The following is a 144,179-nucleotide window of genomic DNA, read 5'->3' as shown; positions in this document are numbered from 1 at the left end:
CTATGAAATGTATGGTGCATGGAAAAGAAAGAATTATATTGCATGATGACGGTAGTACCCATGACTTTATTTCAGCAAAATTGGTAAAAGAATTAAAATTGCATACTGTACCTACGCATTATCGCATAAAAGCTGCATTTTTAGGCACTAGGTACAATGGCACACAAGAAGTACAAGATTTAGAAATTCAAATTGGTTCATATATTGAAAGAAGAAATTTCTTAGTTGTCCCATTACAGTCAAGCGACATTATTCTAGGAATGCCATGGAGACACCAGCATAATCCAAATATAGATTATTCTACGCACACAATGAATATTAATTTTCAAGGAAAATCTATTACATTATATGGTATACATGCATCTCATATTTTTCCACTGCTTTCGCATACTCAAGCAAAACGTGCACTACGCAAGAATACTAAATCATATCTCATTTGGGTGAATGAATTGCATGCAAAGAAAAATCATATGCACCCTAGGCATAAGGAATTTCTTGCATATTTTAAGGATTGTTTTGCAGAAGACCTACCACCAGGTTTACCACCATCACGTCCAGAAGACCATAAGATTGATCTAATACCTGGCACACAACCACCTTGCAAAGCACCATATAGGCACAATCAAATAGAGCAAAAAGAAATCCAGAGTCAAGTTGAAGAATTACTAAATAGAGGCTTAATTCGACCTAGCAGTTCTCCATTCGGTGCACCTGTACTTTTAGTCAAGAAAAAGAATAATACCTATCGTATGTGTATTGACTACCGAGCATTAAATAAGATCACTGTTAAGAATAGGTATCCTATACCTAGAGTTGATGACCTTATGGACAAACTGCAAGGATCTTCTATATTTAGTAAAATTGACCTTAAGTCTGGATATCATCAGGTGAGGCTAGATAGATCCGACATATTTAAGACTGCATTCAGGACACAGTTTGGCCATTACGAATTCTTAGTCATGCCATTCGGATTGACTAATGCACCTGCTACTTTCAGTAGAATGATGAACCGTATTTTTCTGAAATATCAATATTGTGTGATTGTTTTCTTTGATGATATTTTGGTGTTCAGTCAAAGTGAAAAAGAGCATTATGAGCATTTATCATTAGTTTTTCAATTACTGAAAGAAACCTTCCATCCCTTTTAGCTCCAAGTCTTGCATGACTTCTCGAACAACTGTATGAAAAGAACTTTTCGGGATGAGAAGCTCGTATATGTGTTGGATTCTCCTTATCTCTTGAAGGGCAACAATGCCCGATTTCCACCTCCTCTTCTTCTATGGTGGTCTTTGTGCTCTATGGGGAGCACCTGTTGCTGCACTAGAGGAGGCTCCACCTTGTGCTCCACGTGGCAGGCCTTGGCATGATGTCTTCCCGAGGCCAAAACGACGACATGCTTGCTTGGTTCGTGCCATGCAAGCTCAAGAAGGGCAAGACGGAGAAGAGACAGAGGTTGGGGATGTGAAAATGGAGGAAGCAAAGAAATCAAGATGTGAAAATGAGAAGAAGAATGAACTTTTAACCCATTTAAACCCCAAAATCGAGTTAATGCAGCTTCATATGCACTATCCATCGTGTGATCGTAAATCCATAGCCTTGTATCGGAATGCACCGAAACTTCACACATGCACTCGTTAGGTGGCCAAGAGCCCTTTTTTTTTTTGAAAAAAACGTGCCTGCAAACCCCTAGTCCAAAGTCTGGCATCTGGAGCCACTTTTCGCTCCATGAAACCATTCTTTTGTGAAGCGATCAGGTCTATCCTGATCTTGTGCGAAAAACCACCTCCTGCTTTCTGTGCGATAAAGGTCTTGCACAATCTCACGAACAAGTCTCGAGAAGCTCGCCTTCTGAATGATGAGATCAAAAGAGCGTTGATACCTTCTCATTTCTCTCAAGGCCATTGTACCTAGCTTCCACTTGCGTTTCTTGTGGGGATGCTGAGGAGGACCCTTGTGAGGGTGACTTGAGGAAGGTGGATTAGGTTGAGAAGGGGGTGCATCTGAGCTAGTAGATGCTCCAAGGGGCTAAACACGATATGGGGCTCTGAGCGGAAGCTTATTTGCAACTATCTTAGACCTAGACATCTTTCCTGCACAAGAGATGTGAGAACTCAATGAATAAGGTAGAAAGTGAAACCCTCTTTTATATAACCCTAAACTGTGAGACTCATTTACATAGATGCACACTCTCTCTTTCTCTCTTAAACTATGAATTGCATTCACACTGACTCACATTGTTCATCTTACTATCTTAGCTCTTTTCGAACCCATTTGTTGCCTTGTCGAAGCCTTGTTTCTAGCCACTTGGCATGGTTTTCTTTGGCACTTGAGGCTTCATAACGCACTCTTTTAGTGATATGACGTGATTCCATCATGTCTGCACAGCCGATTCATCAGCACTTTCATTTTCTCTCTTTTGCGAGAGTTTAGCTTCATCCGCTACTATAATCCTATACCACCAAGATAGCAATTGGATCATTGGATTGCTACCATTCACCCCTCCACCATGATCAGTTTTTCTTTGTTATGCACCACGTGCTATCCAATGTGAATTTTCCATCCCTTGTGTGGACCAAATTCTAATGCTTCCCTTTTCTGCAAAGTATGGTCCATGTGCCTCAAGGATATGCTACAAAGACACGTATCACACATGAGTAAAACTATGCTCAATAGTTTATACAATTCATATAATTTTAAAATATTAACTTAGTACGCACCATGTAATGTGTGATAGAGCTTTTGCCCCATGCTTCCACCATGTTTTCGTAGAAGCTATGCACAGCACTGATAAATTCTTGCTTATCTTCATTGTTAAACACCATCTTGCGAAGTAAGGGAGCCAATTTGTTAAGACTTATCCAAACCTTAGCTTTGGCCAATCTTGTTTTTCCTCTATTACTTCGATCAGGAACTGTAAAATGTAACTTTTTCCACCCGTCGTAGTCCTACGGCCTACAAACCGTGGCATTCCCTTCCTCATTGATGGGTACTGAGAGAAACTTCCTAGCCTTTGCTCCTCCAAATCAAGGCTTTTTTGGCAAGTTACCAGATTTTCCTAACCTCTTCTCATCTTTTTCAATCGTTACTTGATGCTTGGGTAGCCCAATTTCTGATAGCACTCGCTCCACATTCCTACACGTTGCAATGGCTTCTTTTTTTGGTTGCATCTTATAAGCAAAGCAAATGTATTCATATACAAGATTCTCCATGATTCTGACAAAAGCATACAATGATTAAATGTGAATATGATCCAAGGGAATGTTGAATATGGGCTTCCAAGTGGGATCTTCTCTATTGCGCGTCGATGCAGTACTTGTCACCTTTCGCCAGTTCTTCTTTTTGTCCTTTCCTTCCACCCTCTCTATCAAGCAATATAGTCATGGATTCTTTGTATTTGCACCATTGGAGATTCCACACATGCATTTTAAAGTTTTCAAGTCTCCTGCAAGATGCCATTCAATCAAGTATTGACCATACCCTTCAACCGAGAGCATCTCACCATGTTCTTGACTATCGATGATGCTTGGAAAGCTTGTGTGCATAAAGAATAGCTGCAACACCTCAAATGTTTCCTTAGGAACTTCAAATGTAGCGAGCCACCACACATGGCGCTTAGATTGAACACTAAAGTTCCCTGGGTTGTTCTTGTCGAATTGTAAAGCTTTATTCATCATAGTTACACTAACTCTTTCAAGCTTTACTCCTTTGACAACCTCACTTTCATCTAATTTTATAACAAACTGCAATTTACCATTACATTTTTCAACAGACATATTGTAGTACATTACCATTGCCGACTACACCTTGTTCAAATCTAAATAGTAATTATTGAGTTTGGTGAACTTCACCTCATATGCATTTTTGGTCCCAACCTTTAGTGTTTCCGCACATTGAACATGCATGGGATCTCCTATCAACTCCAAAACCTTTGTATTAAGTTGCCGTCGGGTCTTTATTAACTTTGAAGGTTGAGAAAGAGGCACGATTCTATTTCTCTTCAGCACACAAGCAAATGCCCAGCCTTCACACCTTTGAATATCTTTGAGTAAGTCGTTGTGCTAATGCCAGACCTGTCACAAATAGATTGTTCATCCACAATTGAGAACTCATTTGACACATCTTTTAATGTGCACTCAATCACCTTTTCCTTCACAGCCTTAAACTTACGATTGCTCAAAGCATTTTCCAGTGTACTTGCCTTCAGCAATCTACTAATACACTATCCAACCTCACCCTCACCTAGGTTCTCTTTCTGAGCTACCTTACATGCTTTTATACGTCACTTCCACTGGCCACTATTCACAATTAACTCATTGATTGGCTTCTTCTTTCGTTTGTGCTCCTGTGTTAGCTTACTGTTGATATTTCTCAAGTCTTCCAATTGTGCCTTTGCCTCCTCATATGAGATACCAATGTCATGGATAGTATCCTGCATTGAAATAATTTGATTGTTTTGTTGAATTACAGTGTTATTCAGCACCACTTGTCCTATGAGCTGTTGTATATGAAGTTGATGTGCAGCGATCACATCATGGCAATTTTTTATGGTTGCTTGGCAAGTTGTAAATACTTTGAGGAACACCTGATCATTGAGCTGCCTAGTATAACCAAGTAACCCATTTTCACCCTCGCACACATACTTCAACAAATTTATGGTTCCTGAGAAAGCTGGAGGTCTATTGTTTAAGGGGTCAATTGGGTAGATTCCCCCATCAACCCACAAATCCACATGTTTCAATCCCATTTGCTTGTAACTCTGCAAAACCTGAGGGTTGACACTGGTACGCTGGGCTCTTTTGAATAATGGGGCATATTCAATCTCTACCTCAATATGCAACTCCTTCTTTTCTGTATTCATTTTACTATTAATAGAAACGGGGAGCCTACTTGGTTGTCACAAGAGGTAGAGTGGAGATGCACAGAGAGGTACACAAAGGTGCCAAGGGAAAGGAGGGTGTAAGTAATTCACTCTGTTAATGAAGGTTGCATAAACACAGAGAAGAGGTCACAATAGAGCCATGAGAGAGTATAGATATGGGGGGAAATAGCTCAGAGGGTAGGGATGTCCAAGACTTTTCGTATTTTAGATATTTCTATTTTCCCTCCAAAAACATCTCCAAAAAACACGAAATTTGACCAGTTGGTTTGTTTTTTTACCAAAAGCTAGGATATAAAAAATCCCCAAAATATCTTAAAAAGAACTTTCGAAATTTCATTTTCCTTGTTTTCGATTAAAAAATCAATTATCTCGTATCTACTAATCATTTTGCATTGAAAACGAAGCACCACACTCCCGTAACTAACTCCTTTTTTAATATACATTTTGGTTGAAAAAGACTTCTTGAATGAGGAGAGAGAAGGAATCTGAGTATATCTTTTTAGATAATATAAAAAAGGCAAAACGAGATTGCAAAAGTGGAGAGAGATGAGGATTATTTTATTATTCTTCTCTCCTCTTTTCCTTATTTTAAGGAGGAGAGAGGGGGGGCTAAAAGGCCCATTTGTGAGTTCATTCTTTTCCTAATGTTGTGTTTAAATATATTTATAAACCCTTGTAGAAGCTTCAATTAATTTATTACACTCATATTTTAGCATTTTTGTTAATAAAAAAGAGGATTGTGTGTGTGTGTGTGTGTGTGTGTGTGTGTGTAAAAGAGGGGAAAAAAAGAAATGTTAATGAAGCCCCTTATAAGGGGTAAGGGGTTCAACCCCCTTTTAAGGGAGTGTGTATTGCCAACCAAACCCTCTCCCCCCAACTCCCCCCCCCCCCCCCCCCTTTCAACCTTTTGTCAAATCCTCTTTGAGAATGAAAGAAAAAAATATTTTCTTTCCATAAGCAAATTTTAAAAATAAGATAGACCATTCTTTTTCTTCTTTCCTCCTATTACTACTACACACTATGTGTGTGTGCGAGCGCATGCACAAACATGTGTGTATAGATAGAAAAGAGGGAGAAAAAAAGAAATGTTTATTAATGTGCAATCCCCTTTGAAGGGGCCGTGCATCCCCCCCCCCCCCCCCCCCCAAAAAAGAGAGAGAGAAAAATATAGACAAGAATTCATGCATCAAGGAGATATCAACCATTCATGTGTCGACACCCTTTTGGAGAACCTCTTCATTCTAAAGTATTTTCTTAACTACTATGCACTAAATTTGGGTTATAGAATATGGCCATTATTAGAGGAAAATTTAAAAACCAAAGTTATTCTTAAACCACAACTAGATTTGACAATCAGTATGATAGATATCTAGTTAAATATCAAAAGGATTCTATTAAAGAATCCCAGTGGATTCAAAAAATAGTGCTAGCTTGATCATCTAATTATTACCTACCACTTGTAATCACATTAATATCTCACTAACATAAATTTGTTACATGAGATAGTGTTCCATGTAAGATCCATGATTAGATTTATCATATGAGGCAACACTGCCACATGGCTAATCACTCGTGTAAATTTGTTTTATCAACTAAGGGCAATTACTTTTTAACCCTAAGGTAATGTTATGGACATTACCAAAAATCACTATGAAAAAAAGTTGACATTTATTTATTTTGTGGATTTTATCTATTTGTCATATGGTTTGTGACTTGTCATGTGCAGTGTTACATGTGATAATGGTCACATTATGCCTAGTAGATACATGGAAGGATACTAATTTGTTTTGTGTTTCGGTTAGCAAAATATTAGAAATAGATGAAATTATGCAAAATCAATATTCCAAGGAAAAGCATTCTAATGTGTAGACATTATCTATGGTTGTATGCTTCATAGAGTACAATTATTGTAAACCTTATAATAGTTTTATTAGAATAGGAGTTAGAAACTATTAAAGCAAAAGTAAGGTGTTTATTTAAAGAAAGTAAAAGGCTCCCAAAAGGCGATGCATTCAATGATTTTTTAAAGCACAAAAGCTTAATACAAATCATAAATACATGCATATGGGGGAGGTTCTCACCCATGACTAGGGGGAGATTATACCTAGTCTTCTATTATGCATGCTTTTCTCGATTCTCTTCTCTCTTAAAAATTGTGTTCTATTCAATTTTATATTAATATTGGTCATTGTATGATGAAGTATCTCAACAAAAAGACCTACATACATATTGAATAAAATTGGAAAACTTATGTTTCGTGGTTCTCTAGCCAACAAAATCCTTTTTCGTCTTGTTTCCAATCAAGGCTTGAGAAGACTAAATCATCATGGGATTGAGCTAGAGATTTGTCTCTAAGACCTACATATCCATTAATAGAATCAAAGTATAAGATTGTGTCCTTTACTTTTAACACTAATCAATTACCAATAATGCATGCAAAGAATCTAAAAGCATAAAACTAAGAATATTTATAGGTAAATCGTGCATATGGGAATGAATGGCTCTCTCTCTCTCTCTCTCTCTCTCTCTCTCTCTCTCTCTCTCTCTCTCTCTCTCTCTCTCTCTCTCTCTCTCTCTCTCTCTCTCTCTCTCTCTCTCTCTCTCTCTCTCTCTCTCTCTCTCTCTCTCTCTCTCTCTCTCTCTCTCTCTCTCTCTCTCTCTCTCTCTCTCTCTCTCTCTCTCTCTCTCTCTCTCTCTCTCTCTCTCTCTCTCTCTCTCAATAATAGAGCTTTAGAGGAGTTCAATCCCTAGCATAACCATAGTGGTTTGCCCACTAAGATGCCCTTTGAGGTTGAATGTGTACATAAAGTTTGAATAGGGATGCCACTCTCAAAATATGCAAGGATATATCATTATTACCTCACATGTGCCTCGTGAGCTACCTTTAATGTTATGTACACTCCCTTTATCATATGCTCATCATATGCAAAGTATACATATGAGATAATTTTTTTAAACATCAAAGATAGATACATGATAATTCGCATGCACATGTGCAAATTACAATACCTCCTATGCACCAACAAATCTTCGAATGTAAGACTCAAGATATGAAGGCAAAACTACAAGCCAAGGCAAGTGGTATGTGGATATATATTTCTATAAGGTTCAAAATGTATTACAATCCTTTTCAATTAGGCTCAATTTTCAAGCTAAATAGGCCATAAGAGAGTTTGTTGATTTTTTAATCATGTCCTAACTTGATAAAAATAGAGAAATAAGGATATATTATTTTATTTTTTTTTACTAATTTTAGGATTGAATTAGAATTAAATAATAGTGGCATCTCTCTCTTTCTCTATCTTTCCTTTCCTTATGTATAGTCTCTTATCCAAAAACTTTTACTGAGACCTTGAAAATATTATCCAATCCCCCAAAAATTGGATCATCATCTCTAAATAACATTTTTTAAATTTTAATGTATTTTATTTTTAGTCTTAATTATATTTTCAATACTTTCACTTTTGTATATTCTATGTATTGTTGTTTTTGCATATGTTTCTCTCTTCTTACTTCGCTCTCTTCTCACCATGTCTCTCTTCTCTATATTTGTTGCACCATTGGAATGCACTTGAGGTATCATTTTCATTGCAAGAAGCAAGAATATTATCAAGGTATTGTTTGATTTATTAAGAGCACTCTTTTTTGTATTTGCATCTACACAGGTTGTAGAAATCTTATTTAATTACTATAGGCCTTTCTCTTTGTCTTCTTTCTTTCTCACCATTGATCTTTCTCTTTTGATTTATTTGTATACATCATTGGGAGAACCTTGTAGTGTTAGTTGCATTGCAAAACTTTAAAAACTCATCAAGGTAATTGTAATATTAAGACAAAAAAAATTTGTTTACACCTGTAATAATTGAGAGGTTATAAATGAATAAATATTTATTAATGTGTGTGTGTGTGTTGTGGGGGGGGGTGCGCACTTGTGCTTTTCTCCTCCTTTCAAGAGACATGGATGAAGCTCCAACCAAAAAGAAAAGACATATTCACATAGTGGTGGAAGAATTGTACTCCTCCATATGGACAAGAAAGTTATCATTGATCTACTTCAATCCAACAAGGGATAAAAGCAAGAAGCACATTTATTTGTGGATAGATAGAGGGTTATATGCAATGAATTCATTAATAGGTCAACCGTCTATTGTTTGGACATTTTATGATACAACTAAGTTTATTGCCGATGGAAATAATGGGTTATTAGGTTAAGTTATTAATTTTTTCACTATGAACATGAAAATGAGACTCATAATGTGAGGCAAGTGCTTTATCAAAACCACTATGCTTGGGATGAAAATATAGATAACAAGCAAGTAAATCAACTCACGTAGAGATAGAATTGTGATACCTAATTTAAAAGCCTCATTAAACTATGCTAAATTTAATTTCAAATAAAGATATTTTGGAAGCCTTTGTAATTTAGCATGAAATGGTGGGAGCTTCAAGCAAAGAATTAAAAAATTATACGAGTTAGCTTCAATTTTTTGCATTTTAAGAAGTGAATAGTATGCCAAAATAGAGAAGACATTATCAACTTCATAAAAGATCTAGCTTCAAGATCTCTATGCACAAAGATGTATGTAAGGAGATAAGAGAGTATTTTCAAAATATAGTTCAAGTAAATCAAGTTCTACAAGCATGCGACTATACTTTGATTAGTAGGAAAGAATGGTGATGAGGAATATTCATCGATATTATCTAAGAACTTTTATTCTTCCTAGTCATCGTACGTCCTTACAAAAGAGAGATAAAATCGTTATTTGGCACAATCATGATGATTTTGAGTGTCTACAAGCGCATGAGAGATTCAACGTATTCTACAAAGAATAGAAAAAGTTATGCTTACTTCTCATTCAACAATGTTTGGGTGAATCTTAGAAGTGTGCAAGGTGAAATTATGCATATTTTTAATTAGTCTCACAAATACAAATATATGGCTCATCTTTGCACTAAACTAATGAGGGACAAATATAAGAACATGAGAAAATGGAACATATTAGGATTACACTCATGAATAGAGCTCTACAACATGATAGAAATTTGTCATCTTTAGACCAACAAGGCTTTAAGCATCCAATTTGAGAAGGATTCATGGTGGATTGTTATAACAAAAGTTTCCAATGAGAGCCATGGGACTATGAATTATACTTTCCATTACACAAACATCCCAATTATTATTGTGTCACAAGACAAAGGAGAGAAACTTGAGGTAGAAGGCTTTGGATCATCCCAAGTACTATTGAAACTTTTGAAGTGTTTTGAGGCCTTAAAATGTATGTTTGGGATCTTAATGGGAGCGACACTCAAATCCATGCTTGTGTCATATGGATGGAATAATCTTCTTGGATTGCTTACATAAGGAGGCTAGGATAAAGTATCCCAATCAAGGTGCAAAGTGAAAAGTGGGTCAATGGCCCTAACCAATGGAGGAAAGAAAACAGAAAGACATGGACTCCAAGGATTACGATATCCTAATTAGGAGGCCATTCGATGAATGTTATTGGAAAGAATGCAAATTTGCACATTACATGTAGAAATACAAATCTTGATAAACTCATAGGTTTAGATTTGGATCATACTTAAACTATTAAGCCTACATCACTTTTAGATATATATCAAGAAGAAATCCTTTCAAGAATGGATTTCATGGAGTACATTTGCAACTTTAGGAGCATACACACCAATCTAGAAACTAAAGTCATATATTAAGCATTATATCAATGTGACAGGCAAAGGCTAGAAGATTTCTCTCCAACTTGATATGTCCAACCCAATGCAATTTGGGGATATTGGAAAGAAATGTGTGAATATGATATGGCTAGTGATCCCTTGATTAATGACATGAAGGTATGTATAGAATTTGATATCTTCATATGACTCTTAAGGCAAAGTACGAACATCATGAGCTATTCTTTAGACCTCAAGAAGGCAATAAAGAGTCTAGTAAAAATGATGATAAAAGACTCGGTAAAAAAGGCATCACATTTCAATTTAGTAATCATACTATATTTCCTTTTGAGCTCATAAGTTGATTTTCTTATAGCCTTGATAAGTCTTTTTCCTATGCATCACATGTTATTGAGGTATAGAACATTCTTAATATTGAATGCACAAGGTATGGAGCAATGTCACTACCAAGCAAGAACATTTTACTTTAGAGCCACAAAACATGGTGGTAGGCTAACCAAAAAAAAAATCTCTACAAGATGTTCAACACTTTCTATAAAAACAACTTTGATTCTCGCTCAATATGAAGTTTCTCATTACTATAGTGAGAGTATATACATAATACATGTGCTCTTAATCATGTTATTTTATGATAAAATCAATCCAATAACCTTCTCTATTTGAGTATGATGATTTTGTATAATACATATGACTTTATTTTCATCACTTTGCATAGAAGTCAACCAAATAGCCTTCTTCTTTTATTACTTTCCACTTCCTATTTTTCTCTTTTCCTTCAAGAAAGAATCCATTCCTATCATTATGCATGAGATACCTTCGTTTTTGTTGCCTTGCAATGGAGAGTTCTTCTTAGGATTAGCTAGCATAAGATATATTTAGTGAAGTCATAGTGTGGCGGTACAAAACTATACCCAATTGTAGTTTGTCCCTTTTGTGATTTTTGGAAAAATTTGAGGGAGTTTGGATTTTATTTTTATGCCTTTGATGGGATGAAGAGAGCATTCAAGGGTCATGCTTTGTTGAGGACTATTTGCCATCGTTCCTGAAGGTGACAAACTACCAGGCTTCCAAATTGATTATTTTTCAGGATTATTGTCAGTGCTAACTACAATTAGGACACCAAAATGAAAATGTGCACCAAGATTGACCCCTAGAACCACTATGAAGAAATAGTCATCTAGAACGACTACGGAGAAATAATCAAAGACAAAGGGTACCAAAACATCCACAATAGATAAAAGAAGGCCTATGGCACTAAGAAGGAACATTGTAATAGCACAAGTTTTGGTGCACCCAAAGAGAATATAGATCAATCGTCGAAGAGAATAGATAATATTTTTGGTGAGAAGTTAGAGGTGAACCCTAGAGCCATTGTGGAAAAACAGTCAGAGATAAAGGGGACCAAAAAATCCAATAGCAACTACAGAGGGCCTTAGAAAGCATAAGAAAAGGAGCAAACAACACAAGAAAATGAGAAAAGATAGAGGGAGGAGCACAATGAAATTCATTTTCAAGTGGAGAATAAGGCAGCCAATAGAAAGAGAAGAAACAAAGAGAGGAGAGCAAGAAGAGGTCATCTTCAAACGATTCCATTGAAGGGGAGATCAAAGAGGAAAGAGCAGCAATTTGTACTACCAACAAGAAGTCAAAAAATGTATTAAAGAGGTTAGAAGAGACACTTAAGAAAGAGGAGGAGGACCTTGAAAGAGCACTTCTACAATCTTAGAAAAAAATTCGTTTGTGTAGTAGGAGAACAAATCAGCAACAAAAAAGAGGTTGCATCATAAGTTGCATGATGAGGTGTAGAACTTATAGGACGTACTTTTTGTGAGCACTCTACAATAACTAATTAAATACTTGTGTTTTGTCATTTTTTAAAAATGGATAAGTACCCAATACTTAAGAAATTTTCATTTATAGTAGAAGAACTACACAAGGAGTATGGCCTAAGCCTCAAGGGGAAGGTCACTCAAGATGTGCCCAATGTTGATCTTCCAGATAATTAGTGGCTTTCAGTATTCAAGGTGCAATATCAAAAGATTTCCAACATCTATCTAAACCATTTCCAACAATCGATTTTTTTTTAAAGAAATGTAGATTTCTTCTTCACAAGGTATACCAGGTTCACAGTTCGTGTGGGGAGATCATAACAAAAGTTTGCCACCACAAGTGCTATGCTTTTAATGGACTTGTGCTAATTGTGGCAGGTATCGACATGAAGCTATCCATTGCAAGTTATCTCAATGCTTGCTATACCAACAACCTTATTAACCATAATATCCTATGAATCACCCATTCCAATTTGGTTAAGGAGCTCCATTAGCTCTCCTAGCGCCCAATGAGTAAAGGCGAGCTACACGAAGGGTAGACTTTAATCCAATTGGCATACCTAGACCTCGAGCACCATCACTTTGCCACAAAGCAATGTTCCTATGCATTATGTAGAAGAACCAACCAAGGAGGAGCCTTATGTGAAACCCTACATCTCATATGATGAAGAATGAAACCCAGTCCTTATAGACTACATGCCCATCCTAGTGATGACATTGGGTAGAGGAAGAGGACGACGATCTAGAGGAATGCAGTCACAAGAACTAGTGACATGCTAGAGTTGTAGTCATCCTGGACACATTTCCTCCTGATGCCCTGAGAAAGAACATACTAACAAAGACAAAGCCAAGTTCCGGTGCCCTAAGTGTGGCATAACACACTTGTATGTGGATTGCCCTAGAAGAAAAGCATCAACAAGTGGCTTGAACATGCCATCAGTTTTCTTAGGAGTGTTTGGAATAGAGACTCTTGATGATGACGCAACACCCATACCACTTAATGTGATGACTAGGGCACAAGCCAAGCATGCTGGAATGTCAATGTCCATGGGCCTAGCAATATGGATGTTTCATCTATTTAGCAAAAAGAATAAAAAGAAAATGAAGAAGACAGAGAAAGGGAAGATTAATTTGAAGAGTGACAACACTACAATGTTAACATCGAGAAAGCAAGTACTTGATGCAAAACCCAAAACATCTACACCAAAAAGAGAAAAGAAGGGGAGTGTTAAGACAAGGGAGTATCCTAACTCGAGACATCAAATGCACATCATGGAGAAGATGAGGAGATGGGTAGAAGTGGTTTAAGCACAAATTAGACAACCCTTACTAGATCATGAAGACCATTAGATATCTAGTGTAGAGTCACCCTCCTCACCAACCTACATATGACTAGCAACTAGCCAAGGGCAAAAACCTCATTTCCAACCAAATGAAACCACCTTGATGTAGCCCACAACCTAAGGATGGAAACCCAACTACCCATATGAAATGCGAACAATGAGGTTGATGTAGGAATACTAGCAGCTCTTGAGTCAATGCAAGAGTTGTTGCCTTTAGGGAATTAATGAGGCAGAATCAAGAATTGTGGAATACTCTTAAGGCATTGATTGAGAGGCAGGAGAGAACTATGCCACCAAACAAAGCAAATAATGACACTCACATACCAAGTGTGCCACCATCTCACTTTGACAGGGTCAACATAGACCTAGGAAGGGACTAAGATACACACTGTCCTACTTGTAATAGCATTGGGAGACGCGATGCTGATCCGAGTTTTTTACAAACTGGATTTCTACCACAAAATTTGGCCAAAATGCCTATCAAGAGCCTTACCATATCACTTTGGGTTTACTCTTCAAGCACTAGGTATGCTACATTATTGCTTCTCAGTTATAATAACTCTAGCAAGTGGGGGAACAAGTTCTTAGGAGGGATATCAATGTAAAGGTAAAAGGGATGGGTTATCTTAGTGAAGGTGGAAATGGATTACACCTAGGGGTTGAGTAAGTACATAGATTTTTTCAAAGGACTAGCCTCCAACTACACGTGGGTTTCACCTGCATCACCAAGATTTGGGATCTATCACCATCATTAGAGGACACTTCACCCTTGTACACAAGTCAATGTCCACATCATGGTGTCATTTGGATCTTATACAAAAGGTTACAAGCATGGACCCCCTCTGTCACATTCTTATATATATATATATATATATATATATATATATATATATATATATATATATATATATATATATATATATAATGAACTAAAGTCAAAGAAACTTTTGGAAGTATTTTTTTATAATTTTAATAAATCCTAAGGAAAATCGAATTTCAAGAAAATTCTCATGATACTAGCTACTTCTAATTTTAATACTTAGGAAAATCGATTTGAAGTTACGAAGGCGCAGATACTAGCTACACGCAATTTTCTTCTCTCTTTCACCCTTATCACATCAACCTCCCATTTTATCCTTCTTGTGTAAATATATTATGATAATGTGCTTTTGGCACCCACCTCTTGTAATCTAGCTCCCTTTCTCTAGCTTATCTACCACTACCCTTGGCTTCTTGCATGATGACCAAGGTGGAGACTTGTCCCATCCACTATTCTTCATTTTTCCAAGATGCCATACATCATCTAGGATTATGTTAATAAAGAAAATTAACTTAATCTAATCCCTCATGGAGGCTATATAAGGTGCCCATGGAGATGTAAAGAAACACAATGACAAGCACATGAGAGTACTCTAAAACACCCTCATGCTAGTCCATCTCTTTGAGGTAAGCTATGACTGAGTCTCTTTTATTATATAGCATTCCATAAATACATAATGGCAAGCCTCCTCTACTCTTCTCCTCTTATCTCCCTCTCTTCTCATCTCTCTCTCTCTCTCTCATATCCATGTACTCTTCTCTAATTCTCCCTCTACATTCATACTTAAACTTACTAAGTAAGACTTGCCATATGCTCTATTGGTGGGGAATCCTTATTTCCTCATGTTATATATATGTTTATGGGAGAATTTAGGAGCCATCACCTCTCTTAACCTTCCATCATCTTCATTTCCATTAAGATGGGCTACAAATTCTTCTCATGAAGTTGTGTTTTGGTTCTTTCCATTCTCTTTGAGGAAAGGGATGTCCTAGCCCATCCTCCCTTTGGCTAGGTAGTGTCCTTCTTTAGCTCTCTTAGTAAGGATTGGAGGTTGGCTAGGTATGATGCACAAATCAAATGTTGTATGTGTACATAGCGAGCGTCGGATGGTCCCCAAGAACAAAGAACTCTACTTTAAGCTCAAAAATCAAGAGAATAGACTTGCATGACATGAGGCAAAAAGACCAATTGGGTACAATCTCCCCCCATGCCTTGTGTGAGCGCTCCACAAAGCATGTATTTATAAATTTATTCATCTCAAAGCTCAAAAATAGCCCAAGAGTCGAGCAATGCCCAAATACAATGTCCAATAATGAATATTTAAACCGTGCCCCCATGGCATACAAAATAATAGATATATGTCAAGCACTTCAATAAATAAGCACGCCTAAATAAATATTAGCACCATGCCTTTAATGATAAGGCGCATGCCCATCAAAAATGATAATTTCTTCTGAGTAACTTAAATACACACTATCGCCCAGTGCTTCCCAACGCCACCGTTGCCTACTCTACACATCAACTGAAGCATTCACAATTGTTAGAAAATAATAAAATTAAACTGACAAAAGTGAATACCTAACAATCTTCAGGTACAAAATAAATAAATAAATAGGTTGAAACTCCATCCTAACCTTAATTTAATACGAGTGTACACTCTAAACTCATAAATGTCCATTAATTTAAATATGTATTTTGTGAAATCGCCCACTTGCACATTAAATTAATGTGACGTCCGAAAAGAACAGGCGTCCCCGTCAACTTCTTGCACAAGGAATACACCTTGTGTACGAGCCCCACAGCAAATAAATATAGTTTTATGGAATCCACCGCAAAACCTCACGGAATCCATCATGGAATAAAAACTCACGGAATCCACCATGGTCTCACAAAATCCATCGTGGAATATGCTTCTTGGCATCATACCCTCGAGATGGGATAGCAATTGTCCTCAATTGCTATTAGCTCAATATGGAGCAAGCAGTGAGGGGTAAGCACTTAGGTCAGGAGCATGCATCCATTGAGCCTCTTCAACATGATGATTTTTAAACTTTATCAAATATCTAGAATATCTACGGCCAGTTCTAGTGATCATATAATCAGTGTCTAGAATAGTTTCGGGTTCAAGGATTTCAGTTTCTTTTTCTAACAAATGAGGGTTTTCATAGATAGGGTAGACATGTAATTGGCCTTTAAAAGGTCGTAACAAACTGATATGAAAATTATTGTGGATTTTTCAGTGTTGGGGTAATTCTAATTTAAATGCATTGTCATTGATTTTGTGAATGATTTTGAAAGGTCCGTAAAATCTACGGGCTAACTTAACAACATGATGTTTCTCAACACTTTGTAATATTCTCTTTTCAATGCATAACCAAACATAATCATCAACTTTGAAACTCGTAGCTTTTCTTTTCTTGTTAGCTTATTTTGTGTATGATTGCTGGGCTTTCGCAATCATGTCTTTGACTTCAGCAAAAATAGTAGCATGCATATTGACAATATCATCAGCAGCTTTAACTTTGTTTGACAATGAGGTAACAGGTGTAGGCAATCTATATCCATAAATGATTTCAAAAGGTGCTTTCCGTGTAGTTGTATGTAATGTGTTATTGTATGCAAACTGAAGTAAGTGCAAGTGTGTATCCCATATTTGTGGTTTTGAAATTGTATATGCAAGCAAAAGATCCAAAATTGTAATGTTTGTAGCTTCTATTTGTCCATTTGTTTTAGGATGAAATGTAGATGAAAAATCAATCTTTGTACCTAAATTAGCAAACAAAGTAGTCCAAAATTTATTGCAAAATCTAGAATCACGGTCAGAAATAATAACTTTTGGCAAGCCATGGTTAGTGAAAACTGTTTTTAAAAACAAATGAGTAGCTTGAGATGCAATTAACATTTTCTTACATGGAATGAAATATGCTTGTTTGCTAAATTGATCTACAATAGTCCAAATCATATCATGATTAGCTTGGGTGTTAGGCAAACCAGTAATAAAATCCATTGAAATATGTTCCCATGGCCGTTCTGGAATTGGTAAAGGCATTAATAAACCATATTAGTTACCATGGTGTCGCTTAACTCTTTGACAAATTAAACATTCAAATACAAAGTTAGAAACATCAGATTCCATCTGTGGCCAGTAAAAATCTTGAACTAATGTACATAAAGTAGAAATAATGCCTCTATGGCCTTGATATGGAGGACAATGAATTTCGTGTAGCACAAATGATTTAAATCGAACAGTTATACATAACCTTTTCTCATAAAACATAAATCCATTAGAATAAGACAATGAATCTATTGGAATCTTGTTATTTACAACTATTTTATTCCAATCAACTTGAAAACTGGGGTCTTGATCATAGGTATCTTCCATAGGGATAAGGGAATCAAAAGATATCACAGAGATATTATGAATAGTTGGTCTTCTACTCAAGGCATCTGCAACAACATTTTATTTTTCGGGTTGATATTGGATAAGTGGATGGAAACTTTGAATAAAAGCAGCCCCTTTTAATACAACGGTCAGAGATTTGTGGCTGACTAAGGAGATGTTTGATACTTTGTTGGTCATTTTTTATCATTAATTGAGATCCCATTAAATAGTGTTTCCATTGTTGTAAAGCTTGTGATACTGCTAGCAATTCCTTATCATAGATAGAATACTTGAGTTTAGATGGTTTAAGTTTGCAGCTAGAATAGGCTATGGGATGTAAATCTTGCATAAGGGCAGCTTCTATTCCAAATCCACTAGCGTCATTGACTACTAGGAAGAATGGTCTATTAAAGTCAGGTAGTTGCAATACAGGAGCATGTGTTAAGGCATGTTTCAGTAAATCAAAAGACTTTTGCTAATTTTCAGACCAATGATACACAATACCTTTCTTTAATAATTTTGTCAAAGGTAATGCAAGCAATGAAACATTTCTCACAAATTTTCTGTAAAAGCTAACAAGACCTAAGAAAGAACGTAATTTATGCACATTTTTAGGTATCGGTCAATTCAAAATTGCTTCTATCTTTTTAGGATCAACTTTAACACCTTCAGATGAAACAATATGTCCTAAATATTCAATTGGGTTTGGAAAAATTCACTCTTTTCAGGACAAGCATATAATTGATTCTCTTTCAATAATTTGAAAACCAAGGATAAATTTTCATAATGTTCATTTTCATTTTTATTGAAAACCAATATGTCATCAAAGAAAACAATGGCACACTGATGATGCTTCAAAAATATGTGATTTATCATACGACTGAATGTGGCTGGTGCATTAGTTAAACCAAAAGGCATAACAAGAAATTCATAATGTTCAAATTGAGTCCTAAATGCAGTTTTGAAAGTATCATATGTGTCCAGTCGTACTTGATGGTATCCAGATTTAAGATCTATTTTTCTAAATATTGTAGCCCCTTGTAGTTTGTCCATGAGGTCGTCTACCCTAGGGATCGGATATCTATTCTTGACAATTATCTTATTTAGGACACGATAATCAATGCATATCCTATAGGTGTTATTTTTCTTTTTAACTAATAGGATAGGTGCACCAAAAGGAGAACTACTAGGCCTAATGAGGCCTCGGGTTAACAATTCTTCAACTTGGGTTTGAATTTCTTTCTATTCAATTTGATTATGTCGATAAGGGGCTTTCCATGGTGGTTGAGAATCTAGTATTAAGTCTATTTTATGATCTTCAGGACATGTAAGTGGTAAGCCAGGTGGTACGTCAATAGCAAAATAATCTTTAAATTGTGAAAGAAATTGTGCATGGCTAGGATACGTCTAATTTTCCTTAACTTCAATTACATTCACCCATATTAAGTAGGATTTGCTACCTTTTCTAAATGCACGTTTAGCCTGTGTATAACTAAGAAATGGAAAATTATCAAGGGTGTGCATACCATGCAATGTGATTTGTTTTCCATTAGAATGAATCTTCATTGAATGCGTGAAATAATCTATATCGAGATTATATTGATGACGCCAAGGCATTCCTAAGATAATGTCACTAGATTGCAAAGGCACAACTAAGAAATTTATGCGCTCAACATAATCACCAATTTTAATTTCTAAGTCATGCACATATTGTGTTCCATTATATCTAGTGCCTAAGAATGTAGCCTTGATGCGATAATGTATCGAAATAGTATGTAAATTCAATTCTTTGACCAATTTTGCAAAAATAAAATCGTGTGTGCTCCCATCATCATATAAAACAATCTTTTCTCTACCATGCATAAGACATTTCATCGTTAATAAAGAATGGGGATTTGGCATACCTAGTAAAGTATCAGAGATAGTACCAATATCATCATCGTCTTGTTTGAAATCTGGCATTTCTTCATGGTATTCATCTTCAGTCACTCCCAACAAGTAGTTGATGTGAACAATTGGCTTTTTGGATTGACAATTCACTGCTAGATGTCCAGGTTGATGACACTTATAGTAGACTATGGACTTGGCCTTGGAAACATTATTGGTAATAGCGGGGAGTTTAGGAATGTTTGGATTTGGCTGGAAAGATGGCTTAGGATTTGGATTTGTGTTTGTTGGTAAAGCAAGGGGTTGTGTCCAAGATTTGCGGAATGAAGATGGAACAAAGCGGTTTTGATCGAATCTTTGAAAGTTAGAATTGAATTGCTTTGTACCGAAGTTAATGTTAGTTGGGAATTGTTGTGGTCGCTTCTCCCATCCTCAAATTTTATCTTCAGCATCATGGCCCAAGGAAATCGCATCCTCGAGAGTTGTTGGCTTGAACATATTCACTTCCACGTAGAAGTGACCAAGCATACCAGACATAAACTAGTTGGCTTGAACATGTTCACTTCCACATAGAAGTGACCAAGCATACCAGACATAAACTTGTGCTTATGGGTAGCCTCATGTACATCTTTGAGCATTTAAATTTTCAATAAGGCATTCCAAAAACGCTCGGTATATTGTGAAATAGGCTCGTGATCTATTTGTTGCAGAAGATCCCACTATTTGATTGCTTTTTCGTGGAATTGAGGTGGAATAAAATTCTGCAAAAATTTCTTTTGAAAAGTCTCCCAAGTAGTAGGACAATCAATGCTTTTGCAAACAACCCGCCCAATGCTTCCCAATGCCACCGCCGCTTGCTCTACACATCAACTGAAGCATTCACAATTGCTAGAAAATAATAAAATTAAACTGACAAAAGTGAATACCTAGCAGTCTTCAGCTACAAAATAAATAAATAGGTTGGAACTCTATCCTAATCTTAATTTAATACGAGTGCGCACTCTAAAATCATCAATTTCCATTAATTTAAATATGTATTTTGCGGAATCACCCACTTGCACATTAAATTAATGTGACACTCGAAAAGGATACTCATCCCTGTCAACTTCTTGCACAAGGAATCCACCTTGTGTACGAGCCCTGGTAAATAAATATAGTTTTATGGAATCCACTGCAAAACCTCACAGAATCCACCGTGGAATAAAAAGTCATGGAATCCACCGTGGTCTCACGAAATCCACCGTGAAATATGCCTCCTGGCATTAGGGTAAGAGGTAACCCACTCATCTTTTCAACCCTCAATGGAAAAGGGCATTGTAGTAGGGGTGAGCGTTCTTAGCCATATAGTGCTGCAAGCATCGGAAAGTCCACCTATTGAAACTAGTAGACTTAATATAACCTTGGCCAATGGTACAAAGGTCCACCCGTTTGGAGTACTAAAGGATTTTCCAATCAAGATAGCCAGAGTATAGTTTTTAGTGAATTTCATTGTGATGACAGGAGTGGACTATGATATTTTACTAGAAAGACCATGGATGAGAACTGCCCATGTAATAAAGGACTGGGATCAAAAACTAATGTCCTTTGGAAATAGAAAGGAAGAAGTTCAAGTAGAGATGGACACTTGAAAGACCTCTAACGACCTAGATACCATCCCAGCCATGCTCAAGGGAGAATCACAAAGTAGCCCCAACTATGGTCCATTAACCAAATGTATTTCATGTCCAGAGGATGAGCGTGATTGGATGTATGTTCTTAAAACCATTGACTTGTCATTCTTTGATGACGAGGATGATTACAAGAGGGTTGTGGAAAAGGCAAGCACCTTCAATGAGGGGGACTAAAGTCCATGCACCAAGGCATGCCTTGCCTACAATATCTCTATGCAAAATGGCATGGAGCTCGAACACAAAACTGTTGTCTATGACTTGTCATGTTCCAACATACAAATTAGAGCTATGTAGGGTCCTAAGTATCTGATGAGAAAACTAGCCTACAACCTTGCATCCAACCTGAAACCTCTCAAAGATCTCATGGAAGAGACAAGGTGGAAATGGCCTAGAGTGCATGATCTGAAGCTACTATATAATTGGACTCTACCAAGGGACAATGAGAACCTATAGGACGATGAATTGATAGAAGATGAGTCTTTTAAAAAGAGGATTCTAATGATGAATACGTGGATTGTGACTCTGGGAAATGAGGATAGTGAGGAAGAAGTGGAAACCATAGACTATGATACTAGTGGGCGAACAATTAAGCAAATAATGCTAGATGTTTCATGGATGTCTAGGGTGCAAAAATCCACGGCCCTCTCCACTACACAGAGGCCGAGTATGCTGCATCCACTGAGGCTTGCAAGGAGGCCATCTGGTTAGGCCGTTTGGTTTGCTGACCTTGGTATGACATATGCTATCCCTACACTACATTCGGATTCTCTGAGTGCTATCTAGTTAGCCAAGAATCCGATCTTCCATGTGAAGATGAAACACATTGAGGTGAGGTATCACTTCATTCATGAGGTCACAAAAGTAAACACATAGCCAGAAGTGGACTTCCTACTGTCTACATGTCATGCATAGTCAGAGTCAGTGTACCACACACTCCTACATCTTGGTAGCCATAATAAATGCACATATCAATAGTGCCCTTCAGGTGCCTCATGATATCTTTCACGGCATCCCAATGCCTCTTGCTAGGTGTAGCCATATAACGTGCCAAAACACCAACTATAAAAGAAATATTTGGATGGGTGGCTATCATGGCATACATAAGATTGCCCACTGTGGATGCATAGGGAATCTTGGCCATCTCAACCTTCTACTCATCTGTTTGCCGACAATCGACCTATAATACCTTCACATGATAAGTCAATGGACAACCAATAGGCTTCACATCCTGCATACAAAAGTGGTTAAGGACTTTATAGATATACCCATTCTATGTGATAGATAGAGTAGTTCCTAAGACCTGTCACGCATAATGTGCATACAAAGTATATGAGACACCTGTCCCCTAGATCTTTCATCTCAAAGCTCTTTTTTATTTCGACCTTAAGAGCATCTAGCTCATCATGAGCTTTCTTTGCCAAAATCATGTCACCCATATAGAGTACCAAAATGAATAATGAACCATCACGGGCTTTCTTCGTGTACACGCATGGATCCATAGCACTATGACTGTAGCCTTGTGACTGCATAAAAGCATCAAACTTGTAGTACCATTCCCTAGGTGCCTGCTTTAGACCATAAAGACTCTTCTTCAATCTGCACACTAGTTGTTTCTTACTAGGCTCTGCAAAACCCTTAGGCTATATCCAGGCTCCAGGAGTCTTCAATACATGATGTGGTCATCCGTTTATCCTCCCGGCTCAAGGAGTCTTCAGTACATGATGTGGCCATTCGTTTATCCTCCTGGCTCCAGGAGTCTTCAATAGTAACATCATCTGTATCTAGATTGTCAGTTTCTGACTCATCCTCTTCTGACACGCCCATGGCCTTCAACAACTTAACGATAACTTGGTCACGCGAGTTCACATCCGACTCTGTGCCATACTGAGGGTCACCAACCCGCGAGATCGCACCCGGCTCCGTCTAGCCCCTTTTTCCCTTCAGGGCCTCTACCCCATCGCAACATAACATTTGCCATGTCTATCTTCTTCGAGACAGAATAGACCGATCTCCCATATTCAATATCATCATTTTCATCTTCATCTGTTTCATCTATTTCATCATCTGCATTCTGCTCTTTATCTTCATCATCTTCTTCATCTTTATCTTCTTCATCATAACTAGACTTCGTAGAGTCATCTTCATCTACACCTGACTCCGCAGAGTCATCTTCATCTTTACCTGACTCCTTAGGGTCATCTTCATCTTTACCTGACTCCTTAGGGTCATCTTTATCATCATAAGACTCCGAAGAGTCATCACTATAGTCGCTAGAATAATCGTCGCTCGAGCTACAACTAGGCTCTCGGCGACGTGGTTTGGATTCTGAGTTCGGGTGGGTAGTCCGGGTCGACGTGGTCACCTGTTGTGAAGGTGGATGTAGGAGATTTTTCTTCTGAAGCTCTAATGTTGGCAAGCCACCTACAACAACATCTGCACCATAGTCTCTAGCAATCCCTCTTTTCAGGGTGCTTTCATAATCCAGGGTATCCCAGTCACCCACTTTGAGAAGATACTCATAGCATTTTGCAATACATGCATTCAATATCTTTAATTCTTTATGACACAACGCTAGGTCACTGCAGACTTCATCGACGCACTGGTCCAGCTCGGACAGCACCATACCAAGGGGCTTTGTTTTGCCATTGAGCTTATCCACTTGGTTTTACATAACTCCACTCTTAAAGACTCCATCTTCAGGTAATCTACTAGGAGGCGCCTCTTCTCTGCATACCTCCATTCAATTTCTTCTTTTCTCATGGCAATCTTTGATTTTCGCACATGAGAAATTTTTCTTTTACCAAGCTCACTCACTCGGGGATCATCATGCACCAGCCAAGGAGTTTGCTATGATACCAATTGTAATAGGCTCTCCTTCTTAGGCTGGTTATGGGGCAGGCAACACCCACCTCGTGGAACCCGCCTCATGAGGGATCACCCTCTAATAAGCGGTCCCACAGTTTTGCGAAAGCGTATCACGACACTACACAGAACGCGGAAGCGTAACACGTCATGAGCTAGCGGAAGCGTAACACGTCACGGGACAAGGTAACATGACACGGAATGAAGGTAGCACGGCCTTGAGGGGTTCACTATATATATATATATATATATTCTCTATATAACGTGCATTCATGGCCTATTTATAAATATCCTAACCTGTGAATTTTTCTTGAATAAAACACAACCCTTTTCTATTCAATCTGTAAGTATATGACACCCTTTTGTATGTAAAAAAAATGTGTTTTAAAAACCCCTTATTTTGAATTCACGTTATATATACATATATTCATGAGTGATCCCCCCGAGAGCACGGCATGAAAAACCACGGGTCCAAGTGAAGGCTCGAATATGTATTCCAAGGTGCAACTAAGGCACGAATATATCTACAAGGAAAGTCGGAAGGCTTGCGGAATGAGATTTCACGTGTAGTGGGTGGAGCTATCAATGCACATCACACGACGCCATGACCTGGGTGAGGGGGCTCAAGGAAGACTACCTTCATACACACCTCCCCTTGAAAGAACTCGACGACTGCGTCAAGGTTCAAAACTAGACTCAAAGTCACTAGGGCGGTGAGATGAGACTCAAAAACTTCAGGGGTCTAAACACATCTCACTATCAAGACGGCCAGTGTCTACCCGCTAGACCTAACCTACATCAAAAACTTTGGGAGTCTTTGTCGACTCACTATCAAGTCGACTAGAGTCTACCCACCACTGACTCAATTACAAATGTGGAATATGGTCTTATCAGACTCAAAGGAAATCACCCACCCACCGACTCAATTTACAGATTTGAAGTGATCCAAACCGGATGACTAGGAAGAGAAATACTATTGGAAACACTTCAATTCATCCATCCTGCTAACCAGATTTACAAGCACAGAATGGAGAATAACCAAGTTAAAACAAGTTGTGTTCACTTGCTATAATGGATGGTCCTGACAGTATGAGTGTGCAAAAACTGCTAGTGGACTTGAGAGGCAAGGCAAGTAGCTCAACTTGGAGTGTGCCAGGCCATGAATGCAAGGACCCAGTAAGCGGCACCCTAAGTTAGATGGCCCCAATCGGCTGGATTTGTCAATCCGTGAACCAGGTAAGCAGAAAGGCCCCAATTGACCTGATTTGTCAATCCATTAACAAAGTAGTTGCACGAGGTGCGTTGTGATGCCCCACCTCCCCTTGAAAAAAGTTGGGCCTTGGAGGCCCAAATTTTTTGAGTATGCCATCGTCTTGCGAAAGTAGCACTTCTCGTGGTGTGTAATGCGCGATTGTAGAGGGGAATAGCCGTTCCTTTATACTCGTAGCATCGCAAGTTTTCATATATAAAAACATTCTATATGGCCGTTCGTTTATCCTCATGGCTCAAGGAGTCTTTAAAGATTTGAACATTCTGTATGGCCATTCATTTATCCTCTCGACTCAAGGAGTCTTCAGAAGAATCATTGTGGAAAGTGGCCTTTCGTTTATCCTCCTGGCTCAAGGAGTCTTTGAAAAGATTATCAAGTAGCATAGCCGTTCGTTTAACCTCCCGGCACAAGGAGTCTTTGACACGGAATGTGGCCATTCATTTATCCTCCGGGCTCAAGGAGTCTTTTATATGGTATGTGGCCGTTAGTTTAATCTCCCGTCTCTAGGAGTATTCTCCGATATGAGCATGGAAATTGGCCGTTCATTTATCCTCCCGAATCAAGGAGTCTTCAATGCATGATGTGGCTGTTCATTTATCCTCACGGCTCCAGGAGTCTTCAATAATATCATCATCTATATCTGGATTGTCGGTTTCTGACTCGTCCTCTTTTGACATGCCCATGGCCTCCGACAACTTAACGATAACTTGGTCACGTGAGTTCGCATCCGACTCCGTGCCATACTAAGGGTCACCAACCCACGAGCTCGCACCCGGATTTGTTTGGCCCCTTTTCCCTTTAAGGCCTCTGCCCATCGCAGCATAGCCTTTGCCATGTCGGTCATCTTCGAGATGGAACAAACTGATCTCCCATCTTCAACATCGTCATTTTCATCTTCATCTCATCCATCTTCGTCTGGTTCATCATCTACATTCTGCTCTTCATTTTCTTCATCATCTTCTTCTTCTTCTACTTCTTCATCATCGCTGGACTCCGCAGAGTCATCTTCATCTTTACCTGACTCCTCAGAGTCATCTTCATCATCATAAGACTCCAAAGAGTCATCACTATAGTCACTGAATAATCATCACTCAAGCTGGAACTAGGCTCTCGGTGACATGGTTTGGGTTCTGGATTTGGGTGGGTAGTCAGGGTCGACGTGGTCACCTACTGTGAAGTTGGATGTAGTAGATTTTTCTTCTGAAGCTTTGACGTTGGCAAGTCGCCTACAGCAGCATCTACACCATAATCCCTAGCAATCCCTCTCTTTAAGGTGCTTTCATGATCTCGAATATCCCAGTCGCCCACTTTCAAAAGATACTCACAACATTTTGCAATACCTACATTCAATATCTTTAATTCTTTTTTGCAGAACGCCAGGTCACTGCAGATCTCATCGATGAGTCGGTCTAGCTTCGACAGCATCGTACCAAGGGGATTTGTTTTGCCATTGAGCATATCCACCTTGGTTTTACAAAACTCCACTCTTAAAGACTCCATCTTCAGGTAATCTACTAAGAGGCGCCTCTTCTCTGCATACCTCAATTCAATTTCTTCTTTTCTCATCATGCAAGTCCCCATGTAAGAAAGCCACCTTGACATCCAATTGATAAAGATCTAAGTCAAATTGGGCAACCAAAGCCAGGACTAAGGGGAGGGTAGTCATCTTGACCACATAAGAAAAGACTTCATCAAAGTCAACACCATGTTCTTGCTTAAAACCCTTAGCAACCAATATGTCCTTGTATGTTGGCTTGGAGTGGCTAGGGGTACTTTTCAATTTGCACACCCACTTGCAAGGCAAAGCCTTCTTGCTACTAAGCAAGGAAACCAGGTCCCACGTATGATTCTTATGTAATGATTCAATATCAAACTGCATAGCTCTCTCCCAGGAGTGACATTCACCCCAACGCATAACCTCATCATAGGTGAGAGACTCTCCTACATTTGTAACCAAGACATAATCCATGGAGGGCGTATAACAGTCACAAGGTCATCTATCTCTACTAGAACGCCTCAAGGCCTCAAGGCAGGATGTACGGCATGTCCAACAACCTAGCCATGAGTATTGGCTGCTAGTGCAAGTTGTCTAGTTGGCTCTGTAGGAGTAAGGAGCTCCTCTTAAAAGATAACCCTACATATCTCAACCACTTTCTTAGGTTGTCTATGCATCTTGTCTTCATGGAAGACTACATCATGGCTGTGGATGACTTTTCATGCCTGTGGATCCTAAAGATGGTAATCCATCTCATCTACATCTCCACAGCCAAAGAAATTGCATTTCACACTTTTCGGATCTAGATTAATGCATTGGTCCTTGGGCACATGGCAAAAGGCCTCACATCCAAAGACACACAAATGAGCATATGAGAGAGGCTTTCCTGTCCATGCCTCCTCTGCAACTTGGAAGTCAATACCACTACAAGGTGATCTGTTAATGACATGCACGGTAGTAGAGACCCAAAAAAGTTGTGGTAAGCCTGCCTGGCTAAGCATACTGTGGACCCTCTCCTAGATAGATTCATATTCATGCACTCAGCCATATCATTCAAGGGAGGGGTGTGAGGGGTGGTCAACTGATGCTTAATACCCAACTCGTCTGAAAATTATTCAAAGGCATGTGAGACGTACTCATCCCCATTATCTGTCCTTAGGCATTTCAACCTATGCCCAGACTAATTCTCTACAAGAGCAAGCCAATGCTAAAAGACGGCCAAGACATCAAATTTAAGCTGTATGGGATAAGCCCAAACCTTACATGAATAATCCTCAATAAATGTAACAAAGTACTTTATACCCCCTAATGACTGACAGAGCATGGGTCCACATACATCTAAATGCACAAGAGCCAAAGACTCACCCATGCGTGGAACACCAAACTTTTAATGCAAATTCCTAGTCTGCTTGCCATATAAACACTAATCACATGACTCAAAATATGAGTAGTCAAAAGGCACAAGATACTACAAAGCATTAAGCATTTTCATTCCCTTAAGCGACATATGCCCAAGAAGAGCATGCTAGAGAGATACATGTGGGATAGAACCCACTGATAAAACATGGTCAATAGTACCAGATATAACCAAGGGGTAGAGACTACCAAACTTGGCACCTCTTGCAAGAACCAGCCTGTCATGAATTATCTTCCATGCAGAATCACCAAGTATATATGATAACCTACATCATCAAGCTACCCAACTGACATAAGGCTTTTAGTCTTAGTGCAAGTACATGATCTACATTATGCATAACAAAAGTGCTACCGGAGGGAAACTGTAGAGTGACATCACTAATGCCAACAATAGCAAGAGACCGATCATCCTAAGCGCATAGAACCAGATACACTGCGATAGGTATGAAACCACACACAGTAGGGGTTCACATGAAAGGACACACCCGAATCCAAGAGCCAACACTGTGCATGCATAGACTGAGCCTCGGTCAGCGAGAGGCATCACATGAAGAGGCTACTAATATCTAGCCGTCATCGCACTCCTTAGATTGCATGACATTTATCTCCTCAATCTTTACGCTGGACTTTACATGTATAATACTGCAATCATTGGATTTCTCTTGTACTTTCTCTTTCCCCTTTTCTTTGTGCTTGTCATTGTGCATCTTATGGCACTATGGCTGTATGTGTCTTGCTTTCCCACAATAATGACATGTAAAATCAAACTTACATCCACGGGACTTGTTGCGTCCACATGAAAGATTGGGACTTCTGAGAGTCCTTCCCATGACAATCATTATCTTGTGTGTCACTTCTGCCACCTCTAACGGTGGATAAAGCATGTGAGCCATAGGAAGCATTATTGTTTTTCATGTTAATTTCTTCAGTCAAAAGAGCACTCTCTACATCATTCAATTTTAGTCCATCAAGTTTGTTGGTACAAATCGTAGTGCGAAAAACATCCCAAGACTCAAGTAAAGTGCCAAACAAAAACAATGAATGTAGATTATATTGAAACTCAATACCCTGTTGAAGCATATTCTTCATTATAGAATGAAACTAGCTAAAGTGAGCAGACAATGAGGTCCCTCCTTCATGTGAAGATCCATCAACTGTTTAAGACAATACATCTGTGAAGCAGAGCTCTAATTTGTATAAAGTTCTTGAACCTTTTCCCATAGATTCCATGCACTCTAATCTTCATCTTCAACAACATTATTGTGGACCTCTTCAGAGAGTGATAAAATGATAATGGACTTGCATAGTGCATCTAAATCAGGCTAGTCATCATCATCCATGTTCTCAGGTTTAATACCCTTGTTTCTTAGTGGCTTAATCTACAATTTTTGCACCAAATCCTACCATATTTGAGACTTTCAATAGCCGTAGTTGGTGCCATCAACAATGTTAAACAAAGCCATATCTTTGAGATGACTAGCCATAATGAGTTCAACAGAGGTAGACTATGCAGAAAAGAGGCTATTGTAATTAGTAGTAAACAAGCCAAAATAAGCTGAAAATAAGAGAAACTACTAAAATGACCAGCTTTCCACCAAATATGACCAAAAGGGTGTCAAACGTAATGATTGCCCTCAGTAAATGCTCACAATCTACAATTTATAGCTTGCTATAATAAATCACAGCAATAGGTAAAAGAAGCCAAAAGCAGAGTTATCACTGATACATGACCAACTACAACAACTGGCAGAAAGCAAATACATATGACAATGAGTGAAAAAGAGCAATGGGCACCAAGAACTGTCAACCAAGCACGATGTCAAACAAGATACATCTCATAGATATAAAAGTCACGCATGTAACAAGCCTTGAGGTAACAAAAGAGATCAAGCATAGGCACAACTGATAGAGCAATATAAGTACATCTCAATACAAAGCCATTCAAGATGTATACATAACTGACAACACCATGACAGAGATAGGTGCCTACCCAAGAGTAGGGTCAGATCAACCCACTAAGCATGAACTGCATACATGAAGCATAGAGAGAGTAGATACATGTCAATGTCCCACGTTTTGCAAAGTTAAAGCTCTATGTACATCCAAATAGGCCAGAATCTTCCACTAGAAGGAAAGTCAGATGCAAACGGAGCAAGCACTACTCAAATACATCAAGTACATATCATTAGATATCTGACATCCAAGTAGGATACATTCGGAGCATAAATTTGAAAGTAGCTCAAGCCCATAAAGCATAAAGCACTAAAGCTTCCAAATTTGAGTAGATGGCAACCAAATAGAGTGTCCAAGATCTCCAAAATAGAGCATCCAAGATCTCCAAAATGCTCAAATGCAATCACACATGAAGCCCCAAATGTCGATTAGACATAGACATTCCAAGTATCATCCATTTCTAACATAAGCATCAAAGCATGAAGCCTAGATGTTAGGCATAGACAATAGGCATAAACTATCACAAGGAATGCCAATTGTAGTCCAATGCCAATTATTATAGACCAAAATAGAGCTTAATCACTACTCAAAAGCATTATGGAACCAAAACAAAGAATTTTCCAACCTTTGTATACATCTATATGGTCAAATGAATCACTTGGGAAGCACCCATAAGCAATAGGTAGAGCATACATTGAGCAAATAGGCTTTAGACCTAGTTATTACAACAATAAATTCACTATCAAAATTGAGTAAATCAGTCCTCAAATCAACCTCAAAGCCACCTCAAATCATGGGCATATGATATACCAATGTATTAGCATCAATGGTGCACATCAGTAGTGCATATATAATATTCGAATCATAGCCAAGAGCAATAGACATATTAAATCCATGTTAAAAGAGGTCCAACCCTATTGTATTATACAACAGTTAATACACTATCAAACTAAGCTATTTTAGCACCAAAATCATCTCCAAATCCAACCATAACATGGGCATAGCATTCCAATACATATAGACATCACCCCAGCATAACAGGGCATCATAAGACCAACAAACCTGACCATAGAAGTATAAAATAGGGTGTTGCCCTATTTTATGACAGTCTATGGATTGTTATAACAATCCAAAATTGAAGCTTAACACTCAAATCGAATGCCAAGAGTGGAAGGATCAATGACAACGGATAAATGCCAAGCAGCATCAAAACCAAGTGTATAAGTGCTTGTATAGCTGCCCAATGAATAAGATATGCTGTAGGAGATGAAAAATGTGAGCTGCTGCTAAAAAGGGCCTATTTGAGGCAACATGATGTTGCATGGGGGGCTGCTCCAACTTGCTTGAGAAGGCTTGACAAAGAGTGTCCAAGAAAAGAATGTAACTAATAGGAATCTTGAATGGAGTGGCTATGGCTCCAACAAAGAGATGAATGCTATAGGTATTCTAATGGAAGCTGAGAGTGTGCCTCAAGCTTGAGGACACGAAGAAGAAGGCTTTGATACTAGTTGAAGGGAGGTGAGGCCTAAGGTGGAAGCACAAGCGGGAGCAAGAGCTATGGTGGAAGGAGCAGGAGCAAGAGAGAGAAAGACTCCATATGTGGGAACTCCAATAGTCATAATGTGTGACCACCCTTCCCTTTATTCAAATGTTACTAAAAGAATAAAGAATGAAGTGACAATGATGGGCGCCCGTTGCCTGCAGTGTGCAGGCACGCACGGGTACTCTTAGTGTAGTAAAACATGGGCAGCTAGGCTGAGGCACCTTTATCCCCAACACTTAGTGGTGGTGCAAAAGGAAAAGTAGCATTATATGGTAGATCACATGTCCCACATAACCATTGGAGAACCTGCTAGAAAACAATATCATGGATTATTTGTTTGATGCTCACCTTTCCAAGGTATCCAATGAAAATGAACTTTATAAAGTAGACCTTACACCTTACTGGGCCGACAATATAGTGCAAAATTTAGAAAATGGAATCCTTGTTTTCCCAATTGAAAAAGCTAAATTAAGGCATCTCATTTGAAGGTTCAACCTTACCAAATGGTTGCAGGATAACTTTATTGGTTAGGGCAGGATGGTCTATTAAGACTGTGTGTCTATGAAAATGAGATGCATGATGTACTCACTGAAGCGCACGGGGGAATTATGGGAAGTCATTTCAATGGAGACACCACTACATAAAAGGACTTGCACTCTCAATTGTGGTGCCTAATGCTATTTCGTGATGCTCTTAAGTTTGTTAAGCATTGTGATGAGTGGCAATGTACAAAAGTTCCCATGTGAAACTTGGAAAAAATAGAATTGACACCAATAATAGCATACCAACCATTTGAAAAATGGGATATCAACTTCATTGGACCCATTAGTCCTACTAGAGTACTCCCAAGTGAAATACATCATATAGACAGAGATTACCTTACAAAGTGGGTTGAAGCAAAGGCAATGAGGAGAAACGATGTAAGGAACACTATAAAGTTTCTTTAGCAATCAAGGTATACATTTCATTAACAAGGTCATTAAGCATCTATTGTCCACCTTTTTGGTTATCCATCAAAAGTGATCACCATACTATCCCTAGGCCAGTGGTCAAGAAGTTGAAGCAACAAACAAAATCTTGGTTAATGTACTGACAAAAACTGTCTCTCCTTCGTGAAGTGATTGGGAGAGTAAGCTAATGGCACCCTTGTGGGCATATCGCACTGCCTACAAAATAGCTATTGGATAAATGCCATTCAAGCTAACCTACAAAATAGAAACAATTTTGCTAACTGAATTCTTTATTCCAAGCCTAAGAATAGTTGTGTAGAAGAGATGGGAAAGCCAAGAGGATTGGACCGAACGCTTAGCTAAATTGGAAAGATTATCTGAAACATGACTTATTGCCACTCGTGCACTCATCTGTGAAAAGGCACAAATGAAGGCCTGGTTTGACAAGCATGTCAAACAATGTGACTTTGAAAAAGGTAACCTAGTGTTACTTTATTTGATCAAGGACCATAAGCAAAAAATGAAGTTCCGTGCATTAGGACCATTCAAGGTCCGTCATATTAGTAGAACCAATAATGTGGATCTCAAAACCATAGATGGAGAGGGCATATGCTTCTTCAACGGAACTCCCATTAAGAAATACTACCCACATGTGCACCCATTGCATGAGCCCTCTATGTTGATTCCACCCATAAATATATGAGCAGTATCATTATTGAAGTTGATCTTGAAGATGAGGAAACAATTACTCCAATCTACTTACAGTTGCATGTTACGACCTAAAAGGGCCATGTCCTTGATGCATTGATCGAAAAAAGTACTGATGATAACATACTCACTTACGAGATTGGACTAAGCAGGCAACCCCATTTGATCTTGATCTTGGCCAAAATTAACCCATATGGGGGAAAACCATATTCCTTGCTAGGAAAATGTAGAGTCATGATTACCATTGAGATTGAAAGTCTTCCTATTATTTTTCATGTGCTTCCAAACGCTGAGGGAGTACGACAAGAACACCATTGGGACAAACCTTTAAGAAAGAAACTCAATGCAATGTTAACTACACGACCAACATATCCACCTCGCTCTTGCAAATGTCATAATAATAACAACTTTTAGCAAGGACACCCGTGCCTCAATCAGGCCTACACCCCCACCAAGGTTTTCATCTACCACCAACTCTAGTGAGAGGGATAAACAAATACTGCATGACTTGCAACAAGCTTAGATGGCCACAAACAGAAACATGTAAGAGAGCTAACCCCTAGTCAAAATGTCCACACTAAGTGTGGTTTTGACACAGAGTATTCTTCCTACAAAACTCTAATCACAAGGCTACCTAAGTCTTGAACCCACTATCAAAAAAACCAATGAAGAAGTTTGTGCTATGGCAAATGAGCACATGTAAAGCCACGATAGGTCCCCTGGGCCTTGCTATGTGCACAAGGGTATTATAAAGGCAATTGTTGGCTATATGGCTACCAAAGAATCCCACCATGATCACTCTCATGACCACACAAACCAAAGGGAAGTCAATTCATTCTCATATAGTTAATTACACTGGTATTAAACTGACCACTATGCTTCATTGTAGTAGTAGTCAGCAATGCAACAAGCCATCTAATCCAGTGCCCAAATGGAATGATTCAACGATGTCACTATCAAGGGCTAGACAACCTTTGCATCATCAAACATTGCCATTTGTCTACTAATGGAAACCTAAGCACTAGGAGCCCACTAGCCTTACGCCAATATCAATGCAAGCTACACGAATAGATACCAACTATCCAGACCTGAAGACAGCTTCTTCCCCATGCCAAGAAGACTCGACAACCATCTCCCTTGCCCATCCAATTGCCCCACAAGGATAGTCCTCAATTACCCACAACTACTTTTGGGTGTGCACCAACACTGAATGACAATCAGGAAAATTCTCTAGCAATGTCAAATATAAGTATATCATCCGTGAGTCATGTTAAACTAGAACCTCCTGCTAAGTTATTGCCCACATACTTCAAACCTTCCATGGTGGAACTCACAACAAACATGACTACCAATATGGGTGACAATATATCAATAGCATCTGTAGTCTTGACAATACATTCACCATGTTCGCTCATAGCTACGATTGTTTAGACCTAGGTTTGTTAGATGAGACATTGCGTTGGCAATAAGAGGTCTCCCTTGCTCTTGGGAAGAGTATGAATTCATCTTCACCAAGCACACATCTATTGTCAAAGAACTCATTGCCACAAAAATTAGCAAAGAGTAAGCCTTACACGGTCTATTAATCACATCTTTTAAGCGTAGCCGTGTAGAAGCCTTAAAAATAGAAATAGTAGACCTAAAGAAGCTAGCCACATTAGAACATGCATTCCTTTACACAATGGTTCACTTTTCGTGCACAATGGGAATGACTCGGTTGTCAAATAATGACTAACATGGAACAACGTCAAGGAGCCATCAAGACCATTGAGTATGACCCCACTTACACTGCATCCGCTTCCTTTTGGGAGCTAGCTATCACTCGAAAGACCCCTCTAGAAGAACATGTGCTACTACATCCATATTTGGATGGAGTACTATGTGAGGAGGAGCTACATATTGCTAGCCACCTAAACACAGAATACTTCCTCACATATGTTCTCGCTTATATAACACATGTGGGCATCAAATCAAGTGACATAAACAATTATGCTACCATGGAATATAATCCTCATTTTTATTATTGGCTTCTATAGAAAGGTCCGACACCATCTCCTTAAACTCTATTCTTGTGTGCATCTCGATCAATCACCATGTACAGATTTCATTCTTTTATTTTTCTCTTTTTTTTAATCTTTTCTGTGAATTCGTAACAATGGAGCCTTGTGCCACCCAATTCTTCCCCCACTCATCCCCCTGCAAGCTAGGAAGCATTGCTAATTGATCTCCGAGGATGGAAGAGAGTGTTCATCAAATGTTATCAAGTGTTCATCAAGTGTTCAAAGTCATTGCATATCATGATTAGCCATTTTTGTAATAAGGGAAACAACACTTAATTTTGGAACTAACAAAGGGTGTAAGCTCATATAATATCCTCTCATTGCAGTTTTTATTTTTTTATAGAAGACATATAAAAAATGGCAGGAGTCAATGAGAGAAGGTTGTCCACGAGAGACACGGGAAGCCAAAAATCCCCTTTACAAATGCAGAGCAAGCGAAATACAACATGAATGCTAATATCTTAAGAAATGGAGATCTGAGGTACATACATATATACAAAACCTCAAATAACTGGTGGTGGATGACAAATAGAAAGCCAAAGAACTGGTGGAACTGTGTTCCTTGGATAAGTATGTGGAGAAATTTGGGGGCAAAGTTAACCACTAAAAATGCATCGAAATCTTGACAATTTATGATGGAATCAAAAGAATAGGGACCATCATGATGAAGACGTCTGAAGGAATATAGAAGGTAAAGATTCCATTCCGAATAGGATTGGTACATCGAGCCCTAAGTCTACCACAACACCCCTACAAACCAAAGGCAAAGAAATATATTGTGGCCTAGTTTAATTTCACAAAACAACAAATGGACAATGATGGCATCAAGTTTGAGGCGGTCCCTAACCCTGGTTTGAAGCTACAGAGGCCAACTTCATCTGCACATTGTTCTCAGGTGCTTGCCACAACACTAGGATGAACACACGATCCACCTCAATATGTTTCAAGATTTGGTCATAGGAGATTTGAAAGATGTGGACCTAAATGCATATACAAGGAGCACTACGCATGTAGCAACCACACTACTTAGTGAGCCCATGGGGTCTGAAGAGGTCATAATGGGAAGCTTGAGGCTTGGTAGGGGAAAAGCCACTGGAAGACTAGCCATGGTTGCATCTTGAGGGGTATTGACAGTTATCATTGAAGAAGCATTGAATGATCCCAACATGCCCATAGAGGTGATAACATGCATGCAAGAGAATACAACCACATCCTTGACACAAGACACGATAAACAAGATAGGATCCAATGATCAAGGACAACGAGAGCAAACACAAGAAGAAGAAGAAGTGTACCAAATCACACTTAGCAAAAAGAAAAAAAGGATACAGACACATAGGGAAAAGAAGACCAAAAAAGAGAGGAGGAAAGGAGCGGAAGATGTGCAGCAAGTAGAGTTAGATCCCATTAAAAAGAAAAAGGAAGAGAAGGCCAGGAATAAAGAAGAGCCATAGAAAGATGATCAAGAGAAGAACAAGGAGAAAAGCTCTATAAAAGGGGGAAAGAAGAAGGACACCACCAAGAAACAGGGTGAAGAAGAAAGGACTTTGTTAGAAGAAGAAGATGCATTGGAAACGACCATGGAGGAGTCCACCAAAGCTGAAGTGTAAATACAAGCCAAGGAAAAGACAGCGGAGGAGGAATATTGCTTGGTTGTATGAAACTTAGTGGAGGAGACACGTAGAAGAGAAGAAACCCTAGTGGAAGCCCCACCCAATACCAATCAACCAAGCCTTATTCAATCCATGTTGTAAGCATGGGCAAGAAAATAATGATTTGGAAAGTAGCTTGGTTTCTTTAACAGTAGAATGCCATCTATTATAACTGAAAATAGTTGATGGAGACAATTAAGATAGGCATCATATTAGAGAATTGACTGAAGTTAATTTGAGCTAAGAGATAGAGATCTAAAAGTGATGGTCCTCTCTTCCTTCGTTGCACCTAGTGAGGAGGAGCAAGGTTGTGCAGATAGGGGCATCAAATGATAATTTATGCATGGCATATGAAGGTAGTTGCATCTTGCATTTTGGTTGCTAGGTACAAGTTTGCAAGTAGAAATGACCAGAATGTTTGGTCATTAACCACGCCGCATGAAGTTTACCAAATTATCAACGTTGTTTGGTCATCAAACACCCTACAAGAAACCCCTCTAGCTTTTTTTTGTAATGCGCTTTTTTCCACCTAATGGCTACATATTTTAACAGGATTTCACCCAAACACCATCCCAAAGGATGGTAGGTGTTTTGAGATCATGTGTGGTAGTTGAGAAGAATGGATCTCGCAACCAATTGGAGCTCACACACCCACCTCTCCCATTTGGGCAATGGCTCATTGGCAAAACAAACAAATTGGGGAATTGACTTTACCTCTAGTCCATTTAAGGAGTGTTAGGTGGGAGTTTTGGATCTACGCTATGCTCTGTATCAACCGAACAAGCCTAGAAGATGAACTTTGGTTAATTTGCTTAGGAGGGAATCCTGCTAAAAGTCCACTTTTGTACCTTTTTATATTTTCTTTTAATACAACTAAACGTTAATTCAAAAGAAAAAAAAAGGAGAAAGGGAATTGACTCCACTTCATAGTTACGTCTCGGGTAAGCAATTTCCCGGTGTGTATTTTAAAGGCCCCCCACATGTCAGACACAACAATTCTTTCTATTCTTTTTGCTTTTCTTTGCTGTTGTCATCACCCCGCTGGTTCTTATCGAAAGCAATGAGCATCCAAAGACATTATGTTGTTACGAGATTCGTATCCCTATGGGCCTTGTAAAGTAACAACGATTCCTATCCCTATGGGCCTTGAGAGAGAGAGAGAGAGAGAGAGAGAGAGAGAGAGATTCCTGAATCCTGAACCTCGTTTCTCGAAATCAAAGACAAACCGTAAAAGTTCTGAATTTTCAAATACGAGAGATGTATTAGAAAGTTGAGCTGTAATATTTACAGCATCTGGCCATTGCGAGCGCCTTCTCCTCGTCTTCTTTAGAGGCCGCTAATCATTCGGTCCGAACCGAGTGAGTCCGAGTCACGGGGATTTTAAAGTTTAATGGCAGAAAGAACCGGTCATTCACACGCAACGTCGAACGAACTGCAGCCGCAGTTGACTGGTGCGTGCTTCTATACTCAAATATTGATTGACGATGAAAGCACGGTACATATATCATGTCATCATCCGGTTTCCGGAAGCAATTTGGACTTTTGAGGTCTCCTTCTTCTTTCTTCCAACGTTTGATTCTGCCTCTAGGCTTATTATTTATTCTCTATTGGCCGATCGATGAATTTTGTCTGCAGCTCCAGCTTTTCTCCTGACACACAATATCATCGAGCTGAGATTCGAGAAGAATCGATTATCAAGCTGCAGAAACTTCGTATTAGCCTTCTTCTTTATCACAACAATCGGATTCCTGTGTGTGATCAGAATCGACATAGCACCTAGGCCTACACTAGTTATACTGCTGTCGTTTCCATATTGCTCTCTCTCTCTCTTGGATGACGAGGCTACTAAGAGGGCAGCAGCTCCTCTCGTGCTTCTACGGTCCACCTTTCTCTATCCTTCTGCTGCCCTATCTTCTCCATCACAGTACATGTCCACATAAACTTGCAATACAGCAATGCCATAGAGATGGTAGACCTCTGCCACCTTCATCGTTTGCTTATCAAGGTGCAAAATTTTCCTGTCATTTCATTCCTGATTGACTTCTGTCTTCTCTTTCGGTTCTAGCTGTCGACCAATCTAATTTAGTACACGCACTAATGGCCTTTATGCGGGGGATGATGCCAGCTGTATAAGCGGCGCATCGCAATAAATGTTATCCCACCATTGACCCTCTGGCCGAAATAGATATTAGAGAGAGCCTTGCGTGATTGCTGGCAAGCCACACTTGATCGAAGAATGTGAATTCTTATTTCAGAAGCAGGTTCAGATCATTATCTGCCAACATCTTCGCGCGGCACCATGAAGTCAAATAGAATCCTAATATGTCCACCACCTTTGGTGTACGATCAGACGTCCTCTGCTGGAGATGGTGATAACCCTGACGATAATAACATTGCAGCTGTCACTTGTGATCAGCTCCTTGGCTTGGGTACAGCACCTGCCAGCAAGCAGCGAACAAGTAAGAGCTACGATAACAGCACAACTTCTGCACCAGCTAGCAGTTTTATTAGCAGAAGCAGAAGATCATCATCCATTCGCCTGGCGGCGTCGTCATCGCGTCTAGAAGATCAAGAGTCATGCAATCCCAAGCTGATCCGCCGTGGCTGTAAGAAGATCAATACCGGCATTGCAGGTCCGTGTTGTGGCTTGGCGGGAAAGGTCGATGTCCTGGAGGGCCACCTAGTCACCATTAGCAGGATGCGGAAAGGCCCGCCAAGCCAACCAGGCCAGCCAGACGTTGCTGCTCAAAATTACAGATCCGCATCGAGAAAGCACACATCCGAAGCTCAAAAGTGGGGTATCACCTCCACGAACAGAAAAGTTACGGCACATTCAGATGTGCAGGCCTCCACTACTAACATGCAGAATACCAGTACCGGTCGAGGTGCTCATTTTATGCAAGCTTCTGCAGCATTAGCTGGTTCAGCCGGAAACCTGCGGCAATATTTCTTCTACTTTACCAAGGATAAATTGAAGAACGGCTGTAGCCCTTATGATAGTGACCTTGCTGCAGCTACTGTGCTGCAGGCAACAACAAAGCAGGCTAAAGACTACAGCGTTCCAGAGGAAGAGAACCAATGCAAGTCCTCCTCTTCTCACTCTTTCCCTCGAAAGGTAACCTGCAAGAAACATAATGCAGTGTTTTCAGAGACTATTAGCTGCGTAAGCGATGCAGACTCAGTGAGACCAGCCATCCCTGAGACTGGAACTAGTCCTTTCAAAAGGAAAGCATTTCTGCTGCAGGCTGATGGTGCACATGTTAGACCAACGTCATCAGTTACAAGTCCTCAGTATGATATGATAATGTGTAGGCAGCCACTGGATAAACTAGAATGTAGTACATATGCTAACAATTCAAGAACAGGATCTGTGGCACCTCTTATACAAGCGCAAAGCAATTTACAGAGAAGACAGAATTGCGATCTTAATCACAATGTTGACAGCGAATGTGAAATAGGGGGGGAAGAAGAGGGAGACGTTTGCCTAAGTGCTTTCACATTTGGTTCCATGGATTCTGCCAGTAAAACAGATTGCGCAGTACAAAGTCTGGATCAAAATAAGCCTACTGAAAGGCAAACGCTAGATGAGGATTGCTTAGCAGCTTCAGAGTGCACCGGCGGTAAAGAAAGGGCTTTTGATTCATGTGGATTGATGGAAACAGGGCCTGTAAACTGTCCGCATGCATCACCAGCTTATCCAGGCAGCACTGACCAGTCCCAAAGATCGGGAGAAGTCAACTTGGAAAACGGGCAAAGGTATGGACCTCGGAGGACAGGAATGGATACAACGCAAGACGAAGCTGCCGTGTTTTTGAAGGAGACGATAGAAGCTTTCAAATTAACGTCTCATGAGCTTCCAAGACCGTCTAAGTATCGAAGGAACAAGAGGCCCAGACCATCTCTCCTGTGCGAAAGCAGTCCACAAGGGAGAGGAACAACGGGTAACTGTTCTCGAAATGTATGACCAACTGTTGATGTATTCTCGAAACTTCAATGTTTGTATAAATGAAATAAATAGGCAGCTCCTCTTTGAATAATCTGAGTTGTGCACTGGAATCTTCTGAGTTTTTCCCTGAGCTAGCTAGGAAAGAGGAACACATCTGAAGTTATGGAATCACAAGGAATAAAATCTTAAAGAGGTATCATCAGTGTTGCATGTTGCGCCCACAAAAGGTGCAAGGCTCAGATAGCAAAAAAGCTTCACAAAGTCTGAATGCCTTGCTTATTTTAGATCATAACAGCTAATATTATCCTTTTCAGTGGTGCAACTCTTTTCGTTATTATGTGTGGGTGCAGGATTTGTGAGACAACTCCGGGTGGAAAGTGCTTTTAACATGGGGGTTGGACTTGGAGTCTCTTGCGTACTTGCTGCAAACAAAAAAGAAACTGAGAGGCTAGGCAAGCTCTTGGAAAGGACAGAATTTTTACTTGAGAGCATTAAGCAGCGAACTCAACTTGAAAGGTGCTGCCTTTCCGATTGCTTACCTGGATCTTTAAGTCAAGGTACGGAGAAACCAGAGAGCCAGAGACATACAGGCATAGAAAGATGTGAGCTTAGTCAAGCTGCATCAGTGGGTGTAGATGATTCGTGCATGGGACCCGAGAGTCAGTCATCTCTAGTTCCTATGACAGGATCTGTCCCAGAAAGAAGACAAATGGCTGAGCTTGAAGCAGCTCTTGAAGCTGAGCTTGAACTTATGGAACTTAACTTGACGTCTTTGGATGGTAAAGAAAGTGCTCCAGGCTCTTGTGAGGTATTTCTTAACTTTTTGTGATTTGGTTTTATCTAACGTGTAAGATGATTTAATATTCAAGTGATTCCAGCGAGTAACAATTACAGCTCTATATGCATCTAGCAATACCAGCAGTCTGAAGTTATGTGAAGTTCTGTCTCTAAATTAAAGCTCTTGCAGAAAATATCTGTGCCTGCTTGGGATCCACTTTCCAGTACTTTTACATGATTGGTTGCAATCCAGCACTTTGCTGAAGACTTGGGCAAGTGTAGGGTTCCATTAGGGCACCTTTATATGTTGCTTAGGCTCTGGACGTACAGATTTTCTGTTGTTCTCCCTCACATGCACTCTGTGTGTGTGTGTGTGTGTGTGTGTGAGAGAGAGAGAGAGAGAGAGAGAGAGAGAGAGAGAGAGACCCTGCTCTTACGTTTGTACCTCTTTGTGCTCTTTACTCATGTGACTTTTGTACTTTTTCAGTTTGATATAATATAATCACTCATTATGGAGAGAGAGAGAGAGAGAGAGAGAGAGAGAGAGAGTGAGTATGGCTTTAGCGTGCTGGCCAGATGGCCTTTTGTACATATGATTATTATTTATTTAGAGAGAGAGAGAGAGAGAGAGAGAGAGAGAGAGAGAGAAGGGATGGATGCATGGGCTGTTTTTGTTAGCAGAGCATGTCAGCGCATGTGTGAGTATAAGCATGTATTGTGGGTTGGGCACATTATGTAGATATTTTAGGCATTTTTATTCTGTAGCATTTTATGCTTTATAGCATTTATTGCTGCCAGTTGGCCAGCATCAATGCTAACTGACCTGACATATTTTGTGGCATTATTCATGCCCATATATTCTGGGCTCCTCCTTAGTCAATCAATTCACCACTTGGAGGTCCCGTGGAGAGAGGAGCCGGTGCCAGTGCCCACGCAGCCAATGACTCACTGTTGTATGTGACAGTCCCGTGTTTGATATATGGATTCCATTTCCCGAGCATACATCTAAGTTCTCATCTGTATTGTGTTCTTTAGTGTTCTTTCTTTCCCCTTCTCTTTTGTCTTGTGTTCAACAGTTTATTTCAGCACATGTTTATGCTTCCATTGCTGCACCACTCCTGACAGTTTTTTAGGGATAATGCACAAGCGTTATCACGACAGTATGGTATTTAGCATGCTTCCTCTTTAGGAGCTGAATTGTAGCATGCGCAATCTTTGTTGGCCCACTCGTTGTCTCTATGTCAGTTAGGAGATTCCACTGATGACTTGCTCACATGCATTGAATGGTTAAAATGCAGGGTTCAATCTCTTCAAGAAGAGGAATGTGCTAAATACAAATTGCTGGCCAGAGCCGAAGCTTTACATGATAATAACTATCAATCTCATCAATTCTTTGCTTGTCTACACCAAAAATACACTCGGGAAAATATTGTACATTTGATGGATGAGCAAGGTGTTATGGTGACTGATCTTGCTTCCATCATTCAGATGTGTGTTGACTTTTATAAATCATTCTTGGGTCCATAGGAGATTCTTTTTGATACTATTCACTCTGCTCGCCGATATATTTGCGATTTGGTTACTAACCAGGTTAAGTCAAAATGAGTTGATTTGATGGAGGCTGATATTTCACAGGATGAAGTGGAAGAAGTGATGTCCCATTTGCCTTGAAGGAAAAGCCCTGGCTGGGATGGGCTTCCTAATGAGCTGTTTTCATTTCATGTTGAGCAACTTAAGGACTCGTTAACTCACTTGTGCCAACAAGTGTGGAATTTTGGTATGATGCCTTCAGACTAGAAGATTGCTGTCATTCGGTTATTGCCTAAGGTTCCCTCTTCAACCTTTTTTAAACAATGGAGACCCATTTCTGTTATGGGCTCTTTATATAAAATCTTCTCTAAAATCATTGCCAATAGATTGTAGAAAAGTATTTCCACACTTGGTTCATCCACGTCAATACAGTTTCATCAAGGATCGGAATATAAGCACAACATTTTGAATGTTGAGCTGGAAATTGATTATGCCAAAGCTTTAGGCCAGCAGGTTGTTATGCTTTAACTTTGATATTGAGAAGACATATGATCATGTTAGCTGGTCTTTTTTGCTGCAGGTAATGTCCACCATGGGATTTGGTCCTCACACGATTTCTCTTGTTGATACCATTAGTCAAGGTGCTATGGCCCATATTGCACTTAATGGAGGGATTACAAATGAAATTGCCTTATTTTAGTCTCTTTGGCAAGGTTGCCCTCTCAACCCTTTGTTGTTTGCTTTAGTCACTCACCCAATGCTCTCATTGTTGGATAAGTTGGCCGATCAAGGCGAGATTGTTGGTTTGTCTCTTTCTAGTGGTGCGCAACTTGTGGGTCAATCTTTGGCAGACGATTCCTTTATGTTCCTTAATGTTGATCGCACTAATGTTAATCGGGCAATGGTTGCATGGGATCTTTTTGCTATGGCATCGAGACTTCATATTAATACTTAGAAATCTACATTGATCTCTTGTACGGAGAATGATTTGCAGGCCTTGGGCTGGCATGGAATTGTGATTTCAAAGAGAAATATAACTAGATACTTGGGTTGTCCTATTGGTGTGGATGTAGCTCCTCGTACCTTGTTGGAATGGATGTCATTTTGTATTCATGATGTTGGCCTCTTCATGTGAGACTTAAAGTTGCTCAATGCATCATGATCAGTACGATTTCGTTTTTTCTGTCATTGCTTCCTTGGACTAAGAAGTCTCTTTTGGAACTGGTTTAACCTATCCGATTCATGTTGTGGAAAAAGAAAGGGAATCATTTGGGATAGGCGTGGATTTCGTGGTGGCAGCATGCGACTACTCTTAAAAGGATGGGGGGTGTAGCTTTATTGGATGTTAATTTGCATATGGTTGCTTTGAGGCTAGCTCTTTTGCAAGCACTATGTGTATAGAGTCATCCCTGGTTAGATATTGCAAAAATTTTCATAGAAAGGACTGGCATCTCTCTTGGTAGCACGGTTATTCATGCTTCTTGATGGCATGTGCTTAATTCCACGAGGCCTTTTAAGGTCTCCCAGTCTTTTCTCTTTTCTCATTTGATTGCATCTTGATGGGAGATGTTACGTTTTGTAGTTTGGCGCCCTCATGATTTTCGTAAGGAGAAGAATTTGCTGCAAGGAGAAGTATTGGCTACCTCCAGGCTATTGGATTGGCATGATAAAGATTTGCAGCGAGACAAGTTTAATCGGATGGCTCATTTGGGGTTGCAGATAGTCCTTGATGGTGTCATTCTTGGGCAGCTCCATCTTTATTCTTTCCGACGTATGCGTCAGCACTTTCGGGTGCCTCGAGGATATCACGGCATTTGGTCGTCCAAACAGGACATGCTTCTAAGGTTCTCTCCTTTGCCTGCATTACAACCATTGTCTCCATGACGTGATTGGATGTTTGTGCTTCCTGATGATTTCGAGAAAAGGTGAGCTAATCAGATATATCATCAGATGGTGGAGGCCAAGAGATGGGTCATTGGAAAGGTTAATAAATTATGGCGTATTCGGGATAGCAAAAGAAGTGGCAGGAAAGATTCATCCAGCTTTGGAAGTCTAAGGTCTTGTATCAAGATAAAGTGTTCATGTGGAGGTTGCTTATTGGGGGTCTTTCAAATGGGGATGTGCTGTGTGCCCAGAAGATCTCTGCTGGTTGTTGTGTATTCTGCACTACATGTGACGAGACATTGCTTCATCTCTTTGTCTCTTGCCCTGTTGCTCGATAGATTTGGAGTATTGTTTCCCGTGTGTGGTCCTTGGTGACTCAGCACCCAATATTAGCTCATTCGTGGATTATGGGAAAGATGTCCTCTATGTCTTCTTTGCATTCAGATTATTCCTGCCTCTTCCATTTCCTTAGATCAACAGCCTTATGGCATATTTGGCATACTCAAAATGCCTTTATTTTTGTTTCAGTATCGGGCATCCATGGTCATGTGGCTTGTGTTCGTGATTTAGTGTTATGGCAGATCTCCTCTATTGTGTGAGCTGATCTGGTTTTTCTTGACATTGCTGCTCCTTGGTTGGATATTGTTCTCTCCACACCAGTTGTCCTTTCTATGTGATTTTTCTGTGTTAGAGACTTGGTAGACTTTTGTCTGTTTTTTCTTTGCTGACCTGATGGTCTGATGTAAATATTTACTACTTAATTCAATTATCAGAGAGAGAGAGAGAGAGAGAGAGAGAGAGAGCAAATAGGTGTAGCTTGGTTATTTAAGTTCAAGGCATGGTGACCAAAAGGTCTTGGGTTCAACTCTTATATTTCTCATGGGTATTTAGTATAGATGTAGAAAAATGGAGATTTGAACTCGTGTCATTGAGTTAATAAAATAGGTAGTTTAACACTAGTGTAGCCACTTGATTCGGTTGCTTAGATCAAATTTTCATGTCCCTTGAGGATACCATGACTTATGGGAATGCTCTGTTTATCTTTGTGTGATTGGCAGCCCTTTCTTGGGACTCTCTCTAGATAATCTTGGCCAAGATTGGAGACTTATGGGGCAGTTGTGTTGGAGTGTGCCTCAATTAATCAAATTTATCATTTGCTTATTAAGAATCATCATTGGTTGACAGCCAAGGGCAATTCCATTTGGGGCCTTCGTAAAAGCAAGATATGGTGGAAATCAACCACAATAGAAGGATGGTCAATAAAGCTCCATTTTAATGGCTCTTGCTTCTTCTACACTACAAGTGTAGAGACTTATGGGGCAATTGTGTTGGAGTGTGCCTCAATTAATCAAATTTATCATTTTCTTATTAAGAATCATCATTGGTTGACAGCCAAGGGCAATTCCATTTGGGGCCTTCGTAAAAGCAAGATATGGTGGAAATCAACCACAATGGAAGGATAGTCAATAAAGCTCCATTTTAATGGCTCTTGCTTCTTCTACACTACAAAAGTGTAGACTTTTTGCGAGAGGTTTGTCTCTTATTTGGTGGCAAGGAAGATTTGGTTTCTTTTGTCAGAGATTTGGAGATGGGTGGTGGGACTTGTTGGTCGTGGAATGAATGTCTCCAATTGTGGAAGTCCAAGATTCCTTCAGGGCAAAGTTTTGATATGGAAATTGCTTATTGGAGGTTTTCCCAGTGGGGATGTTCTTTGTGCTCACAAGATCTCATAGGGTCGATGTATCTTTTGTAGTACATGTGATGAGACACCGATTCATCTCTTCATCTCCTGCCTTGTAATGAGACAACAAAAGCAATGAAAAAGCTAAAAAGGTTGTTGCGGACAGCACCTACATTGAGAAAGATTGATTATGTAGGTGGAAGACGTGTCATTATTACCAATGACATGAGTCCCATATGGATTGGTTGGGCTATTGGATAGAATGATGATGAGGAAGCTTTGTTAGTTACGTGTGGACCTCTGTGGCTTGCCAATAGATGCTTGTTGTTCTTAGGTCCTGGGCAAGATGCCTTCTTTGTTCACTATGCATTCAAATAATCTCAGCCTCTTCCATTTTCTCAAATGAACAGCTCTAAGGCACATTTGGCACACCTACAATGCCTTCTTTTTTAATTCGATATTGGATATTTGTAGCCGTGTGGCCCATGCTTGAGGATTTTTATTATGGTAGATCCTTCTATGGTTTCGGTGGACTTGGTCCTCCCTGATGTGGCTGCACCTTGGCTAGATATATTATTCGCTCTACTTCTATTGTTCTACCTATGTGATATTGGTTTGCTATGTTTTTGGTAGCCTTTTGGCTTGACTTGTCATTGCATGGATTTTCATGGGTTTTTTATGGTTGGCGAGGTGTGATGCAAAGACTTTCATTTAATTTAAGCTTCTTCATGAAGAGAGAGAGAGAGAGAGAGAAGAGAGAGAGAGAGAGAGAGAGAGAGAGAGAGAGGGCTTAATGGCTGTCAAGATTGTGGGAGAGAAGGAAGGAGTCTCACTTGTAGCTTTCTTGCTTACACAATGGGGGAATACACACAAGGGTGGAGGCTGAAAACAGTTTTCCTCTTCTTAGTTGTGGAAGCCAAAAGAACTCAAGTACAAAGAAATAGAAGAACCCTAGATATGGGTCTCAAACCAAACTCAACCAACTAAGGTGGCATACTAACTGAGCCACGAACTAGAGTAGATAAGGATAGCTATCATGTAGCTATTATTCAGGGGCGGTGTACCAACCGCATCTGCAACTGACAAGTCGGTGACATAAATACACAACGGTCACCCTGGCGTATCATGAGTGGAGCTCGATATCTCAACACTCCCCCTCGAGCTCAATCCCAATTTCTGCACACCAAGCAGGTCTCTGAACTTGCGCAGCTTCTCTGCGCCCAATGCCTTCGTGAATATGTCAGCTACCTGATCCTCTGTGCTGACATAAACTAGATCAATAAGACCTAGTAAAACCCTCTCTCGCACATAGTGATAATGCACCTCAATGTGCTTTGTTCTAGCATGATAGACTGGGTTCTTTGCCAAGTGTATACTACTCATGTTGTCACAATAAATGACAACTGGCCCATCTATAGACTGATGCATATCATAAAGTAGCTTATGCAACCAAGCTACCTCACATGCAGCCATTGCTGCACCCCTGTACTCAGCCTCTGTGCTCGACAAGGCAACTGTAGGATGTTTCTTGCTGCTCCAAGTGACTGCAGCACTCCCAAAAGAGAACACATATCCACTAGTAGATCGTCTATCAGAAATACTACCAGCCCAATCAGCATCAGTGTATCCATGCAACTGTATCTGAACCCCAGTCTTATAAAATAGTCCATACTGCAATGTGGACTTCACATACCTGAGTATGCGTCTAGCTGCATCCAAATGTGGTTTCCTTGGAGCCTGCATAAACTGACTTACCAATCCAACAGCATAGCTCAAATCTGGCCTGGTAATAGTCATATAAATCAAACTTCCTACTATGCGTCTGTACATAGTAGGGTCTTCTAGAAGCTCACCTACATCTGTGCTCAGCTTCACATTCTGCTCCAAAGGAACTGAAATAGGCTTACAGCCTGTCATCCCATATTTGGACAGCATGTTCAATCCATACTGCCTTTGCAAGAGCTGTATCCCACTTGGTGATCTAATCACCTCAATGCCCAAGAAATAACGCAGCTCTCCCAAATCCTTCATCTCAAACTTCTGCTTCAATAGCATTTTCACATGAAGGATATCTTCATCACTGTCACCTGTCATAATCAAATCATCAACATAAATGACAAGTAGCATAATACCTTTCTCTGTTTTTCTCACATAAAGTGAGAAATCTGCCTTGGAAATCTGAAAGCCAATAGTGACAAGGTACTGTCCTATCTTATCAGACCATGCTCTAGGTGCTTGCTTCAAGCCATACAAGGCTTTCTTCAACCTGTAAACAAACTCAGGATGAACAGCATGCACATAACCTGGTGGCTGCTCCATATAGACCTCTTCTTGCAAATCACCATGCAAGAAGGCATTCTTTACATCCATCTGATGTAAAGACCATCCCTTTGATGCAGCCATAGCAATGATTGCTCTTACAGTTGCCATCCTTGCAACTGGACTGAATGTTTCTTCATAGTCAATGCCATATGTTTGTGCATACCCCTTGACTACTAATCTTGCCTTGTATCTGTTCACAGAACCATCTGCATTGTGCTTCACCTTATAAACCCACTTACAGCCAATTGCATTCTTACCTTTAGGCAAAGGTACTAACTCCCATGTAGCATTTTCTTCCAAGGCATCCATTTCTTCATCCATGGCTTTCTCCCATTTTTCTTTTCCTATGGCTTGCTCAAAAGATGTGGGTTCTGGTTCCTGTATCACTTTGACCATATATGCATAGTGAATGGCTGTAAATCCATCATATTTCAACCTATCCACAGGATACCTAGCTCTCGTAGACCTGCGCAAAGTAGGTTCACTCCCAGATGCTCTCAAAACATCCCTGGTCTTCCTTACTCCAGGTGTAACAATAGAAGGAATACCCAACTCATCATCAATGCTCTGTTCTGAGCCACTGGATTCACCATCCACATAAGAGTGACCTGCATTCACATCAAACATGGGCTGATCAACCTTCTCTTTTCCTTTTCGTGATACCTGCATACCACTATTTGCATTGCTTTGAGAAGATTCTCCTGATCTCAATCTGCCTGTCCATGACGAAGAATGTGAACCACTGCTAGAGGACGCTCCAGGTCCACTAATATTTTGTGACTGCTGCTGTGAATTCTGTGCAGCATTACCATTTTGTGCATCTACATCATCAATCACATTTACTGGTTTATACCAGCTACTCATCTCATCAAAAACAACATCTCTGCTCACTGTAAACTTACGAGTAGAAGGGTTATAGCATCTATACCCTTTTTGCTGCAGAGAGTAACCAATAAAGATGGACTTCTCAGCTTTTGGATCCAACTTGGATCTCAGCTCATCTGGCACATGTACATAGACAATGCAACAAAAAATTTTCAAATGAGAAATATCTGGTTTCCTACCAGTATACCTCTCCTCTGGAGTCATTCCATGTATTGCTGCAGTGGGAGTCCTGTTCATTATGTAGACTGCTGTAGCAACTGCTTTAGCCCAATAAAAATCTGGCAAGTCTTTTTCATTGAGCATGGCACGAGATACCTCTCCAATATGCCTGTTTTTCCTTTCTGCAATTCCATTTTGTTGTGGGGTATAACTGCATGAATATTGCTGCTTTATGCCATGCTCCTGCAAGAACTTTGCAAACTCATTTGAGAGGTACTCTCCTCCTCCATCTGACCTTAGGCATTTTATTTGCAGACCTGTTTCTTTTTCAGCCATAGCTTTAAGGGTTTTGAAATGCCCAAAAACTTCACTTTTCTTTTTTATAAAATACACCCAAACTTTTCTGCTATAGTCATCAATAAAAGTGACAAAATAATGACAGCCTCCAAGAGATGCAGCTTTAGTAGTCCAGACATCAGAGTGGATTAATTCCAATGGCTTCTCACTCTCTTGAACATGTCTAGGAAATGGTTTCCTTGCCTGTTTTCCAAACTGACAGGCTTCACATACCTTATGCATTTCTGCAACCTTGAATTTTGGCAATCCTGCAACAATATTTTGGGCCTGCATTGATTTAAGTCGCTGTACATTAACATGACCAATGCGTTTATGCCAGATATCAATATCTGCAACTACACCGGTCCCATGTGCAAACATTGCTGCACTCAATTCAGACATGTCTGCATCCAACGTAAACATTCTGCCCTTCTTCTTTCCTTTTGCTATCAAGCGACCTTTATTTTTCATATCCTCAACAAAGCATCCATGAGGATTAAATCTGACCTGCAAGCCCTGCTCAACCATTTGACCGACAGAAACCAGATTCTTGGTGATATTCGGGATGAAATACATCGGACAGGTATTTCTTTTTCCCATCCTGCATATACAAGGGAATTTTTCCAATCTGCACAATAGGATGTGCAGTATCATCACCAGTCTCCACAAATCCTGGTTTTTCCATTTTCCTTGCATCCTCCATCCATTCTGCATGACCTGTCATGTGGTTTGATGCACCTGAGTCAACATACCATACATCATTGCTTTCTTCTGCACCTGTCACAGAATTGTTCATGTGCTGCACCATGAACAAATGCTCATTTTTGTCATCACCCTGTCTGCTAGAAGATGCATAATTCCCTTGTTGCAGTTTTCCATTCATGATGTCATTCTTCTTTTTATAGCAGTCTTTAGCCATATGACCCATTTTACCACAATAGTAGCATTCAACATTACTGTTTGCATTTTGACCTCTTTGCCATCCACCACGACCTCTTTGGCTCCCCCTGCCTCTAGAGTTACCACGTCCTCCTCCATAGGACTGGTTTTCTTGAGTTTGCTGCATATTCTGATTTCTACCACGGCCTCCAAATCGGCCTCCTCTACCTCTGCCTCTACCTCTTCCAGCATTTGAGTAGAAGACAGTTTCTTTTGAAGTTCCTCCTGAAGAAGATGCACCACCATTTCTCTGTTCCTCAGAAATTAGAAGAGCAATCAACTCCTCAAAATCAGGAAATCTTTCACGAACTGAAATGGATGTCCGAAACTGTGCATAATCCTTTCCTAGACCATTCAAGGTCACAGAAACTAAATCATCTTCCACTGGTGACCCAATGGAAGCAAGTGTATCTGCAATCTTCTTCACCTTCATGTGGTAGTCGTTGATGCTCATATTTTCTCTTTGCACATTGTGCAACTCTTGCTTGAGCTGCATTTTCCTGGCTTGCGTATTTGTGCTATACATTTTTGACAAAGTATCCCATGCCTCCTTTGGCGTACTTGCATCCTGAATATGCACAATCATAGAGTCTGAAATGCTGATAGGCAGCCAATACATAACTTTACTGGCTCTCTCATGCCATGCTTTAAATGCCTGCGTTTACTGTTGATTGGGAACATCAGGAAGAACTGGTTCTTCTTCATTTCCTGCAACAAATTCTCAATATCCTTTTCCCATAAGGAAATTCGTCATTCTAAACTTCCATGCTTGGAAGTTGTTCTTGTCAAGCTTTTCAGTGACAATCTGTGAAAGAGAATCAGATGCCATTACAGAAGACTGCAAAAAATTCTGTCACTGCAAAAACCACAGCTTCACCCTCACAAGGGAAAATCTGTAAAACTGGCGAAAGTGGTATTTGACCACACAGTCACTTCCTAGTGACGATTTTGCATCAACAGGCAACAGGGATGATTCTGTAACTCCCAATGTCTCTGCGCACAAGCATACAATGCAATTTTTACAGTAACTATTCACCGACCTGTAGAACAGTGGCTGCACAGCATAAAACTGGGCCTTTTTCTGAGTGCGTGCAGAAAACTTCCGCCTCCAAAACAGGCCCCGAAATGGCCTCAAATCAAAAAATCAAGGTCGCCAAGGCCTAAAGCCCTCTCCCGCAGCATATACTGCCCTCTTGCTTCACCGCGAAGGGCGTCTCAACCTGAGACAATGCACTCCTGCACTTTCCGACTGTGCTACCTGCAGAGATCTGCTTCCAAAACAGAAAATGAAAGCAACACTGCTCCTCTTACCAGAACACCGCGAGCTTGGCTTGCTTTTTTGAGCTCCTTACCATGAACAAGGCTCTGATACCATGTCAAGATTGTGGGAGAGAAGGAAGGAGTCTCACTTGTAGCTTTCTTGCTTGCACAATGGGGGAATACACACAAGGGTGGAGGCTGAAAACAGTTTTCCTCTTCTTAGTTGTGGAAGCCAAAAGAACTCAAGTACAAAGAAATAGAAGAACCCTAGATATGGGTCTCAAACCAAACTCAACTAACTAAGGTGGCATACTAACTGAGCCACGAACTAGAGTAGATAAGGATAGCTATCATGTAGCTATTATTCAGGGGCGGTGTACCAACCGCATCTGCAACTGACAAGTCGGTGACATAAATACACAACGGTCACCCTGGCGTATCATGAGTGGAGCTCGATATCTCAACAATGGCTGCAGATAGCTACGATTCAATCGTACCGCTCTACATTCTTGATCCCTCCTTACTGCGTGAGAGCTCGATCGCGCTGGCGCCGCCTGGTTCTGTCGCCCTGCAGAAGGTCGCCTGACCTGTCCCGTTCCGCCCTCCGCGTCCGCCTGCGCCCGTCTGACCCTGCGAGTCCCTGCGCCCGTCGGGCCCTGCGTGCCAGTCTGCCCCTGTGTCCGTCGGGCGTCCGCCTGGGCCTGCGTGCCCCGCCCTATCGCCCCCCTCTGACCTGCGCGCTTGGCGCCGCCCTGCGCGCCGCCCTGACCTCCCGCCTGTCGCTTCCCCCTGCACCCCCTTCGTCGCCCCCCTGCGCGCCTTTCGTCTTTGACACGCCCGCGTGCTGCGCCGCCCTGCCCTGTGATTTCTTCGCCGTCCTGCCCTGCGCGCGGCCTGGCCCCTTCCCCCAGGGCAGCGCAGGCTTGACTGGATCCTACGTGAAGCTGGGGACCAGCAATCCGTCCCTGCGCAGGATCGACCTCACCTAACCTAGCTCGCCCTCTGCCAGGACGAGTGTGAAGACAGCAGTATGGCTGGCCTGGATATGGATTTTCTTGACCGAGCAGTGGCAGCCCTTGGCCCTGATTCCGATGCAGAGGAGCCGGAAGATATGGTGCTATGCACGGAGGAGTTGCCGCCGAGTTCTGAACTGCCGCCTGCCGGCAAATGCTCCAAGCATACGCCTGATGAGCCAATGAGTCCTCCGGAACGCTCCTATGCGCAAGTGGCTTCTGATCCTGTGGACTCGCAGGAAATTGACTGGGAGCATTTGCTGGACTTCGCCAATACTCTGCTCGGCGATTATGTCCAGCATAATACCGAATCTTTTTCTGTTGCGGGAACGGATGATGTGCTGGACGCCACGGTGGACCCCAAATCAGTCTTGCGATCCTTCTCGGTGTTTTATGACCGTGCAGTTATACTTTTCTTCACTGGCAGGATCCCAGTGCTTTCGCATATTCGCCAGTGGTTGCACCATCTATTGCAAGGGGAGTCTGTTGAGGAGATCTTCCTTGGACCTCGCGGCTTTTATGAGGTCCTGCTGAAATCGGAAACGCATCGCGCTGAGCTCCTGTCCAAGTTGCTGCTATTCTTTGATCGCCGCCTGGTCCATGTTGTGCCATGGCGCCCGATGGCCGACTTCCAGCGTCTGCTTCAACGCGAATGCCCGGTGTGGGTGGAGGTGGAAAATTGTCCGGCGGTCTATTGGCCCATGTTGAAGGATGCGATGGCAGTTGTGGGAACAGTGCTGGTTCCCCCAAGCCTCAGGGCGATGAACCGCAACCGTTTATGCATGCTATGGGACACGGCCAGGAAAAGGCCCGCGTGGCTTCGCCTCAATTGTTCGGGCATGCATCCTTTGTATTTTCGCTTAAAATGGGGCAACTTTGCGGGCCACTGCTTTTCATGTGGTAAATTGGGGCATTTCATGGCCGAATGCCCTGAAAAGCAATCGTCTTCGGAAGATGCGCAGGTTGTGCTGCCCAAGGACGACATGCTGCTTGATGCCACGCCCCAGGAAGCCCTTCAGTCTCCTCATGTCATGGATAAAGGCAAACAACAGGTCCTGAGTGTGGATTCCCGTCGCGCTGACTGGATTGAGGCACGTCCCAAAAAAGGTAAAAAGTTGGATGCAGGCCTGGCGGATCCTGGGCCTACCGCGCCCCAGGATTCCGTGCGCACGTATACGCGCCGGAAAGAAATGGCCACTTCAGAGCAGGCTGCGCGTCCTTCGGCCCCGTCTGCCCCCCGTAATCAGTCTCCAAGGAGAGCCTATACCGATGGCCCCAAAGGCCCACCTGCCAAGCTGGCGTTCGATGCCAAAGGAAATGTTATTACACCCTGGGATCGGCGTTATCCCCGCCCCTCTCCCAAGGCAGTGGATTTCCCTTCTACCTCCAAAGCAGGTCGCTAGAATTCTTTTGCAGTATTGGCTGATTTTCTGGATGAGGGTGTCCTGGATGCTCTCGCGGAAAAGGTGAAATCGAGGCAGCAGGCGCCTCGTTCCTGACTTCCTTCTTTGAGGATACATGAAGATAGCCACGTGGAATGTGCGAGGCATTTGCTCTCGCCATAAGCAACATGCCATGTGGACCGTCTTGCATGAAAACCAGTGGGATGTATTGTGTGCAGTTGAGCATAAAAGTCATGGTGAAGCAGGAAAAGTGATGGATTGTCATGGATTCCGTCTGTTTTATGCAGGGACCCATGCTACGCACTATTCGGGCGTGCTGATGATTGTCCATGAGAAATATCAGCCTGTCCTTGTTAAAAATGATGTGCAGGGCCGCTTTCTGGTGATCGAAGTCTTATTTGAAGGAGAGATTTTATGGCTATTGGGCCTCTATGCTCCGAATGATCCCGCATCCCGACGGGATCTTTGGTCCACTTTGCAGGGCTCCATGTCACTCGGCCGAAGGGGGTTTTTGATGGGAGATTTCAATATGTGTGTTGACTCTTCTCAGTCCACTTCAGGGCATTCGGTAATGGATACACCGGAAAGCCGGGTGTGGAGTTCCTTTGCTTTGCACGTACTCAAGCAAGATCTTTGGTCATGGCTTCACCCTTCTTTTTCAGGATTTACTTTTCATTCCGCACAATATGCAACTACCTGGTCGCGACTGGACAGAATGTATATCATGCAGGGGGATGATTTTCTTCCCGAGATGCTGGAAATGAAGGTCTTGCGGCAATATGCGTTGTCGGACCATTTCCCCCTCCAGCTTGAGATGCGGGCACACTCTATTGCACCTTTTGTGCAACTACTGGATAGGCTCCCTTTACGTTTCAACTCCTCTTATTTGAAGCATTCAATTTTCCAGGGCTATATGCAGCAGCTGATTGAGAGGTTCTTATTGGACTTCGCCTCTGAGGGCTTGCCTTCATTTGCACGGCTGCTCTCTAATGTGCAGCGGGTTGCTCGCCAGCATGGGATCCATCATGCCTCGCTTTGCCGCCGACGTCGACATGCAGCAGAAGACTTACTGGCTTTGGTCCGTTCCTTGCTTCTGGATTCCCCTGATGATGATTTTCTGCTGTCTCTGGAGAGGCGGTTGGCCCATCTTATTCAAGTGTTTCAGTTGAAATCTTATCAACAGGCCAAGCTGCACAACTTGACGGACACATTGCAAGATAGCGCCTGCCAGTCTCATAAGTTCTTTCGCGCCTTGCATGCATCCCCGGCTCGTGAAAATATGACCAGACTCCAGGATTCGGAAGGTCGCATGGTCACGGATCCGCAGACCATTGTCACTATGTGCAGAAACTATTTTATGGAACTTCTTGGTTCCTCTTCCTCACCTTCTAGCCAGGTTACGCATGCTCGCTCGGTCTTCTATCATCTGGTCCGCCAGCAGGTTCTAGTTGATATGCAAGCCACTTTGGAGACGGATATTTGCGAGGAAGAGGTTATGGACGTTTTGTTGCACCTGCCGAAGGATAAAAGTCCTGGCTGGGATGGTCTCACGAATGAATTCTTTCAGACCTCGGCCACGCAGTTGGTGAAGCCATTGGTGGCCATGTTTCAGTAGGTGTGGGAAACGGGGGTCATGCCCTCCTCATGGAAAGAAGGCCTTATCAAACTAATTCCAAAGGTCCCTTTGCCGTCAAAGTTGCAACACTGGAGACCAATCTCTTTGATGGGCTCCATGTACAAAATCTACTCCAAAGTGCTGGCGAATCGGCTTCACAAGCACCTTCCAGCTATTGTGCATCCTCTCCAATATGGCTTCATTAAGGGCCGCAACATTCTGCATAATATCTTAAATGTGCAAATGGCTATTGACTATGCGCGGCACTTCGGTCAGGAAGTGGTATTGATCCAATTGGACTTGGAAAAGGCGTTTGATTATGTGGACTGGTCTTTCATTGCAGACCTCATGTCGGCTATGGGCTTTGGTACCCGAATGTCCCGATTGATCTACACCATTAGTGCTGAGGCTTCCTCCAGAGTTATGCTTAATGGTGGAGTTACAGAGCCATTTGTCCTTGCACGCTCGGTCAGACAGGGTTGTCCTTTGAGCCCTCTCTTCTTTGCCCTGGCGACTCACCCGGTCCTTTCAATGTTATCCTCCATGGCAGCCTCTGCTCAGCTGGCCGGGCTGTCTCTTCTGTTGGGTCAGCACTTCGTTAGCCAATCTTTGGCTGATGACACCTTTATGATTTTGCAGGCGGACAGGGACAACATTCGAAGGGCATTAGATGTTTGGACGCTCTTTGGTCAGGCCTCTGGGCTTCGCATCAATGCCCTTAAGTCAGCCATTCTCAGTTGTACGGAGCCTGATTTACAGTCCTTAGGCTGGCAAGGCCAGGTGGTTTCCCGTGGCTCCATCGTCAGGCATCTTGGATACCCATTGGGGGTGGATGTACGGCCAAAAGACCTGCTGGAGTGGATTTCACAAAAACTGGCGGCGAAGTTTATGTATTGGAAGTCGCAAGCGTGGCCATTCCATGTCCGCCTCAAAGTGGCCCAGACAATCATGCTTCCAATGCTAACGTATTTCCTGCCTTTGTTGCCATGGACGCCTACTACTTTGAAGGCCCTCACTCATCCCATCCGTTTCATGCTGTGGAAGAAGGATTCACTGCAGGCCGGCATTTCCTGGATTTCATGGTCACACGCATGTACCCCTAAGCGCATGGGTGGAGGAGCTATTTTGGATGCACACACTCATATGTTAGCTCTCCGTTGGTCCCTTTTTCGTGCCATGTGTGTGGATCATCACCCATGGACCATCATAGCCCGTTATTTTCTTGAGGACAGCGGGCTCCGCCATGGCAACACACGGCTTCGGGCCTCCTGGTGGCATGTCCTTAATGCTGACTCTCGTGTTTCCAGTCCCTCTTCCTCTTTGTTACTGCACTTGGTCGGCTCTTGGAAAGTGGTGCTCCAAAAGGCCCGTTGGCACCCAGTAGGGGACCGCTTGCAGACTAACTCCTTTCAGCTGGAATTGTTGGCAGTATCGAGACTCCTTTCATGGGAAGATAAACATCAACTCAGACCAAGATTTAATCGCATGGCCCGTTTAGGTGTGACGTCGGTTGCAGATGCTACCCTTGCCACTCGTAATGTCCTCGTATCGTTTCGGACTGCTCGGCGACTCTTCAAGATCCCGCGTGGACACCGTGATTTATGGGAGCAGCTTTCGTCGGAGCTTCAGGGTCGGCAACCCTTTCCTGCCTTGACTGTGGATCGCCCTTGGCAGGACTGGGACCTTGCAGGCCGCCTGAGTCTGGAAAAGGCCTCTACTAATCAGGTGTATCATCTTCTTGTTCAAGATCACCAATGGCTGGGAGAGAAAGCTAATACTGTTTGGGGACTGCGGAAATCGCTGTCATGGTGGCAGAAAACGCTGATGGAGGGCTGGCTAAATAAGACACCTTTCAAATGCAAGGTTTTTCTTTGGCGGGTGATGATTGGTGGTCTTCCTCTGGCCTCGGCCCTGGCCAAGCGTCGCATCTTGAATGGCAATTGTTTCTTCTGTACCACATCGACGGAATCGGCCCGACATCGTTTTCTCTCTTGCCCGCTCGCCAAGAATATCTGGTCACTCTTGTCGCAAATTTGGCGCGCGGTGGTGGGGTCCTCGCTAACTCCTTTCGACTGGGTTTTTGTGCGCCCGAAGTATCCCGCACCGCCACAGTTGCATGAGTAGATCTTATTTCACTTTTTCAGATATTGGGGATGCTGGCACATTTGGACCACGCGCAATGCTTTTCTCTTTGATTCGGCCTCTAATGTACCGCGACATATTGCCAAGCTTAAAGGGCTCTTGCATTGGCAGCTAGATATCATCCGACACTCCGCCTTGCTCCCTCGGGAGGATTTGCATCCGTGGCATATGGCAATTGTCTCTGGCTCGTTGCCATGATTGGTGTAACCTTTTCAGTGCATTATTACGGGGCTTCCCCACACGTTGGCCTAGGGCCCTCGTGTATCGTGTAATCAGAAAAAAGAGAGAGAGAGAGAAAGAGAAAACCTCTTCACATGATGGCTTTGTGTCATCATGTATCTTGTAATCCAGTAATCTTGTATTTTTTTCGTAATTAATACAATTACCTTTTACGAAAAGAGAGAGAGAGAGAGAGAGAGAGAGAGAGAGAGAGAGAGAGAGAGAGAGAGAGAGATATTAATGTCTCCAAAAGGCTAGAATAGCTTGCAGGACAAGAAAGTGAGTACATATGAACATACCATCTCAACTTCAGAACAACAATGAAGACGAAAAATGACTAGCTATCCTGATGCTTACAATCCTAATGATTGCAAGCATATGCTAACATCCTATAAAAAATGATCTCTCAATGATTCTTCATCTAACTTGTAGGATTCCATCGTGATCGATAGGACTCTCTAGAAACATTGTACTCTCCTGGAGGCAAGAATCTCTTATCATGGGGTAGTCTAAGACAACCAGTTCACTGAGAGGAGGTACTCTTTGATGTGGCTCAAATCTGCCAAAGGTAAGGATGTCAAGCACAATGATGGAGTGGTGGGTGCCGTCTCTAGGGAGTGTGACTACTGAATCTATTGTGACCACTTTGACTTGTGGATGGAGTGGCAATGCTACTATGGTGGTAGTTGTGAAGAAATGCTCTAAATGCGACAAGTATGAAACTGATCGTACAACAAAGCACAGATTGATAAACTCAAAATACAGTTAGGGTTAGGGTTAGGGTAACTCGGAGACAATGAACACAATGAATAATAAAGTGAATGAATAATGAATATATAGTTCTCCATGCATCAAACATACTATGCTGTGAATATTGAACCTTGAACTGTGGTATCCGACTAAGGCAAAGGTTATGAACTATAGAGTGTGTCGTACTCCAAATGGATCCCGAATCACAACACAGACAGCCTCCAGATATCGAACACTAGCAAATGCAGCCAAGGAAGGCTGGATGTGATGCAGGCGGTAGTGTAGGAGAGAGAAATACTAAAAACACAAGTACCTGAGGAGAGGGATTCTGCACAATAGCTATTAGGTGTAAACGTAGCAAACAATGGTGTGAGAATGTCAGGGCAGTAGCTAGAAAACCAAAATGCAGCATTCAGAGGAGAGAGAAGATGATAGTGATAATTGCCAATAGGTGGCAACAGCATCGAATTGTAGGCGATAGCACCCAACTATAGGCGATAAATCTTGGGACCTGGCGATAGCAGCAAACAGGCAAAGAAGGCTAGAATCAAGGCTAGATGGTAGTAGGTGGTTGTATGGAAGCTCTAACTACGATGTTCTTCACGAATGAGGTGTAGGCAGCAAAGATATGACTCCTAAAACCTACAAAACGAGATTAAGGGAGAATGGTGGGCTGGATGTCTATTTTTAGAAAGTTTGGGGCACCCAAATTAGGGTTTTGCATGTGGGACATAGGAGCTCTCTAAGATTGCATTTCTTTTTAAAATAAGAGTTTTTCTTTAGTAATTAAGTATGTTTTGGGACTATTTAAGTCAGGCTAATGCATTTTTAGCTCAATACCCTGTCGTAGGCCCAAAACAGAGCCATGAGAAATAAGCCCTTGATAGATATGTTCTTTTATTCCAAGGCGTCCCACCCCAAAGCAGCCAAGGCATCATGCAAAGGGTGCATGTTGGTTGCCCACTGACCTACCAAGACTACAGAGGCAATGGTTATCTTACCAAAGGAGCCCAAGTGATCACTCTAGAGAGGCCAGGGCATTGGACCAAGGATATTTGTCGGCTGTCCAGGAATCCACCAATACTTGCAAAGGCGGATGAAATCAACAATGGACTTTTTGAATGTGTTTTTTGTTTTTTGAGAGCTATTGGTGTGATTTTTTTCCCTCAAAAGATTAGTATTAAGTGAGGGTTTCGAGTCACTTTTCGTCCTATTGAGTCAGTGGGCCCTAAAGTACGGGAAAATAAGGATGGATTGCCCCACTACCTTCATACAACAAGCAAAACAATCCCACATACTACTAGCATAAGTACCTAGGGATTCATAATTGTGTGTACACGAATCATATGGAGAATGTGTGGAGAGAAAGGCAAAATGGATACGCAAGCAAGACAAGCAAAGCTAGCATGCAAGCATGTTGAAAAGCATGGATCTTGTGCATTTCTATGGAGGATGAAAGAGAAAGAGAAGACTCATGATAACATTGATTTAGAGATAGTGACTGTCACATAAGTGAATTAGGTTCTAAGATCGAAGCTTGGACTCATAAACACAATCTTGTGTGTATAGACAATGACACTGACTGAAATGACAAAAATACAATGACATTGCATTCAAATGATAGGCAAGTACAATGCATTATAGTCTTTTGGATAAGTAGTACTTTCCACCATTGTGCTTATGGGATTCAGTAAATTTGCATATCTTTAGCCCAACTGCTCCATACAAAGAGGCTACACTGGGTGTGATTGCCTAAATTCTCAACACCCCTCCTCAATCACAACCAAGAAGGCACAAAGTGTGTAGAGGCTTTAGTGAGCAACCACCTGCAAAGTGTGTGCACACCACAAACATGGTAATCATCTAATGGGCTGTTGCAAACAAAGCTAAGTATGGATACCAAAAACATAGTGGACATCCAGAGGCTGTAACAGGGGCTTCACAAAGTGTACAAAGGTTGTAATGCTAGGTTACATGATGAGTTTACAAGCTTATGAAAGGAACATTAGGACAAGGTTATACAAGGCTTCAAAAAAGTCTATCAGATTAGTGTAAATAGGACTAGTGAGGCTTGTCCTTCTACTCCTGATGGTCTTCTTCTTTCCTCATAGCTGCAAGGCAGGCCTTCTGATGCCTCTTTTTGGCATGACATAACTTTTCAGTATGCCTGACCTTTTTGCAAAAGTCAGAAATTAGTTGATCCTTTTTGCCTTTGTACTTGTTATTGACATACAATATCTGTTCATCCTTAGAAGTACTTGGCTCTTCTTTATTTTTGATCTTATTTTCTTATTCTAACAAAAAGGCATGGATGTCAACAAGTTTAGGATTTGGCATGTTGATTAAAGTAGTGGAGACATTATTATAATTTGGAGGCAAACTTTTTAACAAAATACCAATGCATACATCTTCATCCATTTTAATGTTGATCCCTGTAAGCTGGGTTAAGAGGCTTTCCATGTGATTCAGATGTGTTGTAAGAGATGTGTTATTTCATGTTCAATTTGAAAAATTCAATTAATAAACCATACTTTGAAGACTTTGATTGTGCACCAAACAGAGTATGCAATCTTTTCCAAGTGTCATCGGATGTGTCATATGTATCCACATGGTGAATATAGCTGTCATCCAGCTTAAGCTTTATGATGGCTTGAGCCTTGTCGTTACTTTTCTGCCAGGCAACTGCAAGAGTTGTATCTTGGGGCTTATTCTCTTGTCCATCAGTGATGGCCCATAGGCCCTTCTTCATCAAGATAAGCTTTATCCGTGTTTGCTAGGTATGAAACTCGACTCCTTTGAAGTGATATGTCGGAGAGTCCTTGCCCATGTTGGAGTGATTGAAATAGCAGCAAATCAACCTAAAAAAACTCTAAGAAATGAGCTGACTTTGGATGTCTCGAGAGACACAAGCAACGGTAGTGGTAAATAGTATCAAGAGATACTAGCTGAACTTGATTGTTATTGCTTGAACCCTTCATATCTTCACAAATCTTCCATTCCTTGCTGGTTTGATGCCCAAATTTTTGTTTGGAATTGAGTAGAACTTTGATCAGAGTGACAGGAACTCGAGTAGGCTTGGAGGAGTGAGAAAATGATGGGATTTTTGAGCTTGAGGTTGAAGGAGCTATGGTGGATTAGGGTTTGCAGACAGGGGCCTGATTTTTTTCTGATTGCAGCTCATAGAGTCGATCACTTGGGAAACCCTTTGAGTGGGAGAGAGCTTAGATATGGATCTTCAAAAGGCCTATGTCAATTGTTGACATCATGGCTTGGAGACGTGGCGTAGGCTATACGACCACCGTAGGCGCACTTTAGGCGATGACAAATTTACGCAATGCTGGAGTGGATGATCATTAATATTTGATTGTGAAGTGCCACAAAGGAGCGCCTTGAAGTGGAGAAGAGGTCTAGAGAAGGAAGCTCAATGAGATATGCCCTGATTTGAGAGATCGAAGAGCTCAAAATAGGGTAGGTGCAGGCTTGCTATGGCTGCCATGAAAGGAAGAGTGGAGTTGGAGTGAGGAATGAGCTGACTAGAGGTGAAGATGAGCTGAGAGAGTGATTTATAGAGCTGAGCCATGCTCACCATGGCTCTGATACCATGTTGAAAAGCATGGATCTTGAGCATGTCTATGGAGGATGAAAGAGAAAGAGAAGACTCATGATAACATTGACTTACAGACAATGACTGTGACACAAGTGAATCAGGTTCCAGGATGGAAGCTTGGACTCATAAACACAATCTTGTATGTATAGACAATGACACTAACTGAAAGGACAAATGTACAATAACATTGCATTCAAATGATAGGCAAGTATAATGCTTTATAGTCTTTTGGCTAGGTAGTATTTTCCACCATTGTGCTTATGGGATTCAGTAAACCTGTATATCCTTAGCCCAACTGCTCCATACAAAGAGGCTACACTGAGCGTGATTGCCTAAATTCTCAACAAAGCATAGGGAAAGAGTGCCTTCAGAGACTGCCATGTGAAATGCCACGATTATGGTGGACCTAGAGTCGACCACTCCAAGGATGACCGGAAAGGGGTAAATGCGCACAATTGCATGCTTACATGAATAGAATAGCAATGCATGGGGTAATGCAAAAGAGGATGCAAATATTCATACTCATGTAGAGTGCAATACCTTCATACAACGAGCAAAACAATCTCACATACTACTAGCATAAGTACCTAGAGATTCATAAGCGTGTGTATACGAATCATATGGAGAATATGTTGAGAGAAAGGCAAAACGGGTACGCAAGCAAGACAAGCAAAGCCAGCATGCAAGCATAGGGAAAGAGTGCCTTCAGAGATTGCCATGTGAAATGCCACAATTATGGTGGATTTAGAGTTGACTACTCCAAGTGTGACTGAAAAGAGATAAATGCGCACAGATGTACGTTTACATGAACAGAATGGCGATGCATGGGATAATGCAAAGGAGGATACAAATATCTATGCTTATGCAGAATGCAATGCAATGGTGCCACTTGGACAGTATCCTCATAGGGGAATTGTTCACTCACCCAAGTGCCCTTTTACAATTATATCATCTTGATAGTGCAGATGAAGTTATAAATGTCCATAATATACAATACATAATAAATAAATGTCTAAAAGTAAAGAGTTGTAAACATCATCACTGTCACTATCAAGAGAAAGAATCCACCCCCTCTAGAAGGAGAAGTAAGAGGGAAGCACCCTCTCCTCGTCAATTTGAAGAAGTATAGGAGGGTGTACCCAAGCTGATCTACGGTAGTAGATACTGTAGAACTGGCGAATTGACTACTTTGGTCAAAATATTTACAAAGTTGTTGCTACAAACTCTAGGCGAATGGTGCCTGGCTCAACCTGCTCTTTGGTGAAATGGTAGTGAACCTCCACATGCCATGTCCAAGGGGAGATGATAGGATTGTCTGCAAGGGCAATGATATGCTGGTCGTCGTAGTAGATAACTGTAGGCGACTTACAAGGGAACTGAAGTGTAGCCAACAAGTTCCTCAGATACATGGACCATTGAAGAGAGCTCGATGCTCTGTCTCGGCTATGGAAGCCACCACCGTCTTCTGCTTATGGCTGGCCCAAGAGATGGGTGCCATGCCCAAGGTGTAGAGGTAGCCTCCATAAGAATGCCGGCTGTTAGGATCTCCCGCCCAATCAGAAGCAGTGTACCCTTGCAAGCATAAACCATGTTTATAAGTTAGTCCAAAATTATAGGTATAGCTTAAATATCTTAATACACGAAGACAAGCATTCCAATGAGACATTCTAGCTGCATTAAAATACTAACTAAGAAAACTAACTGAGAATGTAAAATTAGGCCTAGTATGAATCAACCAAAGTAATTTCCCTACAATAGAACGATAGGTATGAGTATCAAAGGGGGGGCTCGAGGTATCCTTGTGCAGATGGATAGTGGGATCTAGAGAAGCCCACAAAGATCAAGAGATCTGCTTAAGGGGTGAGCTTTCCTATCTTATCATCAAGAGCGTGTGTATAATCATAACTATCGAAAATTTTGAAGTGAGGAATAATAGGCCGAGAGCCAAAGAATGTCTCGTACGGAGTCTTTTGAGGAATTGCCATTGTCGGGCATCAGTTGAGTATGTACATCGAAGTGTTAACAGCCTCAACCCAAAGGTGCTAAGGAAGCTTTGCGCTTTGCTGCGAACAACATAGAGCATGTCATATTCAGGATAGTCCTGTACCTATGCTCTACAACTCCATTCTGTGCAAGGGAGTTGGTGAGCAATGCTCTCCTCCTGTAGAAACTCAAAAAGCTCGTGGGAGGTAAATTTGTCATCAGAATCACTCATACTACCCACACGATGTCCAGTTTGGTTATGAACCAAAAGTACCCAAGTACTAAAATATGTAAAGGCATCAAACTTTGCTTGAGGAAGTACATTCACATGTATCCATAGAAATCATCCACTATCAAAAAGAAGTAGAGTGTGCCATTTAAGGCGGCAATGGTGGATGTGGACCACAAAGATCAACATGAATGAGCTTAAGGGGTTCCACAGCTCAAGTGATAGTGCTGCTTACCTAGTTGATATGCTTTATAGACCTCTCGAGATAGTTTTAGGTGTGGAAGGCTCTCAACTATCCCTTGACATGACAACTCATTAAGAGAGTTTTAGCCAAGATGTCCTAAGCGAAAATGCCAAAGATGCTCAGAGTTTGTAGGCTCTTGTATAGTGGCCAAAGCGTGGAAGCGATGGAACTCCGAATCATCGATAGTCGGCTTGGTAAGAAAGTGGGTCATGTGGTAAAGGCCATTAGGCTCTGCCTTGCAGTGGGTAATCACTAAACCATTTTGAGAGTCTAGGACCTCGATTGTGGTCGCTATGAAGAAAAGTGCTCGCCCCAACTGGCAAAGTTGCTGAATGGACAACAAGTTTACCCCAAGTTGGGAGACATGATATGAAAGGGAGAGTGCGCAATGGAGTGCAAGGTCAAGGCGTGCTGAAGAGTAGAGCTGAGAGAGGTCAAGGCGTGCTGAAGAGCAGAGCTTAGAGAGTGTTAGTAAACATAGAGATAGGTGTATCATTTGTGATGATACACAAAGAAATAAAGAATATATTTATATGTTAGGGTACATTAAGGGTGTGTTTACACCTGTAAGTCTATTTACATGGAGACGAAGGGACTTTACACCCAACAACCTCCCACTTAAAGGCCCGAAGTGGTATCTTTAAGCTAACCAACTTCCACTAAACGAATGCAATGCTCATGCTGAGCCTTTGCAAGACACTTAGTGAGAACATCTGCAGGGTTATCTTGGGTTTCGACCCTCGTCAGTGTGACAAGACCATCATCCAAGACCTGTCGAATAAAGTGATACTGAACATCTATGTGTTTGGTATGTGCATGGAACATGGCATTCTTAGCCAGACATACTGCACTTTGGCTATCATAACCAAGTACTAGAGTATGTGAAGAAAGATCAAAATCCTTGACCAGACGGACAAGCCAAATAGCTTCCTTAGAAGCTTCTGTGGCTGAAATATATTCAGCCTCTGTAATACTCTCAGTGCCACAATTTTCTGCAATCTTGACACCAAGAGATAGCAAAAACATACCCACTGGTAGATTTCCTAGTGTCAAGGTCTCCTGCCATGTCTTAATCTCAAAATCCTTGCAACTCTTGTGTATCCTTTCCATAGCATATACACTTTTCTTGTGTACCTTTCAAGTATCGGAAGATACATTTCACTACTTCCCAATGTGGCTTGCCAGGGTTAGACATGAATCTACTAACAACTCCCATTGCATGAGCAATGTCAAGGTGAGTTGCAACCATGGCATACATCAAAGATCCACAAGCTGATGCATAAGGTATACCCTTCATGGCACTAGCAGCTGCATCATGCATCATCCTTAGGGCAATCAACTTTGCTAAGCTTTGTATGTGGCGGTAAAGGCACACCAAGAGGCTTAGCATCAGCCATATTAAACCTGTCAAGTACTTTGCTGATGTACTTGTCATGTGAGAGAAGCAACAAATGCTACCCTCTGTCTATTTTAATGTGCATGCCCAAAATGTGTTCAGCTGCCCCCAAATCTTTCATGGATAAGGCTGAACTAAGCTGCCTTTTAAGAGCATTCAAAGTACTCTTATGATGTCCTGCAATCAACATGTCATTAAATCCATGGTTGAGCATAAAGGTATCAATTTTTTTGTACCATTGTCTAGGGGCTTGTTTCAACCCATATAAGCTGTGTTTTAGCTTACAAACCAAATTCTCTTTTCTTGGAATAGCAAATCCTTCTAGCTGCTTCATGTACAGCTCTTCATCCAAGTCACCATGAAGAAAAGCAGTCTTCACATCCATCTGATCCAACTCTAAGTCCAAGGATGCAGTGAGAGCAAACAAAATACGGAGTGTAGTCATCTTCACCACTGGTGAAAAGACCTCTTGGAAGTCTATGCCTTCGTTTTGTGTATAGCCCTTAGCAACCAGCCGTGCCTTGTACTTGGGCTTCCCATCAATACATTTCACTTTGTAAACCCATTTATTAGGAATAGCTTTCCTATCCTTGGGCAAAGGTACAAGCTCCCATGTGTTATTTGCATATACAGACTTCATCTCTTGCATAGCAAGCTCCCACTTTCTCTTGTTTTCACATGACTGCCTCTTTAAAAGTCAGAGGCTCACCCTCATCAGTCAACAAAATGCAATCCAAAGATGGCTGAAACCTCTGTGGCTGCCTTTTGACATGTGTAGACCGTCTTACCCAATGATCTGTATAATCAGGCAGTGGGCCTACATCCTGAGGAATGTGCACACCATCACTAGGTGGCTGATTTTCAGCATTTCTTGTTGCTATAATCTGTTTTCAGCATGTTCTTCTTGCTGTCCTATTTGATCCTGTGCATCTATTTGCTGTCCATGATCTTCTAGCTGTAGCACAATAGGTTGCTGCTCATTTTCAGCATCAAAAGGAATAGAATTTTCAGCTAATGGCTGGTTGTTCATGCTGAAATTTGACCTTCTTTTTGTCAAGATCACCATGTGTAGCATTTTTCCGGCAACTTTGCCTCATTAAATACTACATCTCGGCTGTATACTATCTTCCTGCCCCGAGGAAGCTAAACTCTATAACCCATCTCTCCCTCATCTCCATATCCCATGAAGATGCCCTGGATGGATTTCATGTCTAGTTTGGTCCTCTGTTCTACAGGTACATGCACAAAGGCATCACAGCCAAAGACATGCAAATGGTCATATAAAGCAGGTTTGCCAGACCAAGCCTCTTCAAGAATGCCCATTTTCCAATGCACTATTGGGAGAGCTATTGCATACATGAACTGTAGTTTTAAGAGCCTCTCTCCAAAACTGCTATGGGAGATTAGCTGTGGACAGCATGCATCCGACTTTCTCACAAAGTGTGCGGTTAAATCTTTCAGCCACGCCATTTGATGCTATAAGGGGCTGTCAACTCCCTCTTAATGCTATGCATCTCACAAAACTTGTTAAATTCTTTTGAGACATACTCACCCCCATTATTTGTTCTTATGGCTTTCAACTTAATCCCTTTTTGTGTGGTAACAAAAGCGTGAAATTTTTTAAAAGAATCCAACACTTCCTTTTTGCTCTTAAGTACATACACCCATGACTTTCTACTGAAATCATCAATGAAAGTAACAAAGTACCGTGCACCCCCATACGAATTAATAAGCATATTGCACACATCAGAGTGTACTAAGTCAAGAGCATTAGACTTCTTAATGACACCAAAGTAATAAGGAGACTTTACTTGTTTTCCATATAAGCAATCATTACAAAATTTGAGACTAGAGCCTTTTACATCAAATCTCCCTAAAGAGGAGAGAACCTGAAGGCCTTTCTGGCTCACATGACCAAGTCTTTTGTGCCAAAGCTCCATCTGTGAATGGACTTTAGCCACAGCCAAGAACTTGCCAGGTAATGCTTTACAATGCAAGTAAGATAAAGTCCCCCTTTTGCTGCCTTTAACAATCAACATAGAGCCCTTATGGACCTTCCAAGATCCACTACCAAATGTAGTAAAATACCCTTTAGCATCAAGTTGCCCAACTGATAGTAGACTCTTCTTTATGCTAGGTACAAATCTGACATCTTGCAGAATCAGCTCTTGGCCATTTTCAAGAGCCAAGTGAATGGTGCCAACACCCTCTATCTCACATGCATAGTTATTACCCAAGTAAGCCTTGCCTAGGCAATCTGCAATGTATTCAAAAAATGACTCCAAAGAGGGAGTAACATGAAAAGAGGCACCACTGTTCACTATCCATGATTGTGACAGCCCATCGTGAGCTGAAAGTAAGGCATCAATTACCTCCTTTTTGGTGATGTGCATATAACCTGTTGCTGCCATAATATTTGCATCATTACATGAGGCTACAACAAGTATCTCTTCAGTGTCAGGAAGCTCTTCAATGACCACACTAGATGCAACATTTGCCTTTGCAACTTCTTCTGAGGAAGAGCTGTCATCATCTTTCTTATCATCCTTCTTTTTCTTACCTTGCTATTTCTTTCTTTCTTGCTCTTTCTTGAAGTACCTGCAATCGGGCTTTTTATGCCCTTTACGTCCACACTAATAGCAATGTGACATCTTGTTGTTTGCCCTTGCTTTTACTTCTGCTTTTCCCTTTACTGGTTGCATTACCCCTCTTTTCAGATCTGCCTCTTACATGGTAAGTTGAGCCATTGCTTTCACCATTAGACTTTCTTCTGATTTCTTCATTAAGGATTGAACCTCTTACACCATCAAAAGTCAAAGTAGGATTGCTGTTAAGTGACACAACCAAAGATTCCTAGCTGTTAGGCAAACTCATCAGTAAGAAAATAGCTTTTAATTTATCATCGAAAGCCTCAAACCAAAGTCTTGCAACTGACTCAAAACCCCTATCAAAGCACTCAAATGCTCAGATGCTAGCTTAGATTCATCCAACTCCATGTTCACAAGTTTACGCATAAGATGCACTTGATTCACAGGAGTTGTATTTTCATAAGTGTCCTTAAGCTTTTTCCATATAGCATAACCTGTATCAGGATGCTTGATGTCTATAAGTACATCATCAGACACTGCCATCTTAATGTATGCAATCTCCTTCTTATTAAGTCTAGCCCAATCCACATATGTCATAGCTGTAGGCTTAGTCTTCAAGAGAGTATCTTCAGAGTCCTTGAGAAACAAAATGCCTTGCATGCTATCCTTCCACAAGTCAAAGCCAGTGCCATCAAACCTCTTGATTTCAAAGAGGGATTTAGTGTCATTGCTGCTAGAAGCATTTGCAGCCATTTTTCAGCAATAAACCAGAAATTCAATGCTGCAATTTATGATAGCAAAAGTGAGCTGAATATTCATCTGATTTCAGCCCAATTTTTCAGCAAATAATAGCAAGATTCAGTCCAAGTACATGTACAGCAGCAGAACAAATGACTTTTAGCAGTATGACTGCAATTTCAGCATACATTAAAAGCATACATCACTACCAGGTAAATCCCAGATGTGCAAACGATCACTAAGATTGCTGCGACATGAATAATCAGCAATACATCAATTCAATGGGAGCTGTCCAACAAGTGTACTGCATACATATGTGCTCATATCATCTTCTTATACCCAAAATACCAAGAAATCTCTACAATTTCTCCAAAATCGCACAAACGGGAGATAAAAAATGCTCAAATCACTGTGCTTATAACCACAAAATTTCTTCATCAATATTCCCAAAGTAGATTTCATGCATTAATTTTTCCAAAATCCACATATTTCAGCAAAAGCCCCAAAATTTCACGGACCGATCTGCCCCGATTGCATTAATACATGTTTCCGAAAGCATAAAACAGGCAAAATTAGAAAATTTCCACACAAAATTTTGCAAAAGCCCCAAATTTCTCGGGCTCAATTGTGCACCAATGTCAGCCAATTTGGCGCATGAACCCCCGTCAAGCCAAGGGGAAAGTCCAAGAGAAATTTGAAGGAAAAAAAACGAATTTCTGGCCCAAAAAAGATGACAGACAAGGTTCGTTGACGTGCCAGTCACCTCGCGTGACCTGGAACCTCGCCGGCTGCCCTTTTGACGCACGTTGCTTGTTGTCACGTGCTGGTAGGCGCTGGTTGCGGCTCTGTCACGCCTGTCATGTCCGTCTGTCGGCTCGTCACACAAGTCACGTCTCGACTCCCTGCATGCGTCGCTTGCCGCTGGTCGTCGCTCGTAGCTGGTCGTTGGCAGTTGCTGGTTGGTGGTCATTGGTAATTGCCTGTTGCTAGTCATCAGTCAGTCAACTGGTCACGTCTCCCGTCTGATGCCTTATTGCGAAGCTTTCGCTTGTCGCCTGCGACTGTTTTCCCTCGCCTACGACTGCTTGCTCTCTCCTGTAGCTATAGTTATCACCTACACCTATCATTTGTGAGTGTTGGCTATTGCTTGCACTTGCTTGCACCTGTCCCATCTGCGAGCTTGGACTGTCGCGCTCTGATAATAGTTTGAAGGGGAGAGTGCAAAATGGAGTGCAAGGTCAAGGCGTACTGAAGAGCAGAGCTGAGAGAGTGTTAGTAAATGTAGAGATAGGTATACCGTTTGTGATGATACACAAAGAAATAAAAGAATGTATTTATATTTTAGGGTACATTAAGGGTGTGTTCACATCTGTAAGTCTATTTACATGGAGATGAAGGGACTTTACACCCAACATGATAGACATAATCTAGCGAAGCGAGATCTGGACCTAGGTTAGTGGGAAAATTGATGTGACCCTGGGCTTGAATCATGACCAAGGAGTTATTTCCTGTGCGGACACTCTCGATTGCAGGGGCTCGGGAAATAAAAATGTCTGCTCTAGGAGTCATGTGATGAGTAGCTCTATCGTAGACAAGCCAAACATGTACTGGATGCTCGGTTGTGACAAGTGGGCCTTTGTAGAAACCTCATTAGGAGGCAACTCGCAGATGTGAACGAGACTCGTATCCAATGTCTCTAAGGAGAGGATGTGGGCCTTTGCGAACTAGTCAGACAAACCCTCTAGAGTTGAGCAGTTTGCCGATTGTGATGATGGACCGGTGGCAGTGTGGGTCTGGCCTCTCCACTGCCCCTGTTGAGGGTTGCCACTACCCTGCTTCCCTTGTTGGTAGTTACCCAACTGGGGTGTAGGGGTTTGATTCTTGGATTTGGGTTGTGTGCCTCTTTCCTTAGATCGACACTCGTGGTCATAATGGACAATCTTTTGACAATGTTGACAATATCTATTTTTTAAAGGTACATTCTGCCATCCTGGTTTAAGTATGGATTGATTGTTTCCTTGGGATGCAGTAGCCCTCTTTTGATTTTGATTTTGATTTGAATGTTGTGTGTCCTTGCCCTATTGTCCCCCTCTGAGAAGATACAACAAGAGTCCCCTCTATCGAGGACGTGTTATGAAATTGATTAAACAACCGTACGTAACGTAATAGCTGATACTCAAACTCATAAAAGTTGGATATTTGAGGTTTTGAAATCATCGTTGTACAAAATGGAAATGTTTTCTTGGCAGCTTGTTAAGGAACAGGATAACCTAATCATCAGAGGTTTTAGAAGCCCCTTTGGTTGAGAACTCGGTGAGGAGATGTTGATACTTAGCCAACTTGACTTTAAAGTCATCCTTTTTTGTGATTTTGAAATTTTGGAGCTCATGATCCAAATTGATGCAACGGGCCCTATCCTGAGCCACATAGCGGTTAGTTAAGTGTTTCCAATGCTCCGATGCGAAGTTGAAATGCATGCTTGGCAGATAAGGAGCTAGAACCATAAGGTGTTTGGGAAGATGGATAGATGGGATAAGATGGAGGATAAAATGGTGGTGATGGCAGTGGATAAGAAGGAGGGGATAAAGGTGGATAGGTAGAAATAGGCTGCCGATGTCCAATAAGTGTTGATTGTTGCAGAGGTAGTGCGGACATAGGTCCACATGATACCGCAGTGTAGGTGGAGGCTCTTAGATATGATAGCCTTGTCCAAATGTTGGCTGGGGTACTACAAAATGATCGGATGGTTTACTAGGAAATGCCATAGAGGCAAACTATGGTACCAAACGATCCACACTTGAAGAATGCCCTGGAGGGGAAAAACTTGAAAGTGTGTGTGTGGGAGGATGAACTCCCATCAAAGGGACACCACCCGAATAAGAGAAAGGAGCCCTAAAGGCTATGCCTAATGGAGGACCCCCTTGTGTGGTGTGTTGTGGAAACATAAGTGTACTTAATGGAGGCCGAAAGGAATGTGTAGTGGAAGATAAGGGAGGGACGTATGGAAGCCCAAATGGATTTGTGATAGATGTTGTGGGAAACATCGTAGGTTTCTTTTGTCCATTAAATGCACTAGATGAAGATGCACCTACTCCAGATTGACCATGAGAAATAAAATCATTTGAAGGAAAAGGAAGGATAGGAATACTTCCAAGTTTTTCTTTTAGCTTCTTACCTAGTTTTGAGTCCATGAAGAAATACATGTCTTCCTCATTACTCACAAACCAAAGCTTGTTTTGAATTGTTCCTTTGTTGGGAATAAAGGGCCATCGTGCCTTTTATATGTGCATGGGTGTGAACACACCCTTAGCACATTTGTACTTTCATATATATCTATCTAAAACCTAAAGAGGTACACTAGTCTTTTGTACCGAACATCAATTGTGTCGTGCTCTCACTCTCTCCTTTCTACTGCTCTCTCTCTACTTTGTGTGTGTGTGTTATCCATCACGTTCACTCTCAGCTCCGTGTCAGGCTCCAATAAACTGGTATTAGAGCATGCAAGGAGCGAGAAGCGCGAAAGCTTCCAATGCGGTTGTGAATGTGATGCTACACAAGCCCAAGTTCCTTTGTAAACTAACATCCATTCAATGCATTGCAAGATTTATTTGCAGATCTGAAATTTCTGCTTTTACATGGTTATTTATTGTTGATTGGTACTTGTTTGTACCTTGGTCACTTGTGTGATAGTTTGGGCGTGCATTTGCTGAATTTGTTGGTCACATTTGGGCTGAAAATCATGGCTGGCAGCAGTGACAGCAGTAATCTCATGTACATTAAGAAGCTTGAAGGAGCACATAACTTCGCAGTTTGGCAAAAACACTGCTATAATATCCTGTTGCAGAAGAAGTAGGCAAGGCCGATTAAGACCAAAGGGGCAAAGCCCGCAAATATGGAACAGGAAGATTGGGATGAGTTAAATGAGCTTGCACGCTCAACCATCGAGCTATCGATTTCTGATGCCTTGCTGTTTACATTGAAGGTTTGGATTTTGCCTTTGCTATTTGGACTCGACTGGAAGAACTGTATGCCCAAAAGAGTGCCGCAAGCAAAGTTTACTAGCTGAAAAAGCTTATGGATTTGCATATGAAAGAAGGTATAGCAATGTCTACTCAATTGAGTGAGTTTAACTCCATTTTCAGCCAGCTCGTTGCATTAGAGTTCAAGATTCATAAACAATTTAAGGCTATGTTCTTGCTTTGCACTCTATCAGAGAGTTGGGATACATTCAAATGTACATGCATGAATTGGGCTGAAATTGACCCAATTTCTTGACATTGATGCACATTGGACCTTGTGCAATTTGGGGCTTTTGCTGTTTGGGCAAAATTTGTGCGCCATTTGGTCATTTTATGTACCTGCGGGTTTAATTCCATGCAATTTGGACACCTAGCACTCGGAAACATTTGGGGGTTTTATTGAAATTACTCTATTTTGGGAAAATTGGCCTATTCTATGCATGTCAAAGATAGTGGAGATGCACGGTTGATGTTTTGAGCACAAACATTTTGCGGCTTTTAACCGTGCGTGTCAAATTTTGTGCCCCTGGGTGCATGTACAACAGAAATTGCAGCTAAAATTTGGGACTTCTTATGTAATGTGATGTATTTGTCCTTGGAACAGCTGTAATCAGAATGCGATGCTTTTGTATGCTGATGTAGAGAGTGCTCGACATATGGAACAAATGAATTGGCAGAACAATGCATCCAGTAAGTCTTCCAGTGCTTTGCATACTAGGGGTAGATCACAGCAGGACGGCAAATTTGATAGCAAGGGATACACTGGTAAGGATGTTGAATGCAATCATTGTGGCAAGAAGGGTCACTTTAAAAGTGACTGCTACAAATGGAAGAAAGAGAAAGAAAAGGACAAGCAGAGAGATGATAGCAAGGAAGAGAAGAAAGAGAGTCAGCCTAAGAAGAGCAGTGTCAAAATTGAAGAGGTGAATGTAGTCACTCATGACAGTGACAGTGGGAATGGCATACTCTTTGTCTCTTCACACTTTAGTATACATGCTTTACTTGCAGATACGGATGATGACGTGCACACTTGGATTCTAGATTCAGGTGCTTCCTTTCATGTCACCCCTCATCGTGAGTGGTTTTCACACTATACAAGGGGTCGACATGGTGTTATCCATCTTGGGGACAACTATGCATGTGACATTGCAAGTATTGGCAGTGTGCAATTGTAGTTTCAGCATGGTTCTATCTTCACACTTCAGCATGCATGGCATGTACCTCAACTCAAGAAGAGCTTGATTAGCACAGGGCAGCTAGATGACGATGGATTTCATACCACCTTTGGTGATGGGAAATGGAAGATTTGTAAGGGATCTAGAGTGATTGCTACAGGTTGTAAAAGTGAAACCTTGTATCCTCTCCATGTATCAGCAACCAAGTGTTTCTTTGTGGCATGGTCGGTTGGGACATACGAGTCAAACTAGAATGAAAGTGCTTTCTCCTTTGGGTTACTGTCGTTATGCTGATTTTGAGTATTGTGATCATTGTATTTATGGTTAACATGCATAGACGTCTCCTAAGAAGTCTCTTTCGCTGAAATCTTCTCCTCTAGAGTTAGTACACTCCGATGTATGTCAGATGCCAAGGTTAACTTTAGGGAGAAAGAAATACTTTGTCACCTTTCTTGATGATGCTACACAGAAGGTATGGGTTTACCCTTTTCGGAGCAAGGACGAAGTGCTTGACAAGTTTCAAAAATTCTTGGCATTGGTTGAAAATCAGATTGATAAGACACTTAAGTATCTTTACTCTGATAATGGTGGGGAATATGTGTCCAAGGCATTTTAGGCATTTTGTGACAACAAAGGGATAAAGAGGAGGCTCACTGCCCCTCATAATCCACCCCAAAATGGAGTTGCAGAGCGTATGAATTGTACCATACAGAATAAGGTCCGTACGATGCTATCTCATGGTGCTTTACCTCATGGTTTTTGGATAGAAGCTATCATGACAGCCGTACACTTGATGAATCGGTCACCAAATAGGTCTTTGTGGGGGGGGGGGGGGAGGGAAGTTCCCCATGAAGCATGGTCGGGCAAGCCACCTTCGTATGTACACTTGAAAGTGTTTGGTTGCGAAGCATTTGTGCACATACGTAAAGAAGAGCGTAGCAAACTTGAGCCAAAGTCTTGTAAATGTATTTTCCTAGGATACGGTGACGAGGGTGAAATGGGGTATAGATTATGCGATCCCAAGAAAAGGAAAATAGTACAAAACAATGATGTTATCTTCCGGGAAGATCGCATGTATAAACAACCCAAAAAGACTGAGGAGGTCCGTAGGGTTGTATTTTGAGAAGAAATACCTTTTGGATAGCAGAATGTGCCCGTTGTACAACAGCAAATGCCTACCATAAATGAACTTGCAAATGTAGAAAATAATGTTGGAAATGATCGGCCAGCCATTGCCCATAATGATGAGCCACTGGATGTGCAGGAGCAGCCAGGAGAGCAAGCTGTTAATGCTGATTTGCAGGCTGAAATGCCAGGACAACAAGCTAAAAATGGAAATTTGCAAGCTCAACAGCCAACAAACAATGATTATTGGGTTAGGAGAATGTCTAGGGCCACTAGACAACTTGATAGATTCATTCCTGGTGCAAAAAATGTGGCTGATTATGTCATGTTGACAGACTGTGGTGAACCGTCTTGCTTCAAGGAAGCAATGGACATACTAGACAGCAAGAAATGGTATAAAGCCATGTTGTCAGAGATGGAGCTCTTGCGAAAAATGGTACTTGGGACTTGTTGTAGTTGCCTAAAGGACAGATAACCGTTCCATGTAAATGGGTTTACAAGATGAAGGTCAATTTTGGTTCCTCGCCAAAGTACAAAGCAAGATTGGTTGTGAAGGGGTACAAGTAGGAACATGGAGTTGACTTTGATGAGATCTTCTCTCCTGTGATCAAGATGACTATCTTGAGAACCATTTTGGGCTTGGTTATAGCTGAAGATATGGAGCTCATACAAATGGATGTAAAGGCTGCATTTTTACATGGTGATCTATATGAAGATATATGTATGCAACAACTTGAAGGGTTTGTGGCAAAGGGAAAGAGAAGATGGTATGTAAACTCAGAAGGAGTTTGTATGTATTGAAACAATCACCAAGAGAATGATATCATAAGTTTGATACATTTATGCAGTCTCAAGGTTTTCATAGAAATCAAGTGGATCATCGCTTGTACACCAAGAAGGCAATAGATGGTAGCCTAATTATCTTGGTTCTGTATGTTGATGACATGTTGATTGCTGGCAGGGATACTCATGCCTTGGATTCACTAAGGCAAAGTCTTCATGGTAGCTTTGACATGAAGGAACTTGGTGATGCAAATCACATTCTTGGCATGCGAATACTCAGAGATAGGTCAAAAGCATTACTCTAACTATCTTAGCAGGAGTATATCTCCAAGGTTTTGCAGTATTTCAATATGGGGGGGAAGAAACAATTGGGGTTCCATTGCCTCCATATGTGAAACTCAGTGCAGAGGACAGCCCTACATCTGATGATGAGAAGGTTGAAATGGCCAAGATACCATATGCTTCAGTTGTTGGTAGTTTGATGTATGCTATGGTTGCTACACGTCCTGACATTGCCTTTGCAGTGGGAGTGGTTAGCAGATACATGGCAAACCTTGGTAAAAAGCATTGGGAAGTAGTGAAAGGTATTATGAGATACCTCAAAGGCACTAAGGATATATGCATCTGCTTTGGAAAGCAAAAGGCATCTGTCGTTGGCTTTTCGGATGCAGACTATGCTGGTCATGCGGACTGCAGAAAGTCCACTCTTGGGTATGTGTTTACCTTCACAGGAGAAGCATTCTCTTGGATCTCCAGGCTACAAAAGTGTGTTGCGTTGTCTACTATAGAGGCAGAGTATGTGGCTGCCACTGAGGCATACAAGGAGGCTTTATGGCTCTCACGTCTGGTGGGAGAGCTTGGCATTACAGAGTTACATGTTTTCCATTGTGATAGTCAGAGTGCTATCATGCTAGCACGGAATCCCATCTTCATGCAAAGACGAAGCACATACAGGTGAAGTATCACTTCATTAGAGATGTACTTGACAGCAAGAGCATTGAGCTTGTCAAATTGTATACAGATGATAATCCTACAGATCTTCTCACGAAGGGTCTTTCAACGGAGCGGTTTGGTGTCATTGCCGATAGATGATGGGAGTTGGATAGGTATATGTATTTCAGCTTTGTACATACCCAGACTTAGTTGATTCTTTTCTCCTGTTAAGGCACATTGCCTTTAGGTGGGAGTTAATTGGGAATAAAGGGCCATCGTTCCTTTTATATGTGCTAGGGTGAGAACACACCCTTAGCACATTTGTACTTTCTTGTATATCTATCTAAAACCTAAAGAGGTACACTCGTCATTGTACAGAACTGCCATTGTGTCGTGCTCACTCTCCTTTCTATTGTTCCCAACTCTTTGTGTGTACTTAGGCTACATTGAGGGCTTCATCCAATTATATCTTCTCTCTTTTCAAGGCTCTCCTCTTGAACAAGAAAGCCTTCTTTTTTCCCATGTCCTCAAACCTAAGAATTAAAACCTTGATAGTGCCTACACAACATGCATCCATGATTGACACCTCATTTGAACCAATTTTTGTTCCAAGTGCTTTCGGATCTTCTTGGTGGTACCTTTCTTGACCCACCCCAATATGCACATTCGTAAAGTGCACACTCTTCAATTTGCCTCCTCCTCAAGAGTGGCATTTGTGACCTCCACTTTATAGATGGGTAGCATTTTTTGTTTCCTAACCACATCAATCCATTGCATGTTTCTTTCACTTGTGCTTGTGTTTGTTTTGTCACTTCAGTTCATGAGTTAATCTCTTTCTCCACGTCGACATGAATCTCTTTTTCTCATCTTGTACCTTTGGAGTGCTCCCCCCTACTCTTGTACATATACTATCACAATTCTTTGCTCAAGGCTATCAAATGCATTAAAATTACACTAGGAGGTTCTAAGATCTCATAAGGGGATAAGCCCTCCTAGAGACCATTGCAACAAGCTACAGAGGTTTTCCCCACTTACTTTTTGGTTTAGCAACTTCCATGACCCTCCACTTCTCAATCCACTCCATTGCGAGACAATGGCTGTTTGCCACCATCTTCAGCTTCGCAATTTGCTTCACCAAGAGACAAAGGTTATCCCCCACCATGGCTCCATAGAAGGTGCACATTCCCACTCCTCCATAGGACTCCATGGACATTGACTCCAATGAGTACATTTCATCATGATGTATCTCTATACTCTTGGCCATGCTGTATTTTGGAGATTATGTTTTGCTAAGTAATAAAATATTCCCAAGAGAGAGAGAGAGAAAGAAAGAAAGATATATTAACTTCTACATAAGGACAATGTGGCCCATGAGACAAAATACAATAGTGATCCATGTCCAATGTCATCTCATCAATAAGGTAAATATAACATTAAAAGTAAGTGGGTGGCCTATCAAACCATGCTGAGAATAACTATACAATGGGACTATACTAGGATTGAACCGTGTGTAGTGTTGTCCCATCAATAGAAAAGAAAAGAAAAGAAAAGAAAAGAAAAGAAAAGGAGAACCAGATCCGATAGAACCATGTACAAAAATGTGGTGAAGACTACAAGTTGTAGTTGATCTTAAGATGTGCACATGATCTTGGCTATGATGCGGTCCCTAGCTACTTCACTGATATGCCTAGTGGTAAGTCTTCGGTGTCTTATGATAATAACTCTGATCCGTAGCCTCCTCGGACATGGTCCTAAAAGATAGGGTCGTTGAGCTCAACAAAGGGAAATGGATCTATCCAATGTGACTCCATGGCATGGCATGTAAGGTGTCTGGTGGGATGGCTCTATCCCTGCTAGGCTAGTAGTGCCAGTAGGGTCGGGTCTACGGGAAAAGTCAATCACTGCTTTGTGTGGGTCCCTCTAGATGAGCTGGCCTTTCGTCTCACAGTAGTGCTGTGCAGCGCGTGTGGAGCTGCACGAGAAAAAGACCTAGGCATCGTCGGTCCTCATACTCCGTGATGCAACGAAGGGGTCCAAAACCATCACAGAAGAGGCAGTGGTACCGTCCTCATATGTCATAGTATACTATACATTTGCATATATAGTGCTCCTCCGTCTCAGGCTCTCGATCACAAAACTGGCAAGTCCTATCCTCTGCTAGGGTATCTATCCATCTGCGTGTCTCCATCTGAAGCCTATGTGGGGAGGTGTAAATCTGTCCAATAGCAACCGATATGCTATGGGAGAGATGGGTGTCCATATATGCTGGCCAAATAGTGAAACCATCATCAAAGAGACACAAGAAATGACTCCTATAGAACTCCATTCTCGATCCTAGAGGAAGTGGTGGGTGGATCCATGTCCTTGTTGTCTCAATCCTCAAGATAGTAGCTCTGATCACCTGGTTCAGCTTTGATTGGCTAAGAGAAAGTATAGGGTAGTTAAGGCTATAATCAAAAGGTGGAAGGTAGTCAATATCCAAACCATGTAGGCTCATCCAAATAGCCCTTTGTGAAAACCAATAGTTCTCGCCTCTTGCTGCTAGCTGCCTAGATGAAGTTGGTGCCAATTTGGAGTATCTATGATGTGGAAGCTCCCATAATTTGTGCTAAAAGTTTAGTGCCTTGAAGAGTGCCTTCGTAACTATAGGAGCCGCCTCTAGCTTTGCTATGAAAATGGGATGTGGGATGGAGGGCTTACTCCTAATCATACATGCTATCATCGTGATCAATGGCCTTTCCATGCTATCCCAGCCATCATAATAATCCCTCTCTGCTCCAGTCTGATCAATGAGTGGGCTAAGACGCTTGTGATACAAGCTGCAACCCCATACCTATGCTCCATATAGTATTGTAGGTGTGACTAGGATGTCAAACAACCATAGTTTGGTGCGGGGCTCTTGGAACTGTATGTGAGCACATTGACTCTAGAGTGCCCCTATTGTTGCATATCCTTGTGCCAGACGTGCCTCTGATGTTCCTCTCAACAAAAAACGTGGGCCAGAGAAGGCGATTCCCAGGTAAACGTGTTCCCTCACATGCTCGACTATGTCTTCCCCAAATATGAATTGGTACATAGATCTAGTCACCCATGTTGCTGAAGTATTGAAAACCATGGTTTTGGTCTTCCCAGGGTTCACTGTGAGGGATCTATATCTACAAAAGATGTGCAAAGCATCTAGGTGGCATTGCAATCCCTCCGGTGAATCTCATCTGCATACAATAATATCGGTATCAACACCCTTGTTAGGCTGGCTTCGGCTCCTCCTCCTTGGTCAATGTAATCAGACAGTTCATGTATGTATAGACCAAACAATGTGGGTGAAAGCGGACATCCTTGTTTCCCTATGGTATTGTCAATCCTCTCTGATAGCCCCCTAGTGCCCGTACATGACCTATCATTGTCTCATATAATGCATAGATACCCATCCTATACCCTTTGGTACTTCAATATCTTGTAATCTCTACCTGATGCGTGTACAAGGCACTAGATCAAAAGCTTTGCGAAAGTCTACAAAGCAGCAATAGATTCTCTTGTCTCGGGCTCTGGACCCTCCTCAATAATGGCTCTAAGTGCGAGAATATGGTCCAGCATGGTATATCCGCATTTGAAACCTGCCTATCCTTGTGCTCTCTTGCCTTGCATGTGAGAGAGAGAGAGAGAGAGAGAGAGAGAGAGAGAGAGGGTAAGCATTACAAGTTGGTTTTTGAATGTTTAGGCTCGCGAATCTCCAGAGACACCTCACTTAGAGGGGGGACTATCATGTTAGTAGATATATCAACTCATGTGTGAGTCTGTGCATGTAGAGGCTGGGCACATTATTTAGGATATTTAGGCATTTTTATTTGTGTCATTTTATGGTCATATAAATGCTGGCTGACCTGATCATTTTGAGGACATATTTTTATCCTACTTATTCAGGCTCTTCCTCCTCAGTCAGTTAGTCACTCATCATCACCTGTGGATCTTCTATTGGGGAGAGCAGCCAGTGCGGATGCCCACGCAACCAGTGACTCACTATTGTATGCGATTGTCTCGTGTTGGATATATGGATTCCATTTCCTGAGTGTACATTTGAGTTCTTATCTGTATTGTGTTCTTCAGTGTTCGTTCTTTCCCTTTCTCTTTTGTCTTGTGTTTCAGCAGTTTATTACAGCATATGTTTACACTTCCATTGCTGCTCTACTTCTGACATATCATACTCCTTCAAGAGGAGAGGATTGAGCAAATTCAGCACACGGTTTCTCATCAAGCTAATAGATTGATGAGTGATAAAGTTCATGCTAATGAATGGAAACGATTGGTTTTCCAGAAGGAGAATATGTGGTGGTAGTTTTGAGGACAAGCATTGTGTTTCAGCAAATTGCAGCCTTCCATTAGAGGGCTGACATTTTCTATTTCAGAGGTCTAATTCCTATCATTGCTCATATTCGAGCATCATTGAAGGCCTTGGTTTCATATTATGTTATTGCTAATAGAGAGGTGGCCCTTTTATTGAGGAAATTTATGATGGTTCTAAAGGGTTCTTTGAGGTCCTCTTTTGCACCTCGGAAGCTCGTCCCTAGATCATGCAATACACTTCTTTCTTCTTGGATATTCAACGGGTTCATGGTGTTTCATGGTGGCCCTTGGAGGAAGTTCATGTTGTTCTTAGGCAGGCATGTCCCATTTGGGTGGAAGTGTTGAATTTCCCTGTGCATTTAGTGCCCATTCTTCCTCTTGCCCTATGGTCAATGGAATAAGTTTTGGCAAAGCCTCACTTGGATTCTTGGAATAGAAATAGAGCTTGCTGATTGTGAGATGCATGGAGACCTTGTCTCACAAAATCATGTTTTGAGGCTCTCGGATTGCAAGATTTTTTGTGTGAAATGAAATATGGAACATTTGCTAGGCATTGTTTTAGTTGTGTCTAATTGAGTCCCTTTATTGTAGAATGACCCCATGAACTTCCATGTCCATAGTATCCAGCCGATTCCAAGACAGATGTGCCTATGCAAGTGAATAAGCCTCCATTTATTTCTCAATATAAGTGCCTATCTCCTCTTGTGCAAAATGGGGAAATTGATTTGCACGAGCCTAGACTTGAGAGTGTGCCCAATCTTAACTCTCTAGAATAGGACCCAAGGGAGGTTTCTTGTGTGTCTGTGGGGAAGTGCCATGTGCATCAAGAATCCTAGGAATCCATTGCATTCACCTCAACCAATGTTACTCAAAATTTTCAGTAGAGAGGAGAAATATGTTATTCTAATTCTCAATTGTCTTAGACGCCACATTCATGTGGCCAATTAAAATACTTTTGGTTTTCTTTGTGGTTAGATGTTGGAGGAAGATTGCTTATTTCACTCTCATGATCAGCGGTAGGATAACAATGGTGGGTTTGCAAAGGGCTGACCTTATGGATTTCATTTCTAGTGAAATGGAGAGGTTTTGTACTGCAACAATGGTTTTTACTTCATCTCTTATCATAAAGTTAGTACTATGAATGTCACGGGCATTTCGTGAGGCACTAAACCGTGTAGGATGTGGAGGAGTGTCTTTGCTAGGAATTGGGGTTGTTTCAGTGCTGTGAAAGATAAGCAACACTCAATGGCAGTTGTCACCTTCATATGTTCTCTTCATTGGTCATGCTTCTCATAGATCTAGGGTTACGTTGGCAGTTTGCTCTTCATTGTACCCATCATTGCTTCGTTAAAATGTCTGATGTAGATTCTAGGTTGTGTAGGTTATGTATATGAGGGTTAGATCTATGTTTAGTAGGAGTCATCAACCATGATACACAGACAGGCTTTGTCCAGGATAGGAGTATCCTGGACAATGTATTCGCCTTCTTTGAGATGACAGAGTGGGCCCAGTACAGTGGGCAGAGACTGGCCGTACTACTCTTGGATTTTGAGAAAGCCCATGACAGGGTGGACTAGGGTTTCCTAGAGGGCACCATGGTGAGGTTGGGTTTCCCCCGGGCTTGGATTTCCAGGGTCTCCGCACTTTACAGATCGGCGACCAACGGGGTTCTCATAGGAGGGAGGTGATGGGAGGAGTTTCAGCTGGAGAGATCGGTCCGACAGGGCTGCCCCCTGGCCCCATACCTGTTCCTTCTCTTTGCAAAGGCGATGTCTCTCTTCCTCAGGTCAAGTGTGAGTAGATTACGTGGCCTTCGACTTCCAGTAAGAGAGGAGACCGAGTTGTTAGACTCAGAGTATGCAGATGATACAACGCTCTACATAGAGGATGATGAGTTGATGCTGGAGAGAGTGAGGTTGGCTCTTGAGGCATTTTGTTCAGCAGCGGGAGCAAAAATCAACTGGCGAAAGTCGGTTGGTTTCCTCACAGACCCGGACTCTAGCACGGAGTGGGGCGTCCACCTGGGATTTAGATGGGTGAGTAGAGGACAGACCGTCCGGTACCTAGGGTTCCAGGTGGGACTCCACATCACTCTCGCTCAGTAGTTTCTTTCAGTCCTCCATTCTATTCGGAGGAAGCTGACCTACTGGAGCACGGCTCGCCTCTCACTAGCCGGCCGAGCCCTGGTAGTTAACCAGGTCCTCCTAGCGACGGCCTGGTACGTCGCCTCGTGTTGGTGCTTCTCCTCCTCCTGTGTAATGCAGCTTCGCCGCCTAGTGCAGAATTTCCTTTGGTCCGGGTCAAACGGCTCCAGGGATTCCAGGGCCAAGGTGGCGTGGGCGACCATTATATGGCATTGGTCAGAGGGAGGGCTTGGGATCATAGACCCAGAGTATCAAAGTATGGCCCTCCTGGGCAAGCTAGTTGTCCGTGGCCTCACACCGGGAGGGCAGACGGCAGACCTGGAAGGTCCTATTGCAGGAAGGTCTTCAGGACTGTAGACAGAGGCTTGGCGGTGAGTGGAGGCCGTCCGTGAGATGGATCTTCACGTCCGCCCAGATCAACCTGTCCCCCCCGCGTCCCCACTCCGCCCCCCCCCCCCCCCCCCCCCCCCACCCCTGCCAAATCACCCTTCCTACGTAGCTTGCTCTGCGTGTGGCAGGGCCTCCGTAAGGCCCTAATCCAGAGCCCCCCAGGCTTCCAGGAGGAGATAGATCATCAGCCGGTGATTTGGAACCCCCAGGTTAGGGACCGAGAAGGGAAGGTGAAGAGGATGGCGAATGAGGAGGTACTGCAGCAAGTATCAAGCTGCCAGCAAGGAGTGGAGCTGAGGAGAAGGGAGATAGACACAGTGATACCTCAGGAGTGGCTTGCTCCCCCGATCCGTGAGCCGATAGAGCCCAGGGAGGTATGGGCCGCTAGGTTTTCACCAGTAGGCATCCCCCTATCAAAATTCCAGGTTTGGGATGCTCTGGGAGCTTCCTTAGGAAGAATTGTGTGGTCTTGCCTCCACCCCTTTGAGCTTGGATTTACATACCATTCTCTTGAGTGTCTTGATACTTGGGCTAGATTGAACAAGATGTATGTTTGTAAGAGGGAATTTCTTCTTCTAGTGGTGTTACATATGTGGATGGAGGCATATGTTCTTTTGGATCACTAAACCCTAGTGTTAGAAATGATTCATGAGCCAGTAGACGCTTTCAAAGCCATGCTTGGCCATTTTCCTTTGCAATTCTGTTCTTGGAGTGCATGTTGGAGCTTATTGCTTTGTTTGGTAGATGAGTTCTCTTTGAAGGTATGCAAGCATGGTTGATTTTTTGGGAGAATGTATTTGAATTGTTCCAAGAATATGGAGTTCAACATGCATTTGCTGTGAGGGCTGAATTGTAGTACTTGCAATCTTTGGAACATTCTTTGAACTTACAGCAAGCTGGGTACTTATGAGACCTGGTTACTTATAGTTAGTGATTGACATGTAGAGTTCATGCTCTTTAGGATGAGCAATATGCGCCAAATATAAATTGCTGGACCATTAAGATGCATTGCATGACAAGTCACAAAATTTCCACATTCATGGTTTCTTTGCTTGTCTTCGCTACAGATGTGCATGGGAAAATATTATGCAGCTGTAGGATCCTTTTTGGGCTACAATTACTGAGCCTCAGATTGTCATTTCGATGGTGCCCGAGTTACTGTGAAAGTTTGATGGTTCACATTTAAGTCTTACTAATGTTGTACTTGGTGCTATTGTGGACATGGTGTGGAAATTGGTAGATTTTATGGATGTTGACGTCACCAAGGCATATGTGGAAACGGACTTGCTTCATCTTGTAGGTAGGAAAAGCCCTGTATGGGATGGCTTGCCAAATGAATTATTCTTAGCTTATGATGATAAGCTCAAAGGCCCACATTTTTGGCTCTGTTATCATGTTTGGAGAATGGGCTACATACTGTCTAATTGGAAGATTGTAGTGCTTTGATTGTTACCAAAGGCTTCTATCACTTTGGGCTCTAAAGTAATGGCAGCCCATTTCTGTCATGAGATCATTGTGAAAAATCTTCTCTAAGATCATACTGACAGGCTTCAAATGGGCTACATACTGTCTAATTGGAAGATTGTAGTGCTTTGATTGTTACCAAATGCTTCTATTACTTTGGGCTCTAAAGTAATGGCGGCCCATTTCTGTCATGAGATCATTGTGAAAAATCTTCTGTAAGATCATACCAACAGGCTTCAAACAATCTTGTTGGAGCTGATTTATCTAAGGTGATATGGTTTCATTAAGGGATAAAATGGTATGCACAATATCTTGAATGTTTGATTGGGGATGGACTATGCCAATGCATCTAGTCAGTTGTTATGATTCCATTGGATATTGAAAAAGACTTTGGCCATGTTAATTGGTACTTTTTTCGCCAATTAACGTATTCCATGGATAGTGGGCCTAGAATGATTTCTCTCATTGATAGAATCAGCTCTGATGGAGTGTCACACATTCCACTTAATGGGTAAATAATTGGTAATATTGCTCTCAGTGGATCCATTCATTAGGTATGTTCCCTTAGACCTTTGCTTTTTTCCTTGGTGACTCATCGATACTCTCTCTATTGGATAAGCTGGTGGTTGATGAGGTCTTGCTCTTCTGAGTGGGGCTAAGATTCTTGGACAATCTCTTGCTAAGGAGTCATTTATGTTTGTGAAGGGTGAGAAGTCTAATCCTGTGGTTTGGCCTCAAGCCTCAACATAACACACACAAGTCCACTCTCATCAGTTATATATGCAGAAACCTGCATGCTTCTGGTTGGCAGGGTGGGATTTTTCCCCATGGAGAGATCACTCCACTTGGGATATCTCATTTGGGTAGATGTGTCCCCTCCAATGTTGCTTGATTGTATATCTTCATGCAGTCACGATATGTTAATGTATGAGAAATCTTAGGGCTGGCCTCTATGTGTACCCCTCATAGTTGTATAGATGGTGATGGTCAGTATAAGCTCCTGTTTCTTGCCTTTGCTTCCTTGGCAAAGGAGTCATTGCACGAATTTGTGCAGCCCTACTACTATGCCAAAGCACCTGGGTGAAGTTGCTTTGTTGGACATCAAGACTCATATGATAGCTTTGCAGATAGCCCTATTACAATTCTTATGTGAGCAGCAGTAGTGAACATTGCTATGGCTTTCATGGAGCAGGTTGGTCATACATGAATCCAGGGCTCATGATGGCACATTTTGAATTTGACTCAAGATATCATAATGCCATAGTCTTTTTGCTGTCCCACTCGATTGCTTCTTGGCAAGAGATATGTTGCACCACTGCTTCACATCCCCCATAGAAAGGAGACCAATTTGATCCAAGATGAGACTATGGTCACCTCCATGTTGCTGGATTGGCTTGATAAGCACATAAAATGTGATTAAGTTTAATAGGATGGCACAAATGGGTTTGGGGATTGTGAGACGCTATCGTTCCTTCTTAAAATCAACTTTAGTAATTCTGTCATATCTAGCATTACTATCGGGTTCCTTGGGGTTACTGGTTGACATGGACCAGTTTGGAGGAATGGCTTTGGTGACATTCCACTTTGCTTGCATTTTTTAGCATTTCTCCCTGTGCTTGAATTGGGATTTTGTGCACCTGGATGGTTTTTGAGACAATCAGCCAATTTATCATAAGATGGTCAACAATATGAGAGGGGTGAGAGAAATCAAACAAAGTTTGGTCTTCTAGGAATAATAAAGCTAAGTGGCATGATCAGTTGCTTCAATTATGGAGTCTAACTTCCCGACCCAGGAAAAGTATTTATTTGGAGGCTTCTTGTAGGGGGTCTCCCCATCAGTGATATGCTATGGTGATGCAAGATCTGCCATGACAGATGCTTTTGTTAAACCACACATGGTTGTACTCTTGCTCATCTCTTCATTCGCTGTCCAATTGCTAGACATAAATGTACAAAGAGATGTCCAAATTCAAAACATTTTAAATTTATTACACCTGTTATAGACCGTTGGGAAGATGTACTCATCATATTGGAGCAACCAAACCATGTACATGAAGGGCTTTGAGGACCTCTGGCTAATGACACAAACACTATGGTTCAAGAATCTGAGAGTTCTTGGAAATTTGAAAACTTGATGATTACTATTGTGGGCCATTTAAGGAAGAAAATTCTCATAGCAGGTCTCCTCACCAGTGATATATTATGGTGACACGATCTCTTGTGGTAGATGCTTTTTCTATACCACACGTGATGAGACTCTTGCTCATCTCTTCATTCCATGTCCAATTATTAGTGGAAGAGCTACTCATGACATTGGAGCAACCAAATCATATAGGAAGGATAAGCTGGGATCTTTTGATTGATACTATGACAACACAAGCACTCTAGTTGAAGAATCCAAAGAGTTAATGGGAATTTGAGAACTTGATGATCACTATTATGGACCATCTAGAGAGAACTCTAAGAATGTGTTTGTGCCTATAGTGGATGTTAGGAAGGGAGATTTTGTACCATTATGACAATTTCATAACATTTGCCAAATTTGGCTTGGTCAAGCACTAACAAACTTTGCCACAAATCGATACCTTGAGAATTTTAAGAAAGTAATGCTGCAATACTGGGCACCAATGTGTACAAAGAAGAATGCATCTAATGTTGAAGTCTAAGGTTTCATTTCCTGAGTATGGACCTTAGTGGCACAGCAGCATACAGTCGTTTATTTCTGGGTTTTGGACAGGATGCCATTGATGGCCGCTTTACAGCTAGAGTATCCTTGTTTCTTTCATTTTCTGTGTTGGATGGCTGTAAAGCAGCCATCCTTGACTCTTTCAATTTTCTGTGTTGGCTGCTTTACAGCCATCCTCATCTCTTTCATTTTCTATGTTGGAGGGGTCTTTGACACATTCGGAGCACACATAGTGCATTCACTTTTTATTCAGCCTCTGGTATCCATGGTCATGTGGGCTGTGTTTGTGGACTATTGTTGTAGCGAGCTCCATGGTTTCTTAGTACTGAGAGAAGTGGCTGCTCTGTGGATGGAGATCATCCATTCCACCCCGGTTGTATCCACTTCATGGCTCCCTTCTTTCATCATTGTAGTCTTGTGGCTATGTATGGTTTCTATCTCTCTTTGAGTTTGCTTGGTTGGCAGGAAGGCCCTTTATAAATATTTATATGCTTTATTTCAAAATCCTGAGAGAGAGAGAGAGAGAGAGAGAGAGAGAGAGAGAGAGAGAGTGTGTGAGTTTTACGAAAAAAGAGAGAGAGTGTGAGTGAATGAGTGAGTGTGAGTTTTGAAAATTGCAGGAGTACAGTGGCACATGGCCTAAACGACCTTCAAGAGTTGGTGATGGTTTGTCTAGTAAAGGCAATGATGATCCCAGTGTGCCATCAGAAGTCATACAAAATGGCAAGCATTCAGTTTCACCAGGGACTTTAAGTAGACGTCTACATGAAGTCTTGGTTGCAAGACAAGAGGAGCAGATACTTGAACTAGAAGCACGTTTGAAAGATAAAGAAGTCGATTTAATTTTCAGAGAAAGGGAATTGCAATGCTGGAAGGACATCTCTCTAAGATTGATTGAGTCATTCCAAAATAATTCAGGTAAGCAATGCAATTTTGCAGAAAAATGTTGAATTGCACACAAGCATTCTGGTCTTTCTTCCTCATCTTCCTGTTTACTACTACTCACAACGATCTTCTCTTTTCCACTCATTTTCACTACAATCTCTTCTTTTTTCCTTCTTTTTGTGCTAATCTTTTACATACTAGAAGTGGCTATCTGTGCGTGTCTACTGAGGTGTCTTTGAGTTTAGTGAATTGAATGGTTTTCTATATCTCTGCAGTTAAACATTTAAGTTGAGATATATGGTGAAGGTACGTCACCATACATCACATAATAAAAATGGACATTTCAAATTATCCACTCTGAATTGGAAGAGAGCCTTAAATCACACACAGCGATAGTAATAGCATATATGTGTGCTATACTGCTAAGGTTAAGACCAAGGGACCTATATGCAGTTTCATAGTTTTTCTTTGAAGGCTTGTAGCTCTGTTCAGCCTGATTGATGTTGAAAGGAGTACTGTGTTTGATATTTTGTAGTTCTGAATTGTGTTGCTTGACAATATAATCAAGAGATCCAAGTAGTCAATTCATGCATCATGCTCATAAATTGGAGTTTGTGCACATCTTTATGATTTTGCAAGCTTACTCTGTGCATGCAAGGTAGGTGTTAAAGGATGGTAAGGACTGCAACAGACTGAAACAGATGCGAGAAGAATTTGCCTTAAAAGGAGGAAAGCTCTCTAGTTGAATGAAATGGAGAAACAGTAGGGAAGTAAAGAGATCTTTGGGAAGGAAAGTCTGCCCCAAAAATGAAACAATAAAAGAAAGGATGGGGATAGGCTTGGGATTGAATCTACCCACAATCTTTGGATACGAAATCTGCCTGCAGCCCAATGCCACTCCATACTTTGAAAGGAGGACACATCCATTCGGAATGCAGATTGTGGCAAATACCTTTTATCAAGTTGCAGCAGATTGGCACAAGTACATGGCAACATGGCTTCCAAAGTCGAAGCTTGTTGAAAGCACTAACCTTGAGAAATCAACATTGGGAGGGTCCTTTCTTGGGGTGACAACTAGAACACGTACGCAAAAGCTAAGGGAAAATGCATAATCCTTGTGGAAACAAAAAATAAAAATCATGGAGATGTAGACTTCTCCCAGGATGGCCATCCTCAAGGGAGAAAATCTAATACAAGGGCTCAATAAATACCCAATCAGTTGGCCTATATCCAAATGATATGAGGTGATCCAAAGTGGAAGAAAGTGCCAATGTCCCAAGTAGCAAGAAAGCTGTTCTTGCCGATGTGTTTGGACTATCCTTGGAGTCTCTTCCATTTGCATCTGAGAATGTGGATGATCGGTAGAACTTGGATAGAGTCTTTGCAGAAGAAACATCCTGCTATTGTATGGCATGACTACCCCGTGTTGATTTGTGCAAAGCGATGATGCTTGCAAAGACGTCCCATTTGTGACCTGAGGAGTGGAAAAATAAGCTATCCTAGGTATCCTTGTATCCCTAGGCTGGTCCTTTATCTTTCTTTGAGTGAAGCTAATTCTTCATAGGTGACTATTATCTCTCCATGTCCACCGCAGAAGACCCACTTTGAGCATATTTAGAAGTCAGTTTACCTCTCTTTCATCTGCCTCTCAATATCTTTACAGCCACTGCTTTTTCTTGATTCAGCTTCCAATCTTCTCCATTTTCATTGTCATGATATTTCACTTAGGGAAAAATAAAGAACAAATGGATGCCTTCAACGAAGAAGCAAGTCATAATCCAAGTTGGAGGCCACCTAGTTGGAGTCCTTGGCCAAGAAACCTTAGCTTGCTTGCCTATGTTAGTCATGTCAGTCTATCAACTCCTGGTTGTGAGCTCCTATCAGAGTTTGACGGAGACACAGGAGCTCTGGCAGTTTAGGTGCATTTTCTTCAATTGTTGGCTTCTTGTGTGCATTCCTAGGCCAGTTTCTACTTTCCACAATGTGTCTCTACCTGCTAGACATTGTCATTGCCATTTGGGATTTTTTCGGGACCTTCCCTATTTTTTCTTGCATTTTCTACAGTGTGACCACTATTTAATGCTGGTTGGCTAGCTTTTTGGCACCTATTGGTGCATGGTTGGCCAAATTTTGGGTTTCTTGGCTATTTATAGTTTTGTCCCCCCACTTGGCAAAAACACACTCTCTAGTCTTTAGTCTTCTGTTTGCAGGTGTACACTCCAACATTTCGTGCTTGGTGTTGCCATTGCCATGAGCTTGATATGGTGCCCTCATTAACAATGTGGGCTGCATGTAGGGGCTGATCAGTCCATCCCCATTGTATCACCATTCTTCTTCAGTCAATGCAATATTCTCCCTTCATCTTTTGCTTTCTCTCTTTATTTCTCTCTCTCTCTCTCTCTCTCTCTCTCTCTCTCTCTCTCTCTCTTTGTGTTCGTATTTCTCTTCCATTGTGCACTCTCACATGGTATCATTACCAAAGTGAGGACACAATTTGGAGATTTATTGTTGAGGAGCAGGCGTTCTTCACGGAGGAGCAACCCAGATCTTCAAAACATAGATTTTCAGCTTGCATTTGCTGCATGCACAGCCCCTTTAGGTGGTCCAGTGCCCAGTCGACCATCTAGGTTGACCGGCAACAACTCGTGGAGGCAAGATGACATCATCCAGGGCCAGGCGACAACTTATAGACAATAGGTGGCCTCTCTTTCTTGTATTTTTCTGAAAATGAAAATTCCTTCTATGGGTGACTGCTTCTTGGTACAGCCGACATGTCAAGATTGTGGGAGAGAAGGAAGGAGTCTCGCTTGAAGCTTTCTTGCTTGCACAATGGGGGAAGACACACAAGGGTGGAGGCTGAAAACAGTTTTCCTCTTCTTAGTTGTGTAAGCCAAAAGAACTCAAGTACAAAGAAATAGAAGAACCCTATATATGGGTCTCAAACCAAACTCAACTAACTAAGGTGGCATACTAACTGAGCCACAAACTAGAGTAGATAAGGATAGCTATCATGTAGCTATTATTCATGGGCGGTGTACCAACCGCGTCTGCAACTGACAAGTCGGTGATATAAATACACAACGGTCACCCTGGCGTATCACGAGTGGAGTTCGATATCTCAACACTCCCCCTCGAGCTCAATCCCAATTCCTGCACACCAAGCAGGTCTCTGAACTTGCGCAGCTTCTCTGCACCCAATGCCTTCGTGAATATGTCAGCTACCTGATCCTCTGTGCTGACATAAACTAGATCAATAAGACCTAGTAAAACCCTCTCTCGCACATAGTGATAATGCACCTCAATGTGCTTTGTTCTAGCATGATAGACTGGGTTATTTGCCAAGTGTGTACTACTCATGTTGTCACAATAAATGACAACTGGCCTATCTATAGACTGATGCATATCATAAAGTAGCTTATGCAACCAAGCTACCTCACATGCAGCCATTGTTGTACCCTTGTACTCGGCCTCTGTGCTCGACAAGGCAACTGTAGGCTGTTTCTTGCTGCTCCAAGTGACTGCTGCACTCCCAAAAGAGAACACATATCCACTAGTAGATCGTCTATCAGAAATACTACCAGCCCAATCAGCATCAGTGTATCCATGTAGCTGTATCTGAATCCCAGTCTCATAAAATAGTCCATACTGCAATGTGGACTTCACATACCTGAGTATGCGTCTAGCCGCATCCAAATGTGGTTTCCTTGGAGCCTGCATAAACTGACTTACCAATCCAACAGCATAGCTCAAATCTGGCCTGGTAATAGTCATATAAATCAAACTTCCTACTATGCGTCTGTACATAGTAGGGTCTTCTAGAAGCTCACCTGCATCTGTGCTCAGCTTCACATTCTGCTCCAAAGGAACTGAAATAGGCTTACAGCCTGTCATCCCATATTTGGACAGCATGTCCAATCCATACTGCCTCTGCAAGAGCCGTATCCCACTTGGTGATCTAATCACCTCAATGCCCAAGAAATAACGTAGCTCTCCCAAATCCTTCATCTCAAACTTCTGCTTCAATAGCATTTTCACATGAAGGATATCTTCATCACTGTCACCTGTCATAATCAAATCATCAACATAAATGACAAGTAGCATAATACCTTTCTCTGTTTTTCTCACATAAAGTGAGAAATCTGCCTTGGAAATCTGAAAGCCAATAGTGACAAGATACTGTCCTATCTTGTCAGACCATGCTCTAGGTGCTTGCTTCAAGCCATACAAGGCTTTCTTCAACCTGCAAACAAACTCAGGATGAACAGCATGCACATAACCTGGTGGCTGCTCCATATAGACCTCTTCTTGCAAATCACCATGCAAGAAGGCATTCTTTACATCCATCTGATGTAAAGACCATTCCTTTGATGCAGCCATAGCAATGACTGCTCTTACTGTTGCCATCCTTGCAACCGGACTGAATGTTTCTTCATAGTCAATGCCATATGTTTGTGCATACCCCTTGACTACTAATCTTGCCTTGTATCTATTCACAGAACCATCTGCATTGTGCTTCACCTTATAAACCCACTTACAGCCAATTGCATTTTTACCTTTAGGCAAAGGTACCAATTCCCATGTAGCATTTGCTTCCAAGGCATCCATTTCTTCATCCATGGCTTTCTCCCATTTTTCTTTTCCCATGGCTTCCTCAAAAGAAGTGGGTTCTGGTTCCTGTATCACTTTAACCATATATGCATAGTGAATGGCTATAAATCCATCATATTTCAGCCTATCCACAGGATACCTAGCTCTCGTAGACCTGCGCAAAGTAGGTTCACTCCCAGGTGCTCTCAAAACATCCCTGGTCTTCCTTACTCCAGGTGTAACAATAGAAGGAATACCCAACTCATCATCAATGCTCTGTTCTGAGCCACTGGATTCACCATCCACATAAGAGTGACCTGCATTCACATCAAACATGGGCTGATCAACCTTCTCTTTTCCTTTTCGTGATACCTGCATACCACTATCTGCATTACTTTGAGAAGATTCTCCTGATCTCAATCTGCCTGTCCATGGCGAAGAATGTGAACCACTACTAGAGGACGCTCCAGGTCCACTAATATTTTGTGACTGCTGCTGTGAATTTTGTGCAGCATTACCATTTTGTGCATCTACATCATCAATCACATTTATTGGTTTATACCAGCTACTCATCTCATCAAAAACAACATCTCTGCTCACTGTAAACTTACGAGTAGAAGGGTTATAGCATCTATACCCTTTTTGCTTCAGAGAATAGCCAATAAAGATGCACTTCTCAGCTTTTGGATCCAACTTGGATCTCAGCTCATCTGGCACATGTACATAGGCAATGCAACCAAAAATTTTCAAATGAGAAATATCTGGTTTCCTACCAGTATACCTCTCCTCTGGAGTCATTCCATCTATTGCTGCAGTGAGAGTCCTGTTCATTATGTAGACTGCTGTAGCAACTGCTTCAGCCCAATAAAAATCTGGCAAGTCTTTTTCATTGAGCATGGCACGAGATACCTCTCCAATATGCCTGTTTTTTCTTTCTGCAATTCCATTTTGTTGTGGGGTATGACTGCATGAATATTGCTGCTTTATGCCATGCTCCTGCAGGAACCTTGCAAACTCATTTGAGAGGTACTCTCCCCCTCCATCTGACCTTAGGCATTTTATCTGCAGGCCTGCTTCTTTTTCAACCATCGCTTTAAGAGTTTTGAAATGCCCAAAAACTTCACTTTTCTTTTTCATAAAATACACCCAAACTTTTCTGCTATAGTCATCAATAAAACTGACAAAATAATGACAGCCTCCAAGAGATGCAGCTTTAGTTGTCCACACATCAGAGTGGATTAATTCCAATGGCTTCTCACTCTCTTGAACATGTCTAGGAAATGGTTTCCTTGCCTGTTTTCCAAACTGACAGGCTTCACATACCTTATGCATTTCTGCAACCTTGAATTTCGGCAAACCTGCAACAATATTTTGGGCCTGCATTGATTTAAGTCGCTGTACATTAACATGACCAATGCGTTTATGCCAGATATCAATATCTGCAACTACACCGGTCCCATGTGCAAACATTGCTGCACTCAATTCAGACATGTCTGCATCCAATGTAAACATTCTGCCCTTCTTCTTTCCTTTTGCTATCACGCGACCTTTATTTTTCATATCCTCAACAAAGCATCCATGAGGATTAAATCTGACCTGCAAGCCCTGCTCAACCATTTGACCAACAGAAACCAGATTCTTGGTGATATTCGGGACATGAAATACATCGGACAGGTATTTCTTTTTCCCATCCTGCATAGACAAATGAATTTTTCCAATCTGCACAATAGGATGTGCAGTATCATCACCAGTCTCCACAAATCCTGGTTTTTCCATTTTCCTTGCATCCTCCATCCATTCTGCATGACCTGTCATATGGTTTGATGCACCTGAGTCAACATACCATACATCGTTGCTTTCTTCTGCACTTGTCACAGAATTATTCATGTGCTGCACCATAAACAGATGCTCATTTCTGTCATCACCCTGTCTACTAGAGGATGCATAATTTCCTTGTTGCAGTTTTCCATTCATGATGTCATTCTGCTTTTTATAGCAGTCTTTAGCCATATGACCCATTTTACCACAATAGTAGCATTCAACATTACTGTTTGCATTTTGGCCTCTTTGGCTCCCCCTGCCTCTAGAGTTACCACGTCCTCCTCCATAGGACTGGTTTTCTTGAGTTTGCTGCATATTCTGATTTCTACCACGATCTCCATATCGGCCTCCTCTACCTCTGCCTCTATCTCTTCCAGCATTTGAGTAGAAGACAGCTTCTTTTGAAGTTCCTCCTGAAGAAGATGCACCACCATTTCTTCGCTCCTCAGAAATTAGAATAGCAATCAGCTCCTCAAAATCAGGAAATCTTTCACGAACTGAAATGGATGTCCGAAACTGTGCATAATCCTTTCCTAGACCATTCAAGGTCACAGAAACTAAATCATCATCTTCCACTGGTGACCCAATGGAAGCAAGTGCATCTGCAATCTTCTTCACCTTCATGTGGTAGTCGTTGATGCTCATATTTTCTCTTTGCACATTGTGCAACTCTTGCTTGAGCTGCATTTTCCTGGCTTGTGTATTTGTGCTATACATTTTTGACAAAGTATCCCATGCCTCCTTTGGCATACTTGCATCCTGAATATGCACAATCATAGAGTCTGAAATGCTGATAGACAGCCAATACATAACTTTCCTGGCTCTCTCATGCCATGCTTTAAATGCCTGCATTTGCTGTTGATTGGGAACATCAGGAAGAATTGGTTCTTCTTCATTTCCTGCAACAAATTCCCAATATCCTTTTCCCATAAGGAAATTCGTCATTCTAAACTTCCATGCTTGGAAGTTGTTCTTGTCAAGCTTTTCAGTGACAATCTGTGAAAGAGAATCAGATGCCATTACAGAAGACTGCAAAAAATTCTGTCACTGCAAAAACCACAGCTTCACCCTCACAAGGGAAAATCTGCAAAACTGGCGAAAGTGGTATTTGACCACACAGTCACTTCCTAGTGACGATTTTGCATCAACAAGCAACAGGGATGATTCTGTAACTCCCAATGTCTCTGCGCACAAGCATACAATGCAATTTTTACAGTAACTATTCACCGACCTGTAGAACAGTGGCTGCACAGCATAAAACTGAGCCTTTTCCTGAGTGCGTGCAGAAAACTTCCGCCTCCAAAACAGGCCCCGAAATGGCCTCAAATAAGAAAAACAAGGTCGCCAAGGGCTAAAGCCCTTTCCCGCAGCATATACTGCCCTCTTGCTTCACCGCGAAGGGCGTCTCAACTTGAGACAATGCACTCCTGCACTTTCCGGCTGTGCTACCTGCAGAGATCTGCTCCCAAAACAGAAAATGAGAGCAACACTGCTCCTCTTACCAAAACACCGCGAGCTTGGCTTGCTTTCTTGAGCTCCTTACCACGAACAAGGCTCTGATACCATGTCAAGATTGTGGGAGAGAAGGAAGGAGTCTCGCTTGAAGCTTTCTTGCTTGCACAATGGGGGAAGACACACAAGGGTGGAGGCTGAAAACAGTTTTCCTCTTCTTAGTTGTGTAAGCCAAAAGAACTCAAGTACAAAGAAATAGAAGAACCCTATATATGGGTCTCAAACCAAACTCAACTAACTAAGGTGGCATACTAACTGAGCCACAAACTAGAGTAGATAAGGATAGCTATCATGTAGCTATTATTCATGGGCGGTGTACCAACCGCGTCTGCAACTGACAAGTCGGTGACATAAATACACAACGGTCACCCTGGCGTATCACGAGTGGAGCTCGATATCTCAACACGACACCTCTTGGTGCAGGTGACCCCCTTTTGGTGTGGCAGGTGACAGTTTTTTGTAGATAAATGGCACATCTATAGACATTATAGTTGACTGCCTTTTGTTTTCCCGTTCTGTTTTTGTCTGAACACAACTTTCTGGGTGATTGTAGAATCGAAGATGTCTTATTAGTTTACACGCTTTGATGATTCAAAGAAGGAGCTTCTTTCCATATACTCCTTCGAGCATGCACGTGATTATCGTCAGCAGAGGAGACTCCCATTCACACCCATCCCTCTTCTATTCATTTGTCACAGAGGACTGCCTCCAAAGTGAAGATGGCGTCCTTGATACCCTCAATGCATGTGCCTGTCTTACCTTCATTACCTAAAGAAGACAAACTTGATGGTTCCAACTATTCGTTGTGGTCATGTAGGGTGGAGTGCATACTCGACACCTTTGATCTTTGGGCTCTTCTTTCTGATTTCCTCCCCCATCCTAAGAAGGATCCCACAGATGGACCTTCTATGGATTGAGCAAGCAACCTTATGGGATTAGCTCAACTCTCCAGCCGATCCTTTCTCTTCATGAGTTTGCAGGATTCTGTCCTTATGCATGTTCGCAAGTTGAAGACCATGGTAGGCGCGTGGAAGAAGCTTGCATCTTTGTACCAGCACAAGACGTTTACCCTCAAGATTTATCTTGAGAAGAAGTTGCAGATACTCAATCTTGATGACTCCTCTTCTATGAAGAAGCGTATTACTGAGATGGAGGACACGAGGGGTGAGCTTGCTTCTCTTGGTTGGACAATATCCTTTAAAGACATGGCTATGATCCTTTTGACTTAGCTGCCATACCATGTGAGAGTGTGCAACAGAAGAGAAACATGAACACAGAGAGAAACAAAGAGAGAGAAAAAGAGAGGAAGCACAAGATGAAGGAAGAATACTGCAGTGTCTGAAGAAGAATGTTGATACAATGGAGATGGAGTAATCAATCACTGCACGTAGCCCAAAGTGTCAATGAGGGAAACTAGATCAAGATGATGACGATGGTAGCAACAAGCACGGAGTGTCGGAGTGTGCATCTGCAAACGGAAGATTGAAGGCTAGAGAGTGTGTGTCTCCCAATTGGAGGGACATGCTATAAATAGCCAAGAAGCCCAAAATCTAGCTGACTATGCACCAATAGATGCATTTTCTTTAGTTGCGGCTTTCTATGTGCATTCTTAGGCCAGTTTTTGCTTTCCACAGTCTGCCTCTACCTATTGAACACTGTCATCGTCATTTGGAATTTTTCTGGGACTTTCCGCACTCTCACAACCTTGTTTGTCTTCTATGGTTGGGCACGTTTCTTGTGCTCAACCCATGCTATTTGCAATGCTTATTCATAATTATGCTTCATAGTCATCGGGTGGGGCTAGTGGTACCTCTTGAGTCTATTTAGAAGCAGCCAACCCAACAAAGCATTGATCATAGCAAGAGCACAAATTTATGGATTGGTTATGTTCTCTTCTATTCTTGTCCATTCTCAATTGAGGGTGGAGCCGTTAGATGTCCCTTTCCTCGAGTTTCTTTTCCTTGAACAAAAAGAGAATATCTTTTGAAAACTCAATACATGAAAGGCCAACAAAAATGCTCTCTATTGCCAAACTATATAAGGGATCCTTAAATGGAAAGGAGTTGCCACAATTTGGATGCTTGTCTCCTCTCCGTATCTCCTCCTCATGTACTGTGAATCTCCCAAAACCCTCTCCCAACTATGACAAACAATGTGAATAATCTCTCGTCAGATGTAATCATATATTGCTAGTCAAATAGCCTCACAATATCTTGCTATTTTAATATATTGTGGCCGTCATAGTTATTAGGTACGAAAAGTATGATATGGTACGGTACGATAAAATACGGTACTAAATGGTACCTTAAGATTTTATAAGGTACGGTACGATATTAGTACGAAAAAAAAATTAACTTCATTATTTTGAACTATAGATGATAGAACAGATGTTTAAAGTCTAAATAGCAATGCTATTGGAGTATATAAGATGAATACTTGAGGTAAACACGCAAAAACCTCTATGACATATGCCGCATGCGCAACATGCGCTACAACTTACAAGTACATACATAGGAGTGGATACATCATACATGAATGATCATACAAATACGAGGCATGTATGCTTGAGAGAGAGAGAGAGAGAGAGAGAGAGAGAGAGAGAGAGAGAGATGAAATGACATGAGATGCTTTATTAACGTCTACAAGAGGCCAAAATGACCTGTGAGACCAACAGTTACCAAATAAACCACCAAAGGTTTTGGTAAAAGATTTATGAATTTTGTTATGGTTTTGTTTGGCATTGCTAAGGCTAAAGTAGCTACCGATGGTACATTCACTAATTCGTGTACTCTCAGAAGATACATTAGGCCAAGCTATCCTCTAGCCTAGTTTTATTAGCAATATGCACTAATGCTTTGGGTTGGGTGGTGCAAAATGAGCTGTGAACAAAGGTAAAATCAATAGGATTAAGCTACTTGATGATTCTCAAATGGTGCTGAATTTATTTATTGATGACACTAATATATTGTGAAAAATGATGGGACATCAATTAGAAGCGTTTGGAATTGCTTGAATACCTTATGTATGGCCTTTGGCTCTAGGATAAATCATAACCAAACATGTATGAGGAGTCTAATCAAGCTTCCACCCTCTTTCTTGGTTGATTGATCAAGGCTACAAAATCACCACCACCACCACAACAACAACAGTCAACAACCCAAACCACCACCAACAACAGCAACCACGCCCAAAAAAACCCCCCTTTAAAAAAAGTGCTTGTTTTTTGGTACGAATTCGTACGGTGCAGTATGGTACGAACCGTATAGTACGAACCAGTTCGTACTATGTATGAGTACAACTATGGTGGCCGTGTTGGAGGGGTTTTAGTTGAAAGGTCGTATCCATTGGGGATTAGAGAGAAAAGCAAGTAGAGAATAGGAGATAGAAGATAAAAAAAGGAATAGGTAGGAGATTTAAATGAATCCCAAGAATGTTGGAAATCAATTTCTCTTCAAGACATGTCCATACATCATGAATTAATCATAAAAACCTTCTGCCAAGTTTGCCAAAGCCTTTATACAAGATAAAGACAAGGCTTAATGATTGAGACTCTGCATGCATTACATGTAAACTCTGTTGTATATCTAAGATAAAGAGTCCAAAAAATCCAAATGTCAATAGGTTTAGATGATTTCTTGGTAGGAGAAGCCCAAGTACTTCTCCCGGAGCACTATGTATTGATAGAACATGCGAAGGGAATCAAAAGCCTTGTATGGGACTCCAAACACACTTCAACCCTCTATATTCGTGATTATTACAGCAGTCATAAGTTGATCGTTTGATGGTTAAACTCCAAGACAAATGGTTCTTGGATTATCTAGACAATGTCTTCTGCTATTCGGAAGCAATCTCCAAGCATTAGATCTCTTGGAGCTCCGTGTTATTCCCAAAAACGCACACCAAATACTAGCTTCTACTTTATTGCTTAGATAGCAAATCTGATGGCTCTGTTGGCTCTGAAAGGGAGGTAAAACCCAAGGACACTTGATCAGAACTCTCCTGGATCGCTCCTCCCCTCCTCCGTCTGGAGTGCTGTTTGTTGCTTGAAAACTACGATCGTGCGCCACACAAATTTGGGAGTCGTTTTTTTATGAGATTTTTCAAATTTGGCTGAAAAGCCACTTGCTTTTTGTATGTCACCCTATTCTAGAAGTTTACTACACCTTTTGAGGATATTTACAAGAAATAATGGTCAAAATATCAAAAATAGGCTAAAATGATAAAAAAATCTCGTATTTTGAACCATCCATACTATGGATACTAACACTAATGACTAATATGACATTGACTCTCTAGATTAATAAGAAAGCCATCTATACTATGGATACTAACACTAATGACTAATATGACATTGACTCTCTAGATTAATAAGAAAGCCAAATCATGATGCACTCCAGGTTTTTTCACATTGTGTCTGTGTAGCGACATGACATGCATCCCCTCAGAACTTGCACATCCTCCCATATGTGTCATAGTCCTAGTTGTTACCATATTCAGAGTTGTCCTCATCCTCTGCAACCATATTATTTACTTCTTCATCTTCCATACCTTCTTGGCTAGCCCTTGTATCATGGCCACTATTTTCATCGAGTTCTGGTAACTCATAGGTAGTAGATTCCTGTCCTACTTGCTCTTCTTTTTGCTCTCTTGTTTTCTATCTTGTTTCTGCTCCTACCCAACCTCTTCTATAACATGCTCAGGAGGTGGTTGATTTGTAGCTTTAGGTTGATCCACGCTTCTTCTTGTTACTCTCTTTGATGTCCCTGCATTATCTTCTTCTCTCTTCCGTTTCTCTTCCATAAGTACATCCGTGTTTTGCACTTTACTAAATATGCTTACACTGAATATGCATCTACTGGTGATTCCCAGCTAGTCATGTCACAAATGTCTTGCCATGCATGAGCTATCGGTAGCTTTCCTCTTTTCAACTACATGCAAAGCATATGCCCATATTGTAGCCTTCGGACCAACCATCACTTGGCCAAGCATTCTATCCAACTGTAGACCAAAAGTAGCAGCATGTACAACCGCATAAGCATTTTGGACAGCCAAGTCTTCCAACAACTTTTGCATACCTTCCTTTCTAAAATTCAAAGCAAGAGGCAATCCCGTTTCTTGTGCATGGATCTTGCCATCATTTCAAAATATGAGTTGTCATGCCAAGGCCTCCTGATAAGTAGTACAATCCTTTCTTTCATGCTGCAAACTATCACACCACATATATCTTTTCCTTGGTTAAGGGCTATTGTCCGTCTCCTTTTCTCTTGTCCTTTCTCATCCAATTTTGCGACCTTCAACTGAAGATCTCGTATGCCTTTGTCCAATTCATCTAATACATCTTCCCTAACAGTGGAAACAACAGGTGCAGCCATAGGATTAGCGGCAAAAACAGGTGGCTTACTGGATACATAAACTATTTTGCCCGTAACAGTGGGCAAGCTAGATACATACAATCTTTCTTTTCTTCTATGCTTTTTCACCAGTATAGTAACAACATTCTTAATATGCCTCCACTCTGTTTTAAACCCTGTCTCTGTAGTCTGATCTTCTAACAAATTATTAAGTTTCTCTTCAAGCTCAAGATTTGTTGCTTGTAAAAACAATTCAATTTTTTGACTTGCAAGAGCATGCTATTTTGCAAGATCTGAGTGTTCAAAAAGACTTTCAAATTCTCCTAAGAACTCTGTAGCCATAAGACCCTTATTGGGTTTTAGAATCCACTCCTAGAAAGTATTGCGAGTAATCAAATTGTTATATTCAATGTAAAATTATTATTGGAGTGTCTTCTTGAAAGCTACCAAATCAACATCCTGCATGTACAATTTAGTAACTTGGGCTTCAATTCATGTACAGTGACCCGTACAAAATACCGGCTCCATGCAAGTCGAGCCACCCCAAAGAACTTCATCTTTTGAGCATAGGTATGCAAATATGCAAATGCATTCTTACCATTGAACAACTTTATCTTACGCTTTACTACCTTCAGAGCATTCATCACAACAATTTCTGTTTGAGCAGAAGTCTGCATCACCTATTGTTGTTGTAGTACCTACATGAGCATGTTCATATTCTGCACTAACTGTTGCAAAACATCACTAGAAACTGTGTTTGAAGGTTCTCCCATCTTGCCTTTCCTTCCGACGACCTTTCACGTCGAGTTTACCAATGTTGGAGGGATTTTAGTCAAAAGGTCATATCCACGGCGATTAGAGAGAAAAGGAAGTAGAGAATAGGAGATAGAAGAGAAGAAAAACAATAGGCAGGAGATTAAAATGAATCCTAAGAATGCTGAAAATCAAGTTTTCTTTCAAGATGTATCCATGCATCATGAATAAATCATAAAAACCTTCTGTTAGGTCTGCCAAAGCCTTTACACAAGATAAAGACAACAGACTCTGCATGTATTATATGTAAAGTCTGTTGTATATCCAAGACAAAGAGTCTAAACAATTCAAATGTCAATAGGTTTAGATGATTTCTTGGTAGGAGAAGCCCAAGTACTTCTCGCGGGAGCACTATGTATTGATAGAACTTGAGAAGGGAATCAAAAACCTTGTATGAAACTCCAAACACACTTCAGCCCTGTGTATTCCTAGTTATTGCAGTAGTCATAAGCTGATCGTTTGATGGCTAAAATCCAAGACAAATGGCACTTGGATTATCTAGACAATGTCTACTACTACTCGGAAGCAATCTCCAAGCGTTAGATCTCTTGGAGCTCCTTGTTATTTCCAGAAAGGCGCACCAAATACTAGCTTCTACTTTGCTGCTCAGACGGAAAATTTGATGGTTCCGTTGGCTTCGAAAGGGGGGTCAAACTGCAGGACACTTGCTCAAAACTCTCTCAGATCGCCCCTTTCCTTTTGCTTCTAGAGTATTATTTGCTACTTGAAAATTGCGATTGCATATCGCGCGAATTCGGGAGCCTTTCTTTTTTAATGTGATTTTTCAAAATTAGCTGAGAATATACTTGCCTTGTGCATGTCACCCTATTCTAGAAGTTTACTATACCTTTTGAGGATATTTACAAGAAATGATGGCCAAAATATAAAAAATAGGCTAAAATGGTTAAAAAATCGTGTATTTTTTAACTACCCATACTATGACACTAATGACTAATATGACATTGACTTTCTAGACTAATAAAAAAGCCAGATGATGATGTTCAAGGTTTTTGACACTGTGTCTGCGTAGCGGCACGACAGTGGGTCCTAGCTTTTACATGTCACAAGAAAGTCCAAAAGTTTGTCATGGATATAGGGGTTGGTTTTGTGAGTCATCCAACTTACTCTTCTAACCAACTTAACTAACTAACTAACTACTCAAGGTAGTTATAGTATCGGAGGGGTTTTTGTCGAAAGGTCGAATCCACCAGGGATCAGATGTAGAAGGAAGTAGAGATAGGAGATGGAAGAGAAGAAAAAGAATAGACAAGAGGTAAACATGACAAAGACAAAGCACAATGAATTGAATCAATATGTATTGATAGAACCTGAATTTTTTTGTTTGGAACTACTCAGAAACAATCTCCAGGCATTAGATCTCCTGCAGCTTCTTCGTAGAACAAAAACGTGCATCAAAATAATAGCTCCTTCTTTGCTGCTCGGAACGCAAATCTGATGGCTCTGTTGGCTTCGAAAGGGGGGTAAAATGTGAGAATACTTGGTCAGAGATCTCCCAAATCACTTATTCTTCCTCTTTCAGTTCAAAGTGTAGTTTTCAACTTGTCAATAGCGATTGCGACGCGCGCGATTTCACCAATCTGTCTTTTTTTATGAAAAATCCAATAATTGACTAAAAAAACAACTTGCTTTTTGCATGTCATCCTAATCTAGAAGCTTTTTTAACTTTTTCGAATTTTTACAATAAATAATTAAAAAAAAGCTAAAATTATCCAAAAATCTAGTATTTTTGGACCATTCATGCCATTCATACTAGTACTAATGACTCAGATCACATTGACTCTCTTGATCAATAAAAAAGTCGGATGATGATGCATTCCATGCTTTTTCACATTGTGTCCGCATAGCATCACGACATCCACCCCCTTTGAACCTGCACATCCTCCAATATGTGCTAAAAAACCTAGTTGTCACTCGATTCTGAGTCCTCCTCATCCTCTGCAACCATATCCTTTGCTTCTTCATCTTCCATATCTTCTTGGCTACCCCCTGTATCATGGTCAATATTTTCTTCCAATTCTGGCAACTCATAGGCAATAGATTTCCGCCTCTTGAATAACTTGATTCTTTTCCCTGCTATGGGAAGTTTTATGGCTGTCCCATCCAGCTCATTTAATGCATAAGTAGCATTATCAAACTCGTGTCTTACCACATAGGGTCCAAACCATCTTTTGGAAACTTTACGCATGGTACTATGCTGGTTGTCTAAACTGCTATAATAAACCAATACCCAATCCCCATCTTGTATGGTTCTTGGTCTCAGTCTACGTCTTTTGTCAAACCATTTCTTGTTCTATATCCTTGCTACCCTTAATTTTGCAATTGCTGTCTCTATGTCTTCCTACTTTCTTTCCAATTGTCTAATGCGTAAGGCCAACAACTCCTCTCGATTCAACTCCTCCTCCCAAGATAGCACACTCCATGTGACTGTCATCTCTTCTATCATCATGATAGATTTTTTACCATACATAAATTCTGCAGGCATATATCTTGTAATAGCACTATGAGTGGTTCTGTCAGCCCACAAAGCATAAGGGAGTAATCGTGACCACTCTTTTACCTTCTCTCCACATGCTTTTGCCAATGCCTTCACAATAGGTGGATGACCTCTTTCACTTTTTCCATTTCCTTTAGGGTTATAGGCTGAAGTTAAAAGCAAGCTTTATCCCCAACCTGCAAAGAAATCATGAGCTTCATCTGCATCCAATTCACCCCTATCTGTTGTAATTTTTTCCACACAACCATATCAACAAAAAATCTCTTCTAAGAGAAAAGTACACAGCATTTGTTGTCTTAGTACGTAGAGTTCTCCCTTCCACTTGATTAGTCAATATTACCATAGGAGAGACAACATTTGGATCCACACAATCTATTTCAATTGGCTGAAATGCAAACGCCTTTCTATGCCTAGTCAACATTTGCATAAAACAATCTCTTTCAGCAGGCAAAAGAAACCCTACTGCACTAACTTTCAATTTTTGTAATGTTTCAGATGTAAACTAATGACCTATATCTTTAGGTTCCCGTAAGCTTGGCTGCCTTGACACTTTTTCATACAAACCCTCACTTTCTGGTGGAAGTGGCAAAGCAACTGGTTTCACCTTTTTGTCAACTGTCTTATACTTTGTCTCCACAAGTGCTTCAGACCATTGTAATCCTTCCTGCGGAGCAAACAATGCTATAACATCATACATGTCCAAATAACATATTGACAACACTCTGTTTTCAACCTCATTTTTTGCATGTATAGTTGCTGAAATTTCAGCCATAGTGTCATTAATATTCAGTCGATAATGCTGCTTTATATGTGAGAGGCTCACCCTCATCTATGAGTAAAATGCAGTCCAAAGAGGGATCAAACCTCTATATAGGTCTCCTGACACGTGTAAATCTTCTCACCCAATGATCTGTGTTATCAAGTAATGGATCCACATCCAAAGGAATGTCAATAGCCTCATTATTTGGCTGCAGAACTGCATTTTTAGGTTGCTGTAATACATTTTTCAGGCTGCTGTAATTCATTTTCAGCATGCTGATTTTGTTGCCAAGCTGATTTTCAGCATCCCTCTGCTGCCCATTGTCATCTTGCTCAATAATGATACACTAATTATCAAAACTAGCATCAAATGGAGCTAAATTTTCAATGGACTGATGGCAATCCAAGTGGCTGATCATGCTGAAATTTTACTTCCTTTTTGTCTAAATCACTAGATGTGGCATTTTTCAACAGCTTTCACTCATTAAATACCACATCTTTATTACGCAATACCTTTTTCATGTTTGGAATCCAAACTCTACAACCCATTTCACCTTCATCTCCATAACACATGAAAATATCTCTGTGGGATTTCATGTCAAGTCTGGTTCTACTATCAACAGGTACATGTATGTAGCATTTGTAGCCAAAGACCCTTAAGTGGTCACATGAAGCAAGTTTGCTAGGCCAAACGTCTTTAGGGATGCCACTTTCAAGCGTACGATGTGGAGATCAGTTGCAAATATGCACCACGGTTTTAAGTGCCTCTCCCCAAAACGATTGTGGGAGATTAGTTGTGGATAGCATGTACGAATCTTCTCACATAAAGCGCGATTCATTCGCTTAACCACACCACTAGATGATGGATTATAAGGAGCTGTAAGCTCCCGTTTAATCCCATTGACATCACAAAACTTATTGAATTCTTTAGATACATACTCTCCCCCATTGTCTGTTCTTATGCATTTGATTTTAAACCCTTTTGAGTACTAACAAATGCATAAAATCTTTTAAAGGCATCCAATGCCTCATTTTTCTGCTTAAGCAAGTAACCCATAGCTTTCTAGAATGGTCATTAATAAAAGACACAAAATAATAGTGGAAATCACTATGAGTTTTTATTGGCATGGTATATACATCAGAATGGACTAAATTCAAAATACATGCCTTTATAGAGGCTCCATGAGAGTATGAGCTCTTTACGTAATTTCCCAAAACACACTCATCACAAAAGTCAAGCTTTGAGTTTTTGACATTAACTCTTTCAAGTGAAGAAAGTGCCTATAAACCCTTTTGGCTCATGTTTCCAAGACGCTTGTGTCATAACTCCATGCATGATTACACTTCTGCAACAACTACAACAAACTTTCCAAGAAGTGCCTTGCAATGAAGATAATATAGAGTTGCCTTTTTACCGCCTCTAGTGACTACTACAACAAACTTTCCAAGAAGTGCCTTGCAATGAAGATAATATAGAGTTACCTTTTTACCGCCTCTAGTGACTAGCGTGGATCCTTTGTGTATCTTCCACATTCCACCATCAAAAGGTAGTGAAGTAACCCTTGCTATCTAACTACCCAAGAGAAAACAAGCTCTTCTTAATGCCAAGTATATACCTAATATCATGAAGAATCAATTCCTGGCCATTTTGAAGAGCCAAGTGTATGGTGCCTACTCCTTCAATATCATATGCATGGTTATCCCCTAGGTAAACTTTCCCAAGGCTACCTTTTGTATAAGAAGAAAAACACTCCAAAGATGGAGTTACATGAAATGAAGCACCACCATCAACAATCCACGATTGTGAAAAACCATCATGAGCAAACAACAAGGCATCTATCACATCCCTTTTAGTGATATACATGTCTTCCACTATCGTAGCATGTGGATCTAAAGATGCAACCAGCAAATCAACATCTTTAATTTCTTCTCTCTTCAATGACAACATTATATACCACATTGCCTTCTCTTTTCTCTAGGGGTAGAGCTGCCATCCTTCTCATTCTTTTTGCCTTTTGCATTACCGTGCTTCTTGCATTCTTGCTCCCTTTTATAATATTTATGTCCTTTGTGTCCACACTGATAGCAAGTAACATCTTGTTGTTTTTCCTTGCTTTTGCTCCGATTTTTGTGCTTATTTGCAGCACTTGACCTCTTTTCAGTTCGTCCTCTTACATTGTAGGTTGATCCATTGTTTTTCCCACTTGCCTTACGTCTACTCTCCTCGTTGAGAATAGAACCACGCACACAATCAAATATCAAGTTGGGGTTGTTGCTCAATGATACAACCAATGCTTCCCATGAATCTAGCAAAGTCATGAGCAAGAAGATAGCCCTTAGCTTGGAACTAAAGCCGGCAAGCTTGTATCTTGTAACTGACTCAAAATACCACTGAAAACATTTAAATGCTCTGAGGATGGCTGCTTAAGTTGACCAACTTTCACATGAGATGGACCTGATTGTTGACAGGAGACATATTCTCATACGTAGCCTTGAGTTTCTCCCAAACTGCATATGCAGTGGTGGGTCCCTTGATATCAACTAAGATATTATGTGTGGCTGCCATTTTGACATAAGTGATGGCTTTCTTATTCATTTATTAAGACCGAGAGCGTGAGGATTGAGACATGACTCTTCGCAAAAAGATCTGCAAGATTCTGTATACACTTTAATAAGCTCAATGCTCTTGCTATTAAGTACATCTCTAATGAAGTGGTACTTCGCTTGTATGTGCTTCGTCTTTGCATGAAAGACGGGATTCCGTGCTAGCATAATAGCGCTGTGACTATCACAATGGAAAACATGTAACTTTGTAATGCCAAGCTTTCCCACCAGACGTGAAAGCCATAAAGCCTTCTTGCATGTCTCAGTGGCAGCCACATACTTTGCCTCTGTAGTAGACAATGGAACACACTTTTGTAGCTTGGAGATCCAAGAGACTACTTCTCCTGTAAAGGTAAACACATACCCAGAAGTGGACTTTCTGCAATCCACATGACTAGCATAGTCTGCATCCGTAAAGCCAACAGATATCCTTTGTGCCTTTGAGGTATCTCATAATACCTTTCACTGCTTTCCAATGCTTTTTACTAGGGTTTGCTATGTATCTGCTAACCACTCCCACTGCAAAGGGAATGTCAAGACGTGTAGCAACCATAGCATACATCAAACTATCAACAGTTGAAGCATATGGTAACTTGGCCATTTCAGCCTTCTTATCATCAGATGTAGGGTTGTCCTCTGCACTGAGTTTCACATATGGAGGCAATGGAACCCCAATTGTTTTTTCCCCCTCCATATTGAAACACTGCAAAACCTTGGAGATATACTCCTGCTGAGATAGATAGAGTAATCCTTTTGATCTATCTCTAAGTATTCGCATGCCAAGAATGTGATTTGCAGCACCAAGATCCTTCATGTCAAAGCTACCATGAAGAATTTGCTTTAGTGAGTCCAAGGCATGAGTATCCCTGCCAGCAATCAGTATGTCATCAATATACAGAACCAAGATAATCAGGCTGCCATCTGCTCCCTTCTTGGTATACAAGTAGTGATCCACTTGACTTCTATGAAAACCTTGAGATTGTATAAATGTATCAAACTTGTGATACCATTCTCTTGGTGCTTGTTTGAGCCCACACAAACTCCTTTTGAGTTTACATACCATCTTCTCTTTCCCTTGTGCCACAAACCCTTTAGGCTGCTGCATATATATATCTTCATGCAGATCACCATCATGTAAGAATGCAGTCTTTACATCCATCTGTATGAGCTTCATATCTTCAGTTGCAACCAAGCCCAAAATGGTTCTCAATGTAGTCATCTTGACTATAGTATAGAAGATCTCATCAAAGTCAACTCCATGTTCCTGCTTGTACCCCTTCGCAACTAATCTTGCTTTGTACTTTGGCAAGGAACCAGATGTGACATTCATCTTGTAAACCCATTTGTATGAAAGGGTTTTCTGCCCTTTAGGCAACTGCACCAAGTCCCAAGTGCCATTTTTCTCAAGAGATTCCATTTCTGACAACATGGCTTTATACCATTTCTTGTTGTCCTGTTTGTCCATTGCTTCCTTGAAGCAAGACGGTTTACCACAATTTGTCAACATGACATAATCAGCCACATTGTTTGCACCAGGAACGAATCTATCAGGTTGTCTAGTAGCCCTAGACGATCTTCTAACCCAATGATCATTGTTTGCTGGTTGTTCTTGCAAATTTCCATTTTCAGCTTGCTGTCCTGGCATTTCAGCGTGCAAATCAGCATTAACAACTTGTTGTCTTGGCTGTTCGTGCACATCCAGTGGCTCATCATTATGGACAATAGCTGGCTGATCATTTTCAGCATTATTTTTTACATTTGCAGGTTCATTAACAGCAGGTATTTGATGCTGTACAACGAGCACATTTTACTATCCAAAGGGTATTTCTTCCCAAAATACAACCCTACGGACTTCCTTAGTCTTTTCGGACTTTTTATGCATGCAATCTTCCTAGAAGATAACATCATTGTTGTGTACTACTTTCCTTTTCTTGGTATCCCATAATCTATAACTCATTTCACCCTCATCACCATATCCTAGGAAAATTCATTTACAGGATTTTGGCTTAAGTTTGCTACGTTCTTCTTTACGAATGTGGATAAAAGCCTCACAACCAAACACTTTCAAGTGTGCATACGAAGGTGGCTTGCCCGACCACGCTTCCGAAGGTGGCTTGCCCGACCACCCTTCTTCTCCCCCCCCCCCATAGACCTGTTTGGTGAATGATTAATCAAGTGTACGGCTGTCATAACAACCTCTGCCCAAAAATCATGAGGTAAAGCAGCATGAGACAACATCATCTGGACCTAATTCTATATGGTCTAATTCATACGCTCTGCATCTCCATTTTGGGATGGATTATGAGGGGCAATGAGCTCCCTCTTTATCCCTTTGTTGTCATAAAATCCCTGAAAGGCCTTGGACACATTCCCCACCGTTGTCAGAGCGAAGACAAATGTCTTATCAGTCTGATTCTCAACCAATGCCAAGAATTTTTGAAACTTGTCAAGCACTCCGTCCTTGCTATGAATAGGGTAAAACCGTATCTTCCGTGTAGCATCATCGACAAAGGTGATAAAATATTTATTTCCCTCTAAAGATAACTTTGGCATTTGACATACATCGGAATGTACTAACTCTAGAGGAGAAGATTTCAGCGAAAGAGACTTCTTAGGAGACGTCGGTGCATGTTTACCATAAACACAATGATCACAATGCTCAAAATCAACATAACGAAGACAAGGCAAGTAACCCAAACGAGAAAGCACTTTCATTCCAGTTTGACTCATGTGCCCCAACCGGCCATGCCACAAAGAAACACTTGGTTGCTCGGTCACGGTAACATGGTCACGCACACTAGATACATGGAGAGGATACAAGGTATTGCTTTTACAACCTATGGCAATTACTCTAGATCCCTTACAGATCTTCCATTTCCCATCACCAAAGGTGGTATGAAATCCATCATCATCTAGCTGCGCTGTGCTAATCAAGCTCTTCTTGAGCTGAGGTACATGCTGCACATGCTGAAGTATGAAGACAGAACCATACTGAAACTGCAATTGCACATTGCCAATACCTGCAATGTCACATGCATAGTTGTCGCAAGATAAACAATACCATGTCAACCCCCTATATAGTTAGAAAACCACTCATGATGAGAGGTGACACGAAAGAAAGCACCTGAATCTAGAATCCAAGTGTGCATGTCATTATCAGTATCTGAAGTAAAGCATGTGTACTAAAGTGTGAAGAAACAAAGAGTACGTCATTCCCACTGTCACTGTCATGAGTGACTACATTCACCTCTTCAATTTTGACATTGCTCTTCTTAGGCTGACTCTCTTTCTTCTCTTCCTTGCTATCATTTGTCTTTTTACCCTTTCCTTTCTCTTTCTTCTATTTTGTAGCAGTCACGTTTAAAGTGATCCTTCTTGCCACAATGATGGCATTCAACATCCTTACCACGTGATTTACTGCACCCCTTGCTATCAAATTTGTCTTTCTGCTGTGATCTGCCCCTAGTATGCAAAGCACTGGACGACTTACTGGATGCATCGTTCTACCGATTAATTTCTTCCATGAGTAGAGCACTCTCTACATTAGCATTCAGAAGGATATTAGAATTGCTCATAGTAGTCCTGAATGTATCCCAACTCTTTGGTAGAGTGCAAAGCAAGAATGCAGCCTTAAATTCTTCATCAATCAAGAACTTCAAGGCAACCAACTGGCTGAAAATGGAGTTAAACTCACTCGAATGAGTAGACATTGATGTGCCCTCTTTCATACGCAAATCCATAAGCTTTTTCAGCCAATAAACTTTGCTTGCAGCACTTTTCTGTGCATACAGTTCTTTCAGTGGAGTCCAAATAGCATAGGCAGAATCCAAACCTTCAATGTTAAATAGCAAGGCATCAGAAATTGATATCTCGATGGTTGAGTGTGCAAGCTCATTTAACTCATCCCAGTCTTCCTGTTCCATATCTGCAGGCTTTGCCCCTTTGGTCTTAATCAGCCTTGGGTGCTTCTTCTGCAACAGGATATTATAGCATTGTTTTGCCGGACTGCAAAGTTATGTGCTTCTTCAATCTTCTTAATGTGCATGAGATGATTGCTGTCACTGCTGCCAGCCATGATTTTCAGTCCAAATGTGACAAAAAACTTCAGCAAATGCAGGCCCAAACTGTCACACAAGTGACCTAAGGTACAAGCAAGTACCAACCAGGAATAAATGACCACGTAAAAGCAGAAATTTCAGATCTGCAAATAAATTTTCAGAAGCACTAAACCTTGTGCTACAGCACTCCACAACTGATTACAGCTGTTCCAAGGACAAATATATCACATTACATGAGAAGTCCCAAATTTTAGCTGCAATTTCTGTTGTACATGTACCCATAGCCATAAAATTTGACCACGCATGGTCAAAAGCCCCAAAATTTGTGAGATGGAAGGATCGAGGTGCAGCTTAGATTCAGTAGACAGTGTGAGAGTGAGAGACAGAGTTGAAGCACGACACCCAAGAGAATAGACTGAATGAGTGTAACCAGAAAGTACAAAGTACAACCCTTAAACCTTAGGGTTGTAGGGGGTGTTCACACCCGACACACACTAAGTGCCCAAATGTGTGTAACATAAGCACATAAGTACATATGACAATAAGACCATAAGTCTGGGGGAAAAAACCTCTCCTACCGAGAGTAAAAAGTGCCCCAGTGTCCTACTGATCACCGACACTCCCATATGAGCGTAGGCGTAAGTGAGGTGTGAGTCAAATACCCAACAAACCCCCTTGGAGTGAAGAGTGATCAAGAGTACAAGGATCATCCGCCACCAAAGGATATCAAATTTAAAGCATCGCGAAATGCTTCAAATTTGTCACGAGGATGAGCTTTGGTGAAGATGTCTACCACATTACTGGTGGTAGGATAATAGACAATGCTGGTATCACCTGCATGTAGCCTCTCTCTGACAAAGTGATAATGAATCTCAATGTGTTTCGTGCGAGTATGAAACACTGGGTTTCGTACCACTGCAATGACACTCTAACTGTCAGTGAACAAAGGAGTAGGCTCAGTAACAGATACATCCAAATCAGCTAGCAAGTGTCTAAGCCATACGCATTCAACTGTGGTAGTGAAAGCTGCCTTGTATTCAGCTTCACATGACGATGTGGCAACAGTGGATTGTTTCTTGCTAAGCCAAGAAATGCAAGAAGAGCCAAGAAAGAAACAATTGCCACTAGTGGAGTGACGTGTATCATAATCACCAGCCCAATCAGAATCACTGTAAGCATGTAACTGCAATGGTTCCCCCTTGGCATAAAGCAACCCAAGAGAACAAGTACCCTGCAAGTAGCGAAAAACACGCTTGACAGCTTGCCAATGTGATATACGTGGCTGATGCATATACCTGCTCAAAGCTGAAACTGCAAACTATATGTCCGGCCTAGTATTGCATAGATAGATAAGACATCCAACTGCAGGAGCATATGTATGTATATCAAACAAATCACTGTCATCATGTAATGACAGTTTCAGTCCAGGTTCCATGGGAGTACAAACTAGCTTGCAATCTTGTAAGCCAAACTTCTCAAGAAGCTGCCCAATATACCTTGACTGTGATAGCCCAATACCTCGAGCATTATGTATGAACTGGATGCCCAAGTAGTAATGCAAAACTCCCAAGTCAGATATGTCAAAAGTTTGCTGCAAATTTTGTTTGAATGCTGAAATCTGATTAGCATGTGTTCTTGTGAGCAAAAGGTCATCAACATAAAGACATATAATCAGCATAGATCCCCCTTCTTTACATACGTAAAGGGTAGACTCAGATGAGTTGTTTAGAAACCCCTAACCAAGCAAGAAAGCATCTATTTTTGCATACTAAGCTCTAGGAGCTTGTTTCAAACCATATAGTGCATTTTTGAGCTTGCATACCAAATGTTCTGAGCCTTCAACTGCAAAACCAATGGGCTGCTGTACGTAAACTTCCTCCTGAAGTTCCCCATGTAAAAATGCAGTCTTGATATCTAGCTGATGCACTGTCCAACCATAATGTGCAGCCAAAGCAATCATAGACTTGATGGTCGTCATACGGGAAGTAGGAGCAAATGTCTCCTCATAATCAATGCCCTTTTTCTGTGCGTAGCCTTTAGCTACCAGCCGTGCCTTGTATTTATCAATGGATCCATCTGCTTTTCTTTTCAGTTTGTAGACCCATTTCGTTCCAATGGCTTTCTTCCCAAATGGCAATGACACCAAATCCCAAGTTTGATTCTTAGTAATAGAATCTAATTCAGCTTGCATAGCTGCCATCCAATGCACACTGTGTTGTGCATCCTCATAACATTCAGGCTCTTCATTATCAAAAGTACTTGCTGCCATAATAAACTCCATGGTATGTGCCGAATCATGCAAACGAGTTTGCCTTCTAGTACGACCAGCCATGGGTGCATCCAAAGGACTATCTTGCATAGTCTGCAAATACCATCTAGGTAGCTGTCTAGCATCCTGACTGTGTGCAAGCTCTTGCTGAATTTCAGTTTCAGCATGATGCTGAATATTCCGATCAGCCAATGGCTGAATTTCTGCACTTTCCATAGGAGCAGCTGGCTGAACATTAGGTTCATTTTCTGAACCTTCAGCTGAATCACCAAAAGTAATGGGCAGCAGCCCTTCAAAAACATCACGGGCAGCCTGATATGTATCCAAACCAGCCAAGGATAATTCTGATTTTTCATCAAAAACAACATCCCTCTGCTGACAAAAACCTTCTTTGTAACGGGATCATAGAGTCTGTAGCCTTTGCTCTCATTGCTATATCCCATAAAAATGCACTTAGCAGCCTTGTTGTCCAATTTTTTTCTAAGTACATGTGGAATATGGGCATAGGCAAGACACCCAAAGGTACGAAAGTGACCAACAGAAGGTTTACGGGGCTGTTCCAAGCCTCAAAAGGTGTGATGGTTTTCAAGGCTTTGGTAGGGCATCTGTTCAAAATATGGCAAGCACACATGACTGCTTCCATCCAAAAACTATGAGGCAAGCTCTTTGCCTTCAGCATACATCTGGCCATCTCCATGAGTGACCGATTCTTCCTCTCTGCTACCCCATTCTGCTGTGGAGTATAAGCTGTAGTATACTGATGGACTATGCCCTTCTACTGCAAAAAAGAATTCAGCATAGAGGACATGTATTCCCCCCCTCGGTCCGAACGGAGAGTCTTAATCTTGCATCCAGATTGGTTTTCAACAAGTGCACTGAAAGCCAAAAATGCATCATACACTTCTGACTTCTTTTTCAAACAGTAGACCCAGCAAAAACGTATAAAGTCATCAATGAATGTCACAAAATAATAACAACCGCCCAATAACATGGTCTGCATAGGCCCACAAACATCTGAATGCACCAACTGCAATCTGGTTGTTGCTCTGAAAGCAACATCACGAGGAAATGAGAACCGATGCATTTTTCCCAAAATGCATCCCTCGCATAAGTGCTCAGGAGGTCTCTCCAAGAGAGGTAAGCCATCTAGCATCTGAGTACGCTGCAAAAGTATCAAGTTGCCAAAGTTTACATGCCCCAAACGAGTATGCCATAACTCCGCTTGTATCATAGCAGTAGTAAGAGTGGATGTCAAGTATGCCGACTGATCTACTGAAAGAGCATCCAACTTATATAAACCATGACACAAAGATCCTGTCAAGACCAAAGTCATGCATTCTTTTTCTCTAACCATGCAATGGTCATCATTAAAGGTGACCTGCAAACCACAACGTGCCAAAGAAGAAATAGAAAGCAAATTCTTCTTAATTCCAGGCACAAACAAAGCATCTTGCAGGCGGAGAATAGAGCCATCAATGGCTGTGAGCTGAATCTCCCCAATACCACGAACAGGGTATGATGCATTATTGGCACACTGTACCGATTTCCCAACGGGAGGTGCACTAACTGAAGCAAACAAATCTCTGCGAGATGTAATATGTCTAGAAGTACCACTGTCAAAGAACCAAGTGTCAGCATCCTCTATAGAGCTAAGTGCTCTATCGGCCCAAGAGATGTCATAACTGTAAGTGTAAAAACAATAGTCTCTGTCCACAACAAAGGACGCGGACTCACTAGCAGTGGAAGGAGTAGTAGAAACAGACATTTCTGACTCCTTCTTTTTCTCTTTGGCAATGCGCTTCCTGCACTCAGTGATATAGTGGCCGGGCTTCTTACAATAATGACATTTTTCTTTTTTTGCTTGCGTTCCCCCTTGTGTCTGATTCTGCGATGTGCCCGAAGTGCCAGAACTCTGTGGAGCATTTTTCACCTTGCTGTTTTTGCCTTTCTGTCTTGCCACAAAAGCCTGCTCAGAGACTATAGCATCCACACCACTATTTTTCCGTGTTTGCTCCTCCTCTAGAAGCAAACTAACCAGCTGAATAAAAGTGAGTGGGTGCTCAGCAATCCTCATGGTGAGGTTCAATGCAGTATGAAAAGACAAGTACGAAGGAGGTAAGGAATTCAAGGTGGTGGATATCAACTGTGCATCCGAAAAATACTCATCTACATTCATGAGTTGCTCCCTCAAGTCCTGAATCTTATTTAAGTGATCCTGCATAGAATCACCTTCATGCATCTTCAGAGTTTCCAACTCTTTCTTCAAGAAAGAGATCCGAGTCTCATTCTTTCCTGCAAACATATGCTCCAAAGTCAACCATGCATCTTGTGAAGAAGATGTCGAACGGATATGAGGTATGATGGACCGTTGAACTGCCAAAGCAATCAACGACAAGGCCTGTGCATCATGTGTATCCCAAGCTTTTTGAGCTGCAGTTCTTGGAGGAAGTGGCTGAGGTGGAGCGGGCTGAGGTCCCCGTTGTCCACGTGCGCCATGGGGAGGAGGAGTAACGGGAGCTACAACTCCCGGCCAAGTTTCCTCTCCACTGACATAATCCCATAAATTCTTAGCTACTAATACATTCTTCATCATGAATGACCAAAGCGAATAGTTGTTTCCGTCCAATCTGTCTTCCTTGGATACATACGTAAAGACATCACCTCCCTGATTTGCCATGATGACAAATTTCCAAAGACAAAATGAGCAATGTCAAAGCAGTATGAACTGGAAACCTGCAAATTTTCAGAAATTGCAGCAAACACGTTTCTGCAATTAATGTGCAAGGGCGTACTCTGTCAGAAAACTGTCTTTTAATGCACGCTTCCCAAGGTGCAAACAGTGCACTGCAACACTGTTATATCAAAATCCCCAAAATTTTTGCCAAAATTTCTGTCAAAACAGTCTTTCTGTGACTGTACCAGCAGTTCATATGCAACTGTCCCCAAAATACACAAAAGCCGCAAAATTTCTGATGATCCAGTCCAGAAATTTGCATCAAATTTATTTCACACCTGTGCTATGCCTGCGGTCCTTGCTGCGTATGAACCTCCTCTGTCAGAAATTGATTCTGGACTAAAATTAAAAATTTTGTTTTTAAAGAAAAACACACCTAACGTGGTTAGGACGGACAAGCAGAGTGACAGGTCTGACGTGGACTCGTCAGACGGCGGGCAGGACAGTCGCGAGCTGACGTGGAGGCGTCAAACGGGCGGGCAGGACAGTCGCGAGTTGTGTGGCAGGTGGCTGGTCGTCGAGCGGGCGGGCGGCAGGACAGTCTGACGGAAGTCGCGTGGGTGAACAGTCGAGCCAGCTGGCGACAGTGCTGACGAACAGGATCACAGTCGACTTAGCTGGCGCCTGGGCTGACGAGGGCAGCGCTGACGAACAACGCGCTGGTGGAGCTGCGCTGGCGAGCTGTAACGCTGGTAGACTGACGGGGGCAGGGGCACGCTCAGAAGGCGAGCAGGATCAGGCGGTGCTGGCGGGCAGACGAGCTGCACATCCAGCTGTTGAACTGGTCGACTGGGCAGAGCTGGCGGGGGCTGCAGACAGCAGATAGAAGACTGCTCTGATACCAAATGTGAGATGGAAGGATCGAGGTGCAGCTTAGATTCAGTAGACAGTGTGAGAGTGAGAGACAGAGTTGAAGCACGACACCCAAGAGAATAGACTGAATGAGTGTGACGAGAAAGTACAAAGTACAACCCTTAAACCTTAGGGTTGTAGGGGGTGTTCACACCCGACACACACTAAGTGCCCAAATGTGTGTATTATGTAACATAAGTACATAAGTACATACGACAATAAGACCATAAGTCTGGGGGAAAAAACCTCTCCTACCGAGAGTAAAAAGTGCCCCCGTGTCCTACTGATCACCGACACTCCCATATGAGCGTAGGCGTAAGTGAGGCGTGAGTGAAATACCCAACAAAATTTTTGTGCTCAAAGCATTAATTATACATCTGCATTGTCTCTGACATGCAAAGAATAGGCCAATTTTGCCAAAATAGAGCAATTAAACCCGCATGTACATAAAATGACCAAATGGCGCACAAATTTCGCCCAAACAGCAAAAGCTCCAAATTGCACGAGGTCCAATGTGCATCAATGTCGAGAAATTGGGTAAATTTCAGCCCAATTCTTGCATGTACATGAAAAGCCCCAAATGTGGGAGGCAAAATGTCACAAATCCCTGTAATTTTTGAGACAAATATCACTGTTCTGTCTTCCTCGCATCAAATCTGGACAAATCCCCAAATTTCTGGCACAAATATGCCAAAAATCGTGAACTATGCTTACACGCACGAACGCCCACAAAGGAAAGGGGTAAAAACTGATTTTTTAAAGAGAAAAAAAACATGACGGGGAGATCTGTTGACCCGCCGTGCAGGTCACCACGCGCTAGTCGGCGCCTGCAGACCGTCGCTTATCGACTGTCGTTATGAGCCCGTTGTGTGCCGCTTGTACTGTGCGACGCTTGCAGCCCATCAACTCTAGTCCGCCGTGTCCTTGTGCCATGACGCTGCCCTGTCATGCCCAGCTACTGCTGTCGCTTGCATGACGTCTGTAGCCCGCGACCTACAACTCGTGCTCGCCTGCAACACTCCGCCTAACGACTGTAAGCTCTTGCTTGTTTGTCACTCAGCCTGACGACTGTTAATGACTTTGGAAAGCGTACGCGAGCTATGAGCTTTGATACCAGTTTGTTAAGATCGAGAGCGCGAGGATCGAGACACAATGCTTTCTCACAGCACACACATAGAGAGAGAGAGAGAGAGTGCATAGTAGAGATGAGAGTGAGCACAACGGTTTTGGGTACAATTCTAGGTTTTAGATAGATATATATATGAAAGTACAAATGTGCTAAGGGTGTGTTTACACCCGTGCACATGTAAAAGGCACGATGGCCCTTTATTCCCAACATCATTTTAGGCCAATCCTCGTCTGACAAAGCAATAGGTTTATGTTTTACCAAAGTATCATCACAATCCTTCAGAAAAAGTATACCCTGCATAAGATCTTTCCAAAGATCAAAGCCATTGCCATCAAATTGGCCTTGGATATCGTGGTGTGAGTTGGAGTACTAAGAAGAATCCTATACTTGATTTGTCTAGCACAAAGGCAATGTAAAGAGAGTAGCAATGGCCAGATGTGAGGTAGCTACTGACAAGTAAGCGATGGTGCGATGGGATGTAGAACCTAAGGAGCACAAAATCGTTGAGAGAGAGAAGCACGCAAGAGATTTATGTGAGTACAAGGGCATATACAAGGGGTGCCCATTTGGCTGTAGGCCATTGCCATTTTCCCCAATAACCTCACTTAAAGGCCAATGCACCTTTATGGGAGTTGTGAATCTCAAAAAGAATCTTTGTGCCAAATGTAGATGCACTGCCAGCCATTTACAACAATAAAAACTGTAATAAAATGCTGAATACTTTCAGCCAATAGCAAGGTTGCTGAATGTAACAGCAAGTACGCTAACTTGCACTTCCAAAAGTGCCAAGAAGCAGATATTTTGCTGCAATTTCAGTCCCTAGGGCTGATTACAGCATATACATAAACCAAATCTGATACATATGCATAAAATATAGCTTCCACTTCGATAACACATCACATCACCATAATGCCCAAATGGAATAACCCAAGTGTTGTATGTACCATTGTTTCACTGCACAATGAGCATTTAGCAATACATGTACCAAGAGAAGCTGCCCTTTTACAACATTTAGTACATCCCAAGTCCAAAATTTCTTCCACTCAGCAGTGAATCTGCTGTAATTTCACTGTCAAATCACAAATTGGCTCAAAATGCATCACCAATGCAAAAAGCGCCAAAATTTTTGCAATAAATCTGCCCCAATTGCATTAATACATCATCCTGAGTGTCAAATATGTGAAAATGTTGCAGAAATTTCACAAATTCTGTGAAATCCCTAGATTTCAGGATCCAAATGTGCACAAATTTCAGTGACATTGGCTCATCAGAGTAAAATTTTACTTGTACTTGAAAAGCCCCAAAAATTCCGGGGCAAATGCACACAATGTTTGCAATTTTTGGGTTAAATGTCTCTAATTTCCATGGACAGTATCAAATCTGGGAAAAGCCCTAAATTTCCGAGCACAAATCTTCACAAATCTGAGCATTGTGCTTAAGTGCGCGAATCCTCGTTAGTAAAAGAAAGGGGTATGCTTTAGAAAATAAGTTTTAAAAATGATGAAAAATGCCTGAAATGTGCCGTCGTGACCAGTGGATAGTCGCCACCTGGCCACGTTGGCTGCTACTAGTCGCCACCTGCAGTTGGAAGTGTCACGAAAGCTGTCTACTCGTGACCTGCGCTTGCGAGTCATGATGCCCATTGCCTACTTGTGACTTGCACTTGTTGTCGCTTGGTAAAAAATGTAATGTCCGCTTGTTGCTGGTCAAAATTGACCGCTAACTGGTCATGCCTACTATTGGGTGTAAAGGCCCTTACGCTACTCCCGTGTGTATATTACTTTGCACATGTGAACTCACCCTTGCGCGTGTAAATGTACCGTACCCCAAGTATAAATACATTCTTTTATTCTTTGTGTGTACCACACTGGTATACACCTATCTGTCGACTCTCACTCTCACACTCACTCACTATTCACTAAACTCCTGTTGCACCTCGATTGACGTGCGTGCTCTCTTTCATTCTGCTTGTACTCATCAAACTAGTATCAGAGCTCAACGGTCCAAGCTGGTAGACGTGACAGATAGCTACAATAACGTCTCCTACTATAGGATAGGCACAAGGAGCACGCGCAGTCTACATGCGCAGGTAATAGTCGCAGGCTACAGTCGCAAGCAGTAGTCGCAGGCAACAGACGTAGGCAACTGGCATAGGCGATATGCGTAGGGGCATGCGACAGGCGCTGGCGGGGCTCAAGGTCATCTCGACAACTAGCAGGCGACCGGTCAGGTAGTGAGTGATGGGTCAGAATAGTCAATGCTTAGATATTTTTTTAAAATTATTATCATTGTTTACTTCCTTTGAAGAATTAGGCCCCTCAACGTACCGGGTATTCATGCACACAAGCACAGAACACAAATCTGTGCAAATTCACTTCTGAAATTTGGGGCTTTTCCTAGTTTTGGTGCCAAACATGTATAATACTGATTGTTGACGCATAAATTGCAGACATTGGGTGCACAGGCCTTGGAAATTTTGGGGTTTTTTCACATGTAAGTGAAATTTTGCTCGGTTAAGCCAATTTCATTGAAATTTGTGCATTCTTGGACCCACAAATTTGGGGCTTTTGTAGAATTCATGAAATTTCTGCAACATTTGTCTACATTTGATGCTTGGGAAGAGGTTTTGATGCAATTGGGGCAGATTTACTGCAAAAGAATTAGGGCTTTCCACATCGGTGACGCACTTTGAGTCGGTTTGAGCTTTGACAGTGAAACTCGCAGCAGCTTCAGTGCTGAGTGGGAGAAATTTTGAACTTGGGATGTTTCAAATGTTAAGGGCAGCTTTTCTTGGTATATGTATTGCTAGATGCATATTATGCAGTGAAATAGTGGTATATACAGCACTTGGGTTATTGCGTCTGGACATTATGGTGATGTATTATTGAAGTGGGAGCTGTGGCTAATGCAAATGTATCAGATTTTATGTGTATACATGCTGTGATCAGTACTTGAGACTAAAATTGCAGCAAAACATCTCCTTCTTGAACACCTTGGAAGTAGAAGTGTGTGTACTTGCTGTTACATTCAACAACCTTGCTATTGGCTGAAAGCATTCAGCATCTTATTGTAGTCTTTTATTGCTGAAGATGGTTGGCAGTGCATCAACCTCTTTAAGATTCGTAAATTTGATGGCAATGGCTTTGATCTTTGGAAAGCTCATATGTAGGGTATACTCTTTTTGAAGGATTGTGATGATGCCTTGGCAGAACATAAGCTTGTTGCTTTGCCAGATGAGGATTGGGCTAAAATGAATAAAAAGGCCATTATTTACATTAAAATGGCTGTCACAAATGATATCTTAGTTGATATAAAGGGATTTGCTACTGCCTATGCATTTTGGGAGAAACTCAAGGCTACTTATGAGAATACAGCTCTTGTCAATCAGGTACATCTCATGCGAAAGTTGGTCTAACTTAAGGCTTGATGAGTCTAAGCCTGCCTCAGAGCATTTGAATGCTTTCACTGGTATTTGACTTGCCCAAGACAAATGAGCTGGCCCTAAATGGGCTGTCCAACTGCCCATAGAGGCACTCAACAACAAGCTTGATAAATAGCCTAACACCCATGAAATGTACACCACTTGTAAGATTGTTTCCTGACGAGCTACATCTCTGTGTCATTTCAGAGGATGTTTTCATACTGAGCTGCAAACTGAACTGATTTCCTGTAAATGACTGGGGCAAGTTAATGCACCAGTCCACTTCATGTACTTGGTGGTCTGATCTCTCAAATGACCCAGATTTCTGTCTCTCGTCTGATAATACACGATGAGATTCATATGATTTGTAGGTGAATGAAGCTTGAATTATACTTCTCTTCAACGCAGTTAAATAGTTGCAGGGTTGTGAGTACCTCAGACTTCTGGTAGACATCACAATTTATGCATGCCATACTGATGCAAGATGCAATTTTTGCATGCTCTGCAAAGGTGTAAGTAACATGTATAGTAGGCATATCTTTCATCCACAAATTTATTTCCATCTTTGCTGCCATTTGTGAAGTTCTCAATGAGTTTCCTGTGAGTGCTTCATAACACTCGTGCATGTAAGTCAATAACTGGTACAAAGTTTATGCTCGTGTTGAAACAGTGGCTTTAAACGTGATTGCCCGTCTGAATTCTCTTATGAATGCAGTTAAGACGTGTGCTCGTTGAGTGCTTCGTTGTCTTTGGTAATAGTCATGCAAATGAGTGCAGAACTTTCTTGCGTCTACGAAATGGAGCATCAAACGTTGATCAGGATATTGAAACTTCTGGAGTATACTTTATAACTATTCACTCAGTTAAAGTCGTGCATAGGTTTTCTGAATGCTGACGTATTGACTATTTTCTTTTGCAGCGAGCATTCATGCTAAGAACAATGGTGGAGTAACTCCATCAGGTGATCCTGTTGTTAGAGATGTAGAAACTGCTGCATACTCGGGGGCATCTGCTTCAGAGTGCAATTGTTTACGTTTTGATCAGAAAAGGTTCCAATGCCCACCGTGTGAAGGTGTATCAAGCTTCACAAACCAACTAACTGAAGACATCAAAACAGTTGACATTGTTGGACCAGCCTCCAAAGATGTTTTGAGGGAAGCCACACCTGATACAAACAGCAACAACTCCATTACATCGTTGCCAGCACGTTCTTACTTCAAAGGTTATGTGCCGCGAAAGCAAGGGCAACGTGCTGCACTTTCAACATGGAGAAAAGAAAATGCGTCTGCTATGTCTGAGGCAGAAAAGGTTGAGTGTACAATTTCTGACCCTTGTGAAAATAATGGACGCAGCGGCTCCCCTGTGGCTGTGGCAGTGCAAGAAAGTACAGTTTGTAGAAAAGCTGCACATCGATTGGAGGATCCAGACGGCATGGAGCAAATGCCAATACGGCTAGGCGAATATAATCCAGAGTTTGGAAAAGTCCTGCAAACTCCCGTCGTGTGTGACTTGACTCACATGTTCATCAGTACTTTGGAGCCTTCCATGGATGTTTTACATATCACGGATTGTCCAGCTGAGTGTGAGGCGTACGAGCCTCGCGTAACACAAGAGCCCCATGTCAAGCAGCTTCCTACTTACGACGCAGTGCGAGACCCTGAGCAGAGAGCGGAGTGGATAACGCAGATGTTCAAACATGCGGGTGCAAATACTCCTGTCGGAGAAGGTGGCATCCAGAACAGCAGTAGCGTTGGTTTCGGTGAAACGGAGCCAGAAGCAAATCCCTCACATGGAGACACGCATGGGCCATGGTACTGTACCATACCCAAAAACCATGTAAAATGCACTATTTAACGTGTTAAAGAGGAAAACAATTTTCTAGCCTGTTATATTCTTTCTTTCTTCACCTGACATCCTCCACCGATCCAACTAATTCCTACATAGTGAAGGGGGTTATGCCTAGTTTAATAAATTAGAAAAGGAGCTCCAAAGAAAAGGGCTTTGATTGGACAAAATTTTAATGTATTTTAAAGAATATACCACAACTAAATGCTATATTCAATTACTTGTAGTCTAACATTCACAAACCTAGCATGACGGGATGAGATGAAACTTGTAGCCTAATATTCACAGCCTAGCAATCTATCTAATATTCACAACATAGCAATCTAGGATGATGTGGAACTTCTAGTCTAATACGCACAAACCTAGCACTTTGTATGAATCTCATATCAAGCAAAGGACATCAATTGGTCAATTCACTAATGTATTTCAAAGAACATAGCACAACTAAGTGCATTGACCCCTTAACAACTCGTGTGAAAGGTCTCCTTATCCTCGTTCACCCACTTGTGCAGCATGTCTCCTATATGTGGCAAGGCCACAAGCCCCATATGTGAAACTTGTACTCTAATATTCCCAAACCTGGCATGCTATATGAATCTTATATCAAGTCCCTATGCGACTTTGTGAGTGCAAGTGTTGTGCCAACTCCAAATGAGTTTGTGTGAACTTGAGTTGAAGCCATCTTGTGACCCTTCAAGGAGTTGCATCTATGTACTTATAACAATAACAAAGCATAGATTAACCTTATTAAGGTGCTTCAACTATTATGAATACAACAAACCATGCCAGCTAACTTTCCACAGGCAATCCAATACTAATTCAAATCGCCAAACACAATCACTTGGCAAACAATAAGAATATAACAAAATATAGAGGTAACATGGGATAAGACAATGCTATGATACCAAAGTACCACTCATCCAAAAAAGAGTATAGATCTATCTGAGTGGAAGGTTAATCTACCATCAAGGTCGTTACAAGATTCAAAGCCAAATTGCAATCAAATGCATCCTATCCTCCATAACTCAATTGCAAAGGTAGCTAAAACCACAAGGTTTAAATGTAATGACCTTGCATGTAATCATAGATTTATGCACGTATATCTAGATGTCATCGTATATCCTTTTGGCTAACAACTTATAAACCCAAAGATGAGGTGCAATGCATTTGTACTATATATTCAAAGTGCTATGTGTAGGGCATAGACTACTGTGCAAAAATTGCATGTTTTGGTTTAATTGTAATCCTTGCCCATATTTCTTACCCAATCCATTCGACATTATTTTCAAGTATATATGATTAGATTGTAATTCATTTATGACCTTGCTAAATTTCATCCATTTTCAAAGAATCACATCTTTGCTCCAATGTAACCATGTTAAGATGTCTATTGAGCTTCAACACTTAATGGGACATTAATAGTTATCCTATTCCTTCAAGAGCTTATAGCACTATATGATTTCCTACATCTCTCTTAGGTGCTCCTCTTCCTCTCTCCCTTTCCTCGACAAAGCAAGTTATGCATTGCATTTTCTTTGTAAGCTACCTAACAAGGTTAAACCTTAAGTTATTCACTTGCCCCTAATTCCTCTTTTTATCCATTTATACCACGTGTGGCTTAGTTGAGGCCTTCACAACTTGTTGTAGGATTTCTCAGTTTTACTTTTGGATACAAATTGTATTAGTACCTTGTCTTTGAAACTAAAGTGAGTTATGGTGGCACCTTCTTTGAGATACAAATTGCACAAGTAAGACCTTGGTTCTCAACTTACAATGAGTTAAATTTATAGTGGCATCTTCTTCATATTTGTAGGTTGTCCACACATGAACTATTTAACTTTTTTAAAGTTTTTGTTCCTTCTTTTCTTGCCTTTTGCTTGATTAATTTCCATGAATAATGGAACTCTATAATAAATATTCAAAAAATCATGATTCAACGCTTATTATGCATTTTTTAACTCTTTGCTTCTTCATTTGGACTCTTGATGGTGCCACTTAGATAGTGAACACCTAGTCACTTCATCCACACATGGTAGGTATATTAACAAGCTATGTGATTCCCCCCCCCCCCCCCCACTACATGAGCATACGTCCCATGCCACTCGTTGGAAGTGGCATATGGTAGTGCACACTATAAATGTTGAATGTTGGGACTTGAGTGGTAAGGTTTGATGGAGAGACCATGGTCGTTTGATGGGCATGTGGTCCCATTGATTTTGAAGGTCTTAGGGTCTTGTGTTGGCATTGTTAAAGGAGAGGATTGTGGCCTTCTTGTGCTTTTTAGTGAGATGGTTCTTCAGTAAGAGCACATGTTGGACAAGGATTTAGAAAGAGTATTTCATGACAAGGTAACTTGTGGGTTAAAGAGGTTCTCCTCGAAGATGTTCCTACTACTAGTAAAGGTGATATGTTTGATTCCGTATTCCCTTTCTTAAAGACATTGACTTGAAGAGCCTAGAAAGGAATGTTGCAAGGTGTTTAAGGGTGAAGTACTTGCAAGGTAAAGATGAGTAGTTGGAGTCCTCCATAAGGCATCATGATAATTATAATTAAGCACTCTCACATGCAATTACTTCCTATAGGGGAGTGTTGAACTGCTTGTATATGGAACATATACTATTGGATTGGGAGATGGATCTAATGCTGGATAGGTTTTACTCTCCAAGATATATCCAATACTTGAGAATTCAATCTCCGTAAAGGTTGGAGTGTAGGGAATACTTGAGTGCACATGCTTACATAGGCTAATACATGTGAAGAAGACTACTTGTTTAGTTTGCTTTCAATGATGGGTTGTGGTTTTTGCAAGGATGTTCTCCATGGTTAAGGGACAGTCAGTATTTTCTATGATGGGAATAAGGTATTAGAATGACCATTTATTTAATGTAGATTAAGGGTTTCGATAGAAATTATTGAGAGCCTTAACCATATGGAATGGTGTGTATGTCTCCTTTGTATACAACCTCTAAACAAGATGGTAGCTGGTGCAATGATTTTTCTTCCCTTGTATAGTGATTTCTACACCTTGCTATTTATAAGCTTGCTCTAATGGCACTTAAGTGAAAGGGTGAACAAGCAAGGAGTTGTACGAGTATAAGAAGAGTACAAAGTGACTCAATCAAACACTAGGCAAGCCAAAGCATCCTAAGTATGTTGTGCCCTTGGTGTGGCTTGAATAAGTATTGAGTTTTAAAAAAGGGTTAAGGGGGTTCATGATGAGTTGCCTAAATGAGGTCATTGGAAATAACTAACTTAAGGACCCTTAGATGTACTAAAGTTGAAGATGTGTGAATCTTTTTGTGTTTTTTTCTCTTGTTTCTTTTATTTATTTTATTTATTCTTTTCTTTCTATCAGACATGGCAGGTGACCAACATGGAGGATATGCCAATGATTCTACAACTGGACTAGACCCATATAGTCTATGGTACATTCATTGTGCCATCTCATACTTAATGACCACATGTACATAGGTTTTTGTAGTTTCATATTAGCCTTTTACCATGCTATAGACTAAGTTTTTTATTTGGAATAGAATAAAGAATTAGAAAATATTCTAGCCCTACTTCTTTATGTGCTGAAGTCTACATAGTATGTGTGTATGTGCTCTTAGTTGCTTCATCTCTCTCCCCTCTTATTTTATTACATGGTATGAAAGCTATCCCATCATTGCATGGAGCTTGATCAAAGATTGAGATGAAGATAATGGAGTGCAAAAGCAAGCAAGCAAGCAACATGTAAGAAGCTCTTCCATGTTGTTGAATTTGCCTTAGAATATACTTACAAGAGGCTCTTGAGCTAATAGGGCTACAATCTCTCATTATAGTGAAACTTGATGAGCACAAAGAGGAGTGTATATATTGTAGATAATTCTTTTATGATTTTCCCAACGTAGTGATTTTTGCTTTATGAGATCATCTTGACATCCATTCTAGCCTTGCAACAATAGTATTTGGGTATACTATAGTTTTGGTTGTGTTAGCCATTTACAAATGCAAAGGTTATATATTCTAAATCTATAAGGTTTCAGGTGTTTACTAATTGCACACACATAAGGCATCTGTGTAAGGATTGCAGATTGTCTTTATCATTGTGTTGTTAGTAAAAAATGCTTTTGATTGTAGTGTAACTAGTATTGGCTTAGTTGCAAATTATAGGTTTTGCAAGGTTGCTTGTCTTGCCAAAATGTTTGACAATTTCAACCAAATTATCAGTGAAAAGCCTGATAACAACAGTTACTCTACATGGAAGTTTAGAATGATAAAATGTTAAAGAACAAATGCATTTGGAATTATATAGAAGGAAACAATGCTGTGGCACTTGGAATTTCTATGCTAAATGCTACTGTAGAGCAAATAAAGGCTAATAAAAATTGGCTGTAGACACATATTAAAGTCGTGTATTGGCCGTCTATAAGTATCACAGATAGTATGATGTGCTAGTTTCCAGAATTTGAAATCCCTACTGTTATATGAAAGAATTTTGCAAGGCTATTTGAAGTAAACACCAAGGCTAGAAAGATCAAATCAAAGATGAATCAAGTTAAAAGAGGGAGTCTATCCATCAACAAAGACAGATGGAGGCCAAGGTGGTGTCCATGGTCAAACTTATGATGCACGATAAAATTAGGGAGGATAATACTGGGGGGGGAGGGGGGTTAAAGAGGACAAGTTGCAAGTTTTAACTAACAATAGAATTTTGGCGATAGTAGAAAATACATGAATTATGGTGAGAAAGGCCACATTACTAAGAACTACTTGAAAAATAATGTTCAAATTAGAAATGGGAAAAATCAGCATGGCAATTATACATCCACTAGTAGAAACCATGATAAGAAAGTGACTAGTTATTTGTAATGTGACATTTTATTAGTATTATGGCTATTGATGATTCATCTAAGAATTATGTATAGTAGACTCGGGTGCCTCTAACCGCTTGACTTCTAGAGAGTGCTTTAGTAAAATGCATAGTCCAAAGTTTCTAGACTATGTGGAGACATGAGATGATATAGCCTATCCCGTTGCTCACATTGAAAATATTCATTAAAGTATGTAGGATGGTTTTTTTTTAAATACCTGGCTAATGTGCTCCACATATAGTATAGCACTAAGAACCTAGTTTCATTGGGTCAAATGGTGGAGGAGCAAGAATTCAAGTTTAGTTCACATTTGATGGCTATTATGTAGAGGACCCTAGAAATGGTTGTAGGTTAACTGCAAAAGGTAAGCATGTTGACATATTTTTACTCTTGATGTAGGTCTATCTGAAATGGATGTTGCTAGGGTTTATACGTAGCTAAGGTATTATGGCTAACATTAAAATTTGGCATAAGTAAATTGGTCATGTAAATGTGCAATGTCTTAAAAGTAAATGTATAGTGTCTAAAAGATATGCAATCAAAATCGATTGTGGATGGCTTATCAAAGTTCGAAGTCGATGGAATGTATAAAATATGTATAGCATGTTAATTTGGAAAGCATACAAGATATGGATTTCCACATGAAAAGCATGTATACAAGAAGCCACCTAAGTTTGTACATTCTTATTTGTGGACTCCTACACGAAGACTACAACTATGAGTAGTTGCATTCTTATGTGTGGGCTCCTATGAAAATTGCAACTATGAGTGGTTGCAAGTATTATATCTCCTTCGTTGATTATTATACTTGAAAACTATTGATTTATTTCATGCATGGAAAATTTGAGGAACTCACTTTAAAAGCTTTGGTTGAGAAGAAGAAACAATTGCATATTAAATGCCTTAGGTCAGATGGAGAGGAACAATACTTATCAACAAATGAGCTTTTTTATGTTTTACAAAAATGGTATTCAGAGGCAGATAACATGTTGATACCCCCAGAAAATGGAGTTGTTGAGAAAAAAACATGCACATTATAGAGGTGTCTCAAGCATTGATATCGGAAAGAGAATTGCCTCATTACTATTAGGTCATAATAGTTTTTCTATTATTGTATACAGTGTGAATAGGACACCTATAGCTCTTATACGTGGTATGACAATTGAGGAGAAGTATATAGGTAAACAACCAAATCTATCCCATCTGAAAGAGTTTGAATGTATTATTTATGTGTACATTCCTAATGAGTTGCATAGCAAATTGGATCCCAAGACACAAACGTGTTTATTTGTGGGATAATCTCTTGAGTAGAAGGGATGCATATACTATACCCTTGTTACATGTGAGTTGAGAATTAGTAGGGATGTTGTCTTTGATGAAATAAGCATCTAGCATAGTAATGTGCAAGATATAGTTGGGTTTGGTATGCATGAGAGCGTGATTATGCAAAAAACAAATCAATTGTCATAAACATTGTGTGGGAAAAATGAGTCTCCTAGTCATGAATCGGTTGATAGACCTAGAATTGGTAGATTGTGGTCTTCAGCCCCTACAGGTGGGTTGCTTAGTGTTGATGATAGAAACTCAATGCATTGGCAATTTGGGGCAAATGAGCTTGCAGTTGTGGTTTATCTGCTTGACATAACAATGGATTTTTGCTCGTAACTGATAAATTTTTATTGTGGTTTCTCCGCAAGGCTGCCATTCCAATTGTTGCTTCAGCTGGTTAGAACAACAAGTTGATCACAATATTGAGTTGGAATAAAGAGAGTTTGGTATGTGATATTATATCGTGACATATTTATGGAGATACGATGGCATGTTAACAATTATGAATCTACTTCCTAAAGCATTAGCAGCAGGGATGCAACGGACGTACATCATCTTATCTTCTGGACTAGGAGGTCGATGGTCTTGATAGAGCATATGTTTTTGGGCATTAATCAAAAAGGCATCTTATGAATGTGAAAGAGAAAATGTGGAGGAATAAAAAAAAATGTTTTTAAAGCTTTATGAAAAGCTTAGAGCTTTCAAGCTTTCGAGTATCAAAACAATTAAAGCTTTTAAGCCTTATTGAAAGCATTAGAGTTTAAAAAGCCTTTAGGCTTTTCAAAAAAGCACAACTCAAAGTGCTTGAGGAGAAACCTATATAAAGGGGAGTTGTGAAGGCTTAGGGGCCATGTCCTTCCCTTGATATCCAACTTGTTCTTTTGTATGTGAGAGAGGAGGGTCCCGTACAAGGGTATGGAAACTTGTTTTTCTTGAGCAAACTTACAAAAACTTAGAGGTGGAAGATTCAAAAAAGTGTATCAAATATAAAGAGGTATAAGAAAGTAATGCTATTGTGTTTTCAAAGTTCATGCTTTGAATATTGTGCAAGGAGTTAGATGCTCTACCTGGAATGTGTTTTTGATGTTTTTAAAAGCTACAAGGGGCATATTTGGTCATTTGGGTTCATGTGTTTGTTGTGTTGTGTTCGTAAAACATCGTAATTTTTTGTTTTGAGTTGTACTTTGACAAAGTCAATTCCCTAATCGGCACTCCTTGATGTCTCGTTTTCGGATTGTGAGAGAGGCTTGTCTTTGATCATCGCTTGCTAAACATCTCTTTTTGTGTGCCCCCACTCAGGAGTGGTGAAAAAGTTGACTTTGTGATTAGTGGATTGAGTTTGTACTTGAGATTGTTTTCCAATGGCCAGTTCTTTCCTCGAGTTTCATAGCATAAAAGAAGAGGATCCTCAGCAATTCCCTAAAAATTTGGAGCTTGGATGCATCATCCAGCGAATAAGTGCCTCAACCCTAAAACTCCAAATTCTGAAATTTCAGTAGTTGGATGAATGTCGTAGTTCAAGGACTATGTCAAAATTCTCAGATTGAGAAATCCTCCTATTCCTATGGAAAATGAAGCTACCATACAAGTGTTTCTTGATCAATCTAAAGAAATTGAAACTTCCTAGGACCTCTAGAGAAAAATAGAAAATTTTCAAAAAAAAGTAGACCAAACCATAGAATTTTTTGCCTTAGAGTACACTCGACTTTGGGATCGTTGAAACACATCTCTAGGCCTACGAGAGAGAGCACTTGAAATGCTGAAAATAAAACATTTTGTTGAAAAATTAAAGGAAGAGGTGAGAATGAAATTAGAAATCAAGGAACCGAGCACTTTTAAGGAAGCAGTGATGATTGCTATAGAAAAAGGTGAGAAATTTTGAGAAAATTAAAAAGAGAGGATCATATAGAGCACCTAACATTGAAAATAGAGAAAAAACTAGCAAGGAGATGGACACAATTTTCATATTTTAGCAAGACAAAGTGCTCAATTAGCTCTAGAGGTTGAGGATCAATTGTCAAGCCAAATGCAAAATATGAGGTTAGAAGCATTTAGAGGTAGATCTTCGGGAAGAGAAAGCGGAGGACCTGTAGGTAAGACCACTTAAGAAAATTTAGGAAGTGGAAGAGGAGGGAGCAGGAGAGGATATGTATCGTCTACCTCAAAACCTTTTGAGTAGACTAAATGATTTTGGAATAGAAATCCAAGGTCATTCCACATTTCAAGCACCTAAGTCAACTGAAGAAGAGAAATGAAAAAGTTCCATTAATTGTATTCTTCTAAAAAATCAAAAAGAGGAAAATAAAATTGTTGATGTAATGCATGCAACAATAAAAAGAAGGAGAGATGTAGAAAGAGATGAACATGAGACTAGTAAGGTTAGTGAGGAAAGAGGAAGAAAAGAAAAGAAAAGAGAGAAGAGAGAGAAGAGAGAAGAAAATAAGTCAAGAGTGCATAGAAAACATTATAATGCTTCCAATATTCTATTGGGGGAAGGGGAAAGTGATATCACCCAAAAAGAGATACAATGGGTAAGAAAGCTGATATATCCTTTGCTCAATTAATGGAGTTGTGCCTTAGGATGAGAGGACAATGGAAGAAATTAGTGAATCTGAAGTTCAAGGAAAGAAAAAGAGGAATAGTGAGAGTTTTGAGTGTAGAGGAGTTACTTGATATTTGTCCTATTGTTGATGCTTGTTATAAAAAATCAGAATATAGGTGAAGCATACATCAATGGATTAGCACAAGTTAGTGTAATTACTCAGGCTTGTGTAGAATAGTTTGGACTTCGAATTGTTGAAGGATCAAAATTTTGAATCAAGCTTGCTAATCATGCTAAAGTGAGGTGCCTAGGTATAATTCAAAATTTGGAGGTTAAGGTTTATGGTGTCTTGAAGAGGATCTACGTTTTGATGAGTTTGGTCATGAGAAAACTCAGTTTGATGTGATTGATGGTGTGTTTGGATGTTTTGTGATGATAGAAGATGGAAGATGTTTGGATATTTTGTGGTGATGGAGGATGCTTTTCTAGCATTTTCTAGAATTTTTTCTGATTCATTTGATGTCTTTGTGGATGGAATTGAATTTGGGAACATAGAAAGGGTTGAAACCTTGTTCCAAAACCCTAGAAGTGTTATGTTTTCCCTTTGGGAGGATGGGAGGGGTATGTGGATGGTTCTAGATGATGCATTTTGTATTGACTGTGTGAATTATTTTAGGATTCTGAATTTGGAAACTTTATTGATTTTGAGAAATTTGTGGATGATTTTTGTGCGTTTATTGAGGTGTCGCTTGAGAGAAATGTGACTTTGATTTTCTTGGATTTTGAGTTTGAAAAGCTTGAGATTAGAGTGTTGGACTCAATTTTTGATTGGCTGGTAGATGTAGCATCATTTTATGAAAGCAATTGATGCACATCAATGCTTGTAGACTAGGGGAACAACTAAATATGTCAAGCGTTTTTTAGAAAACTAAAAACCCCTAGAAAAATTGTAGATAGGTTGGATTTTTGTTAGCTTAGTTGTTTGCATGGTTGATTGATTTGTTGTTTTGTAGTTGAATTTTTTTTATTTGTCTAACTTATGAAATTTTTGTCTTTTTTAAAAAAAAATTTGAGTGTGGAAACTTGATAGCCTTGGTTGATATTGGAATTTTTTCAGACAGATTGGAGTTGGTGTTTGTAGGCAGCTGTTGATCATCTTGGAATAGGTATATTTTCTTGCCTAGACTTTTGCACATCACAAGGATTGTGGGTTCATGAGCACTTCATGTTGCACTTGTTGATTACACTGTAGTTGGGGGTTGTCTCTTGATTTTATCAAATATTTACATGCCAAGGGTTGGATTGATGCACATTTTGCACTATCATTGAGCACTAGTATGGCATGATGCCCATTGCAACTATATGTAGTAAATCTTAGATGCATGCGCACTTGAGAGAGCACCTTTCATTGTGCACACACTATTTTTGCATGAACAAGTGTTGAGATAATCATCACCAAACTAGGAATCACTGGTTGAGTTAGAAAGGTGGTTGGGTGAGTTTTGAGGGTCATGAAGGACGTCATCAGTTTGAAAGATGGGTTGTTTTTATCTGGTCAATATTTTGAGGACCGTTATTTCCTTGATTGACTATGAGATTTTGGGTGGGTGGGGCGGAGTATAATATTTCCTTGTTGAGTGATGTGAGGTGAGTTAATCTAATCAATGAATTTTATTTGCATGTTGCATAATGCACGGGCACATGTAGATAAGCTAAGTACTATATTTTTTGCATGGCATGGATCCATGTTGCATCTTTTTTCAAATCATGTTTGATTGAGCATAGAGTACATTTTCAAATCTTGTTAAGGCTTCGTTGGGCCTGACACATTCCAAAAGACAATCAATGTCACAAGGAAACATGGAAACTGTGTTGAGTCCTAGAGATGAAGATGATGCATGGTGGGTGAAGAAACCTTTAAAGGTGTTAGGTGCAATTAAAGTGGAACCTTCTACCCATTTCAAGTTGCCTAAATAGCCATCTAGAGGTACACCAAAGGATGTTCGAAAGTTAAGCCTAGTGCAACTAGTTGCCACACATATTGAAGGTAGTCAAGGAGCTTCTTCTAGCCATACCTCTGACATTAAGGTTAGTTGTCCATACTACAAGCTTGTCCCTGAAGACGGTTCATTATCTCTGAATAAAGAAAGTAGAAGAATTTCTACTTTACAAGATTTGAAATCCATTAGCAATACTATGAAGCAGTTGCAATTCAGTGAGAAGTGTGCTTTACCTACATGGCTTGATGAAGCTATCCACAATCTTGTAGAAGGCCATGAAAAACTAGCATCCAAAATTTATGAGGTCTTCAGCCTATAATGGTGGGTTGCTTGGTGCTGATAAATAGAAGCTCATTGTGTTGGCAATTTGGGACATATAAGCTTGCATTTGTGGTTTATTTGCTCACCATAACAATGGATTTTGGCTCGTTGATAAATTTGTATTGTGGTTTCTCCCCAAGAGGCTACCATTCCAAATGTTGCTTTAGCTAGTTAGAACAATAGGTTGATCACAAAATTGAGCTGGAATAAAGAGAGTTTGGTATGTGAAATCACTGAGCATACAATCTTGACATATTTATAGAGATATAAGGGGATGTCAACAGTTATGAATCTAGTTTGTGAAGCATTATCAATAGGGATGCAATGGACGGCCATCATCTTATCTTCCAGACCAGGAGGTCAATGGTCTTGATAGAGCGTATGCTTTTGGGCATTAATCGAAGGCATCTTATGAATGTGAAAGGTGGCAAAAAGAGAAAACGCAAAGCAAGAAAAACAAACGTTTCTTAAGCTTTATGAACACTTAGAGCTTTTAAGCTTTCGAGTATTCAAAATGATTGAAGCTTTTAAGCCTTATTGAAAGCGTTAGAGTTTAAAAAGCCTTTAGGATTTTCAAAAAGGAACAACTCAAAGTGCTTGAGGAGAAAACCTATATAAAGGGGAGTTGTGAAGGCTTAGGGGCCATGCCCTTCCCTTGATAACCAACTTGTTCTTTTGTGTGTGTGAGAGGTATGGAAACTTGTTTGTCTTGAGCTCATGCTATCTTGACCTTTATAATCTCTTGCAGAAACATGAGAGACATATGAGCCCAAAACAAGAGGATATATTGTTGCTTTGGGAATTTTTGTAAATCATTTAAAACACAGTACCTTGAGTATGTTTCATGCAGCGATGGAAAGATATTGGAGTACTCGCGCGAGTATGTAGTGGGGCATTTATGCATTATATGATAGAGTGATAGATTGTACACAAAAACCTAGAGGGATATCTAAGAGGATTGACAATATCTCTCTCACTCTCTCTCCCTCTCTCTCTCTCTCTCACCACACACACTATCTTTGTAGCCAAGTCAACATGTCACCTCTCTCTCCCTCTTCTCTCTCATAGAGCAACATCACACACACACACACACACAACACCATCCTCTCTCTCTCTCTCTCTCTCTCTCTCTCCACACTAGTGGGTGGTCAAACAAATGCATCAATATAAAAATTATCTCACTCTCACTCTCACTCTCACTCTCACTCTCACTCTTACTCTCACACTCACTCACTCACACATACTCTCTCTATATATATGCAGCAATAGTGGTGGGGCATGTAGTAGAGGGTGCACCAAGCAACAAGCAGCAGGACATGTGGCAATGTGGAGAGAAAAGTGAGCCATTGTGTAGTGTGAGACAGGTGGAAAGAAGTGAAGGAGAGAGCTAGGTAGAGAGAACGAGGTAGACAGAGTGAAGTGGGAGAAATATAGGAGTGGGTGTCCTAGTAGGTGGGACCCAACAAACACTTATTTATATATATATATATATATATATATATGTATATATATATGTATATATGTATGTATATATATATGTATATATGTATGTATATATATATATGTATATATGTATGTATATATATATGTATATATGTATGTATATATATATGTATATATATATATATGTATATATATATATATATGTATCTATATATGTATGTATGTATATATATATGTATATATATATATGTATATATATATATATATGTATCTATATATGTATGTATGTATGTATGTATGTATGTATGTATGTATGTATGTGTATGTATGTATGTATGTATATATATATATATATATGTATGTATGTATATATATGTATGTATGTATATATATATATGTATGTATGTATATATATATATATATATGTATGTATGTATGTATGTATGTATGTATGTATGTATGTATGTATGTATGTATATGTATGTATATATATATATATGTATGTATATATATATATATATATATATATATATATATATATATATATATGTATGTATATATATATATGTATATTTATATAATAGCTCCAAAATATGGCACTCTAGATGTCAAGATGCTCATAAGGTGATTAGAGATGTAAAGAGAATTTGAGATACTTGAGGTGATATTGATGGTACCTTGAGAGAGAGAGAGAGAGAGAGAGAGAGAGAGAGAGAGAGAGAGAGAGAGAGAGAGAGAGAGAGAGAGAGAGAGAGAGAGAGAGAGAGAGAGAGAGAGAGAGAGAGAGCAATTGCTTGAGCTTTTTAAGGTGTTGTTAAAGATAGTAACTCAAAGGGGCATCAAGTTGTTAGCTATTGTTGCAATAGATGGAGCAAGATGCATACCTAAACTACACAAGCATACGTACAAAATGCCATGGGTGGTAGCATATGTTGGATTGGACATGAAGTGCTTGTTGTTGGGGATGTTCAACTCTTATCTTGCCACATGAAGAGTAATTGAGCTACCAAATACACTTGGTTTTGTAAAGCTTCTATTTGTGCGGCCCAAGTGCAAAGTGCCTAGTTGTGCTAAGTTTTTGATAGTGAAGTGAAATTGCTATTATGCAATGACCAAAAGGCTAGCATGATAGTATGATGTTAAAGCAAAATGATATGTGACATTTGTATAACCACATTTCCATACACACATGTGCACACATTCAAAGATATAATATGGAGAGAGAGAGAGAGAGAGAGAGAGAGAGAGAGAGAGAGAGAGAGGAATGTCAAGCATAAGACCACATGCCTCTTTGGGGAAACTAAACAAATTTGGAAAAATGAATCCCAATATGTTACCTTAGCTCCTCAAGCTTTGACACCTATGCTACCATATTGAAGCTAATGTTTTATCACACTTGATTATCTATGATAATGGTACCACATGAGTAACATTACGATCTATGATACATATTGGAGACTGTATATATGACCACATGTCATTTGATTACAAAATGTTACCAAACTTTATGATTAAAAACTACAAACAAAGGCGTTTTTTCTCTACAAGTGTGCACCATATGCATGCGTGTGCATACACACACATTTTTCAAACATCTCCATGTGATTTTGAGATAAGAGTCCCATTGTACAAAGTGGCATATGCACTTGCGTATATGTAGTAAAAAATGTTTGATTGTTAAATAAGAGTAAATATATATACTCTCTATAATGATGTGAAATAGAGAGAGAGAGAGAGAGAGAGAGAGAGAGAGAGAGAGAGATTATACATCCAAGCTCACACTAGGGACCTTGACATTTGCACCTACACAAGTCTAGTGTAGTGCAATAGGACACACACATACATGAAGACACACATTCCGAGTTTGTTCTTGCTTTAGGGTATCATGAAAGGGAATGTGCTTAGAGAGAGAAGGGAGGGAGGGAGGGAGGGGGTCTCGATGCTAGCACCTGTGCAGTAGGAGAGTTAAAACAACATCGTGTTATAAGCACACTAAAGATCCACGCTTGCATAGGTCGTGCCAGGATCCTAACGACCCATGCTCGCACGGCTCTCTACTAGTATGGATGATGATGTGCAAATAGTCTCCTTGTTAGCCATTAGCTATACTCATTTTCCATGCCATAAAACAAGTCTACATGCAAATCTATCCCAGAGCTTGGAATCTAGCCTTGGGCCTTGGAGCCTCAAGGCTCAACCATATATATATATATATATATATTAAAGTCTCACATGATGCACCATTCAAGACTCAAGACAGAAGATTGAAGACTAAAGTGACCAGCCTGTCTGAGACTTGAGTCGACTCTCTCTCTCTCTCTCTCTCTCTCTCTCTCTCTCTCTCAGAGAGTCTCAAACCTAGGTGGCAGCCTGCAGGGGCGGCAAGCCAGCATCCTGCGTAGAGTGTGCACTTCTTTAGGGACTAGACTCGTCACTCCAGTCCACTCACTGCTCACGCTTTCGTATTCTTATTATTATTCTTCTTCTTCTTTCCCTTCCTAGGACCTCCAAGCTCTAGGCTCTTCTGACCGCTCTAGTGGGTGAGCCCTCAACCCTATGGTGGCTCTCTCCCCCCCTATGGGCTGTTGGGGGTGTCTCGTGTGGCCTAGTGGCTGGCCCTCTCCCCCTCTTGTGGACCACTGGGGGTGTCTCGAGACTTGTGGCCTGGCGGCTAGCCCTCTCCCCCTCCTGTGGGCCATTGGGGTTGTCTCATGGCCTGGCAGCGGGTGGCCTAGCGGTTGGCCCTTTTCCCCCTGTGGGCCGCTGGGTAGCTGGCCCTCTCCCCCTGTGGGGGCCACGCTGGGGGGTGCCTTGTGGTTTAGTGGCTAGCCCTCTCCCCTTGGGGGGTGTGGTGGGTGAGCCCTCTCCTGGCTATAGATCTTTCCCTATGGGCCGCTAGAAGGTGCCTCGAGAGTTAGCAACCTGTGGTCCTCTCTCCTTGTGGGTAGCTCAGTCCTCTCTCCCTTTGGGCCACTGGCGGGTGCCTTAATGGTTGATTGTGGTCACTGGCAGTGTGTAGTAGGCGGCTGCCATCAAACGCCTGGTGGGTGCCTTGGCAACTCGGCCCTCTCTCCTTGTGAGCTTGAGCCTTGCACTGCCAAATGCTCTACGACCTGTGCTCTAGTGCGCTAGTGATGGATGCCTGGTAGGGATTATACCTTCTGGCTTCTATTGTGCCATCATTGAAAATTGAAGTTAAGAGTGTTTTAGGTAAAATGGAAAAAGTTTCATTCCTAGTATGTCCAAATTTTTTTAGATTTATTTAACCCCTTGCTGTCACTTGGCTATTTATAACCCTTTTTGTCACTTGGCCTAGCTTTTGAGTCATTATGAAAATCTTTTTGCTATTTATCATTCTCAATATATGAGGGCTTGGCCATGCGACCAAGCAGACTGGATAAAGTTGAAGGTGTCAAATTTTAGCATCATTCATTGTTTTTATACTGTAAAATTTATCTCAAACCGTATTTTCTAGAATCTTCACAAGATAAAGGATTGAGTTTTATGGTTAATAATAAGTTACAATGAGCTTATGGGACCTTAATGTCAATGGTTCACCTTATCAAGTGTTCAAGTTGAAGAGTATTCTACTCTTATTAATTAGATTTTGTGCCCATGTTTTAGCTAAGATGGTAATCTCTTTTTTTCAGTTAGTAATTAGATTTTGTGCCCATGCTTGGCTACGGAAACATCCATCATGGCATGTATTCAGGTTGAAGAATAGTCTTTGAGAATTTTAAGTTTGCCCAATGGCATTGAATTAAATTTAGTAAAAAATAGTTTAAAACTCTATTCTTTCGACTTTGAGAATTTTAAGTTTGTCCATCACTCTATTTTTTCAACCTTCGCAACATAAAGGGTTAATTATAATTTTATGGGCAGCTAGTGGGCTTAGTGGGACCTAGTTTACCTTTTTTTTTCTTTAAAAAACATGAGACAAAAAATTTGAACCTCTTCGTGTAAGAATTTGTACATATAATACATATATCAACCTCCTCATGATAAAAAACATGATACAAAGTGATTTTTAACTTACCTATGTTTTTTGCATATTAATATGGTATGCATATCAATATGATTACATCTTTTCAACTCTATAAGATGCCCTTTGATATATAAAAAGCAAGGCTGTGATCTCCACCTTGTATACCAATATATGTAATAAGATTTTAGGATCATGAATCTATTAATTTTTTAATAAACTCATTCGATCGGGTATAATGTGACTATCGCTTTGATGACAAAGAAGTTTGATGCAATAACTTACTTCAAATTGCCTTAAAATATTTTAGGGTAGACATCATAAAAGTTACTCTAACACTATAATTGGAATCTTGTCAAGCCATGTGCTTAGACTTAGGTGTACTTAAACTTGATTCACGTCAAGTCTCCTTAGAATAGGATACACTTTTACATG

General features: G+C 41.0%; 1 protein-coding gene across 2 annotated transcripts; it reads left to right on the top strand.

The window, feature by feature from the left end:
• Nucleotides 1–38,722: 38,722 nt before the first annotated feature.
• On the top strand, nucleotides 38,723–127,431 carry LOC148016654 (uncharacterized). Of its 2 annotated transcripts, XM_087664365.1 has the most exons (6): nucleotides 38,723–38,861; nucleotides 39,046–39,415; nucleotides 39,536–41,351; nucleotides 41,707–42,164; nucleotides 90,737–91,034; nucleotides 126,346–127,431. In XM_087664365.1, exons 3-6 carry the CDS (start codon nucleotides 39,710–39,712, stop codon nucleotides 127,278–127,280), a joined length of 3,333 nt encoding a protein of 1,110 aa, XP_087520491.1. In that variant the 5' UTR covers nucleotides 38,723–38,861; nucleotides 39,046–39,415; nucleotides 39,536–39,709; the 3' UTR covers nucleotides 127,281–127,431. The 2 variants fall into 2 exon arrangements, with proteins under 2 accessions (XP_087520491.1, XP_087520490.1); XM_087664364.1 differs by lacking the exon at nucleotides 38,723–38,861 and adding an exon at nucleotides 38,939–38,957 and having other exon boundaries at nucleotides 39,046–41,351.
• Nucleotides 127,432–144,179: the final 16,748 nt, after the last annotated feature.

Source organism: Lygodium microphyllum, chromosome 23 (genome assembly GCF_053477565.2).
Source record: "Lygodium microphyllum isolate KBCC chromosome 23, Lygodium_microphyllum_v1.1.10, whole genome shotgun sequence".
Lineage (NCBI taxonomy): Eukaryota > Viridiplantae > Streptophyta > Polypodiopsida > Schizaeales > Lygodiaceae > Lygodium > Lygodium microphyllum.
The sequence above is the reverse complement of the archived record's forward strand: the minus strand, read 5'-3'. Positions and strand labels throughout refer to the sequence as shown.

Excerpts from the sequence above, each read along its gene's own strand:
- LOC148016654 (XM_087664365.1), top strand. The coding sequence starts at position 39,710 with ATGAAGTCAAATAGAATCCTAATATGTCCACCACCTTTGGTGTACGAT. Across the intron at positions 41,352-41,706 it reads ACAAGGGAGAGGAACAACGG|GATTTGTGAGACAACTCCGG; the intron begins GTAACTGTTCTC and ends GTGTGGGTGCAG. Across the intron at positions 91,035-126,345 it reads GTCATTCCAAAATAATTCAG|CGAGCATTCATGCTAAGAAC; the intron begins GTAAGCAATGCA and ends TTTCTTTTGCAG.